At 47.4% G+C, this 105,342-nt stretch overlaps 4 protein-coding genes across 4 annotated transcripts; 1 reads left to right on the forward strand and 3 right to left on the reverse strand.

The window, feature by feature from the left end:
• The first annotated feature begins 9,655 nt into the window (after positions 1-9,655).
• On the forward strand, positions 9,656-15,103 carry IL24 (interleukin 24). The gene is made up of 6 exons (XM_064594058.1): positions 9,656-9,812; positions 11,093-11,291; positions 12,439-12,501; positions 13,389-13,547; positions 14,005-14,079; positions 14,966-15,103. The coding sequence occupies exons 2-6, from the start codon at positions 11,121-11,123 to the stop codon at positions 15,047-15,049; spliced, it is 552 nt and encodes a 183-aa protein (XP_064450128.1). The 5' UTR covers positions 9,656-9,812; positions 11,093-11,120; the 3' UTR covers positions 15,050-15,103.
• Positions 15,104-15,426: 323 nt separating this feature from the next.
• Positions 15,427-31,921, reverse strand: FCMR (Fc mu receptor). Its single transcript, XM_045877106.3, has 8 exons — positions 31,885-31,921; positions 24,390-24,725; positions 23,431-23,643; positions 22,230-22,452; positions 20,260-20,390; positions 19,756-19,911; positions 19,329-19,387; positions 15,427-17,051 (listed from the first exon to the last, which is right to left on the reverse strand). Exons 1-8 carry the CDS (start codon positions 31,919-31,921, stop codon positions 16,875-16,877), a joined length of 1,332 nt encoding a protein of 443 aa, XP_045733062.2. The 3' UTR covers positions 15,427-16,874.
• Positions 31,922-38,991: 7,070 nt separating this feature from the next.
• PIGR (polymeric immunoglobulin receptor) lies at positions 38,992-56,030 on the reverse strand. The gene is made up of 11 exons (XM_045876136.1): positions 55,913-56,030; positions 48,609-48,704; positions 47,521-47,865; positions 45,502-46,155; positions 43,890-44,222; positions 42,985-43,308; positions 41,950-42,115; positions 41,459-41,580; positions 40,417-40,548; positions 40,233-40,291; positions 38,992-39,162 (listed from the first exon to the last, which is right to left on the reverse strand). Exons 2-11 carry the CDS (start codon positions 48,649-48,651, stop codon positions 39,067-39,069), a joined length of 2,274 nt encoding a protein of 757 aa, XP_045732092.1. The 5' UTR covers positions 48,652-48,704; positions 55,913-56,030; the 3' UTR covers positions 38,992-39,066.
• Positions 56,031-66,452: 10,422 nt separating this feature from the next.
• On the reverse strand, positions 66,453-74,610 carry FCAMR (Fc alpha and mu receptor). Its single transcript, XM_045876387.2, has 6 exons — positions 74,577-74,610; positions 72,983-73,126; positions 69,709-70,047; positions 68,033-68,789; positions 67,266-67,384; positions 66,453-66,634 (listed from the first exon to the last, which is right to left on the reverse strand). Exons 1-6 carry the CDS (start codon positions 74,608-74,610, stop codon positions 66,453-66,455), a joined length of 1,575 nt encoding a protein of 524 aa, XP_045732343.1.
• Between the last annotated feature and the right edge of the window lie 30,732 nt (positions 74,611-105,342).

Here is a 105,342-nt window from a genome sequence, read left to right on the forward strand (position 1 = left end):
AGTGCTGGGCTCGGCACCGGGGATGGCTTTTCCCTCAGGGAAGTCATCTAAATTGAGAAAAGTTAAGGAAAGGTTGGGAGACTGAGAAGATGTGTAGAATTTAACACAAATTTACAGGATTGGGGCAACAACAATAGGCGCTCAGAGCCTGCTGAAGAGGGGCCCTATTAATTCCCTGCCAAGCTTGGGGTTGAGACCCCAAAGAGCTGCCCCTAGGAGTCATCGTATTCCATAGACTGGCCCTAACAGGGACAGAAAGATCAGTTTTGAATCATCTCAATCTATTAAAGTCATCTGAGTAATTAAAATAATTAAAGTAATCTGAGATAACTAACTAATCCCCTACTCTCAGAAGCAAATATAAATCCACCTCAGAGAAAAATTATATTCTAAGCTTGAAATCATCTTTATAATTTTTCAAATACAATGTCTGGAAATGTTCAGAATAGGCGAACGCATAGAGACAGAAAATAAACCAGTGGTTTCCAGGGACTAAAGACAAGGGGAATGAGGAGTGACTGAGAATGGGTAGGAGGTTGCTTTTGGGGGCGATGAAAATGTTCTGGAATTAGATAACAGTGCTGGTTGCACAACTCTGGGAATATACCCAAAACCACTTTTAAAGGGTGAACTTTATGGTATATGAATTATATATCAATAAAGCTATTGTTTTAAAAATAAACATGAAATAAAAACATTTTCAGATCAACAAACCTTAGCAGAAAGTACAAATAGTTATTTAAGGCGTAATGATTCCAGGACAAGATGATCTGGCTTATTAGGAAATGACTTAGTTCTCATTTGCTTTCATTATAAATGTTAATCAAAAAAGAGCTCACTCCACAAATTCTGGTCTTGAGGTTTTCATATAATATTCTCATATGACTTTTCTTGGGGCTGAACTATTATCATTTTTTAAAAAGATTTTATTTATGTATTTATTTGACAGAGAGAGACACAGCGAGAGAGGGAACACAAGCAGGGGGAGTGGGAGAGGGAGAAGCAGGCCTCCTGCGGAGCAGGGAGCCCGATGCGGGGCTCCATCCGAGGACCCCAGGAACATGACCTGAGCTGAAGGCAGCCACCCAACGACTGAACCACCCAGGCGCCCCTGAGCTATTATCATTTTAAAGCAATTTTGCAGACATCCTAAGAAACTGGGATTAGCCACAGTCTATTCTGCTGTTTTTCTATGGGGTACTATTAGAAGTGCTGTTTTTATTCTTCCTAAATGGAAGAGCATATAGATAAAGGGTAAGAAGTTATTTATAGCCATCTCAAACTCTTTTTATTAATAAAAAGCACTAGGTGTGTCATGGTAATATATAAAAATAATATTAGTAATATTGTAGTAGCAGCTGACTCTTTCCTGTGCTTACTAACGTGTCAGGCTCTCTTTTCTAAAGTGTTTTGCATGTACTTTCTTGTTTAATCTTCACAAATACCTATGAGGTGCATTGTTACTCTCACTCATAGAGGGGGGAAACTGAGGAACAGAGGAATTAAGAGACTTATCCAAGGTCACCCAGCTAGTAAATTGCAGAGCCAGGAACCCAAACACCAAGTGTGACTCCATGGCTGCATGTTTTCCAGTGTACTTTGCTTACTGCCCTTTGTGCACTCAGGCTTGGAGTCAGAATCCCAGGGTCAAGTCTAGTAGCTCCATTTGCTGGCCCTATAAGCTTGGGCAAATCACGAAACTTCTCTTTGCCTTGGCTTTCTATTCCATGAAATGGAGATGGTATTTGCTCTGTCCCACATGGTTTTCCGAGAATATCAAATTGCAGAAGTACTTTGTAAGGTATAACACGACAGCCTGGTTTATTGGATTAGGGCTGAGACCTCTCTCCAACCCCCACCTCGCCAAAGAAATGACTAATTCCAGTCCCATGCTACCAGAAGTTGTCCCCAAACCAATCATCCTGGTAGGTGTCCCAGTATGTGGCCGAGAAGGGCTTGCAATATAAACTGGGAAAGCTGTTTCTCTGAACTCTGTAACACTTTGGGCCAACATCCTATTGGGGTGAATGAGACCTTGCAACATTTTTTTGGCTGGAGCAAATTGGTGCTGAGAACCTGGTGAGGAGAATCCCAGTCTCACCATCCCTGGGGCAGCAGCTGGAGCTTACAGTAGCTGGCTCGGCCAGCCCTGATGGTACAGGCTGGTTCATGGACGTGTCTATGAAAGACACGCCTTTGAGAATTCTCAAAACACTCTGGAGGGCGCCTGGGTGGCTCAGTTGGTTGGGCAACTGCCTTCGGCTCAGGTCATGGTCCTGGAGTCCCTGGATCGGGTCCCGCATCGGGCTCCCTGCTCGGCGGGGAGCCTGCTTCTCCCTCTGGCCCTCCCCCCTCTCAGGTGCTCTCTGTCTCTCTCATTCTCTCTGTCTCAGATAAATAAGTGAAATCTTTAAAAAAAAAAAAAAAACCCACTCTGGAGAGTGGGACTCTGTAAGAATCTGTTATGTTTGCATGAGTCTTTGGGACCACAGCACTTTGAGATATTTAATTTCTCATTTTTAATCACAGGTTAATGAAACAGGAACATCCAGGTTATGCTTTTCCAGGTTATTTTTATTATTATTTTATTGTGGGAAAGAGGAATTCACTCAATCAGGATTAAGCAATTAGATCCATTACATCTCCATTCTTGGAGGGCTCTCTTTTTGACCTGGGAAAAGGCATGGTGACTTTTCAAGGCAGGAAATACTCCACAGAGGGAAATACCCTTTCTTCATTTCCATGAGTAATACATTTTCTAAGAAGATATTTTTTGGAAGTTGAAGGCAGAATGGACAATGAGACCCACCCACTGTTGCTGGAAGCAGCGACTCCTCTTCATCAGTCCTTTGACTTTTGATGACTCCCTGGATTTGATCATGTATCTGTGGGTAAAATCTGGAGATAAGGAACCACACACACAAAAATTCGGGTTTAAGAACCCAAGTCATTTTGCATTTCAAGCATCATATGCAAGGCTTTTCAGGGACACAATCTCTAGTTTCTCATATTCTGGGGCAAGCTCAGACCTGCCTTTCTTTGCCTGTTTTAAAATCCATGTAGTAAGTAAGTAAGTATGTGGGAGAAGAGTGTGTGTGTGTGTGTGTGTGTGTGCGTTGTTGGCTTGCCCAAAGCTTTTTACTGGCGCCTACCAGTAGAAGGGTCTTCTCCATCACTCCTGCCAGGAGCACAAGTCTCTCTCTTGCAGGCAGGCTTTCGGACTCCATCCATCTTGCATTCTGGAGCTGTTGTCCCGTTGTGTGACTCCTAAATGACTGAGCAGCCAGTTGCTGGATCCCAAAGTGGTGAGCACCAGAACCTGCTGAGTGCATTGCTCGCATTGTACTTCAGGAGAAAGCAGTGCTTTCCATCAAAGAAGGATTTTTGGGAATCTCTGACTTATAATGAGTTGTCTAAATAGCATCTAGACTAACAGTTCTTCCTAAATCAGGGTCTAAATTCATTTCCTGAGGGTTGAAAGGATCTTTAAAGACATTTAAATTCTTCTCCCCTCTAACATTAACCAGGTTAGGCTAAGTTATGCTGCAGTAGTAAACAAGACCTTCATCTCCCTCAGTGGTTTAATACAACGGAAGTGATTTCTCACTTATTTCACATATCCAAGACATGTTAACAAGAGGCTCTGCCTGTCATGGATACTCAGGGGCCCAGGCTGAAGGAACTACTTCTCTCCTGTAATGCTGCCATCTCAACACGAGTGGGACATGGGAGAGCATGGAGAAGTATGCACGGCTTCTAATTCTTCCCCCCAAAATGACATGTTTCTTCCACTTCAAAATAGTCACATGGCCCATTTAACTTCAATGGGACAGGGGAGTGTGATTTTTCCCATGTCGTGGGAAGAGGGAAACTGCAAATGTGAGGAGCAACTGCAATGTCTGCCATACATTAAAGTGGGTATCCAACCTAGAGTACATTCAGAGATTTAAAATCTTAACTCACGTGCTAAGATTAACCCAACAAAATGCAGATTTCAAATCACTCTGAATACTTTCATATTGAGTATCTTACTCACTATTTATTCAATAACATATTCTTCTATGATGAACAGTGTAAGGAAAAGAGAAGGATACAATATCTATCCCTTTGCCCTCCCAAGATCTTAGTCCAGGAGAGGGAGGGAGAGGGACGGAAGGGGGAGGGAAGGGAAGGGAAGGGAAGGGAAGAGGAGGGGATTCAGTACTGCAAAAAAAGGTTCAAATTGGGGCACCTGGGTGGCTCAGTCGTTAAGCGTCTGCCTTCGGCTCAGGTCATGATCCCAGGGTCCTGGGATCGAGTCCCACATTGGGCTCCGCAGGAGGCCTGCTTCTCCCTCTCCCACTCCCCCTGCTTGTGTTCCCTCTCTCTCTATCTCTCTCTCTGTCAAATAAATAAATAAAATCTTTTTAAAACAGAAAAAAGGTTCAAATTGCTACAGTGCTCCAGGGGGATAGAAATTCTTTGCAGCTTTTGGAAATGGTTTCAAGGAAGAGAACTTGAAGAGCAGGTAAAATTTTTAATGAAAAGGTAGTAGGTGTTTGTTGGTTATGCCAATTATACCAAATAGTTTAAAGATAAAAATAAAATTCTACTCAGGCTGTGCTCTTACTCCTTCAAAATAAGTATCCTTAACAGGGTGTGTGTGTGTGTGTGTGTGTGTGCACATGTATATGCATATATATGCAATCTGCTTTTGACAGTCAACAATATATCATGACCATCTTTCTATGTCAAGACAACAGGTGGTGGTTAGTGTTTGGCAGGTGGTAAGGACATCCCAGATTGTGAACAGAGGGGCAGAGGCAGGAGGTGGAGATGAGCAGCTCAGCTGGGCTGGGAGCACAATGTGCAGAGGTGTGGGGAAGAGATAAAGCTGGGAAAATGAATGGACCTAGTCTCAGAGATGGTGCATTTATTTCTAGGTCAGGGAATTTCAACAATTTTCAGTAAGCAATGGTGAAACTAATGATTTACTTAAATTAAGAATAACTTTAAAAGAGATTCTATTTATTTATTTGAGCATGATTGGGAGAGAGCGAGAATCCAAAGTAGACTCCACGCTAAGCGCAGAGCCTGACACAGGGCTTGCTCCCACGACCATGAGATCTCCACCTGAGCCAAAACCAAGAATCAGATGCTTACCAGACTGAGCCACCCAGATGCCCCAAATTAAAAATAGCTTTTAAAGAAACTTGCATTTATATCCAACTTGTATAAATTTGGAAATGACGAAAAACTATAGAGGAGGAAAACATCCAATTATCTTACCGCTCAAAGATAATTCTGTTAACATCTTGGTATTTATAGTTCTTGATCATTTTCAGCATATATGCCCACTCTTTTTGGTATAAAAATTGGATCATACTGCATATATCATTCTGTAACTGTTTTTTATGCCTAAAATGTTATAATTTTTTAAGAATTTAAATATAAATTATTAGTGGCTGGACAGCATTCAATTATGTAGCTTTTGCCCATAAATAATCAATTAAGAATCACACAAAAGTAAAACTCAGGTTAATTTACTTTATCTCCCCTTTAAGTGCATTCCATTTACTCAATTTTGAAATTAACAATTGATTAGAGAACAACCACGTTTACTGAACACCTGATAAGTAGAAGGCTCTGTGCTAGGCACTGCTGGGATACAGAAACGGAAAAGAAGAGTGATGGGTGGGAATGGGGAAGGGAGAGGGTTCTCACCAGAAACCAAAGATGATTTGGTGGGTGAGGAGCAGTATAATCGAGTTGTGCATTTAGAAGTTTCTTCTAGAGTAGTGTGCATTCTGTTTTAAAAAGGGATGAGGCAAGAATCTGTAAGACTCCTTCCTTTTTCCTCCATTTCTTTCCCCCCTTCTTTTCATCTCTCCATTCTTCCTCCCTCCTTTCCTTCCTTCCGTTAAAAAAAGGAAAATCTCCATTAGGAAAAGCAATCTGGGATTTGTGAGAGACAGAGCGACACAGGAAAAAGGACCACAATCCTAGACCTGGATCTACTCAGGAGACTATAACTATCATTTTCCCCAACCTGTATACTGTCAGGTATTTAAAATATTCATGTCTTTGGGTCTCAAAGCTGGTGTCTTGCAGGTTGTGGGAGGGTACAGGAGCCTGATTCTGGGGAGCAGGGGCAGTTCTCAGACCTGGATGTCTTGTGTGGTTCTGTTTCCTGTGACTGGCCAAGAGCCTTTGCTTAGAAAGTGAGGACCATGGCTCTTCCCCTCACTTCTCCATTCCTGCCTGCAGCTCTGAGGGATCAGCAGCACCCTAGGTCCCTTGACATGCTCTTAAGTTGTATTTGAACTGCTGTTCCCCATTGGTTTCCATGAACCATTAAGCAAAAGAACAATCAGTGGTGGTCCCTCTTCTAGCACCATCCAGATCCTTCTTTTCCTTAGTCCCCTACAGTAGTTGTATGGCCATGGAATTTGTGAGGGTCACAGCAGTCTCAGGCAGGTGCCCTCCCTTTGTTTTTGCTGATAAACTCCTGCTCAGGCTTCAAGCCTCAGATCAAACATCATCTCTACTGCAAAGCCTCTTTACCCCTTCCAGCACTGTCCCAAGATGGGGGTAGATTCTGTCTTACCTCCATGTTCCCATGAACTCTATCTTCTGTTAAAGGCACCCAAGACACAGTGTGACAATTTATCTATTTGCAAGTATATCTCCACTTTACTGATGCATTAGAGCCCAGAAGACTGCATGTCAATTTATTTTTTGACAGCTTTATTGAGACAATAATTTACACACCATAGAGTTCACCTGTTTAAGGTATACAATTTAATGGCTTTTAGAATATTCACAGAGTGCATCACCGTAATCTAATTTTAGAACATTTTCTTAACGCCCCAAAAGAAACCTTTAACTCATTAGCAGTCACTGTGCACTGTCCTGTGCACTGTGGGATGTTCAGCAACAGCCCTGGCCCATTCCACTCCATGTCTGTAGCACCTCCCACACTCCCCAGTTAGGATGCCCAAAAATGTCTCCAGACATTGTCAAATGTCCCCTGGGGACAAAATTGCCCCATTGAGAATCACTGCTCTAGTCCATCCACTTTGACTTGAAGCGCTTATTTGTTATGCATTCACCACATGGAAGACACTGGGTTGTCCTTCATGTGTTTTATGTAGAACTCAAATTTTAATATACTTAAGAATCACCTTGGAGTTTCTTCAAATGCACATTCTGGTTCAGTAGTTTTGTGAGAAAGGTTTGAGATTCTGCATTTCTAACGAGCTCCCAGATATTGTTGTTGCTGCTGGTCCACAGACCACACTTTGAGTAACAGGCTCTACGTCATTGTGTCCTTGTGAGCCTTTGGGACTTGACTTTATAGATAAGAAAACTGAGATGCAGACAGCTCATAGGCGACTCAATCATGTTTTGAACCCAAGTCTGCCTGGGCGCAAAGCTTGTGCTTATAACCGGCAACCTCAGTTGACGTTGGGCCAAGGTCCTTGAGTTCTCTCCTTGCCCTCTCTTCCCAGGTAATCGTGCTGTGTTAAGCTCAGGCACATGTTTGCCTGGAATATCCATATTATATTATGCCTTCCTTAGACAGAATGAGCTGCTCGTGACCCCAGGTGGGTATCCTGGAACCTATCGAGCTCTATCCATGACCTCATGCCTCTGTTCTAGCCTGCCCTGCTAACAGCTCATCCCTCCTGCCCCCTTGCCTGTCAGTAGACAGTTGTCTAGCACTGCAGCTGCCCTGGGGCTCACTTTCTCTCTCTCAGCTTCCTGCCTCAGCTGTCTTGTTTCTCCAGTCCTCTCCTGCCTCCTCCTTGTCTACCACTGCTACATTCTTACTTTGTGTTCTTTTTATCTCATGAATGCCTCTGGGCACCTTCTTCCCGTAGTAGTTAGGGATTTTTAGTAATGCCCTGGATCCTGAAGGGGGAGGAAAGGGTGTGGTGTGGGCTCCTGCCGAGGACTGGAGGGCAAGATGTAGGTCCTCCAGGAGCGAAGGGCTCAAGCTTGGCCCTCATACAGGCGGCGGCAGCAGACCAGGCTGCTGGCCCGGGACTGCAGCAAGTATTTTGTCTGTTTAAGGAAATAAAGGCCATTGAATGTGTGATGAGGGGAAGGGGTGCTGGTGCCAGAGAGACTGGGAAGGGTCTGCCAGCCGGAGAGATTGGGAAGGGCCAATTCTTTCCAGGGTCCCCTGTTCTTCCTTCTCTGCTGAGCTGGGGAAAATGATCCCACCCCTCACATCACATTCTACTCGCATGTCTCTTGCCTGAACCCAGATGTTTGTGCAGGAAGGTAATTCAGAGCAGGGCTCAGCAGCCTCTCTCTGCAAAGGGCAGAGAGTAAATATTTTGGCTTTGTGGGCCATACGGTCTCAGCCATAACTACTGGTCTCCATCATTGTAGCACAAAAGCAGCCATAGACAATATGTAAACAAACTGGGTGTGGCTGTGTCCCAATAAAACTTTATTCACAGACACTGAAATTTGAATTTCATGTACTTCTCATTTTTTGATTTTTGTTTTGTTTTGTTTTCATTTTTTGTGGGTTTTTTTAGTCATTAACAAATGTAAAAACCATTCTTAGGTCACAGGGTTAACCATTCTTAGCTTATTCTTGGCCCGTAGTTTGTCAATCCCTGATTCAGGATCCGGCGTTTCCCACAATGTGTCCCAAGGACATGATCAAATACTCATGGGAAATGCTGCATTAAACAGAGTCAAACACATGTCCCCGCCCCCGGCCCTCATGGGACTTCTCAGTCTTCATTATTCTCGGGAACATTACATGTTCCCAAGAGGAGCTGGCACAAGCCAGCCTTCTGGAATCTACTGACTAGGAAGTCTCTTGTCCCTCAGGATCGGGTTCTGTGCAACGTGCTTTGGGAGCAAGGTTAAGGTCCACCCTTCATTTTATACACGGGGCAACCCAAGCCTGAGCGCCTTGCTAGCTGGACATATGGGTGTGTGTCTTCACCTTGGCTCATGACATACTGCTTCCCCTGGGTGATCCCGGGCCAAGCAGCACAGGCTGAGGCTAGCCTGCCTGCCAGGACACCAGGGCCCCTTAGCTTTCCAGGCCTGGTCATGCACACACTGCCTTATTCTTCCTGAACCTGAGATGGGGCCTTTGGTGGCTGCATGTGAGGAAATACTCTAAAATCCTGGGCCCTGAGCTATCACAGAAGTACAGGTGAGCTATCCTGAGTCTCCAGGTCACTGTCCCCTCATTAATAGGGCATAATTATTGAATGATTTTGGAGTAAGGAGACTGGGGTACTCTGTACAGCAATAATGTATTCACATGTGTATAGAGTTTACAAAGCACTGTGTCATTTTCCCATTTGCTCCTTGCACCTGCCTTTTGGGGGAGGTGGGGCGGTTTTCTGTTTGTTTTCATTTTATAGATGCAGAAACTGAGCCTCAGGGTAGCTGGGAGACTTGCCTCTGTTCACAGAGCTGGTGGCATAACCAGAACTCAGCTCAAGGCCTCAGCTCACCTCAGCTCACCAATGCCCCATTGTCTTCAAGTGAAGGGTGAGTAGGCAGTGAAGTAATTCTCTAGGAAAGCATGACCAATTTCCCTTTCTCCACCTCCCCCCTTCCTTGCCCCTCCCCCCAGCCCCCTATATATATATATATATGATCTCCACAAAGCCTTGCTAGCCTGTACATCTTTACTTTTGAAACAGCTTTCATTGCTGGGAGAAGAACCTTGCACCCACGGTTACACCCCTGATCAGTGAATGGTGAAGGTGCCTGTCCAACTTGCCCCTCCATAAACAGGAGCCAGCCACCCCTGAACACCAAGCCCTCAAGCATCCCTTGCAGGACCTGAGGTGAGTGATGGGAGATGCAGGAGTACTTTGCTTCGAAGCACTGGCCCGCTTCCTCATCGGGAACTGGAGCCAGAGGGCTCCAGATGGATGAGGAGCTGCGTTCCCCACTTTAACACCAAGAAGGATCTGGGCTGGACAGAAGGAAGGCTGGAAGGATTATGAGGCCCAGAGATGCATTTTCAAGAGAGGCTGTAAAGGCTGTGGCATTTGAAGGAACAGAATGAAAAGGCTCTGAGGGAGACAGTGAGGCACCGAGCTACGTGACAGAGGCTATTGGGCACTTATCCTGCCCCCTCTGGCCCGTGTGTTGGCAGTCATTCCAGGGACAGGTCTTCTCCCACCTTCCTGCACAGGCTAGGGCTGGAACTGAGTGGCTTCGGGTGTGAGACCAGTGCCCAGAGTGAGACAGGTTCTTAAATGTTTGTGGAAGGGAGGGAGGGAGGGAGGGAGGGAGGAAGGAAGGAAGGAAGGAAGGAAGGAAAGCAAAGGGCAAAGAAAGCAGGGAGAAGGAACTCTCTGCACATGGGTGTGACAAACAGATAATGGGTTACCATCCTCTAGCTTGGGGCCCCTTCAGACAGTCATCCACTGGTGCTTTAGTGGGAGGTTTTAAAGGTGATTCACCTGGAAATCTGATTCCTCCCTCTTGTTCAGTTACCTGAAAAGTTAATTCTTCGAGTCAGGGTGAGTTGGTCAGTTGAGGTGGCAGAGTACTGTCTGGGCCCCTCCCAATGGGTCAGGACTAATCCCTGGGCTCCCTTGTGATAAGGAGTCAGGATGGTCTTCTCCCGGGGGAGGAGAAAAGACCTGCCCAAGGGTGGAGCTCAGACAAGCAAATGCCTAGTTAAGGTCCCTATACTCCCAAGTTTGGAGGATGTTCTACACATGTTCTTTGGCACTTTAACCGCCCCCCCCCCCATTTCTTCACCCTTCTTGGTTAAATTCTGACTGGCCAGTTGTTGGCTGGAGAGAATTGTCATGGAGCAAGTATGGAGGTTTTGGGTGTGGGGGACGTGGGTAGGCAAGGTGGGGAAGCTCAGAGAGACACGAGACCAGCGGGTATGAGATGGAGGGGCAGAAAGACCTGAGCCCCACCCCAGCACACCCCAGCAAGGCCACATGTTTGCAATATTCTAAACTGAGAACTTACCCTGGTCTCTGACTTCACATCTGTGTGTCCCTGAAGGTGGCTGAGGGAGAGTCAAGGAGCATTATTCTGGGTATGCTACTGGCGGGGCAGAAGACCTACCTCAGTGGGATGCCTCCCTTTCTTCCAGCAGGATCCTCTTGGTCTTTCCTTTGCTGCAGATGGGCTTTCCAGGGCAGACAACTACCCTCCTCTGCCTGAGTCTGGTGCTGCTTCTCTGGAGCCAGGTGCCAGGGGTCCAGGGCCAAGAGTTCCAGTTCGGACCCTGCCGAGTGGAGGGAGTAGTTCTCCAGGAACTGTGGGAGGCCTTCCGGGCCATGAAGGACATTGTGGTGAGTGAAGTGGTGTTCTGGACCCAGCTGCAGGGCTTCCTGTGAGTGCAGGAGACTATTTTATGATTATGAAGCCCTTTGCAACTCGCTAATTATTTTCCTATATGATAACTTTATGAAATCAGAGGCATCACAAGTGCACATTCCCTCTTGCACATGAGGAAACAGAAGCTCAGAAAGATGTGGTCAATCTCTAGGAAAATAAATTAGCCTAACGGGAATAAAGAAGGGGGCCTGATTCATCTGGGTTTCAACTACGTGCAAAGGGTGGGGACATGGGACTCCACCAAGAAGTCATGGGAACTGCTTTGAGACCCACTGGAGTTTTCACCAACTGCTTTGCCAGGCTCCTGCTAGTCTGTTCCCACTTGCCAAGGCTTTAGCTAAGGGTAAACAGAATGCTAATGCCAAGGTGGGAGGGGGCAGCTGGTGAAATGTGACCGAGGATTTCTCCGGGGTCTGAATGTACTCCAGGTCCAGTACTCACACTGGCAAATGCACTCCTTAAACAATAATTCAGATTTGGGGCAGAAAGAGGGAGCTTAGTGAGGTGGCCTGGGGGAGGGGAGAGTGCTGGACTGGGGACAGGACATCTAGGTGTGATCTTGACCTTGCAACCAGGCACAAAACCCCTCCCCCATCAGTTTCCTTGTTTGCACATTGAGGAGGTGGGAAAATGAGCTCTAAAGCTCTTTTCTCACAAAGATGCTTTGAATACAATCTGAGAATTGGAGGATATGGCTGGTTGCAGGGGAAGCTCCAAGGGCAAGAGGCAACTCAGAGGTGCAACCCCCACCCCACACCAACCCCCACAGAATATGGAGGCAAAAGCCTGCCCCTAGTCGTTCTTAAACCAAATAGGCTTATTTCCTCCTGACCAAAGGAATCAAACGGGTCCCCCATCAAGGCTTGGAGAGCTCCTGGAATTCCATCTGCCCCTGGGGGTTAAGCTGAGTGATTTCTGTGGCTGGAAACTTGTACCCTCACTCGAGGGGCCACCTCAGCTCAGACCTTTCTGGGTCCTCCCTTGGTTCCTTTGGCCTCTGAGATCTCAGACTGGATAGATTTGGGGGCCAGCATGTATTTGTAAGGTTGACTTCTGTGCTGCCCATCAAGCTGGACACATCTTTTCTTTCTATTCCCAAAGCAAGCTAAGGATAACATCACCAGTGTCCGGCTGCTAAGGAAGGAGGTTCTGCAGAACGTCTCGGTAATCAGACATTGGGAAGGACTATGCCTCTCTGGTGGCTTGCCTTCTATGGGTGGTCTAGGGGAGGCTGATAGAGACCACTTCTGCACAGACTGAGCCTACGCAGGACAGGGCTGGGCAGTGAGCCAGAGAAGTCAACGTCTGGGTCCTCACCCTTGTGTCCAGGTTACGTGGGTATGTGTGTGTGGTGGCATGGAGGGTGGTGCGGATTGAGGCTCACAAGCATCTTTCTCCATTTAGCCAGAGTTGCCAGGATTCCACATCTGCTTAGGTCTCATTGGTTCGCATCCCTCTTTCTCACCCATTACTGTCGTCCCCTCACCCAGCTAGGCAGTCAGACAGCACATGTACTGAGCCCTGATCCCTGCAAGGCACTGAACTTCACTCTGGTGCTCAAGGGAGCTCGAGTGCAATCCCTGTGTTCCAGAGTGTAGTTTCCTTTTCTCATTTCTCTTTCCAGTTCTTTCCCTGGACTCTCAACTCTGGACCACCAAGTGTCGGGTGCTTTCCAGGGTCCATCACCTACCCCCGCCACACACACACACACACACACACACACACACACACACACACACACAGCTATTAGAGAGGCCATGTGGTGTAGAGGAAAGAACATTAAACAGATGGGGAACCAGGACTCCTGGGACCTAAGTCTGTGTCTGCCACTGACTGGCTCTGTGTCTATCCTCTCTGGGTCTGCGGTTCCTCCAGTCAACCAAAGGTGCCGCTCTGCGTGCCCCTGAAGCTCCTTCAGATCTAATGTTTATCAGCATCTCCTAGATCTCTTTCTCTATGTGCTTATCTTGCCTCGTGTGGCATGTGGGTTGTTCATGCCAGGTCAAGGTGGGCAGAGGGCTCAGCTCTGCGGTAACCCAGATCCTCCCCAGGACACCGAGAGCTGTTACCTCATCCGTGCCCTGCTGAAGTTCTACCTGAATACTGTTTTCAAAAACTCTCTGGATAAGGCAGCTGACTCCAGGATCCGGAAGTCATTCTCTACTCTGGCCAACAACTTTTTTGTCATCGCGTCAAAACTACAACCCAGTGTGAGTCGAACAACGCTGTGACCGGGGCCCACGGGAAATGATATGTTTTGAGAAGACATCTTCCCTCTCCTTCTCCAGTCCTGGCTTTTATTCATGACAGGGATTCGATGCTGTCATGGGAAAGAGCACAGGCTCTGGAATCTGGACCTTGTAGTTCTGGATTCAAGTTCAGGTCTGCTTCTAACCAGCTGGATAACCCTCTGCAAAGCAGTCAACCTCTCTGAGCTTCATTTTTCTTACCTATAAAATGTAGATAATCACCCCTACGTGGCCAGATTGCTGTGAACATGAAAGGAGTCAGCCCCCACAGCCAGTGGGAGTTCAGCAGTGGCTACCTTGAGAATGTGGGATTCAGAGCTGGCCTGGGGGAACCCCTCTGGCATCACTAGGAGGGAGTGGAGGGGGCTTGCCTCTGCTGCTACACAACACTTGGCACATTTTTTTTTCTATTATCCAGCAGGAAAAGGAGATGTTTTCCATCAGTGAGAGTGCGCGCCGGCGGTTTCTGCTGTTCCAGAGAGCATTTCAGCAGGTAATCAAGGCCAGGATTCGAGAGCTCGCCTACCCACCATTAGACTAGCCTGAACCATCACACGAGGGTGCCTCGGAGACCTCATGCAGAACGCACTGCAGGTGACCCCACCAGGCGTGCCCCAAAGCCACCTAACTTTGCACAAGCACAGGGATATTTGCATCAATTATCATCCACTTTGCACGAGCTCCACAAACTACGTGGTCCATCCTTGTGCCAATTTTCATATTAAAATGCTTTTCTATTTCCCTACAAGATGATTTCATTATTAAGGACTTACCCTGTGAAAGTTTTATGAATATTTGAGCTGAGCAATTGGAGTCTGAGGTACGTCCCCTACCCCAAACACAAGCTACCTATCCGCAGTATTTTCCATAATGCTCAAATGGTCTAGTTTGTGAGGAAAAAAGTATGGGAAAATATATTACCGTCCCCCAAATAAAGACAGCAAAGAAAATCCAAATTTAATCCGCAGACCCCCTACAAAAAATATATGATTTTGATCATTTTTTTGAGGAACAGATATATCATCCTAAAAATAAATGGTGAAGAGTAATCATATACAGAGGAAGGGGGCCAACTGGATCTCGGATTCTTCATCTGCATAGTAGACTCAGGAGGTGGCAAAATCCACCCTGCACTGGGGCTCTATAGTTCTTGTTATCAGGAACTCCAGATGCTTTTCCCTTCCTCCTTACCCACTGCTACTCACTGGTCCATCGGTCCTCACTGCCTCCCCCAACCCTGCGAAGGAACAAGTGATGGGTGGGTGCGCTCATCAAAGGCCATCCCAGAGCAGGGACAGCCAGCTCCAGGAGCCATGGGTGGGAAGGAAACCTATTTTTGTGGCTAATATGGTAGATCTTCAACTCTACTCTCTCTTTAGTTGGACATACAAGCAGCCCAAACCAAAGCCTTTGGAGAAGTGGACATTCTCTTGACCTGGATGGAGAAATTCTACCAGTTCTGAATGCAGAGACCAGGATACACTTCTTGTTCTCCATGTCATTTCAAATGTGCCGTATCCCTTCCTGTGATGTTCTCTGGGCACTTCACACCCTTGACGATGGATTTCATTCTTGGCCAGGCTTATCCTCAAAGACTTCATTCTTTAAGTGGCCCCAAAGACAGTCATGGAATGTTCTCTTGGATGCTGTGAATAATCTACAAAGTAGATTTCTGTATTTATTACAACTCTATTTAATTCCTGTCAGTGTTTTAACTGATGCCATACTTATTTGTCAGACTGTAAGTTCTGTGTAGGCAGCAGGGACAGTGCCCCATGCTTCTTTTTTATCCTCCACAATGCTTGACATCTGGTGTGGGGCAGTGGATGAGTGCTCAGTAAATGCTTAATAAACTGGATTTTTTGTCTGTCTTTGAATGACTGAGGAACAATGAAGGGTGTTGGGATATGAAGTTGCACTTCAGGGCATAGAAACCATATTGCCACGAGATCTGCAGGAGCACAGCATTGGGGTGGAGGCGACGGCATCAGTTTGGAATGTAAATGATAGAAGATACGATGAAGGTTAAGTGCCCAGCACAAAGCAGGCTCACTACACATTTCATTTCTCCCCATCCTATTCTTACCATCCCTTCTCCTTGGGGGCCCTCCTTTCTTATACTACTCATTCTTATCTGCCGCTGGAGAGGGTGCCATTGTCAAGCTGACACTGCTAACGGTGTCATCATACTACTGTCCAATCTTCAAAGACACTCCCTGCTAATAAGAAGCAGGGAAATCAATTCTGGCAGCCTCTTCTTCCTAAGTGTGGGAAAGTGCCCAGTAAGGCTGAGTTATGCATCCAGGAAAGGTCTTCTTCTGAATAGCAAGATTGGGTGTTCTTTAGTCTCAAGCTACGGCTGAACTTTGTAGTTGACTTCAGTCCCAAGATGTAACATCTGCCTATGCCCTTGCCCAGAAAATTTAAGAGAAGGTGTATGTAGGAGGGGGGATATCTCTCCTTTCATGACATAAGTGCTATTGCAGAACACCTGGCCCTCCAAGAAGCCACTTTCCTCCCCTACATTGCCAGAAGTTACCTGGCAGAGATGAGGGGGCATTTCTGAACGCAGACAGATGTAACGGTTTGGGATGGTCAAAACAGACCAACATTAAGTGCACAAATATCAGTGCTAAGCCATGGAAGGAAGATAAGGAGATGATACAAGCTATCCTATTTTTAAAAGAGGGGAGACACTGGGGTCAATGTACTTATGCACATCAAGCGAGGGAGACTGTATAGAGGATTTAGGAATATATACATATAATCACTAACACTAACAAGCATGGGTCTGAAAATTTACAACATTTCATCATATAAAAAAAATGTCCTTACCATAGGACTCAAGATGAATAGAAGCGCACTAGTGAGAGCCAGCCTCAAGATCAGGGCAAAGATGTTGCCAGGGGCATTTCATATCTTCGTTAGAAGGTCCAGGGGCCTTCTATTGGTGTGACGCCCATGCCTGAGAAAGTCTCCTGAAGCAACACCTATGTCTATGCTCCAGCCTGATGTCATGAGTCTAGAGCCAGGGCAGCGAGGACCCTGTAATCAGACACTCTGCAAATCCCATGGCTTGGAGAAGAAGCAGGTGGCGCTGGGACAAATGCTCTGTATGCCCAGAGCCCACTTGAAAACCACAGGGGGCTGTAGAGGTGTGCAAGAAGAGCTGCAAGGGGTTACTGAGCTATTCTCAGGAGAGACAGGAATGAGACTTGAGGTTGGTGTGAGAGGTAATGAGGACTCTAAAAACAGAGCAAGTATCGGAAACCAGCAGCTAGACAGGACTCATTGGCACCAAGGTCTGGGTCCCGGGGGACAGCTGGATAGGTGAGTCAGGCAGGGAATATTGACATAGTCATCTGAATCAGTGTCCTCCACTTTGGCAGCAGGCTTGTGGTAGAGACTCACATATTCACAGCTGGTCTTCAGAGATGGGGCATGGAGCCAGAGAGCTTCAGACACCTGGGAACAACCAAAGAAGCATCACTGGATCTGGGGAGGGTGATTTTAGTATCTCTCCAAATAGATTTTCACAGTGGGCAATAGGGGGTATGTGCAAGGTTGCCAATTTCTAGAAGGCAAAGACACATAAGTGGCTCAGCCTTGGGCAGTTTCAGGGTGGCGTCTCACCGCAGATAACTGGAAACCACTTCGATCTAACGTGGGCAGGAAATGCCTTAAATGGGGCTCAGGCTAAAGTTACGTGGCTAAGCATGGGTCTGAAGGGGACTCAGCTGCCAGAGGAGTTTCCCCTCTGGGATTAGATGGTATGACTTGTGGAATAAATATGCATCTTTTTAGGGAGTTATTCAGAAGCAGGGTGAGTCATCCCCTGCACCTCTGTAAGGACTCAGAGAGGCTATGATGTGGCATAACAGTACATTCCAGGAAGGGGTAGGGAAGAGGAGGAAGGCAGGAGGCCACTTGGGCACAGTGGTGCTCCTCTTCCCCGGAAAGAAACTTCAGGATCAAGTGCCTTCAGGATGGGTCAGTTCTTGGGAAGACAGGCCTATGCCATGATTCCAACACTGCACAATTAGTATAACATCCACCCAAGAAGGCTTCAGTAGGGAGAGTCACCTATTGAAATACAAGTGCCAAGAACTACAAGTCCAACCCCATGAACATAGTAGGCACTCAGGAAGGCTCACTCATGGAAAGGAACTATTACTTCGTGAACTTTACCAGAGAGGGAATGAGCTGCAATTTGTTTCAAAAATATGTCTCCTACTGCTTGTTACAGTTCATCAGCTAAGAGTAATTTATTCTGCTTGAAAAATCAAGATGCTCCCTATGAAAGCCAAAATATTGAGCTATTAACCATACACACCTTGTGGTGGACTGGTTCAGTCAAGATTTTTGTCCCTAAGAGTGCGAACGAGAGTTTCAAGCAGGGAGGAAGAGTAAGATTTGAGCAAGGTACAGGCTCAGGTGTGTGTGGTAGCAGGGAAGTTCAAGAGGAAAGGACTGGTGGAAAGGTAGATGGTGCTGCCGGACCATACCTAAGCCACTGTGAACCTTCTCTAGCAGGGGTGTGTGAGGGCAAGGTCAGGAAGCTGGAGGCGACCGTGGCAGAGCTGTTACTTGTTACTGGGTATCACTGTCCCTTTTTAGCAAGGCACACAATTGCCCAGTTAGGAACTCCATTTCTCAGTCTCCCTTGAAGATAGGTGTGGTTACACGACTAAGTTATGGCCAGTGGGATGTGACTGGAAGGGATGTGTGAAACCTCAGGGTCATGGTCTTAAAGAAGCACCTTTCACTTTCTCTCAGGGGCTGGAATGGAGACCTAGTGCTGGTGACTGAGCATTGACGGTGGACCAGGCGAGACTCCAGAGGATAGTGGAGCAACAAGACAGAAGGTGTTTGAGCCCCTGGATGACCTGGTGGCTTTGGCCACCTCTTCCTGGCCCCCTGCTTTAACTTGGGAGGAAAACAGGCTTCCACCTTGTGAGCCCTGTGGTTTAGGGTCTGTTGCATTAGCTTCATCTACACCCTAATTAAAACAAGAACATTCACCAACCTTAGTTTTTTCCTGGTTTCTGAGGCAATAGTAGTAGTAGTTTTTAACTACTGTGAGCTACTTTAGAGAATAAAATAGTTTCTCTTCTTAATGTGGATAAACAAAAATGAATGGACAGTTTAAATACTTTTTACCCATCTGCCAATGGCCATCCATAGACACAGGAGCTCCCTATGTCCATTCACAGATTTCCAGAGGAATCCTCCTCACCCAAGGGTTGAACCCTATCTATATCTTCACATCTGTCTGCCAAGTCATCCTCTAGGCCAGGCTTACTACCTCCAGCGTTGGGCAAAGTACCTCCTCTCATCCTACAGAGTTTACTAGAAAGTTCTCCCTCATATTACGGTAAAACTGGGTAGATTCCAATCCCTTAAGACCTCCTGGAAATCGCAGCTCTTTCACATGAAAGTCCTTCCGTGCGGTAGAGTTGCCGTCCATCGCCCCTACTGAGTGCGCATTTATCCCACGGTAATGCTTGGCTGGAAGCCAGGTAACGAGGTCTACCGCAACTGTTGGGCAACTCAGTCCACCGACACCCTCAGAGGAGGAAACTGACACAACGTCTTCCCAGACTCGGGGCCCAGGAGCTGCTGGGAAAGCCGTGCCCTCCGGCTAACGGGCAGCTCCAGGAACTGCCCCACCCCCCGGCCAAGCCCAGGTGTAGGGCCGCCCTTCCGGCCGCGGCTGCCAATAAGGGGCGGGGCGGAGCCTACCTGCGGAGCGACAGGGGGCGCCGACGCTCGCGGGCCTGGGAGAGGGACCTCCCCGTCACCTAAGGAGACGTGGAGAGGAGGTGAGGGCGTGGCCGCGGTCCGGTCCGCCCCCGACCCGCCCCCGGCCCACCCCGACACGCCGGAAGCCCTAAGGAGGCGGAGCGGGCGCCGAGGCGCGGGGCATTCCCGGAGGCGCCGGGCTCGGGCGCTGCCTCGGCGTCCGCGCAGTTTCTGCGGCTGCAGCGCGCCCACAGTCCCTCTCGGCCCTGCCCCCGCCCCGCCCCTCCCCTCCGGCTGTCCCCGCCCCGCCCCGCCCCTCCGGCTGTCCCCGCCCAGCCCCGCCCCTCCGGCTGTCCCCGCCCCGCCCCGCCCCTCCGGCTGTCCCCGCCCAGCCCGCCGTCCCTGGCGTGCCCCGCCCCCGGCTCACCCTCCGCGTCCGCCGCCGGATCGCGCCGCGGGCAGGCGCTGTAGATGTTCTGGGAGCGCGGCGGCTGGGACGCGCGGGGCCGATGCAGCGGCGGGCGCTGGGACGCCTCCAGGGCGCGCATCCTCACGGCCGCTCGGAGGATCCGCCTCTCGAGGGCTGCCCAGCAAAGCCGCGGGGAAAGAGGAGAAAGGCGTCAGGGGCCTGTGGCCACTGACCCCGCCCTCGGGTCCCTGTAGGGAAACTACAGGCTGTCTCCTCCTCGGGGGCTTGGCCAGGGCTGCAGTGGAGGTGCTCCGAATGTATGAGGCACAGCCTTGCCTAACAATGAAGACCGAAGGGCCGCCCTCCTCGTCCCCATTTCCAGACCGTTGATCCCCTCCCACGGTTCTCATGCCCCAGGCTGCTTATCTGAAGCTCCAGAGTTTCCCTTGGGGGGTGGGAGGAGGGAGGTTCCAGCGGAGTCTGAATGCTCACCTCGCCCTAACTGAGCCCCCAGCCGCTCACCTTTCCTCCTTTGAATGACCCTTTTCATCAACAGTCCCAGCAGGGCCAGCAGGATGAGGGCCAGGGTGGTGGGCACCAGGATGTGAAATCCTTGGTCTTCCAACCCAGGCACGGGGTCCTGGTGAAAGGCTCTGAGGAAGGAAGGAGAGGGAGAGGGAAGGAAGAGGTCTGTGAGGGAGGGAGGTTTAAGGCAGCACTCCCCGAGTAGCCAACTTTTTTGGAGATGGCAGAGGTTTGTCCCTTTGTTAACAAAATCCCCCGCCCCCAAAGAGCCTTGGTCTATGGAATAACGAAATCTGGATTCAAATTCAGATTCAGCTTTCTACTGGCTGTGTGATCTTGAATCAGTCTCTGAACCTCGCTGAGCCTCATTTCTAAGGAAATGAGTATAGTAAAGCCTATTTCACAGAACTGTTCAAGGATGAAATAAAATTGTAGGTATAAAGAAGTGAAAGCACCTGGTCCAAGAAGCAATCAGTAAATGTCAGTTCCCCTTCTGACTGCATCTCAGCTTCTCTACAAGATGAGTGCAAATATAAACCAAGTTCAGTTTCTTGTAACTATGGAAAAGATGTTTCTCTCATGAGGTGCCTTCTGCTTAGAAGGTCTTCCCTCCATTTTCTCTAGAGATTAAAATTTTACTTTCCTTAAAGGGTCAGTACATCAGTTCTCTTTTCTTCTGCAAGCATGGCAAACTAGAATCAATTTTTTCTCACTGTCCTCAGTTCTTGTGTTTATACAGTTTACAACCCTTATCACAGTCAGACTTGCATTAGTAAGAGAAAACTTGGATATTGCATGTTTTCATCTTTCTTAATTTTTCAGGACAGAGCACAATGCCTGGCAGATAATGGAAACTGAGAAAATGTTGGTTGAGGGACACCTGGGTGGCCCAGTCAGTTAAACTTCTGACTCTTGGTTTCAGCTTGGGTCATGATCTCAGGGTTGTGAGAGTGAGCCCCCAGAAGGCTCAGTGCTCAGCATGGAGTCTGCTTGAGATTATTTCTCCCTCTCTCTGCCCCTCCTGTTTGAGCTCTCTCTCAAATAAAGAAATCTTTTAAAAGAAAAAGAGGGGCGCCTGGGTGGCTCAGTCCTTAAGCATCTGCCTTCAGCTCAGGTCATGATCCCAGGGTCCTGGGATCAAGCCCCGCATCAGGCTCCCTGCTCTGTGGGAAGCCTGCTTCTCCCTCTCCCACTCCCCCTGCTTGTGTTCCTGCTCTCGCTCTCTCTCTGTCAAATAAATAAATAAAATCTTAAAAAAAAAGAAAAAGAAAAAGAAAATGTTGGTTGAATTGACTTGAATTCTTCTCCACTGGAAGACTGGTGTAGTCTACTGAACTAGGAATCAGGAGTCCTGGTTCTATTTGAAAACACATAGTTCTCATAACCTCAGTTCCTCATCTATAAAACCCAAATGATGTTGGAGGTCCCTTTCTTCATCAACATGCTTGTCTTTGCTTAGGCAAAATTAATTCCAATTCTTATAGATTTTCTTTGGAAGTCTGCTCTAATGCCCTAGTGGTCCACTGCAGCACTTTTCTGGGTGTCCCCCACCCTTTAGAGCAGTGCTGTCCAGTAGAAATACAATGTTACACATGTAATTTTAAATTTCCTAGTAGCCACACTGAAAAAGCAAAAGAAAACAGGTGAAACTAATTTGAATAGTTAAGTGTTTCATCGTTAGTTTTATTCTTATTTAGTTCCCCATCAAAGCAGATCTGAGTGAATGCTGAGTGACTTAAAGATTTGGGTCTCATTTCTACAGGATCTCCTGCTGGGACATTGCCAAGTGTATTCTTGTCATTGGACTAATGAGCTAATGTGCTACGCTTAGGTAGTATAGTACACAGTGGCCTAGAGACAAGAAGGGTCTCTGTTGGCAAATGTTGCGGGAAGACTTCAGTGGATCTCCTAACTTTAGGCTACTTTGCCTGACCTCTAGCCCATCCTGGATGGTGGAGACCCCTTACCTCTGCCTATGAAGCCTGGTGTGGTAGTTGTAGCTGGCTGTCTGGGGTCTAAGCAGCCTCTCCGGAGCTGAGGTCTTTGAGGCTGTGGTGGATGGCAGGAAGGTTGGGGGCTTGGCAGCTGCTACTGAAGATGCCCTGGAAACTCGAAGGTGGTGAGAGATGGGGGTGGTGGAGGAGGAGTGGATTTCTGGAGGGGCCTCCGTCCTTTCAGCTGGTGTGGTAACTGCAGGAGATAGCAGAAAAAAGTGACTTTTTCTATACACTCTAGTCTCTAGCAGGATTGGGTCACCCTCTCTTTCCTGAACACACTCTTTCCCTTTACCTAGACTCTGTGCTTGCAGTCCTCATGGCCTGAAATGCTTTCTTAGCATGTCCTCTACACCTAGTGAATTCTATATATATTTGCTTCAAAATGCCATTTCCTCCAGGAAGCCTTCTCTGATTTCCCGGGCAGAAGAGCTTGCCCTCCTCTGAGCATGGAGAAAACCCTGTTTGTAATTCCATCCCCACGCTGCTTTATGCTGTATTTCTGTGCTTGTCTATTCTCCTCCAGCCCACACCCATCAGTCACAACCTTGGGTATACGGTACACTCAGTTACACTATCCCTCTTGGAACCCAGCAAAGTCCTCTAGTGTGACAATTGTTCGATTAATGTATCTACCTCACAAGATAGATGTGAGGATGTGATGGAAATATTGCATGTCAAAATGCATTTAAAACAGGAAAAGGATATAGGAAAGTAAAGGTACCATAAGTATAATCATCAGTCTTTTTATTGCAAAATAGAATTGTTAAAATCACAGTATTCCAGCAAATGTAGACAGCCCTACGGGGAACAGGAGGCATAAGGACCTCTGGCTGGAAAAGGTCTGCCCAGTCTTGCTTTCCACAAGTCATTCATAAAAAAGCTAAGTTTTTTTGTGAATGGAGCACAAACCTCATTACTTGTGGTGCCACCTGGTGGTGATGTGTAAGTCCTGCAATTAGTGCCAAGTCGGCAAGGCTTTAGGAGGGGCTTGAAGGACATAGGATGCTAATCTCAGGGAGGTACCCTCTCCCAAGACAGGGAAATACACATCTGAGACTCAGCTGTGCTCTGTCAACCATTCGATGAACTGAACACATCCCCCCTCCTCCACTGTCACAATGCTAAATCATCTCTCCCACCCCCTGCCCTGCCCTAGCTTTGGTGAACTGACCTTTATGTATGAATTCAAAAGAACTGTCATGCGCAGGCATCTGGAGCATGGAGAAAACCCTGTTTGTAATTCCATCCCCACGCTGCTTTATGCTGTATTTCTGTGCTTGTCTATTCTCCTCCAGCCCACCAGGGGGCACCGGCATGCGTAGAAATCGATGAAACCAAGGTGGAGGCTCGGGCATCGGCTCCTCTTCCCAGAATAGCTCATACTCTATGGAGGCAAGGGGAATACACCGGTGGGCTCTAAGAGCAGACTGAGACCTGGGGAAGGGATGTTAGTAGGAGTGGAAGACGACCCAGCCAGGGTGGATGGCAGCCAGGGGATGAGGGCAGGGTCCACCAGGAAGAGCAGAAAAAAAAATGGGCTGGAGACTTCCCCGAAATAAACATTCTTTCACCTTCACTCAGCCAACCTTCGCACTAGCCACCACTGGGATTCTAGGCTGTGGCATTAGTGCTGCATTTGAGTTAGGAATGTCAGTGGAGGAATGGAGAAAGGTGGGATTTCGGAGAAGACATACGGAAAGGATCCGACTATAAAGTACCAAGTTTGGCCTACAGATGTGGCTTGAAAAATGACTGTCTTTCCTTTAGAGTTATCCCTGATATTTCTCATGGGACAACTATGTGGGACAATTATGGGAAATTATTCTAATTTCCGCCTGTCTCAGAGCCTCTCCTCAATCTTAAACCCCCACTCCCCTCAGGCCTTGGGTAGGATGGAATCAGTACAACACAAGAAGAGTGCTTATCTTGTTTCAGAATCTTGTTCCTTTCAAATGGTTTGGACAGGAAATTTGGGGGACTGTGAGGTTTCAACTATGTAAATCCCAATGCTCTTTGGACTGGCTAACATGGCAATAGCATGAGAGTCTGGAGGACTGCTATAGTTCAGTGGTTGTCCCAGCCTTCCCGGGTGGAGACATTTGCTGGGTGCACTGAGCCTGGGGCACCTACCACTGTAGACAGTCAGTGTGACTAGTTGGATCTTGCCTCGGTCTGTGTTCATGCCTGTCCCACAGGCATAGACTCCACTGTCACTCTTGGCCAGCTCTGTCACCTCTACTAGGAACACATTCTTATCTGGACAAGGCTTCAGGGTGACGCGGTGCTTGTATTCTTCCTTGACAAAGTTCTTGTTGGACACCACGGTGGCACATCCTCCAGATTCGGCCATTTCCCGGCACAGATAGAGCCTCATATGCATTTGAGGAAGCGGGCACTCAATGGTAACGGATCCACCCAGCATTCCCCCCATCTTTACTTCGGGGAGGGTCCTCACAGCCCCAGCCACTGTAGGGAGAGGGAGTTAATATAGAGGAAGCCCCATTCCCAACCACATCCCCCACTCCAGCCCTCTTTCCAGCCCAGCCTCACACTCATCCCTAGCTCCAACCCCATCTCCATCATCAGACCAAGCCTCAGCTGGCCCTCAGCCTCGGCCCTCTCCTGCTCTCTAGCGCTGGCCTCATCCTCCGCCTGCTCTCATCCCTAACCCTATGTATGTCCTCAGCCCACTCTATGCCCTGGTCCCTTTGGCCGGAGGCTGGCTCCCAGCCAGACCTCTCCCAGCCTAAGCCTTAACATAACCTCCAACCTCATTCAAACCCAACCCATAAGATCCCAGACACCAACCCCCTAAGACAACCCCCTATAGCCAAACTACTGCCCCACGCCAAGGAGAGATGCTATGCCGTAGTGACCCCAAATAGCACATGGTGCCCAAGTGACTTCAGTGTGGTGTTGGGAGGCACAGTGCGATTTTGCTGCAAGAGGTTTTCTGTCTAGTTTTGTTTTGCTCAGATCCACTCAGCCAAATAGACTGTTCACCCTCGGTTTCATTTGTTAAATCGTTAAAAAACAACAACAACAAAAAACCCCAAGCCCTTATTGAATGCCTTTCATGTGGCAGGAAGGTAGCTGGCATCCCTCCATGCACAGAATGAATCATTTAGTGGGCAGCACAAATGACCAGTCACTATAGCCCCAGCACAGTGTAATAAACCCCACCATGGAGATACACAGCATTCCTTGGAAGCAGTGAGCAGAGACACCAGATCCGCGTTGTTACAGAGGGATGGTGTAGTTTGAGGAAGGGTTTCTGGGAGAAAGGATGTCTCAGTTGTGACCTGAAAGACTGGGCGTGGAAGGCAGCTGAAAGAATGATGATCATCTTCATTCAAGGGTGTGTGTGAGTGTGCGTGCATGTTTGCACGGGTGTGTGCACATTGTATGTGTGTGGGAGAGGGTGTGAAGCATGGAGGAATACATGGTTCATGAGTCCCTGAAATCAAAAAGCTTGTGCTTTGGCTGAGAGAAGACAGGTCTAATGCAGTTGAATCAGCTGGAAGAGAGGGTAAGTCCAAGTAAGATTAAATATCAACTAAGTGGGTCTCAATAAGAGTCCACATATTTCTGGGAAGAGGGGCATAGGGTGAAATGTGTGTGTTGGATTGGGGCCAGGGGACTTGGGTGCCAGAGGAAAGACTCTTCCAGGCAGTGAGTACAGCCCCCAAAGAGGCCAGGATAGGAGAGAGAACATGGAATGTTCGTGGGGCAGAAAGGAGTTGACAAATTTCTTGAAATTCATTCACTGACCACACGTTAAGAATAGCTCCAAAGAGTTTAGTAAAATGAGGAGAGTCAAGGAAAGAAGCAGGGCTTGAGGTTTCTGGATGAGCAGAGAGAGCTGGGGAGGACATTCCAGAGAGAGGGGAGAACGTGGATAACAGTGAAGAGGTTGAAGCAACCCTGGGATGTGAGGTGGGGAAGAGTGGCAGGAAGGGAAGCAGTTATAGGAGCATGTTCAAATCTAAGAGTGCAGTTGGTGTTAAATGGTAAGGAGAAGCAGGGGGGCCAGCCAGACCCGTAATATCTGCCATGGGGACCCTCACACAAGTAATCCAATGCTGCTTCCAAGCTGCTGGAAATTGAGGTGTGTGAGGCAGCCTCATGACTAGAACATGGCAATGGAAGGGTGACCCATTCAAAAGAGAAAAACCTGATCAAGGGGGTGGGGGAATTACCCTGTGTGACCAGACATCCCGCACCTGTGTGTGAGGCCCAGCACCTGCCAGTGAACTTGTATTTTTGGACCAACCCAGCCAGAAAGGAGAGTGAATGCTGCTTTCCCAAGAGCAAGATGCTACAATGTGGGCGGGGGCAAGATAGAGCAGAGGGGGGCCACCACCTATTCAGACACCTCCAGTGACCTCACTCTGCTCAGGGATGAGCTTCTGGAAAAGCCGTGGTTTACCCAGATCCTCTGTTACGGGCTGCATGTTTGTGTCCCACTAGAATTCATGGTTTGAAGCCCTAACCTTCAATGTGATGGGAGTAGGAGGTGGGGCCTTTGGGAAGTAATCAGAGTTAGATGAGGTTAGATGAGGTTAGATGAGATCCCTCATAATGGGATCAGTGTCCTCATTCCCTCCATGGACACAAGAAGAGGCCGTATGAGCACCCAAGGAGATGGCGGCTGTCTGTCAGCCAGGAAGAGGACCCTGACCAAGGGCAATGTTTGCCGGCACCTTGATCTTGGGCTTCTAGTTTCCAGGACTGTGAGAAATGAATGTCTATTGTTTAAGTCACACTGTCTATGGTATTTTATTGAAGCAGCTGGAACAGACTAAGGCATCCTTACTGTGCAAACTCTGAATGGATGAAACACAAGAAAAGCTGCTGGATACACTGAGCTCTGGTCCCAGGGAAGCACGAGTTGGTGAGATGTGAAATGACCAGACCCCAGCTCTCCTTGGAGTTCATAGTAGCTTCTAACCCACACCCAAAGCTTAGAAAAGCAGATTTCTCAAAGAGAGAAAAGACAGACATAATCTCCTGGTTTCAAACTTATGCACAGGGGTGCCTGGGTGGCTCAGTCGGTTAAGCATCTGCCTTTGGCTTGGGTCATCATCTCAGGGTCCTGGGATTGAGCCCTGCATCGGGCTCCCTGCTCAGCCGGGAGTCTGCTTCTCCCTCTGCACCTACCCACCCCCTGCTCGTTCTCTCTCTTTCTCTCATAAATGAATGAATGAATGAATCAATCAATCAATCAGTCAATAAAATCTTTTAAAAAAATAGAACTTATGCACAGTGTGCATAAGATTCATTTTGGAGGAACTAACTCAGCTGCAGATGACCTGATCTTCCCTTTTGTCATGGTGGTTACATCTATCTAGGGTGGGGCCTGTGGACCTGCATTTTAAAATAAACATCCTAGGTGTCCTTGAATTTTTGCAATTCTGAACTATATAGCTATATTTCCAAATGATTCTGGGAACTAATGGGAGGGGTGGAAGAGGTGACTAAAGGACCCACCCTGCTTAATATTGGTATTTTAGAGAGGCTACTCAGTAAGCGACATTGATCTCTAAGTTGGTGACTTGCTTTTCAGTGGTGATGGTAGGGGACAGGGATATATGTGCTTTAAAAAGTCACTCTCAACATATAATTGGATATAAATATATATTATAAATAGATATAAATTATATATATAAATTATAAATAAATATACATATATATATTTGGAGCATGGGGAAAAAACACATAATTTCCATGATGAAAAACATGGTAAATGCCCACAAGGCCTTAGCTGGGGCTGTGCTCTGGAGACAGACTTTGGATTTTGTGTAGCCATGGTTTGCCAGGTGATGAGCGCCCTGTCAACTCAAGTTGCAGCAGAATTATGTCTGGAAGAGGAAGTTGGCCTGAGATTTTTATGTTTGTCAGATGGAGTGTGAATTTTTAAAAAAGGATGAGAAACGTCCAACTCAACTTCCCACCCCCACATATGCCAACATGTGTGTCCGGGCTGGCCATCTGCTCTTTGTCCTGTCACAAGGAATGGAGTGTGCCCATATGTGGAACATAAGGAGGAGCACGGAGGACATTAGGGGAAGGAAGGGAAAACTGAAGGGGGGGAATCGGAGAGGGGCATGAACCATGAGAGACTATGGACTCTGGGAAACAAACTGAGGGTTTTGGAGAGGAGAGGGGTGGGGGATGGGTTAGCCTGGTGATGGGTATTAAGGAGGGCACGTGTTGTAATGAGCACTGGGTGTTATACACAAATAATGAATCATGGAACACTACACCAAAAACTAATGATGTACTCTATGGTGACTAACATAACATAATTAAAAAAAAAAAAAGGAATGGAGAGTCCCTTCTCCTCCCAAAAGCCAGTCCCTCCTCCTGTGTCCTGAGTCCGTCCTGCTCACCTTCTTTAGAACTTCTCCGGTACAGCTGTCCCTTTCTGCTCCCTGTGCAATTGGTCTCTTCTTTGCTGGCATTGCCGTGGTTTACACACCTGCTCTGATATTGCCCGTGTTGAAAAAGCCCTCTGTTTACTTTTTGCCTCCCCTTCCTCTGCCACCCCTCTTCCATTCTCTTTCTCAAACAAGTCATCATGATCATGGAATCCACTTCCACACCTCCCACTTCCTCTTCCACCTACACCTGTCAGAATTTTGTTTCCAACATTCAACTAGAACTGTTGGTCCAGGTCAGCAAAAATTTCCTTTTTTCCCCAAATTTCCTTTTTTACCCCAAATCTTCCTTACATTTGGTGTCTTTGTCTTCATTTACTTGCCTCTTGGCAGCATTTGAGGGAACTGAGCCCTCCCACCTTGAAACGCTAACGTCCTGTGGCTTTCCCTGACACCACACTCTCAATGACTGCTCCTTTTCAATTTCCTTACTTTCTTCTCCTTCTCTATCCAACTCGCAATGTTGGGCTGCCCCAGGGCTTGGGGCTTGGAACTTGGACCGGTTCTCTTGGTCTTCCCTCACTCTCCCCACACTAGCTCATTTACGCCCATCGCTTGTAATGCTAACTCTATGTAGATTTCACTAGAACATTTATCTACAGTCTTGTCTGTACCTCTGAGCTCTAGAATCGCCTTTCTGATATCTCCACTTGGACTCTACTTGAATGTCTAAGATGTATTTCAAACTTACAATAACAAAACAAATAGACAAACAACAACAACAAAAGAATTCTTGATTTCTCTTCCAAAACCTATTCCTTCTAAGCTTTTCCTGTTTCAGAAGATTACATCAGCATCTATCCAACTGCTGAAGTCCAAAACTCATTCCCATATTATATTAAAAAATCAAGAATAAATTTTAAGAGTGTGTGTGTGTGTGTGTGTGTGCACGCACGCACGTGCATGCATGGACTGGGTCACAACATCAAGTGTATGTATTATTATTTTGGGGGTCAAGGTAAAAAAAAGATTTGAAAGCCTATATCATGTAATTCTGCCTTGCTTTATTATGGAACCTCATCTAGGGCTCCAGGCAATGTGGTCTATGGCTGGGGCCCCATGCACTGGTTCCTGGGAACCAGGACCACCCCAACATTTGTACAACCCGAAGCAGAAATACAAATAAAGGCCCAAATATCATATGTCTAGGTATTTTAAAGTTATAAATCAAACTAATGAACTGTCTTGGCAAATTCACATACTCCTTAGATGTCCACTCTAAATCATTTCTATGTGGAAAGAATGTTCCCCACATCCCTAGCCTCTGTCCCATCTCCCTTCTTTTCTCATCCCTGTCTCCTGCCCATACCACAAGGGTCCTGGTATGTCCATGACAGATAACCCAGCTTCTACATATTAGCTCCACTCATATCATTCCGAACAGTCACCTGTGGCCACTCTTTTATAGAATTAGAATACTAGGATAAAAGACCCAGGATAGAGGTTCACACAGTCATTAAGAGTGGGCCCAGAGTCATTTGGACAGGGAACTTGAGGTCTAGAAGAGGGGACTTGTGTGGGGGCTTGAGGTGGACAATCTCCTTGGGTCTATGAACTCCTCACCCTGTGGGGAAGGTCACAAATGGAGAAGGATGGGACCCAGAGCAGGGATTCCTCTGGCCCAGCTAGAATGGTGGTATTGCTCAGGTCAGACTTTAGCGGTACAATTTAAGTACCCTTCACTCCTAGAGATCTTCTACCACCATCCAACCCCTCTCTCCTCTCAGGCCTAAGTTTAGTTACCCATCCACTGTGTTCACATACGTCCTACTACCTCTCACAGAGTCTGACATTTCATTTACCTCTTACAGAGTCTGACATTTCATTAAAGCTGCATTTCCTTGGACTTTTACGACTTTTTAATCATCAACTCAAAAAATATTTGACTTTCTTCCATATTCAGGCTATCAGGAGGAAAGCAAATATGAATAAAAAAATAATTTTGACCCTCAAGGAGCTTATCATTTAATCAACAAAATGAAGGGAATATATGCCAAGTCACAATATAAAGCAGAATAAGGTCAGCTATGGGGATGCAGAAGACGGGCTCTGGAAAGTGTTATAAGAAGGAGGTGGAGGCCGAGGTGGACTTTGAAGGATAAAAGGTGGAGGTAAGAGGAAGGATGATCGTAGCAGAAGGAATGGCATGAGGAAGAACATGGTGGCAAAAAGGTGTAGCACATGTTCAAGGAGGAATCCTCTTTGGCTGGAGGTTAGGGAAGTTCAGGGGAGTGTGGTAAGCTCAGAGAATAAAAGGGGAGCACAAGGGACGAGTTTGTAGGCAGTGGGAGCCTTTGAAGTTTGCTGGGAAGGGCGATCCTGTGGTTAGAGTCAAGCATTAGAAAGAGTAATCTGGAGCTGCAGGTGGGTCAGGTTGGAGGAAGTGGGAAAGATAGTTATGGGATGACTGTGTGTTCTTTTCCTTTCCATTCCCTCTGTTAACCTCTCTAGTAGAGACTGCCACTGTTGTTCATTCTGGTAATACTAATCCTACAAGAAACTATAAGAATTGGCCATTGATTGGGTCAAAGCCTGGATGGGGATAAATGGGAAGGGGTGCTAAAAAAAATTAAAAAAAAAAAAACAACCATTCTGCATTCTGCAGCTGATATCAGAGATAGTTAAGATGGATGGAGTACCTGATTTGATGGGGACCAATGAGGAAATTGAAGTAAGGTATTAGGCATGTTGCATTTCAGATCTTGGTGGGATATTGAAGTGGGGGTTCCCAGAAGAAAGCTGTAAATTGAGATATGGAACTTGGGAAATGGATTAGGGTTACTGAATGGATGAGGGACTCTTCATTTAAAATTGAAGTTGAAAATCAGCAGTGAAAGAGACCCAAAGAAAGAGAATGTAGAGGTAGGAAGAAAGGAATATGGAGGCACTTGCTTTAAGATCCCCCATTATCAGGCTAATATGTCTAGGAGAGGTGACACCTTCAGCCCTCATGAGTCAACATCTGAGCCCCCCACAGATATGTCTGGAGTGGGGAGGGGGGCACTAGCAGAGAGTGGGGAGGACATCCCAAACTTCACATGGTCTCCATCCTTATCCTGCCCTAGGTACTGGTCTGCAACTAAATCCGTCCAGGAACAGCAGAGCTAGAGATGGTCCGCAACTCCCCTACCTGTGGCCAATCCAAACCCCATAAGATGTGTGGGGTGTTTTCCTATGGCACTTACCTGGCAGGAAGCAAAGTGACCAAAGCCAGAGGTCCATGGTTCCTTTCAGAGCAAGGTCCCATCCACGAGCCCCTGGAGACGGGAGCAGAGAGACCCACTGCTCACCCAGGAAACCTTTACAATCTGGAGCTTGAAAGAGATTTCTGGCCCCACGAGAAGCAAGGCTTGAAAATGAGGAAATGACATCTTGTCTTGTTTGCTAACTAGTCTTAGACTAAAAAAGAAAATACCAGCAAACCACAGCGGAAGTTAGGAATTAAGAAAACATGTTATGTTGAGTACGAATGGGTCACCAGGGTTCACAGGGCTTCTAGGCAGCTCCTAAAAACTATTAGAAACTCTCAGGCATGATATTTCTTTGCCTTGAGCACTTTTTCTTGGAGGGTCCTCCATGCTTTATGTATGTTCATTAACTTCCGAGCCAGAGTCACTTGCTTTATCCCTGCCTTCAGGACAAAAGAGACTTATCACCAATTTTCTCCATCTGGGGAAAACCGTATGGATAGAAGCTTAGGCCTGAAGTCAGAAGATGCTGGTTGTAGCCCTTGAATTTATTTGACAAATAATTTTGAGCACCTACTATGTGGGACTACTAACCATAGGTTTTGAGAAATTCACTCCCTTTCTCTAAGCCTAGATCTCTTTATCTACAAAATGAAGGTGGGACTAGATGAGCCTGGCATTCCCTCCTGCAGGTCATTGTTCCTGGAATCTTAATTAACCCCAGTTTACCCAGAACCTTATATCCACCACCCCTCATATCCCCCAGCTATGCTCCTAAAGGTGTTGCCTTCTGGCGGGGGCCCAGGCCACCACCCAGTGACCACAGGTGCATGCCAGAAGATGATGTGACAGTGCCTAAGTCACACATCCTGGCAGAGCTAGCCTTCAAGCCCCCAAGGGACCATGAGGGGAGGTCCAGTACCTGATGGAGGAGAGAGAAATGCTGAGGCCCTCAGACACGAGGTATCACAGAAAGAGCTTTGGGATCCAGTCAAAAGATGTGGGTTCTGGTCCTGGCTTGGTGCTTGCCTAGGGCCTCTGTTTTCTCATTGATAAATAGGAATGGTTCCTGCCCTGCCTATGTCACAGGGCTTTCATGAGGCCTGGCAGAAGCCATGGTCATAGAGGTGGTTGAAGGGCATTTTGTTGTGGAGATGCCTGGGGCTGTTCCTTAGGAGGGGATCCTCAGGGCTTCATTCCTGATGGTTACATTTTAGGTGGCTTCTCAGCATCCCCACCTCCAGGCGCTGCAGCCTCTTGAGCCCACGGAGGCCTGAGGCTATTTCCACCCCCTTTCTGGGAAGGCTTGTCAGTGATCCTACGCCCACTGCTCCCCACTGGCCCCTACACACCAGGTTTGTCACATGCTCTCCAAAACACAAAAAGACAACATCCGCAGTGGAAGTCGCATGTGAGGCCCAGAGCAGGTGCAGAGGAAACGTGTGTGGGCAGGCAGCCTGCCCTGCCCACCCCTGCCTGGGTTTCCACCAGCACCGAACTGCTGTGGTTCTGATTTCCTCCAACCGCGAACTGGGCCAAGGTGGCAGAGGACAGGCCTGAGGCCTGTGGTTAGAGTGAGTGACCACCAGAGGTCTTGGTTCTGGTCTGCCTCCACCCTTCCCTACTTGGAGGGCTCTTCCCAATTCTCCGCAGCTCTCCCACTCTGGGGCTCTGCCATTTGCTGGGCTCAAGGCCTGGGACTGGCTTGGAGAGAGAGAGAGAATAAATGAGTGAATGTGACACGTGTGGGTGACAGTGGGCATGAGAGTGTGTGTTTGTGAATGTGTAGTGTGTGAGTGATTGTGAGTGTGTAAATGTGGGTGTGCAGCGTGTGAGTGATGAGTGATAGATGACTGTGATGTGTGACTGTGTGTGAAGTACGTGCCATGTGGGACATGTTAGTGTGTGAGTGTATGATGTGTGGTGTAACGAGGTGTGTGTGAGTGTGCAAATGAGTGCGGGGCGTGTGGTGGGTGGGTGTGAACATGCCACCTGTGTGAACGTGTGTGTCTAGGAAGATGCAGGTTGGATGCACTGTGCCGGGGCCCCGTGCCTGGGCATGTGTGGGGATGAGAGATTTTCACATCATGTGTGGCCCAGATAAAACCCTTAGAGACCTCACGCTGGGGTTGTTCAGAGCAAGAAGTAGGTGTCTCATGACTGCCAGGCAGGAAGGGAATGTTTGGAGCCTGAGAAATCAAAACTCCCAGACCTGGGCCATCAGGTCTCTACTTCCAGATGTTGCCCCAGGGTCTCGGGGGGAAGGCCGAACCCTGGCTAAACTCAAAGTGGGAGAAGTTTACTGTCTCCATGCTCTCTCCCTCTCTTATTTTCTCCATCTCCACTTCCTCTCTCCTTTCTGCCTCTAAGGGCAGCTGCAGTGTCCTGGAGCACCCAGTCCCGGGAGCAGGGGTGAGAAGCTGAAGCCCACTGACACGCAGGGGACTCCATGGCCTAACATCCTCTGGCGCCAGTGCTTGACCAGAGGGATGAACCCCAGGGAAAAAGTTCTGAGTCTCATGACAGGCAGGTGGACAGAATAAATAATACCAAGTACACCGGTAACTGTTCTAAGTCTTCGGGAAAATTCACTTAGTCCCCATAATAACTTAGGTTTATATTATCCTCCCTAAGTTACAGATGGGATAAGAGAGATATTTCTCATAAGGTGGCTGTGAGGATTGCCTGAGGTAAGCATTACAAAGGATTTAGCACGATGCCTGGAATAGAGTATAAGTGCAGTGGAGATTAGCCCTTGCCATTAAGGTGGAAGTCCTTATGGGTTGTGCTTGGTTATAGCATCCATCACCCTACTTTGACCTCCCATGTCACCCGTCTCCAAACAGCCATTTCCTGGGCCTTTCCAGAACAAAAGATGAGATCCTGGGTGGCCCTCCCCATGACCCAGCACTGCTCTTCCCAAAGACAGACCATGAGAATCCCCCCGCTTGCTGGACTCACCGGGGAGCCCATTTCAGGTAGAGATACCTGGCTCAGGTATCCTGTGGTTCCCACTTTCTAAGAACTTGGACCACAGGCTTGCCTGTCCTGGAGTGAGCCATTCCACAGGAATGGGGCTTTGGGAAGGTTAACCTTTACTATAAGCCTACTCGTGGCTTTCTGCTACAAGAAATGGTAAGACTTCTTACCTGAATAGGGCTTATACTTCTGTTGGTATTCTAAGATTAGAACCTGAACATGTAGAGTTTTTCATGAATTTTAATATAACTTATGAGCAAAAATCTGGAATTTAGAGTATTCACCTCCACATACTTTGACTCTAGAGAGGGTGGATTGGCTGCCCATTTCTTTATCAGACTTACCAAGCCCGTGAAACTCCTGGAGTCTTACAGGACCATCTTCCTTCCCCTCCTGTTTCAGCTCCTTGGCCAGCTGGGGGCCATCAGTCTCAGTTTTACATCTCCTCTCATGGTGTACCCCCTGTCTACTTAGATATATGGTCTTTCTGAGGTGATCTCTTATTATTTTTATTGTATAGACTCCCTGGTAGAGTTCATCATTTCAGAGAAGCTTGTGGGGTCAGGGGGACAGTCCTTGTTTCTCTGCCTTGGGGACCAGCTTCAAGACCTTACCACAGTCAGCTCCTCTCTACTGTCTACTGTTCTTAGGAGACATGTTCTGTCCTGACTCTTGGGAAAGTCTTGGACAAACTGTATATCTATAGATAGATAGATAGATAGATAGATAGATAGATAGATAGATAGATGATAGATAGATAGATAGATAGATATAGATATAGATATAGATATTTATCTTTACACACCAAAATCAACTGCTATAAGCAGATTCTCAGCTACTATTAGGCCTTAGTAATATGTAATCATTATTACATAATAGATTGTTTAAAAGAAAAAAAATCAAGATAATGCAAGGACTTGACAAGATTCTTTTGTCATCAGAAATATTTAAGTAGTTCTCTGAGTGATTGCTGGACTGATCATTGCTATTTGGTTTATCATTAACCCCACAGTTGATTGTTACTCCCCAGTACTGGGCTGGCTAGTGTCCCTCCAAAATTTATGTCCACCTGAAACCTCAGAATATGACCTTATTTAGAAATGGGCACTTTGCTGTATGTAATTCATTAAGATGAGGCCACACTGGATCTGGGTGGACCCTAAATCCAATGGCAAGTGTCCTTGTAGGAAGGCCATGTGAAGACACAGAGAGACACAGTGGGAGAATGTCAAGGGAGGATAGGGCAGAGGTTGGAGGGGTGCAGCTATGAGCCAAGGATCGCCAAGGATTACTGGCGGCCCCTGGCAGCGAGGAGAGAGGCACAACACCCTCACAGCTTCCCCCTCAAAGCCTCCTGAAGGAACCAACCCTGTGGACATCTTGATTTCAGACTTCAAACCTCCAGAATGGTGAGAGACTAAATTACGGTTATTTTTTTTTTTAAGATTTTATTTATTTATTTGAGAGAGAGAATGAGAGAGAGAGCACAAGAGTGGAGAGCGGGAGAGGGAGAAGCAGACTCCCTGCTGAGCAGGGAGCCTGATGCGGGACTCGATCCCGGGACTCCAGTATCATGACCTGAGCCTAAGGCAGTTGCTTAACCAACCAAGCCACCCAGGCGCCCAACTACGGTTATTTTAAGCCACCCAGTTTATGGTACTTTGTTACAGCAACCCTAGGAAATTAATATACTCCCCCACACTGGTGAGTTTTTAACTTATTAGATATTCCATTTCAGCTACAGCCCAGCTTCCTTACTCATAGAAAGATTTAAGGTGGACTTTGGGTAGTACATTATTATACCTGGTATCACTTATTTATAATATCAATTAAGAATAATGTAAGATTGTCTATGGCAATTGTTTAGTGGCATTTCTTGGCCTCTGATTCTAGGGACCAAGACAGGCTGTCTGAGGTCAGGATTGGCTTGTGGGTTATTGGCATTAATTATAGAAGCTGCATCTTAATCCTTCTGACCTACAAATAATGGTTTGGAGGTCAGGGATCAGCTTCCAGGGGGAAAACAGTGATAGGTTCTGATGGACCTTGTAGATATGCATCCTCATTACAGAGAACAGGGAAATAAACATTCCTGATGACCACCTCTCTGGACCAGGGTGAAGCCCAAGGTTCTGACCTAGTTCATGGTCTGGGAATCAAGCCTGGACACTGCAGGTGGTAGAGCAGGAGGGGAGATCAAGGAGGACTGAAATCTAAGTCTTGTCAGGGGCAGACTTAGAAGCACAAAGTATCAGAAGCTGTATGTTCAAGGTCCATATGGAAGCAAAGGTTCTGCCCCATATCAGGCAGGATAGAAACCTGGGAAGAACTTTCTCCCAGAGAGAACTCTCATAGACAGAGGCCGTGAGGATGAGTCTGGCGTGGGCTGGGGGCTTATAGACCATGACAAGGTTTAGTGCCAGAACCTAGGAATGGCCTTGGCAGACAGGGAGGTCCTTTATCTAATTGCTGTCCCCCAGGACACTTTGGGTCAACTATTCTAAAAGCTAAGTTATCATTTAACTAGCTTCTGGTTGATATTTCTATGGAGGGAGTTTACTCATTTGGTTACTTGATTTTTGATTAATAGCCTCTCCATCTGGGAGGATACCCCAGGAAGGTATGAGATTCAAGGTCAAGTATTCCAAGGATGCTTAACCAAGATTTTTTTTTAATGCCAAAGAGGATTGCAGTTATACTTGCTTTCAGTTTATTCCATTATAAATAGTCCTAATTATGTTCTATAACACAGAGCTTTGGGATCTTGACCATCGGTGTAGACCCCTAACTATTCTTTTACTGAAGATCATCTTGGTCTCACTTGTAGGCAGTCTGCTAGCCCCCTCTCAGCCCAGCATTGGAGGTGGGGGGGAACTTTGGCTTGGGCCCACAGCCTGGAGTACCCGAGAGTGGGACCAAAGCAAAACACTCTGAAAGCGCTGTCTGGGAAATAAAAGGTATGGGGACAAATGCAGTCTGAGCCTCGCTGGTGGCAATCACGGTCTTTAATTATTAACGGAGTCACATTTTTGATTTGTAAGCGAGTGTCAGCTGGTAGGTGCTGGTTGAAGTACAGAGCTCAGAGGGAAAAAGACCTTAAACTTTAGCTCTTTGGAAATCAGCCCCTCCCTGGCATCATCAAACACCGTCTTTACTTCCCTTTGGTTGGGAACTCTTCAAGTAAGTGGCTTCCCAGTGTTTGACCACTCTTTTATCCCCTTGTGTCCCTCTGAGTGACAGAAAGGGAAAGAGTCCTCTTCCCTGAGGAGGGGCTTGTGAAAGACTAGTCCCCATTATGTTTTTCTCTTCCTCCTCCTCCTTATTCTAGAACTCTGCCTCCATCAGGAGTGCAGGGGCTTTTATAGAGAGATTCCTGGCCAAGAAGACACAAGACGCCACCCCTGGTCTTGACACTAGTTTATGCTACCTGGTACCCTTGAGCAAACCTCTTCACCTCTCAGGACCTCAATTTTCTCTCCTGTGAAATGGTTAGCATGTGTGTTTATGATTCCTTGTATATATGCCCATGTTACATGATCCCTCAGGCCCTAGGACTCCAGATAGTTTATGATTTCTCCCACTATGGGTGGAGGTAAGTGTCCCTGATGAGGATTTCAGGTCTTGGTGAGCATAACTATACTGAGAGGAGCTGCAGCTTCCAAGGATTGAGGGATGTTTACAAAAAGGCTGCTGACTGGGTCTGCAGCCTCTCTGTCCGTGTCTAGAAGAGTGCCTTGAGGCTAGTGAGTATGCAAATATGTATTTGCAATGAAGGAAAGAAGAGGAGATGTAAGGGGGGGGATGCAGAGAAGGAAGGGTGGCGTGGAGAGGGGAACCCCATTGAGGATCCCATTAGAAGGGTGTGGGAAAGCCTTCTTTCTGAAATTATCTTCCCACCCACGTGATCTCTCTTCTTTCTGAGAGGTGCCTCTAAGATCTTAATTCTCCTTCTACATGTTGGGCTGTCTCATTAAAATAAGCTGCAGATGGAACCCCTCTTGACCCCTCAACCCCATCAGGAACAGTTAGGCCGGGCTTGGATACCACTGAGGAGGGACAAGCAAACCCTCTGAGCACAGGTAGGAAAAGTGGGGTGTGAGTGCACGCAGTGAAGCCCCCTGGAGTTGAGGTCCCCTGAGGATCAATATGATTCTGAAGGCGATTGTCATGAGTGGTGGGAAAGGACAGAGCGCCTGGCGCCTAGGCTTCCCCAGGGCCCTCCTGGACTTCGGCAGCCATGTTGTTGGTCTGGAGCAAGAAGGCGGTGTAGGCCATGTCGGCTTCCTCCTTGGAGGACTAAGGGAGCAATAGGACAGGAGTCAGTGTTTGGGGCACTGGCTCAGCGGGTGGGGGGTGCAAGGAGGGTAGGCACTAATATCATGAATTCATAATCTTGGCCTAAGCAACCCAAGCCTGTGTTGACCTGCTGCTCTTATTCTAGCTCCCCATGCTCACCAAGGACTAATTTTGAGAAGCGGAAAGTTGCAGTTTCTAAAAATATCTCCCTCTGTCTCACTACCGCCTTCTGACAGGTGGAGTGGAACCACCTCTGTTGCTTGGGCCTGTCCCCGGAAGAGCTGCCCACACAGTCCAAGGGCAAGGTGGTCTAGACTGGTGTCAGCCACCGTGGTTCACGTTTTTCTTTCACTACCTGCTCAGAGATGGAGCTCGGCCACGACACAGAGCTAGAAGGGAAGGCTGTCTCCAGAACAAGCTTCCTCCCCTACTTGTTCCAGATTCGGGGTCTCTGCTGCTTCCAGGGAGAGTAGATAGGATAACAAGCATTAAAACCCTGGCCTAAGGAGGCACAGGGCATGGGAGGAGGTTAATATGTGACCCAGAGTCAGGAGTCACCTCTGGTAGGATTGTAAGCAATGTGGCACTTGGTTGGGGTGGGGATGGGCTTCTGGTGACTACCAAAGTGCCCACTGTCAGCAAATGTCTTTCAGACCCAAGCAGAAGGCTGGTCCTGAGCAAACTCTCAAGGGAGGCTGGGTGGCCTGATGTCCACAGGTTCCACAGCCCAGGAAAAGGATCCACCTAATCACTGGCATTTGACATTTGACCTTTCCCACTCTGTGTCTGCAGCTTCTATGCACTTCCTTCTTATCCCTCAGTCTCCCTCCTTCTGGCATGTTCACAGCCGATCAGCTTTCCTCCTGCCTCTGCCTCAGCCACATCAACACCACAACCAGTAAAACACGTCTTGCCCTCAAAAAGTTCTCCTGAATACTATTTTCATTACCTTCCCTATTCTGACATCAGCTCCCACACTGAGGTGGTTTCTCTTGAGGTTTAACTGCAGTCCTTAGTGCTACACTTCCTTGTCACACAAGTGAGGCCTCCCTCTCCCTCCTCACTCTTACCCGTTTTGCCTTCTTGGGTTCCTCAGTCTCCACGGTGTTCTCGGTGGTGGTGTTGCACTCTGTGGGAGGAGCAAGGTGGGGGGATTAGCCTTCACTGCCCTTATATTCCCACCCCAGAGGCAGAGTCAGGTCTAATTCTTGCTCTCCCAGGGGGGTTGGGCATTCCCTTGAGTGAGGGACATACCATCTTTTCCTCCAAGAGTTGTCTCCTGAGTGACTGGCGAGACTCCCATGTTGTCATTGGCACCAAAATCTCTGGAGTTCTCAAAGTCTGACATGCTAATGTCTGTCCTGTAGCTTCTAATAGAAATCCGGTCTGTCCAGGAGAAAGAGGAGTTGGTGTAGGGACAGAGGACATATGCGAGCAGGACACGCTGCCTCTGAGGGAACCCCACAGGATAGCTGGAGGGGGCAGCGTGGCATGTCGCTCATCTCTGACTCTGACCCAGAGCAGAATGGAAATGATCAGAGTCTCCTTTCCCGTCCCTTCTTACGGGGAATCAAGACTCAACAACCCCTGCCTCTTTTCTTTCTTCCTTCCTTCCTTTCTTCCTTTCTTTCTTTCTTTCTTTCTTTCTTTCTTTCTTTCTTTCTTTCTTTCTTTCTTTCTTTCTTTCTTTCTTTCTTTTTCTTTTAGATTTATTTATTTATTTGAGAGAGAGAGAGAGAGCAGGGGAAGGGACACAGGGAGAGGGAGAGAGAGGGAGAGAAGCCGATTCCCCACTGAGAGCAGAGCCCGATATGGGGCTTGATCTCACGACCCTGAGATCATGACCTGAGCCAAAACCAAGAGTCAGATGCTCAACCGACTGCGCCACCCAGGTGCCCCCAACAACCTCTGACCTTTCAAGGCACAGTGCCTCGTTCTCTTCTCACATCAGCCCTGTGAGGCGTTTACTATTATCCCAGCCTTGAGCCCTGAGGAAATTGAGGCATGAAATGGGGACACCCAAAGTCACACAGCCAGCCAGTTCTCAAAGTAGGCCTGCATCCTGAGCTCCTCATCCTGGCAGTCCTGCCTCTGAACTTGGACCCTGAGCCATCACAGGTGGCCTTCCAGAGACAGGAGCACTTAATGTGAGTTTTGGGTTTCCCAGAACCCTTTCTCAAAGAACCTATGAAAGAGAAGGGACCACGGCAACCCCACACTAAGGGCAGCTAAGCCCCCCACTGAGGTCCAAGGGTTCAGGGTTGGGGGGGCGGGTAGGGGCATCCCAGGCACTCACCAACATTCTTCCTGTGCCGTGCTCTGAGCACCGCCACGACTACGGCCCCCACTGCCAGCACCAGGCCCAGGGGCACCAGGGTGGAGACAAGCACTTTGGAGGTCCCACTTTGTCCCTCAGAGCTGGAAGAAGGACTGAGTTAGTCACTGGAAGGGAAGCCTGGGGTCCCAGGATGTGCCAGCAGGTTGGGTCCTGTTAGCTCTTTCTTTCCCTCTTCTTGATACAGCCCCCTAACTCTACTCTTCTAAGGAGCCTTCCCAGACATGGCAAAGGCAAGGACTGGGCCTTTTCTGCATCCCAGGCCTGGGAAATTGAACTGAATGGTGGACACCACCCCAGCCGCAGGAGAAGGGCCGAGAGCAGCACTGGCCCCTCCTGAGCACAAGCCAAGGCAGTGAGGCCTGCCCCCCTAGTGAGAGGAGGACAGGCTCTCCTCTGGGCTCCCCACGGCCCAAGCTCAGATCCTTGTCCTCTGGGATATTCTCCCTCACCTGCTGGTGTCTGCGGATGCTCTGCCCCCATCTGCAGGGTCTCCGGTATCCTTGACTGTGTTGTCATCCACAAAAAGCCTGGGATTCTGAATGACTTTGCTCTCAACCTCCCTGACGCTTGACTCTTCGCCAGGAGCAGCATCCACTTGGCTGACATCTTGGGACCCTGGAGAAAGACAAGCGGGGCTGGATTATTGTTCTTTCTATGTTTTCACTCCTTGAGATTAGGCGATCAGAAGGGTGGGACTTCATTAGCAATCACAGGGTCAGGGTGAGATCTCAAGGCTGTAGGAGGCGAGTCCACGATAACACTAGAAATAGATGATCTCTGTCCCGTTCATACCAAATTCATTTCCACCTACAAGGCTCCATGGCATAGATCTAGCTCTGCATAGGGGCTGACCCATCATTTGGAGATAGGGAGATTTTTCTCAGCTTTCGAAACCCTGCCCCAGGTCTCCTGACGGAAGGGCTGGGTGCAATCGTGCTGCCCCCTGGTGGTAGCTTGGCAATGGGTCCTTCAGTGAACCAGACGGGTGGGACCACTGCACAGTAGGATTTCTAAAGGGACTATAATACCCTCACTAGGGATAAAACACTCCATGTGACATTTTAAAAAGAGACTTAAAATGCAAGCAGGCTAGAAGAATTTGCCTTAATTTTCTTTATCAGATCTTATACATGAAGATATCTGGCCCTCCTTTGAGAGCAGGCTTTAGTAGAGTATATTGCATGTGATAGTGACTTCGAAATTTCACCAGGTAGAAGATCTCACTTATAGAAAGGGCTTCAAAATAGCCTGAAGGGGCAACTATAGGACTTGTCTTGAAGCTGCGGTTATATGACAAACCCACTTTTTTTTTTTTTTCCCGGTTTGCATGTTCCTTGTAGAAGGCTCAATGAGACTAGATAGAGGCTAAATCTCGCCTGCCTCCAGTCTCTTAGAGCCAAACCTGGGGGCCACCTCTGATGGAGGAGCTGGTAGGCAGGAACCTTCTCTGGTGTCCCCAGGGGACATAGACCTCAGAGACTTACCCTTTACCCTCTCCTCGACTGCCACATAGACAGCCATGGTCTCTCCGTATCGGAGGCCATCCTTCACCCCGCACCAGTACCAGCCTTCATCCGCCTTGGAGACTTGGTTCAGGGTCATGGAAATGATCTGGCTCTTCTGGTCGCAGTTCACGAAGGCCTGGCTGGGCCCTTCAGCTTGGCTGGGCAGAGTTTTGCAAACTTTGTTACTCCACTTGCACCAGTATTTCTCATAGGAGTAGTATTTGCATGGGAATTGGCAGGAGAGCTTGAAGGTCTCTCCCACCCAAGCAGTGGCATTCTTGGGTGCCTTGAGGCCTGGTTCTCCTGGAGCAGGGAGGGAGGGAGAGATGGGCACACAAGTTGGCATTGGTGATACTGCAGGGAAGTGACTGTGGTGGGGATCTTTATCCATGGCCCATTTCCTCTCTGGATAGCATTATAAGTAAATACATTATACTGAATACATAAAGTATGTAATTACGTGCCTGTGTAATAATTATTATTGGTGATCCTCCTGCATTAATCTAGTCTATCATAAAACATAGACTCTTACACATTGACCTCAGTTTGCTTTCCTTGATCTTCTCTTCTCTTCTCTTCTAGACGCAATACAAAGAGCTGCACTCTACTTCAGCTGATGGCATATATACTGTCAAAGAGGCCAATATTCTTTATCAAGAATAAGAGGTGCTACATGTGGTAGTTTGGAGAGTGTGGGGTATGCACAGGAAAGGGTGCTTGTTATAGTTATGAAGACATGATGTCTCGGTAGGTGGGCTCTCTCCTGAGGTCTGTTCCATCAGCATGGGATGAGACAAGAGGAAGAGTGGCTGAGGGGGATGTCGCTGCTGACTGATGGCTCCTGGGGCTGCCTCCCCTCCCTCTTGTCCCAGTTCAGCTCTTACCTTCGACAATCTTGAGCTCCACCGTGGACCTCCAGCGATGATCGCCATTAGTCAGACACCAGTAGAAGCCAGCATCCTCAGTGGTGAGCTGGTTGAGTATGACCGTGTAGGTGCCATTGCCTGGCTCTTCATGCAGCGTGAGCCTCCCCTCGTACTGCTCCTGAACCAGCCCGTCACTCTCCACCAGGGGTTGGCAGCGGCCATTTTGAGTGTCTTCCCAGCGACACCAGTACTTCAGGCTGTTTGCTTCCTTAGGGTTGTAGGGGCAGAACACTGCCACAGAGCCTCCAACCACACCTTTCACCACAGAGGGACTCTTGGGAATTATGGTCTCTAGAAGTACAGAGAGGGAATGGAACATCAGCAACATGGTCTGGGCAACCTCTTGCCCATGGTCTCAGCGAGGGCAGAGAGTGAGGTTTAGACTATTTACCTCACTCTCCTTAGAGAATGAGAAAGACCTTTCTAATGTCACAGAGCCTGTAGCTGGAGACATCCAACCAGACTCCAGGGACCTTCACCACTAGTGTGGGCATCTTGTTTCCTTTCCACACCTTATTCTGGGCAGAGAATGGAAGGAGTTTAAGGAGACACTATCAGTTCTTCTCCTTGGGCTTCTTATGAAATCTCTCTATAAAAAGTTTTTGTCTGTTTATTAGCTCATCCCATAAAAATGGCCAGATGGTTTTTCTCCAAATTAAGAAAATATATTTAAGATGGTATGATTTAAAATATGAACTATGTAGCACAGAAGGTTTACTTGTTGACAACTCTGAGGGCCATCTCAGGGAAAAAAAAAAAAGAAAAAAAAGATGGCCATTCTCCAAAAAACTAAAGCTGACGTCCAGTGGGAGCACTGGACAACTGAAGATGCTGAGGAATGTGGTGAGGTCTGAGCTGGATATAAAAGTGACACGTAGGGAATGTGAGCCCCTTAAGGAAATGTCACAGGTGACATTGAACTGCAAGTACTGGTTTGCTGTTTCTCATGAGGGTAACTCTCTGCAGGGTGCTCCCAGGTGAGGGGGGGAGCGGGGATTTAATGATTTCACCACCTTGCTGACTTGCCAAACCAGAGCTGAGTAGGCCAGATGGCAGAATAACAAATAACCCTATGAGATGTTGAGGGGGAAAGTTAGAGGCTGGGGCATTGTTTTCCTGGGAGAGAGCTGACATGAAGATAAGCCAACATTTCTCCCATTTCAGTATGAGGGATGAAGTGCCATCCTGCTCGAAAGATAGGGAGAAGGGACAGGTGGCCCTTGCAAGCCCTGCCATGGCACTGGGATTCCAGGCTAAGTCTTCACCATGGCTCTCTGAGACCCAAACAATCTGCGGGCCTTGCCTCAATGAGGAGCTTCGCTCTCCTTCTTGTTAATCAGGGACAGCCATCAAAAGGCCTTTGACAGAGAAGAATTAGTAGATAACACAAGGCTGAAGCTGTGTTTTCTAACTCTCCTGTCCAGCTGTCCACATAGCAGGCAGCTCAGGGCTCAATGGAGAGCAGATGACGCTGACTGACTGATGGATATTGGATAGACTCATAGGGTATGAGCCAGGCGCCCACCTGCTGGGCTGACACACCTCTTCCCCTCCCCATCTCAGGTCTCACCTTCATTGACAAAGAGTTGCCAGGCCTGGATGGGCCAGCCTTTGTGAAGCTGGCCATCAGAGTCGGCTCCACAGAGGTAGTACCCTGAATCCTCTTTCCTCAGGTTGGTGATATGCACACTGAAGAAGCCATTATCCTTGAGAGTGAGCAGGATTCTGCCCTCAAAAACCTGAGCCTTCTTCCCCAGGGTGTTGATGACCACATCACAGTCTTCCCCATTGCTTATCCGGCACAGAAATTTGGCCGTATCTTTCACCTCGGAGCCCAGGGCACAATCAAAGGTCACGGAGCCCCTCAGATCTCCATAAAGCAGTTCAGGCTCAGGCTTCAGCACTTGGAGGTCCACGTTGCTCTTATCACCATTGGAATCATCCCCGGTCTGGCAGACGTACATCCCAGCATCGCTGAGCTGGAGTCGCTTGATAATGAAACTGAACACTAATTGGTTGGTACCCAGAATAAAGATCTCTGCTCTGCCCTCATAGTCGGGGTGCACCTGCTCTTTGGAGTCAACGACTAGAACACAGACCTGGCCTGTCTTCTTGCAAACAGACTTCCTCTTCTCAGAATTCTCCAACTTGAAGGGGCAATTGATGGTCACTATTCCGCCCAAGTCAGCAACGTAGACTTCAGTGTCATTTTGGAGCCCAGGACCTGCAGGATAAGGGGCGGGTGATTTCACTTTCTTGCAACAGAGGGCTATTCAGTATTACCAGTGAGGGTCTGGCTGTGCCTATCCCCTTCATTGCCCTCCTTCCAAGAAGGACACTGTCAGAATATCTCTTCCAAGGACCAGCCTTACTGCTGTCTCCTCCGTGAAGCTCTCCCCCAGGTGGCACTAATCTCTTCTGCCTCTGTGCTCTCTTGACACTTACATCTGTATCTCTTATTACATCTGATCTTGCCTAGAGTTAATTATGTTCCCCACAGCCTGGAAGTCCCTTGAGAGCAAAGACATGCTTTACACATGTATGGTTCCCCATGTTGTGCCTAGCACAAGGCCTATACATAGTAGGCGCCCAAATTAATGTGTGTCGAAATAAGCAGAATGAATGTAAGTATAGGGTGATGGATTTCAGTGCATTGTGATAGAAGTTTCTAAAATTTGCAACAGTCCAAATATGGAAAGAACTGCTTTGTAAAGTAATGAATTTCTGCCATTTCAAGTGTTTAATCAGAGGCTGTATACCCAATGTCTCCAGTGTTCTTTCAGACATCCTGTATAGGATCAACTCCAAGTTCTCCTCGGCTCTTAAAGTTCTTCCCTTTTCTGACTCTCCATGACCACCTGAATGAACTCTATTCAGTCCACAGATAGCACCCAGGCATATCCCAGGGGAATGTTTTTGAGACATATCTTTGAGAACCCCTCCAGTTTTCCTCCCTTAAGACCTCTTTCTCTCTTAATTTCCCTTAATTATCTGAAATGCCCTTTGTTATTGAACCCTTGTCAGAAAGATCTTTCCTATTTTTCTCTTCTCTTAACTAGAACAGGCTTATTCAGTGGCCCACTCCTCCAGGGCCCTGGTCTTGGGGCAAGAACTGATCATTTCATCTATGATGAGGACTAATGGATCCCAGGCCAAAAATGCATTTTGAAAGAAGCCCTCTGGTGACCTTAAGGTCTTGATCTGAAGTGATTTAAGGGTCCCTATAAATCTTTCCCTGCCTTTTCTGTCTCCCTCAGCTCAAAGACTTCTCGCCCCACATGCAACACACACACAGTGAGAGAACTCGTTCTCCTGACGCTCTTCTAAGCAACTGCCCTAGTAAAACCCTCAAATGTCATAGGCCCTGAAGACCTAGAAAGAGTGCCCACCACCCCCAAGGGTCCCATCTGTCTCACTTCCACGTTCTATTATGAAAAGTCCTTGCCTCTGGAAAGAGAACTCACAGCCTTCCCTACCCCATGCCCAAACACTCTTCCCTCTCAGGAAATTCTTCCTCAAGCCCTCCCATGACAGCTGTGATGAGTCCCTCTCACTTTCCCAAAGGAGCCCAGGGAGCCTGGATTCTTACCACGGCTGACCTCCAGGCTCACATCAAAGGACAGGCCTCGGCTACTAATGCCCAGACCACACTTGTAGCGCCCAGAGTCATCCCGGGTGAGATGGCCAATGTTCACCACAAATGTGTTGTTCTCTGGGAAGTTGGTGAGGTTGGCTCTGCCCTCATAATCCTTGGACACGTAGCCCTCCGAAGAGATGAGTGTCGTGCAGCGGCCCTTGGCTCCCTGCCGGCACCAGTACTTCCGGGTATGCCGGTTGACGGAGGAGTCTGGGTAGTAGCATGTGATGGATGTTGAGCCACCTTCCACACTGCTCACTTCCTGAGGACCGAATATGGGACTCTTCATGGAGACCACTGTGGGGACAAAAGACAGAGGTTTTCGGAGGCCCTGGCAGGTAAAGCCTGCTGAAAGGATCCCGAGGGCCTCCCCCGAGGAGATGAAATCTTGCGCCTGACACATGTGCCTTCTGTGGATTAGTTGTTATGTACTCTAGCGGGACAATTGCTGCTGGACAATGCTGCATGATTTGCTGCGATTGGGTAAAATGATTGATTAATCATTATTACATCTAACTGTCACTCATTAAAGATCACCACTTTAAGGACAATGGAACGTCAAACTTATTTCATGATATCCTTGTCCATTAAAAAAAAGTCACTTTGTGGGGTGCTACACCATTGCATTTGTTATCTAGCATTTTCTTATATTTCTAAAAACACTTTGTAGATTCTTTTTTTTTTTTTTCCAGATAAAAATATTGAGAGCCAAGAAGGATAAGCCATTTCTTCAAAACCCCATAGCCACTCATAGGGATGTCTGGTTTGAGGTCAAGGTCTTTTTTTTTTTTTTTCCTCCTGGTGAAGACCTTTAGCCAGACTCCTGGCCTTGAAAAGAGGGATTGCCATTCCTGTTCCCGACCCCCAACACTTGGTCACCATGGTTTTTTTTTTTCAGATGTGACCTTTCAGCATCATCTTTGTGACTCCTCCTTGAGGCAGTGCAAGTTTTGAGAGTGGCATCCCTGGGGATAGGCCTGATTTCAGTGTTCCCAGGGAACTGGGTCCTGGAGGGGTGGGCTGGGTCCTGACAGACGCACCTGGAAAGACAGCCAGCAGGCAGGTGAGGAAGAGGAGTCCCATCGCTAGTGGCTCTCGAGGGGCTGTTCCACCCAGGCCAACTTCTTTACAGGAGGCTGAAAGACAATAGAAAGGATAAAGCTTGGTGTTTTCCAAGGCTAGCTGGCCTTAGAGTTCCTGTACCACCTGTTTGGTTTTGTACTTCTAGTAACTAACAAAAAGCCTGTTGAAAGAATGAATGGCTCCACCTTTCCCATTATAGTTCAAATTCCCACTATTCCACAGTGCTTTTTATTCCTTAATAGTTGTAAGTAGATATTTGTCTTCTCAACTAAGCTGCACGTTCCTTGAGGTAAGGACGCAGGTGCCCTTTTTCCTGTGTCCCCATCTGGGCGGCATGGTCTGTAAGATCTCAGGAACAGCTCGCTGGATGATGGGTTATACCAACAAGTGGCCCCATCTCTGTTTCAGCTGCCCTCCCTATATCCCTGGCATACTTTATGGTGTGTTCATATGAACAAACTGAGACCCACAGAGAAGGCCTGATAAGGATTAAAGTTGTAAATGTCACAATGATGGTCTCTTACCATGATCTCCTTCCAGGCACTGTGTTAAATAATGTACATGTATTATTTAAACTTAATATCCCACTCTGAAGTGGTTGTTCTTCCCCACATTTTACATAGGAAGAAACAAAAGCTTAAAGCTAAGTGCTTTCTTAAGGTCATATGGGAATTAAGTGTCTGGGTGGGCAGGGTGAGGTGGGGGAGATGGGCAAGATTGGAACCCAAACTTGGCTGACTCCACAATCCAAGCTCTTTGCCTTCTCCCAGTGCACTGGGTCGCACCTCAAACCCAGCAGCAGGCTTAGCCCTGTGCTCATTCTTGTCACTTATAGAGCCCCCACTGCTTAGCATTGTCATTTATGCTTTACTGGAGCTTTATAACTTCCCTTTAACTAAGACAGAATGGATATAATTACAACCATCTTATGGTTAAGAAAATCAAGATCTTGAGATGCTGCTGAGTGATAGGCCCAAGATTTCCCAGAGACTTGGTTATAGGGTCAGGGTTTAAAATGTAGATATTGTGATGGGGCGCCTGGGTGGCTCAGTCATTAAGCAGCTGCCTTTGGCTCAGGTCATGATCCCAGGGTCCTGGGATTGAGCCCCGCATCAGGCTCCTTGCTCCGTGGGGAGCCTGCTTCTCCCTCTCCCACTCCCCCTGCTTGTGTTCCCTCTCTCACTGTGTCTCTCTCTGTCAAATAAATCAAATCTTTAAAAAATAAAATAAAATAAAATGTAGGTATTGTGACTTATTATCCTGCCTTATGATTCAGGGCAGAGGAAGCTGGAGAATCCAAAATAAGGTCCCTTGGAGGGTCTGCTGCTGGTAAACCTCGTCATGTCTGTGGATGTAGCCTTGGGCTGGAGTGGGGTGGGGGGGTTGAAGTTTGAGGGTCCCAGGGCTCAGCCTTACCACCGCTGTCCTTAGGATCCAAACTGCAGCCCAGAGGATGAAAGAAGTAGACAGAGGAGCCCCACTTTCCCACGAACTTCTGTAGGCTTTAACCTCTGGAGTGGATTTGACAATGAGAGCGTTAAGGGAGAAAACCATGTCAATAAGCACAGGGCAGTAACGAGCACCTATAAAGATAAGGAAGCTCTAAGCACTAGGGAGACCAGAGAAGGATCTCCCAGGCTCCCCTTACCACCTTGGCCCCTGACCCCACTCCCAGAGACTCCCTTCATTAGCTTGAGCCAAAGGCAATAGAGCTGTTTATCTTGGTTATTTCTTTTCCGGGGGGGAATTCCCCAGCAAGGAACCTTTTCATTTCCTTGTGCAGATAAAGGTATTCTGTTTCTCCAGTTCTTTGGAAGAGTAAGGGAAGTGGGTTTGGAAAGGGGAGGACAGGTATGGGTGTCAGGTGGCAGCTTGAGGTTCTCTTGATTCCAGTTAATTGCCCCAGACCTTTCAAACCAGCCCAATGGTTAACTTCTGGGGTAGGTTCTTAGCCAAATGCCAACGTCAGCCCCAAACTGGATGCAGTCAGGAGATGCTGGCTAGAGGAACCACCTGAGTGGTTGCTATGGGTCACCATGAGAGAGACTTCCAGGTGGGACTAGGTGTCAGAAGGCTGGGAAGTCTGTCTCCTCTGGAAGACTTGGGATGGGCTGGCTGCAGAGTCCCAAGGAAATTATCCTGGGCAAATTGGGCCTTGGGGGCAGGGACAAAATGCCACATGCTTTTAAGAGCCAAGCCAGCAGTTCTGGTTCCTATTCTCACCTTTAGATAAGCAAGTTCCCTAATATTTCTGTGAGACAGGAATGGGTACCTCCTCGGGACTGATAAAAGTGATTTGCTCTGGGTTACAGAGAGGCAGATGCCTGCTTTTCCCAAGTGGGGGTCCCAACTTCTGGCTCAGGCTTCCTCTCATTTGTGACATGCTTACATGGCTGTGAGTGCTTACCTGGGGAGAGGACACGCACATGGACCTGTTAGCCTTGGCACAGCCAGGGGCCAGGGATGAGAGCATCAGGTGTGCACAGCTGGAAGGGCAAACCTGGCAGGGCGTGACCTTGGTGAGGAGCACAGAGTCTAATCACAAGGGAGATGGTGGGAGGGCAAGAGCACCCCCACTCTCAGAAGCAGGAAATCTTCTTTGTCCAAAGCTAAACTTGAAGCACAATTTCTCTGCTAGCAGCTGAAAGGACCCCGGGCTTTGAAAATCAATAGAGATCTTTCCTCTCAAAACCAGACTTTTCTCCCAAACTTGGGAAATTCAGGTCTCAGGGAGGCCCCAGTCCATGGTGGTTGGAGCTGGTTTAAACAATTTGCTTAAGGAAAGAGCATAATATTTATTGGGCACCTACTAGGGCACCAGATGCTTTGCTAAATGCTTTTCTTACATGACTTCATCCATCATCACAGCAACCCGGAGAGGTAGATATAATTACCTTCATGTTGTAGATGAGAGAGCTAAAGGTTAGAGAAATTCTTGGCCCCAAGAATCCACAGCAGAATCAGACCACTGCCTTATTATCACTCCTTAGTTGAGCAGAGGGACCTGTTTTTTTGGAATCTACATAGGCTAAGATGACATGCATGAAGTCACTTTTTCTTGTCCTTAAAACAGGACTTGTTCTTCTTCCCAGCTAGGCTGGGATATTTTAAATCACTCTCATGTTACCAAGTTACTATCTCTGACACATTTATAACATGTCCACACAATTGTGGGTTGGGGCAGGTTTAGGTTGTGCTGGAGAATAGAGTTTATCACCTTATAAAGTTAACCTACCTATCTCTCCTTCGGTTAGAGTGACTGAACTTCAGCTCTACTAGGTTGGAATCCAAACCTTTGTCCATCGAATCTATAGTTTCCTTTTTTATTCAGAGGGAGAGGGATCTCCTGGACCAAGTCCTAGCATGGCTGCTGGTGAACCATGGCCTTTAGCCACTCTGAGCTCGTCATCTGTTTGGTACCCAGCAGAGGGTCGGTCAGGGCCTCACAGCCCCAGGGGCTTCAGAGAGGACAGAGAGCACGCACTACAGGGACTTGAAGCCAAGTTGGCAGTTTCTGACATCTTCCTGTGAGTGTGAACTTGGAGGAGAAAGAAATTTGGAGCTCAGAAGAGTAGGGAGCAGCTCGCCTGGCTGGGGTCGGGGCTATCTCCTGAGAGAAAGAGACACTGCCTGAGTCCATCTGGGACTATCCCTTCTATCTCCCTTGGGTGCAGGAGCAGAGCACATACCAGAGTGATCCCGGAAATTGCATTATCACTAAGGGAGGGAGAGCAGTCTGGGTGGTTTGGAAGGACCTCAGACTTGAAATGACAAGTGGGAGCTTAGGAGAGTTTATGTAGTTTATGTAAGTCCTGGAGTGTGGGAGAGTCTCCAAGTAAAGGCAATGTTGGGGGAAGGGAATAAGAATTCTAGAGGGCAAGAAGATGGAGAAAGAACAGTCAAGGGGTCTGAAGAATGTATGACCTAAAAAGATCCAAGACTTTCTAATCCTATCCCTGTCAAAAATGGTCTGCATTAATGCAAAATTTAAGCAGAAACTACGCATTTGAAAAACCAGCTCCATGAAACTCTGGGAATAAGCTTCGTGGATTTCCAGATGACCTTTCTGCAAAAACTTAGAACCTTGTTATTGATTCCATCACATTCTACCTTGATATGTAGATACTTATTTCATCCACTTAGCCAAATGGCTCGCTCCTGGAAGGCAGAGGCCAACGGAGATCGGTCTCTACAACCCAGAGGGGCTTGCATGAGAGCATCTGGCAAGGACCAGATGCTCAGCAAAGTCAAGTGGGATTGGAAATGGTTCCATCTCTATCCCCTCTCTGGGAAGGGCAAAGTCAGGGCTGATTCCTTTCACTTTGCCAAATGCCTTCTCGGTTTTGGGCATGCCAGGGGGCAGTTGCATGAAGAGGAACCCAGAGGATGGAAGAGAAGCCAGAGGTCCTGAGTCCTTCTCTGTTACAGGCTAGCGGAAGAGCTGTATCACTTGGGCAAAATACATTGGCTCAACAACTTCATCTGTAAAATGAGCATCATAGTCCCTGAGTCTTCTAGAGAGAAGGGCTTCTGTGGGATGGGGAATATGGAGGGGATACTGGGATATGCGCATGGAAGTACTTAAATAGTATAAAGAGCCCTTCCCAATGTAGAAGGTTACAATCATTAAGCACAAGGGAGTGGGGGTTTGTGCACTTGACTTTCATGGTTGCTGTGCACTTGGAGAGTGGCACAGAGTATGGGCTCCACCGCTTGGTTATCAGGTCTCTCACTTGGGGGCTGTGTGATTTGGGAGCAGGATATTTAAACTCTTCGAGCCTCAAGTCGTCATTTGTAAACTAGAGACAATTATACCTAGTATAGAAAATCGCTATAAAGGATTAAATGAAACAACATATGTAAAGTCCTTTGGATGTTGTCAGCTTAAAAAATGTTAGTTCCTTTCCCATCTCCTCTCTAAAATGAGCACAGTCTTCTCTTTTTTCCTGTCCTATAGTGAGAGGAGAATAGAAGTCTGTTCACTGGGCATCCTTTGAGGACTGGGAGTGAGCTACTCAGATTAGACCAGCATGGTCTGGAAGAGGAGAGTAGGTTGGAAGTGGGAGATATAATTATAGCTAGCACATATGGAGTTATTTTCAAGTGCTTTGCATGTGTTTACCTCACTTAATCTTTGCAGCCACCCTAGGAGAGAATAAAATGGGCAAACTCATTTCACCGATGAGACAATTGAGGCACAGAGGAGTAAGAAATCTGCCCAGGGTTACAAAGCTGGTAAGTGACTGCCATGGGATTCAAATTCAGGTACTCTGGACCAAGAGCAGAGGCTATGCTGTACTAGGTGGGTCTTGAAATTGAGAGGAAGAAGTCAGTAGAGGAGGGAGCAGGAAAGCCACTCTTAGAGAAGTTACTCCAATTTCCTCCTCTTCACTTTTCACAGGAAAGATAGTTCCTGTAAAGAGACACCTGAACCCAGAGGTAGGCGCCAACAGAGAAATTTCTTCCTGAAAAAAAAAAATAATAGCTGCTATTTATGTAGCCCATACCATGTGTAAGGGATGTTATGTTTGATTCCTGTAACTGGACACATTGCCTCCAAAGCTTCTTTCTACATGGTCAATGCCAGGGACTTTGGGATCCCCGCCGCAGTCCACCCAGAGAGAGGGCAAGACACAGTTGAGGAGGGCCCCTGCTGAGCACATGCGTGGATAACATTACTTTTTTTTAAGTTGGGTAGTTTGTTTTTTTAGGCGATGTCAAAAGGTCCCCCATGACCCTGTCAAAATGGATGTACCAAAATGTCATTGTTCACACTTGCTGGGTGACTTTATACCACTCACAGGAACTCATGGAGGATTCGTTTCCTCACCTATAGATGGGATTATGATACCCTCCTTGCCTACTTCCTAGATTTAGTTCAGGCAGGAATGAGATGATGCTGTGAAAGCCCGGGGGAAGTGAATTCACGACACGGAATTTGCTGTCTTCACACTATTGATAAAATAAAGCCACAGAGGTTCTAGAGGCGCTAAGAGACAGCTAATGAGTAGAGAGCTAGTGGCTCTCCTGACTTCTGCTTCCCTGTTCTTTCTGCTACATCACCACATCCAGGGCCAAGGAAAAGTACGGATGGATGAAGACTTCCAGAGCTGGCTCTGGGTGGGCAGATAACTGCCTTCTACCCTAACCCATGAACGGGCGCATCCCCGCCCCAGATGTTCAGGAACCTGTAATCCCCCTAGTGAAGGGGGAGAGCAGCGGTGGAGGCTTTGGTGCGAAGCCACCAGCAGGTTGGCTGGCCCCAGGCCTGGGACAGTTGGCGCAAGCGGAGCTGGGGGCCCGGGAATGGAGCTTGTGCAGCCGCTGCGCTTATGGACGAGGGTCTTGTGGCTGGCTAGCGATGCTGTCAGGATGGGCAAGGGGAGAGCGTGGAGGGAAGGGGGCCTCCTGGCTGCAGAGCTGGGGGGAGCATCAGGACTCGGAATGCTGTCTGAGCCTGGGAGGGGGCTCTGCCCACCTTACTCACCCCAGGAGGACCTCGTTTTCCCCACCTTAGTGAGGGCAGGGTGTTAAGATGATACATATTATGCCTCCGCATGGCAGGAATCAACTGGATCAAAACTAAGTTCAAACAGGAAAGGATCCCAGAGCCTCTCTGAAGCCTTGTAAAGGGGCTGTAGGTGCCCTCACCAGAAGGCCGGAGGTGGAAAGCTTCCAAGACTAGAGGACTTGCTGTGCATTATCTTACCCAGGTCTGTCTGGTATTCAGTTAAGTCCTTGAGTAACTGAACGAAATGGAGAAACACCACACAATCTTTATGTTGCTCTGGAGGTTACAAAGCAACTTCACACATATTTTCTCATTTGAACCCCACATACCTGAGTGATAGGTATTATTGGGATCCCCATTATACAGATTAAGAAACGGAGGCTCAGAGAGCCATGAGGTGACTTGCCTAAGGTCACACAGTTAAACTATGGAGGAGTCAGTCGGGAATTCAGGGGACGAACTTAGAGAAAAAGTACATATGCTGACCAGAGACGTTCCTTCTTCCCACCGGCTGATATTTCACAGAAAAGGGGTGGGGGTTTCCACACACACGTGCGCCCTTGCTCATCTCTCTGGGCCATGGACCTCTGCTCCCCGACCACATGCTCAGCCACTCAGGCTGTGGCCCTTGTCCTCCTCACCCCACCGTCTGCAGGCTGGAAGCTGTGAATGTAGAAGTTTGCCTGAGCCACCATCCCAGGCCCTTCCCAGACGGCATCCCGTTGTAGATCCCAGAGCAGTCGCACTTACTTTAAGCCACTTTCTTCTGTCCCGGCAACTCAGATTCGGGGCCACAGCCTGCTGGCCGGTCCACAGCCTGGGGCTCTCCAAAAGTTGTCAGCAGGACACTGGATGGTGCTGCCCAAACTGAAACTGTGTGCAGTGCTTGACCCACACCTGGGCTCTTAAAGGGACACTGTCCCGTAGGCCTGGCGGCCAGCCAGGGGCACGTGACTCTCACAGATCCCCTGCCTTCCTTTCCTTCCAGCTTTTCTGACTGGTTCCATTTGCTCCCCTTGACCTTGGGGAGACTGTTACCAGGGAACCCTCCATCATTACAGCAGCAGGATGAGACACAGAGTACAAGCAGGAAGAGCCAACTCTGCCTTTTTCTAGCTGCAAGATCCTAGGCAAGTCATCTTTATATTTCTTTTCATCTGACAAATAGGGCTAGTAATCCCAAACCTGCGGGTTGAGGGTATAGCAGATATTAGACGTAAAACCCTGGTCCAGGTATGGTATGAGGTTCATACGCATTTGATGGAGCACAGGTGGCAGGAGCGGCTCAGTCCTTGGCCTCATCTCCCCACTCTCTCAGGAACCCCCCACTTTCTAGGATACTTAGCCTGGATGAAGTCCGCTCTTCACACATCTTCTGAAGAGTCCCCTTATACCAGCCCCAGTGCTTCCAGGAACTTGGGGGACCGTGGCTCATCCAAGTTTACTCTCTACAGGGATTAAAGACGGGCTGCTTCTGGGCTCCCCAGAAAATGGCGGACCTCAGAGCCACGTTGGGACCCAGGCTCTGCGCCATAGCAAAGTCGGTGCTTATCTGCCGAGCTGGGTGGGGAACCTCCTTCCCTACCTCAGTTCATCCTTGGTGGTCTCCCGGAGATGATCCGGTTAAGACTCCCAAAGGTGCCCCAAATGATCTTAGTAGTCCCGTGTCACACAAGTGAAGCCCACTCCCCAACACACACTCATATGTCCCCCTACCCCTCAACACACACCCCTCCCACAGAATCCTGCCCCATCCTACCTGTGCAGGACTGACCCAGGCTCTCCCTACAGCATCCTGCCGGCCAAGTCCAGAAGGGGAAGGAGGAAAGGAGAAATGGAATCCCAGAAAACGCAAGGCAGTCAAAGCCCCGAGTCTTATTTTAGCTCACCACTCACTCAGGAGTGGATATCAGCCTGCAACTATTGGTTTGGATGGCAAGAAAAGAAATTGTATTTTCTAGCACGGAACTTAATTTCAGACCCTAAATGCACAATCTGACTAATACTAGAAAATAAAATTACCTAATCTCTTCCGGGCAAGCTCGGTACAATTCAACGAGCTCTCCGTCACTTCACTCCTGATTTAAAACTCAGTCTCATTTGGGACTTACCTTCCTTTTTGTCTCCCTTCTCTCCTCTGGGTTTAGTTAAGTCTGGGGGAAGTGGGGCATGGACAAGGGGGTGGCTTATGTCAACGTTACTGTCGAGGCAGTAAGAAGGAATGCCCTATTTTTTTGACCTTGCTTTGTCGTGGTTCTATGTTGGCTTCATCCTGGGGCAAGAAATAGCCTTGTCTTCGGAGATGTGACTTGTCCTGCTGGTCAGTGGCCCTTGTCTCTGCTCATCTGGAGACTATCTATGGTCCACTCTATGTTCTCCTTGTCCCTACTTCTGGGCTCCTTCAGGTAGGACTTTTGCAATCTATTAGCCCTTCATTGCCTTTCTTATGGAGGCAGGGTAAGTCGGGCTCGTCGGCATCCTCCCGATGTCTTTGGGAAGCCTGTGCAGCAGACCCTCATTCTTTCCTAACGCCCCTTGTAGCCTTCTGGGGGCCCCATCATTCCTGTGTTACTGGAGTTGCAGTGAATGTCAACAAGACTGTGAACCACCGAAGGGCTGTACAGGACAAGCAAAGTGCAGTCGCCCCTGGCTCTGGCACCCCCAAACCGCTCTGGACAGCTCCATCATTGTCCACCTCCTCTCCCCACCTCTAACCCTAGAATAAGCCCCACTGTGGTGAGTGGGAGGGCACACAGGTGCATCAATAGCTAAGCAGTCTTTCTCCTGCCCGGGTTCAGGGTGGCTATCCGTGGGAGGTGGAGATGGTGTGGGGACAGGGATAGGACAAGCCTGGTTCTGCCAGGTTACAGCTCCTTTCAAAGGTTTTCCTTCTTATGTTTCTCTCCTTTCAAACACAATCGTCAGATATCTGTAGGTTTTGTTCTCTTGTTTCGCGTTAACTTGTTTTCCCCATGGCAGGGGATAACTTGGATCCAGTTGTCTGGGCTGGAGTAGGGGTTAAGGGAGGCCGACTGAATACTAGGACAGAAACTTGATAAATGTTTGCAGGGAGGGAGGGAAGCACATCCATGAAATGGTTGCTTCTCAGGCTGCCTCAGGGGCCCGAGATCTCCCACTCCATTTCCTTATTCTGCACTGGGGAGAATTTCCTAGATTCCGTCCTGGTGTGTGCTCCCAGGAGTCCCCAAAACTATCTTAGCAGACACGCACATATGCACAGCCCACCGGGCCTACTGATCCAGCTTAGGGGAAAGGGAAAACAAGAAGTAGAATGTAGGGAAGAGTCGGGAAGTCAAAACCCTGCATCTTATTTTGGGCTCAGCCACATGTTAGTGGTGAGATTAGAGCCACCCAACTTCCCCTCTCTCACTGTGGCTTCCCCATCAGGAGCTCAGTGGCCCTAAGGCATAGCTCCTGCCTCCCTGTCCTGAGTGGGGAGGGACTGGCCAAGAGGGTCCAACTGCCCAACTCAGCAATAATCATACCTTCTGAAACTTACGTCCCATCCTGTGCTTCCAAGTTCCCCCCTCCCTCTTGAAATAATAACATGAGAAGAATATACTAATAATAAGAACTAGGGCTTCTCATTTGACTTTCATGACCCTGGGACTCAACATGAGCACCAGTCTGGGCTCGGGACACGTGCCCTGGTCCTGGCTCTGTCTCAAACTTGCTGAGTGACCTTTGCCAAATCGATTCCTCCTTTAGGGCTGCGATTGTTTCTTCTGTTAAATGAGAGGCCTGGGCCACGCGGTCTCCAAGGCTTTTCCAGTCCTAGGATTCTGTGTTTTGAGCGAGTGCTGCGTTTGATTCCTATGGCTGATGTAACACATTGCTGTAATTTTGCTGGCTTGGAACAACAGAAATGTGTTCTCAGTTCTGGAGGCCAAGAAGTGGGCAGAGCCGTGCTCCCGCTGGAGGCTCTAGGGGGGAATCTGTTCGTCACCTCTCCTGGCTTCCAGCCGCCGCTGGATCCCTGGGCCTTCTTCGGCTTGTGGCTGTATCATGCCTGTCTTGTCCCTGTGCTCATAGTGCCTTCTGTGTGTGCCTCACATGTTTCTCTGCTCTCTCTTACAAAGACATTTGTGATGGCATTTAGGGTCCATTCGAGTAATCCAGGATGATGTCTTCATCTCAAGCGCCTGGACGGAGTCACATCTGCAAAGACCCTTCTCCCAAATAAGGCAACATTTGCAGATTCCAGGGATCAGGAGGTGAACGTGTCTTTGGGGCGGGGACGCCACTTTGTAGCCTATTGCAAGCATCTACTATGCCCATGATCAGTTTGAATGAGGTCCAGGGAGATTCCACATATCAGCAGTGTGCCTCCATGTTCCCCAAGGGCATCTGGTCTAACTGAGGAGCCATCACCCCACACTCCACTGCCAAGGAGCAACCCCAGCTGGGTGGTGGCCAGTGTGGTGAGGCAGCGCAGTCTTGGCGAAGGCTCACAGGCTCCAGACCGAGAATGCCCGGGTTCACCTGCTGGCCCAGGGGACCCTTGACAAGTTTCTTAGGGTCTCTGAACCTCAGTGTTCTCATTTATAAAATGGGGCTGATTATACTTACCCTGTGTGTTTGTTACAAATATTAAGTATAATATGTGCAGTGGCTGGTATCTTACAGGTGCTTATGATTCAGCTTCAAATGAATGGGACAGCACAGGCTTTCAGAACAAAGAGTGATTCCCACTGATCGATGAGGAACCAAAGGCAGAGAAGTGGAATAACTTGCCCAAGTTCACACAATGAGGTTGATGGCAGAGGTGGGTCGAGAACCAAGGTCTCCCAGCATTAGGAAGTTTCTTCCACTTCCCAAAGCCCTCACCCTTCAGATGAATCTTTTGAATGGTGTTTCCATGGGCAGCAACAGACTTCAATTTGCACCTTCAACTGATTCAGGGAAGACGGGAGAGGACCAAACATACAGGCCTATGCAGGTCCGACCCTACAGGCTGGCATTGTCAGGTGGATGCTCGAAGACCGTGGGTTGACCCAGCCACCCATAGAGAAGGGGAGGCCTGAGCTGGAGGGCCCTTCCCCAGACCGCCCCTGCCCTTCTGACATTCTGGCATCCCTCCCTGCAGATGGTGCTTATAAGTGCGGCCTTTGCCAGCCGAGGGAAATAAGAGCGGACAGATGAAACAGCTTATTGCTGCTGTTTACTGCCAGTTCTCGGCTCCCATGTGCAGATCTTTGGCTGAGTCAATGTTTAACCCCATGTAGAGTCAATGTTTAATCCAAGGCCAGCCAGCCCCAAAATCCAGCATTCCTCAGCAAACCAATCATACGGTCATGTCAGTGTCAATCACTGGAAAATAGAATTGTGACTGTGAATCTACCGAAGCTAAATATCAAGCCCCCTCCCCACCCCCTTTTAAGGATATTGATTATGTGGGATTATCACGTCCAAGCAGCCCTACCCTCGTCATCAGTAGGTAATATTCTAGTAATTCCTGCCCCTAGCTGTCTTCCACTGGAAGGAACACAGCATGTGCTCTCTCCATCCTGGGCTGGAGAGAAGCCATGGGATGGGGACTACTGCCGTTGGTGCCCAGCTGAGTGCTGCGGGCTGGAAGGCAGTCCCTCGTGGGGCCGCTGCCTGGAATCCCCCCATGAAAGTGGGCCCTGCAATAGTCTAGTTGGCTGAGCTCAGGGAGGCTTTTGGGGAGCTGCTGAGCCCAGAGATATGTTTGGAGGCCTGAGCCTTTTCCCAGGTGAGCCTCCCTGTTAGGGAGTAGGTGGGGCGGGGGGGAATTAGTTATAAATACTCTGCATTTGCCTGCCTCCCAGGCCCTTCTTAAGGAGCTCGGAGCCTGACATCTGGGACTGGGACTGGCATCACATCAATGTCAAGAACAACCTGAATGAAGGAGAAGTCCGAGGCTGGCCAGCTGGGTGGTGGATGCGTGGAGGGTGGGAAAGAAGTTGGTTCTGGTCATCAGAGAGTGTTGGGGAGGGCAACTTACCCCACCAAGTACACATGAGAGCCTGAGAGCTCTCCTTTTTCCACATGAACTCACTGAGCCCCCTCCTTCTCCCTGATTACCTGCCTCCCTGTGTCACTGCCCACATGGCCCACCCTTCACCTGTTTTCCTAGTTCTGTTCACTCCCAATCAGGGAGTGAAAACAACATTTCCTCGGGGGCTCCTGGGGTAAGGGGGTTTGTCTTCGTCATTTGGGTGGTGGAACGGTGAAGGCAGAGACTGTGGTGGGAGCCCCGAGGAGCCTGTTGTGAAGAACAAGGAGTAGTGAAGCTGGACTGGAAAGTTGGCCTTGATCCAAAGGTTCTCTCAATTTCGGGGGGCCAATCAAGGAGCCCCAGAGACTTTTATTCTCTCATTCTGAGAGGCAAGAACAAATGAACCAGGCTTTTCTGAGGTTACCAAACTACTCTCTTGCCGTCTCCTACCTCCATACTCTGGCCAGGGAGGGGCGGAAGAAGGAAGATTTTTAGAGCACACATCCAAAGTCAATAGGCAGAGTGTCAGGTAACAGGGCCCAGCCCCTTCGCATAAGCCACTGGGGTCCATCTGTAGACATGCCGTTTCCTTGTTCCTGGTCTGAGCCTGGCCTTCAGCCCACGGTTTGCCTGTCAGACGGCCACTGGAAAAATATTCTCTGTGATCCCCTGCAACCCATGCCCCTCTGAGCCTCAACATACCCATCAGGGCAATGGTGTACAATCCACTTTTTTTTCTGGTGACATATACCGTAATTAATTTTTAGTTGTCTGCGTGACACGGGTGGAGTCGTGTGTTGGCAAAATGAAGAGTTTAGGCCAGTTGCATTCACTAACCCGTCTGCCCTTTACCATGCCAGGCTCTACAGAAGTAAAACTCGCCGATGCCCTTTTCCTGAACTCTTGTCTCAAGCGCAACATCTGCACTTGCGGGGCAATGTGGAAAGCGTCTTTGGTCATGGTAGTCCTGGCTCTCCCCCCTCTTAGCTAAGATACTCGGGGGAGTCAGGAATTTGTAACGTTAGGGAAAGAAGTGGCCCTTCTTTGACCTTCTACTCTCAGAGCAGAACTGGTAGATCTAGACCAAGTCGGCAAATAAGCAAAGGTTGGGAACTCAGCCAGAGGTTGGAAAAGGCGGAACAGAGAAGACTCTGGATGCTAATGAGGGAATGTGTGTCTTCAACAAAATGGGACCAGGGGACAAATAGTGGTTTACTGGCCTAGTGCCCCATTGTTCATGAATAAGCCTGTTCTAGTTAAGAGAAGAGAAAAATAGGAAAGATCTTTCTGACAAGGGTTCAATAACATAGCGTCCTCCCCTGCCTCTCTGCTGCCCTTCTGGTTTCTGCTGACCCTTTGGGGAGCAGGTGGGGGGTGGTGACAATTTGTCCCCCTGCTGACAGTGAAGGGAGCAGGCTGGCCCGGGGAGGTCAGAGCCCACGAGCCAAGTGGCATCCCTTAATGGGAAGTGGAGAGCTTGGTGGTGCTGGACCCTGCCAAAGGGTCTGTTGTCTTTTGTGTAGAATCTCCATTTCCATTCAACATTTGTCAAGCTCTTATAGAGTATCTGTACCCATGGAAAATAGTCACACAATTCATGTCTACCTGCCTTAAGTGCATTATAGATTGTTCCGTGGAAATAACTTCATTTTTGTGTCTGACTGAAGCTGTGTTTAAGCTGATTCTATATTTCCCAGACCACACCTGCTGCTGGAGGAGAGGAAGAAACCCCCAAAATCTTAGTGGAGAACAATGACAAGTTGCTGGGGGTGGGGGTCAAGCCTTTGCCCTGGGTTACCTGAGATGGACGGACATCCCCGCAGGGAATGAAAGATCTGAGCTCTATGATGCCAGTAAGGACCTCGACGGAGTGACTGTTTTTTTAGCTCTCCGTTCCAGCTCCGTGAACTTGTATACTTTGCTTAGCCAAGATAGGAATCAGCTCGCTAGGTGACCAAAGAAAACAAATTACTGGAAATGATTATAAAACCTCCTATGCATGGGCCCAAAGAGGAAAACAAAGAAGGCTCTCAAAGGTTAAATAAGAAAGGACCTGATCAAATGCTGGGGCATAAACCCAAGTGTGGAGGAAGGCAGCGCCGGGTACTGATCAAGGATTTAATGTTGGAGGTAGACTGCTTGTGTTCAATTCTCCGCTTGCCCTTTCCCTAGGAGTCTAACTACTTCATTTCTCTGACCTCTGCTTTTGCGTCTGGAAAGCGAGAATTCTCACGTCTGCCTTATAGGAGCGTTGCATCAAATGCAATGTATTGCCTGCTACATAGAGATACTAAAGCAAGGAGCAGCTGCATTAAGAGCTGTGCCCTCTTGGGGAGGACCTGCTCCATCATGGGAAAGTCTGGGCTCCCTGCATCTTGCATTCGAAATCTCCAGGGAGACTTCCCTGATTCCAGCCTGGTGATGGATCTTTCCCTGCCCCTTGTCCCAGTGCTGTGACTACCATGGTAGCTGGGGATAGAAGACGAAAAACAAATCATCCCAAGTGGTGGAGTTGGCTTGCAGTGTCTGTTTGACTTCTGCCCCACTCCAGGCATCGGTTAGCCCATAAAGGAGAGCTGTAAAGATTTGGGGCCGTCCCATTTCCTTCCAGGTGAGAATTTCCCTCAGGTATTATCTCTGCCCAGCTCCAAACTGTAGGCCCCGAGACTCTAATCTTGACTCTGCTCTGACCCTTTGAACTTGTACTGGCCCCTCCCCCTGGCAGACCTCAGCTTCCCCTCATGCACCCTGACGTGGCAGCCGGTTCTACTTCCGGAAGTCACCCTACCTCCAGCCACTTGGCCAACACCCTTACCAGGCTGGCCGCCTCTTTCCCCAAGATGGGGTCGTCAGGCTGGGCATCCTCCTTGCTGAACCCCAAGCAGAAATTGTTATAGGAGTTTGGAGGAAGGAGAGGTCCCTGAGAGGGGTAGTCGGGGGAGGCAGGGGAAGGCAGGGAAACTCATGAGGAAGAGCGGGATCTGATCCTTGACATCAGAGTCTTGTGTGCTTTTATGGCTCAGCTCAGGGATTGGCAAATCATGGCTCTAGAGCCAGATCCAGCCTGACACCTGTTTCTGTAAAATAAAATTGTGTTGGCTCACAGCCAGCATCATTCGTTTACATATTGTCTTGGTCACTTTGGTGCTACAATGGCAGAGCTGTGTAGTTGTGACAGAGGCTATGTGTCCTACAAAGTCAAGTATTTACTAGCAGGCCCTTGCCAGAAAAGGTTCGCAGGCCCCTGCTTTCGTGCCTCCAGCTTTCCCCAACAAAGAGCGATCTGAGGAACCCAGGCCAGTGAGATTGCTTCACCAAGACACCAGAGTCCAAAACGCTAGGGAAACGCTCATATCCCCACACCCCAGGGTTATTCACAATGCCCTTTAGTGTATCAAAGGCTCCAAAAAATTGTATGCATAAGAACCCGTTTACTGTTTAACTGGCATTTCCCAAACTTGTTTGATCTACTGCAACTTTTTTTCCCCCCCTCAGAACACCTCGTAACAATCTTGAGAAGCTCACGTTCTGTGAATGCTCCCATAAACACTAGTCAGGTGGAATTCTCCTCTACTGCCTGAGCTGTCAGCCCGACCCTGCATCTAATGGGCCAAGTGACCTTGGCTGTATTACACCCGGGCCGCCCCCCACCCCCACCCCCGGGTCTGCTTCCTCATTGGTTGAATGGGGAAATGTGGCTGTCCTACCTCCTCCAGCACTCTTACAGGCTTTTCAGGCTGGTCACTGAGAGAGTGTTCACAAAAATGGTCTGGAGCAAGATGACCGCAGTGTCATTGATTTTTTTATTAGTTTTGCCTTGATACATTGATTATTTAGCAATGGCAAAGTGGAGAAACACTAGATCAAGGTTAGGAGTTCCCTTTTCCGATCCTTACTCTACTACTAACTGGGTTTAACCAAATTACTTCTCCCCACAGGGCCTCAGTTACTTCACCCTAGACTCTAAAGATCTATTAGCTCTGAAAGTCTATGATTCCATTTGGCTAGATCCATTCAACTTCCCTACTTATCCAAAACAATGGGGTCTCTCTCACCAACTTGACCACTAACTCTCCATGATTTTCTGGGGACAGTGTCTGTGCTCAGCACCAGCTGTGAGGAGGTATTAATGGAGGGGTTCTAGTGTTGCTGACTACATAGGAGGCAGGGCTGACCCTTCTGGAAATGTCAACCCGACAATTCTCAACTTGATATCGGAGTCTTTCCTTTCTTTCTCTCCCATTGCTCAAAGGCTGCTTTGCCCAAACATGAAGTTCAGACAGCTCGTTAACAGATTTGGCAAAATAAAAGAGCAGATGTGACCCCTGAAAAGACAGTGGGACCAAGGGTGGAGTGAAAGTTCCCCAATAGGCATGGAATGAAGTGTTTATAAAGCAGAATCCACATAAAATTCCTTCTGGCCACCTTGTCTGTTAACACCACCCTCCCCTTAAAATGACCATTTCCCAGCTTCATCAACAGTCCTTGATATCAAGGATTTATAAGCAGTTGAACAAGAGGAGCTTTATGAAGAAGGTGAGAATCTACTGAAAAATACCCTCCTCATCCATGAGTTTAGGAAAATCCCAGAAAATCTTGCCTGGGTCAAAAGGTCTATGGCATGATGCGTGTGGACTCAAATGGGGAGAGATGATTTGAGGGATGGGGGTTGTTCTTTTTGGTTTCTATGGAGAAAGCACCTGCCGGCGGAGTCAACCAGGGGAACTCCCAAGTGAAGGGGACTCAGAGCATCTCAGAGGCCACTGAACCCATGCCCTCCAGTCAGCCTTTTGGTCACAAATATTTACTGGGGGCCCCACTGAGTTGGACATTCTCTGGGGACTTAGTGAGGTGGATCCAACGTGATAACTGCCCTAAAGGAGCTTAGAATGTTCTTGAGAAGGCAAGCCTCGCATACGTGAATATGATGAAATGTGTGCAGCAGGCTGAGTGCTAACAGACTTCAGAAAAGGGAGCAGCTAGCAAGGGCTAGGAATGATGGCTAAGAAGTTATAGTAATCGGAAGCCTCTTATCTTTTCAAACCCCCAGGAAGGGAAATTCCACACTTTCCTAGGTGACCTCCACCAGGGTTCAATCAATCCTTTCTTGAAGCTTTCTTTGAGTCATGCATCACCTTTGGCTGTGCGAAATGCTTGACCTTCCTGGGCCCAAGGATGGCCAACCTCTGCTTTCCCAGATGGAGTCCCAGCTCCATTAGCTCCCCTTCGTACAGGTGGAGGAAGGATGAGAAAAGGTTGAAGTTGTGGTGTTTGGTCCTGGTTCTCTTTCCATGGTGACTGAGCAGCTTATGCTTCCATTTCTCGGGGTCCAGGGTGTGTCTCTGGGACAGTCAGACTGGCCTGGGGAGGACAGTCATCCCGGAGCATATTCCTTTCCATGTGGGGCAGCTGGTCTGGCTGGAGACTCAGTTCCAGGAAATATGTCATCTGAATCAAGGTGACCGCTGCTGTTCTTTTTGCCTCCTGAGCTGCACAGACACAGAGCATGCTGTGAAGGGACTGGGAACTGAATTTGATTCCCTGAGGACCCCAACCCCCAACCCCCACAAGACATTGGGAACTTCCTGACACAGAAGAATTGCAATTGAGCCCTTCGATTGAAAAGGATTGGGCCAGGCCTTGGGGGTGATCATCTTAGCCTCTTCCACTTGCTCCCACAAATCTCACCCTCTCTTCATCAGAGCTAACCACCATGGAGCACTCATTTTACGAGTATTTAAACCTGGGCTGGAAGACACTTTCAGCCAGGCCATGCAGAGGGCGCAAGTGTAGTTTGCCCCCACATCTGGTCCCAGCACTCCTGCCATCCATGTCTGGGATTGCTCCTGTGGTTCGCATGCCTACAGTTAGCATCTGTCTTGCCATCCTCTGAAGAGCTTCTCCTTCAGCTCTGGGATGTCACCGAGGCATAAGAATAGAGATGATTCTCCCATTTCATTGATAAACCAAGGCCAGGAGTGGTTAAATGGCTCCAACTAGAACTTAGCATTTCTATATCCAGAGGTCCTGGCACCAACTCTGACCCCACCCAGTCCTGAGGGTGTCCGATTGGAATGAAAACTCCCTCCCCAGCCTTGGGGCTACTTCAACTCAACTCACTCATCTTGTTTCTCGGGAGCTTCTTTTGCAACAGGCCAAGAACCACAAGTGTAAGGGGGCACAGCACCGTGGAGGCGAGAATCAGGATCCGAGAGATGTTTTTCTCTCCTGGAGAAACGCTGGAGAGGAAGGAGTCGGGGGGTGGGGGAGAGGGGGAAGAGCACAGAGGAGGGAAGGTTGGAGCCAGACAGGAGACTGAAGGGCATTTGGCCCTCACCCCTCACTTTACAGGTGAGAAACTGAGGTGAGGGAAGTCGGCTGCCTTCATTCCCCCAGCAGGTGAGTAGCAGAGCTGGGACCAGAACCCTGTCTTCAGGTTCCCATGCCCTGAATCCCAGTCCCTCCTGCGTGTGGGCCCCACTGCATGGCACAGTGGGAAATAGGACGGAGCGAGTCAAGGAATCTACCCTGGCCATTTGGCTCAGCCACAATCTTCCCCTGTGTCTTCAGCAAGTACCTCTCCCTCTCTAGAGCTTTTGTTCCTCATCTTTTAAAAAAAAAGTCCCAAAGGTTCCACCTAAATATTCTCTTTTCCTAATGTTTAGATTTTTACTTGAAAACCACATGAAAATACTCAGGGTTTCTTAGCAAAGACTCTGGAACAAGGGAGGGTCTGCGATTTTTATGGTCCTTGCCCTTCGCTGTCGTGGGGTTATAAAGAGAGAAGTGAGCAGATGGAGTGGGGTACAGTGGTCAGCCCACGGAGGAGCATGCCGGGAATGGGGCAGATATGGAGCCCCAGCCAAGACGAAGGTCTGGGAGTTTACCTCATCATGGAGGACCCCTTGCCCAAGAGCCTCACGGACCCAGCAGCTGGGGCCTGGCTCTGTGTGGCTTGGGGATCGCTGTCGCCAGCAGGCATGTCTAGGTCCCCTTCGGTGGCTCCCTCCTCAGACGCCATCTCTATGCTGGTGGGCCCCAGGGTCCACACACCTGCAGCTGTGGTAGTTCCTTCAGCGGAGCCCAGGTCTTGTGGCTTAGAAACAGTTGTCGCTTCTTGCAGGATTTTCTGCACCCATTTTTCTGAGACCAGAGTTGATGGCCCACTGGTCCCTATGACCTTCCCAGTGACATCCAGAGCTGTTCTGACCCCCTCTGTTTCTTCAGGTGGCCCATCGGCCTCCGTAGTTGTCTCCCTCCCTTCCTCGCGGGGCCTCGCCCTATTCGCTACTGAGCCTCTGGTGTCCCACACCCAGACACCTTCTGTTGTACTGGACACGCCTCCAGTTGTTGAAGCCGGACTCTCTGGAGTGGGGACTGTTGCCCAGACAGAACCCTCTACCTGGCTGGCCGTCCCTAGAGCTACTGCCTCGGTTGTTCCTGGAGTCTGCCTTCCCTCAGCTGACGCTGTTGTTTTGTTGGTCCCTGGAGTCAGAGCAACTCTGTCCCATCCTGTCCCCTGGCTTTCTATAGTCTGAGCTGTTCCTGAGGTCCGTCTGTTGGCCGCTGGTGATAATGCTCCAAAGGATCCCATGACGAGCTCACCGGTAGCCGGAGTGGCCGTGGGGATGGTGCTGGAAGGATCTGTGAACGGCAGAGGGAGACCATGTGGAAAGGCTACCCCAGCTGCCTGCAGGATTTAGCAAAGGATGCCAGGCTTAAGGTGCTTGCTCCAAGGAATGCGACCTCACTAAGCAACAGTCTTTGGTCAATATGATGGATAAAATAAAAATGAGGGAAAACCAGGTGTATTCTCTAGCCTGTTGCAAATATTGACATTCTATGGTCCTTGTTTTATGCCCACATACACTCTGCGAGCCTTCCTGCACTCCCATGCTGGCCCCTTTCCCACAGCCCACCACATACTGCTCCTCAGACAGAGCAGGCAGATGAGCAGGCAGAGCTCCGCAGATGGTCAGGGCAACATCTAACCAGACAAGTGCAACGCCAGGCTCTGCCTGCCGCCTGACACGCCACCTCTCCTGGCTGGCCACTGCCTGGGCCCCCTTCCATGGACTCTGGGCGCCCAACTCCAGGTCATGTCTCTGGAACCTACCACACAGAGCATGGACCTGGCAGCTTCTCAGATGTCTGCTGAGGGGCTCGGTCTCAGGAAGAACCTCTCCTGTCCTGAGTATCTTACCTGCTCTGCTTGCCTGAACAAAGAGACATCGTGAGCCAAAGAAGCCACATTTTTCAATTCACTCCCTTCTTGGAGTCCTCTCCAAATATTCAGGCCACAAAATTTGGGGGACTGTGGGTGGGACAGCTTGCATGCATTCATTTAGGCAGTTTTTCTGAATATCTACCTTCTTTCCGAAGGTAATTTCTTTCTGAAATGAAAGGCTACTTCCTAGAGTCCTTGCTTTACCCCCAGGTTTCCCTCATCGCCCCCCACCCCCTCAGGCTTAAAGCCCTCCTGGACCTGTCGGTTCGGCTCCTGCACCTTCTCCTTCCCAGCATTCTCGTCACCAGACTTGACCCAGCAGCCAGCAGCCCGTACCTGCAGAGACGGTCAGCTTCATGCTGAAGAAGAACATGCTGTTTCTGTTTCCAATGCCGCAGCGATAGCGCCCCATGTCATCCGGGGACAGCTGGGACAGCCTCACCACAAACAAGCCTCTCTGTGGGAAGTCTGCTAGGGCCACGCGGCCACGGTAGCCGAGGTGAGTGTAGTTGGTGGTGGACACGATGGTGTGGCAGATCCACGTCACGGGGCTTAGGCGGCACCAATACTTCCTCACGTGCTTGTTGATGGACAAGGGGGTGTAATGGCACCGGATGGTGACAGCTCCCCCAGGTTCCCCAGACACCAGTCTCGGGCCCTTCAGTGCATTTGCATCTGTAGGTGGAGGTGGGGGGGAATGCTGAGTCAAAGGAAAGGGAGTGTTGGGTATGGTCACTGTGTGGGGAGTTACAAGCTCCAAACTCTGCCAGATTTAGGGAACAGGTCAGAAAATGCCTTCATGAAAGTGAAACGAAGAAGAATCAATATGGATGCATCAGAGCTTAGCCCACTGGATCAGGAGTACCCCCAACTGTGGAATGGAGCTGTATCTAAGGCCCCATCTGAGAGACAGAAATGCAAGAGTACTCTTACCAGCTATTTAGCTAGCGCCTGTCATGTGCCGGACGTTCTCATACAAGTCCGTCCAGAGCCTGGGTCAACATCTGATGGGAGGACTATGGTTTGTCTGATGGAAAACCCAAGAGAGATGGTAAGGAGGTGAGGACAGATTAGTGTGCTTTCCCTTGAGAGGGAAGGGTGCCCTAAACACAAGAATCCTGGACCACTCAGCGGGTCCATCCCCAGACCAGTGGCTGAAAAATGTTCACACCAGTTCACACCACACTTTTCTGTAGAAATAGAAATACGTACCACCATCCAAGCACAGATGAACAATACCGTAAATATGTCTGCTTTGGCCGTAGGCATAAATCATGCTTGAATGCATCTACGGCCTGTTTACTGAGTGACATGAACTTGACCTGGTGTGAACAGAAACAAAGCTTGTTCTTGCACTATCTCCTCATAGTGGCTCTGCTCCTTGATAAATCTCAGGCATAACTTCAGGTACAGTAACTTTCATAGTCTTACATGGGGAGGAAAAAGTCTAGTCTGGTCAAGAGTGATATATCCAGTCCAGTCCAGTGACTGGTTGCAACTCTTGTCTCTTTGTTCTACTCTTCCCTCTATTCAAAACTGCTGTTTAGGCCCCTCGGGGATTGCATCTGGCGGGACAGAGGGGAAGGTGAGGGGGAGAGCTACGGTCTGGTCGCCATGTTCTCCGGGCACAAGGGATGGCCAGAGATCTTCCTAGAACTTTTGCCTCCCAGACCGGCCCTTGGGCTGCAGTTTCTTCCTTGTAAGAACTGCCTCTCCTGCTGGCCTCTTGCCCCTCCTCCAACACCACCACACCTATGACTTCGGGCCACCTGCCCTTCTTTGGGTGGTCCCGTCCTTTCTGGGTGGCCTTTGTGGTGGAGCCCCCAGGCCAGCTCCTTTCTGTAGGTCCCACATTTGGTCACGGGAAGGACACTTTGGCCCTGCCATCAGGAGAAGCTGGGACATGGGACAGCTTGGTGAGTGGCTTTCTACAAATTCCTTCTCTTACTTGACTGAACGTGAGGGCGCAGGTGGAGGCGAGCCCAACACCCCGGCATCTCTCTCCAAAACAGCTCTTCCGGTGAGCTCGGCTACCCTCTGCTGATTCTTCAGATGGCTACATGGGGGGCTGTGGCTGGCACAATCCGCTCTGTGGTCCTCGCCACAGTCCCGCACAGGAGCTTCAACATCCTGCTTTAGGATGTGGGTGCCTGGCATCTATCAATTTGTTCTATGTCTTTAGGGACCTCTGAAGCCAAGAAGGCGCAGGTTTTTTCTGCTTGTTTTTAAAGATTTTATTTATTTATTTGAGAAAGAGAGAGAGAGAGAGCACAAGCAGGGGGAGCTGCAGAGGGAGAGGGAGAAACAGGCTCTCGCTGAGCAGGGAGCCTGATGCAGGACTCGATCCCAGGACCCCAAGATCACGACCTGAGCCGAAGGCAGACACTCAACAGACTGAGTCACCCAGGTGCCCCAAGAAGGTTCAGTTTAAATATCCTGTTGCCAGAACTGGCTCCAGAATCGCAAAGCCCAGTGCCAAATGAAAATGCAGAACCCCTTGTTCGGAGGTCATTAACCCCTGTTCACTACGGTGATAGCGGAGCATTAAACCAAGCACCTTCTGAGTATGGGGCCCTATGACGGCCCAAGGCCCATGCTCATGAAGCCGGCCTGCCTGCTACATATGTCTTGAGGTCTAATCATAGGAAGCCTCGAGGCCACAGTGCTATATGACTGTAGCAGTACTCACCGTAGGTTTGATTAAGTGACATGCCACCGACTGTGCCATTGTTAGTAAAGCTAAATGGCAACTTACCTTTAACAGTCAAGAATATTCACAATTACAAGCAAGGACCATCCCGGGACAACAATGATGGTGCCCTGATAAAGTGTTCATACCCTAGTTCTCATGAATCCTTGCAATCTACACATGGCACATACGAGAGGCGCTCTGCCCCGTGCATCAGCAGGATGGGGCAGTCTGACCTCGCAGGAGAAGGCTGATTAAGAATCCTTAATGGGGGCGCCTGGGTGGCTCAGTTGGTTAAGTGACTGCCTTCGGCTCAGGTCATGATCCTGGAGTCCCGGGATCGAGTCCCGCATCGGGCTCCCTGCTCGGCAGGGAGTCTGCTTCTCCCTCTGACCCTCCTCCCTCTCATGCTCTCTGTCTCTCATTCTCTCTGTCTCAAATAAATAAATAAAATCTTTAAAAAAAAAAAGAATCCTTAATGAGCTCTTGCAATGAACATTTTTTCTTTTCTTAATACCAAGTTTTACTTGCCCTTGAGAACTCATTTGGTGAATTACTGATCAGTAGCTCTTAGTTATATATAATTAAGGTGTATATATATTATATTATATATAATTGGGAATATATTTGGTATGTATTATAAATACTTTAGAATGTTTTCTTAGTCATCTGTGGGCTAGCATTTTAGGATCCACGTGGTGCCCACCTGGGCTCCCTGATGCAGATTCTCAGCCCTTCAGTGGAGGCAGGGGCCCTGCACTCATTCCGCCATCACTTCCCTACAGTTGTCTGTGGCTCTGGCTTCCCCCGGGGAGGAGCGAGAGGGGGCTCTGTGGATGGAGGGAGCCCAGGGACTAGAGACCGACTTGGTCTGAGAGAGCACAAGAGGTCTGAGGCAGGACAGAGGGAGAATGGTTGCACCTGCTGTGGCTGTCTCCTCCATGCGGCATGGGGGTGGGAAAGGAGTGAGTGTTTCCTTGGCCCAGAGGTGGGGCCCAGAGGGCAGAGGGCCCTTCCACCGGCATCTGAGATGGGGTCTTCTGTGTGGAGGGGTCAAAGCAGAACCTGGGGGAAAGGGAGGAGATGAACCATCAGGGGACCCTCTAAGCTCACAAATGTAGCCATAAGAGGAAGAGCCGGCTCTAAACTCCTTTCCACCGCCATCGAGTAAGACTTCCCTGCCTTCTGCCTCGCCTCCCTTTGGCTCCTGTGACCCTGCTGGAGTCCCACGTGTCAGCTGCCAACATGGGGAGGAGAAGGAGGAGAGGGACAGTGGAGAGGGGGCCACCCCATCCCCTGTGCTGCTTTCCTGACCGCAGGCCTTGGGGGGCTGAGGGGGTATATCTTTGAAGGAAGACTGAAATGCTGTCCAAAATATTTAACTGCACCCTTAGAAGTATCAAATTCAGCATTTGAGACTTAAGGGAATTGAGTCAGGACTCTTACCTACATTAATATGTTAGCAGAAAAATCATGGGCCTGCCTGAGTTTTCATCTGGGGGCAGGGGACATCTGCTTCTACTGAAAAATTTTCAAAGGCGGCTAGTGGGAGATTCAAATCAAGAGATGGTGTGATTATATGACAGAGAGTTCTTGCTCAGAATGAACGTTTGGTTCATTAAAATTCTGATTTGTTTATAAGCCAAACACAATTATTCATCCTTTTTTTTTTTTTTTTTTGGTATTACCAGAGCATTTTCATTCATTCATTCATTCAATGATTATTTGTTCAGTATTTACTCAGGACTAAGTTCTAGGTACCAGACACTCTGGGCACATATTCACCACATTTCTCAATGGTTCCCCATTTCCATCAAAATAAAATCTAGACACCACAGCACGGAGACAGGGTCATGCGTCATTTGAGCCTGATCTATACCTGGCCAGCCTCATCATACCAGCCTGCCAGAACCTATGGGGCAAGGACTCTGTCCTCCATCCAGCTGTCCCTTGTGACTGGCACATGGTCGGCCCTCCATAAATATGTGCTGACTAGATCAGTAGATGCAGAGATGCAAATTTTATTTACCCACCAGTTTCTCATAGACTCTGAACACTTTTGAGCAGGGCAGGTCTGCATCTTTAAGTCCCTAGTCCTGGGCCTGGCACTGAGTGTTTTTGGAATGAGTGGGAATGAGCAGTGCCCCTTCTGTCTCTTGTGTGTATGCTCTGGAACCCTCATCTTGCAAATGCAGCTGACTTTCAGTCATCAACTTGAAGGGAAGAGAGCAGAAACATTGGGAATATCCTAACAGTGAATATTCTAGAAATGAGCAAAGCAGGCATCGGCCCTCTCTTGTGAGCTCTTGCGTCTCACTCCCCCCCGGACCCAGACCTGACCCCTCCCTGGATGCACTGCATGGTCTGGGACCCGGGAGAGAGAGCCAGGGGTTTGCCCAAAGTGCTGAGGCAGCCCTCAACGCCGCCGCCGAGCCACCCGCCAGGAATCTCCGCAGCCTGGAAGGCACAGGGCTGGTTTTGCAAGCTCCGAATCTGGGCCGTGTTTGGGACTCACCTTGCAAGAGGCACAACGTGAGGAGGATGGGCATTTTCCAACCTGCCCTCTGGTTGGCGACCTGCAAAAAACACTGTAGTTGAAGAAGCCTGAGGGGGGCAGGTGAGAAGCTGGGGTGAGCAGCAGGGAGACCTGGGCGAGCCCTTTCTCACTGGAGGACCTCAGTGTGCTCAGTGTTGTGGCTGGATGCACTATATGTCACCAACAGTAGGACAGGAACTGCCCTCCCTGAGAGAAGTGTGACTCCATCTCCCACTCCTAAGCATGCGTGTTTGGCCCGGGTCACCACCACCAAGGCTAAAAGGTCCCTACCCTTGGGGTTTCTGTGTTCAGAAGAGTTGGAACTCCCCCTGTAGGATCCCAGCCCCCGCACCCACTTGCCAGCGCGGAGCTCTGAACGTGGGGGAGCCTTGCATCGTGGAAAGATGACACCCTTGAAGTTTAAACGTAGGCGGGAGTTGTGGGGCCTTGGGGGGTCAGCTTCCTCCCCTGGGGGAATGAGCACATGCGTCAGGGAGTTGTTGCACAACTGAAATTAGATTGTGTTAGAAGTGCTGGCAGTGTGCTGGGTACAGAGTAGCTCCCTCTCCCTTGCCTTCTCACCCCTTCTTTTTTGCAGAAAGAGAACTGGTTGCTTCAAGAGAAGCTTTCTGTTCTGCTGGTGGGGTGCCTCCGGGTGGTAACAAGGACTTAGAAATTAGCTCTCAGGACGTGCCATTGTCGGCACAAGGGCCCTGTTCTCTTTCTTCTCCACAACTTCTAGAAAGCCCTCCCTGTCCTCCAGTCCACACTGCTCTCCCCTTACTCTGGTCTCTCCTGCTGGCCTGGTGGGACTCTGTGTGTCATCACTCTACCCCCAGGCTCTGGGGCCGGATGTAGCATGGGGCAGGAGCAAGAATGGACCACTCTCGGAAGAGACACCATACTGATCCCCACTCCGTAGCCTTTTACTGCTTGCTAATTATAAAGAGAGATTGTACATTATACTTCATTTGTATTCCCCCTAGGGTTTTCATGGATGCTTTTGGGTTGATTCAAAATCTGTGCTTTAAATCTATCTACTGCCTGCAGTTCTTAGGACCTATACATTTAAAAAGAAAGAAAGAAAGAAGAAAGAAAGAAAGAAAGAAAGAAAGAAAGAAAGAAAGAAAGAAAGAAAGAAAGAAAGAAAGAAAGGAGAAAGAGCAAATTAAGTTAGCGATCATAGTCTCCTTCCCCCTCTAATCCCTACCTCACTAATGTTGAGAACAGGTGCAGACCATCAATGGTCTGGCCCAAGCGCAGGAGACCCTTACCACCCACCCTTGCCCAACGAGACTAAGTCACACAAGGCCAGTGGCCAGGCTGGGACATAGGCTAAAGGAGGAAAGGGAGTGGGGGAGGCAAGGAGAAGCTGGAGAGGAAAGAAGGGCAAAGCAAGAGAACAGAGGACGGGAGAATGGTGGAACCCATGGGTTGGCGCCGCAGCTGCAAACTGTCACCTCAGCTTGGCTCCGCCCAGCCGTCTCCCCTAAAGCCTTGGCCTGCTCTATCCAGGTAGAGCCCCGAGAGCGGAGGAAGTTGGAAGGGTCCTCGGGCTCCTCGCGCCTCCTTCGTGCCCTCTTAGCGATGCCCCTGCCTTGGGCACCACCATGGCAGCCTAGGCCCTCCCCACCGTCCAGAGCTTCTGGCTGCCTGCCTTCACCTGGAGGCTCTCCCAGGTGTGCCTGCACCTAATCTGTTGTTTGATTAATGTCCACCAAGCCAGGTTCCTCGAGGCTTGTTTTTCTAACACACTAGGTACTGACACAGCACATGTTGAGGTCAAAGTCTCCGCACCACACCACCCAGTTCCTCTGAAGTCCACCTGCGCAGCAATCTCTAGGCTTGGGAGCAAAAGCCACCTCGCCCCTGAGGGGCAATGAGGAAACTCAGAGTGTGAGATAAAAGGTCTCCGGGGAGTTATCAGCCTTGACTGGAGGCTGAAAGGACAATATTCGAGGAAATGTCTCCAAGCCATCCACCCTGCCAGTGACCTTCAGAAAACCTTTCTCCAGGATACAGAGAGCCCCAACTCAGCAGCCTGGGGCTACAGGCCTCTGTAATAATGCACAGCACTTTAGGGTATGAGGGCCACGTGGGGGGGCGGCTCTCATCCCTCTGTCCTGCTGGGAAGGGCATCTACCTCATCTCCAGCACAGGCGGGAGTATGACTCCCCAAATCCCTACTGCCCCCCCCCCACTTCCCTCCTATTCCCTACCCCTGGGGCAGCAGACAAGAAAGCAAAAGAGCCCATGTGATATAGAGGGAAGTGCATGGAACCAGGACTCTGGAGCCTTCGCTTTGCCCATGGCTGATAGAACGACCTAGAGCAAATGCATCCTTGTCTCCACTACAGCAGAAGAACTTTGTGTGATCTCCATGTCTCCTTCTCTTTCTGACATTTGTTGGTTCCACATGACTCAGGGCCTCAAAGGAATCATGCACTCTGGTGGGAGGGAGAGTCAGGGTGAGCAGGAGAGTGGGGAGGCAGGAGGGAGATGCTGTGGGCTGAAGCCCATGGTCTTTCCCTGGCCTCCTGGGCATGAGCCCAGCCTGCTCCAGGAAAGGCCCCTGAATGCACACTTGAGAGTTGCTGCTGCAAGTCACCACCACCCCCCCTCCCCCCGAGGGAGAGACAAGACCCCAGCCTCTGGGGAGAAAGCCGAGTCTCACCTGTCCTCCTGGCTTAGCTGAGGCTTCTCCAGCCATCTCAGTCCAGAGAGAAAATCCACCCGGACTTTTCTTTTTACTCTCTCTCTTTTTGAGATGCTGGTGTTTGAACACCTTCTAGCTTCTCTTCTTTAACCTTGAGTCTGAGAAGCAGCCCTGGAGTGCTGGAAACAGTTGGAGCTCTAAGAAGCTCCAAGTGCAAGATGGAGCTCTGCACCTCAGCTCTCCGCACCTGCAGCAGGTCACTGCGCCCTGCCTGCTAGTTCTAGGAAGGAGCCGGTCCTGGTTCCTTGTGGTCCTCACTGTCACTTACTCTTGCAGAACTTTTCTAGGGGTGGTGACAGTGACGTCAAGGATCCACATCCTTCCATCTCTCATTTCCCCTCCAGTCCAGGGCCCCAGATTTTTCAGGATGCCCCAGTTTAGCTGGCCCCTTCAGGATAAGTGATGCAGCAATCTGGGGAGGGGAGAAAATTCAGGAGAGGAATTCCCCAGTAGTCTGGCTGGGCAGCTGGTGCCTTCTGCTGGCCTGGCCCCATCGGCTCCCAGGAGAGCCAGCTTGGGTCATGGACTCCAGGTCAACTGCACGTCTGGTAGTCCCCAATTCATGCTCCAGACGAAGCACAATACAGGAAATGAGATGATTTCCATGGAAAGAGAGCATTGACCAGCATGGCTCATCCCGAAGGACAACAACATGCTTAAAAATACCCCAACATTTTGCTTTGGAAAAAATGTCATGAGTGGGTTCTTTTCCTTGTAAAAGATGTAATGCCTACCTCTGTTGGTTTTAAACTGACATCAGAATGACAACTAAGGAGCTCCAAGGGGTGGAGGTACTTTGGACTCTAGTGAAGGATGCTCACCAGGCCCCTGATGGACACTGTAGCATCCTTGGGCCAATTAGAAAGGGCACTTCTTCTTTAGAAAAATCAAGGCAGTTGATATATTGTTGCACAATAACCATAGATAGCAACACGTATTGTCTATGCATTCTCCCTTCCAGGTCTGAAGACAGATTGTGGGTAGGAACTGTGTCACTGAAAGCAATAAGAGAGGAAAAGAAACAATACCGTGGGCTGCCAGGAGTGTGGCTGGGACAAGGTGGTCTCGTGTGTGTGCCAGTTTCTGAGTGCACAGTGGTGTGTGTCACTATACCAGGACTTGGTTAAAAGGTCCAGATCTTCACAAACACCTGAAACCTCTCATATGAGTTCGAAGACATCTACAATGGAAATGCATCCCCTTAGCTGTGGCATGCTTTAACAGTGCACAACCTGAAGAGCTGTACATGGTGGCCCTGCTTATCCCCAGAATTGAATGGTGGTAGAGAGGGTTAATGCCTGGCTACATTCTCCATTCCCAGCTCCTCCGGGAGCAGTACAGCATTGTGGTTTGATCACATAGACTTTGGAGTTAAGACTCCTTCCAAGTTAATATCCCAGCCCTACTTTTTACTGGAAAAGTGATATGGGTCAGATTACTTAACTGCTTTACTCCTTGTTCTCCTCATCTGAAAACGGGAGATAATCGCACCTATCTCATAAAGTTATTTTGTGGATTAAGTGTGACAATCCATGTAACTTAAGTTCCCTGCATGTTGCAAATTCTCAGTAAACGTCAGCCAATAATATTAATAGTTTAGCTTACAGCAACAGAGAGCAGGTGTCTTTTAATGATCAAAGCCTCAAAAAGGGTCCTTTTTGAAGGTTTTCATCTATTCAGTGGTCTACTGCTTTCTTCTTTCTTTCTTTCTTTCTTTCTTTCTTTCTTTCTTTCTTTCTTTCTTTCTTTCTTTCTTCCTTCTTTCTTTCCTTCTTTCTTTTCTTTTGCCACTTGATCATTTTGGCATTTGAAAGATTAAAAATAAATCAATTTGTCTAAGGACATGTCTGGATTGATTTTGTATTTTAAAATAAATATTTGTCAAATTGTATTGTTTTATAAACCACGCAGTCATTTTACATCCTTAAGGATATTTTTTCTAGTTTATCACCTTTTGAACATTTTGGAGACTTCTTGATTACTAAAGACATAGCCATAGTAAAGTCCAATTAGTTGTAAAGCCCTGGGCCAGTTTTCAGAGCACTGACCTGGAGCCACAGTGGCTCCCTCTCTAAAATTTTATGGGGGAGAAAACTCTGTCCTGGCTACTCCTCTTGAGAGTGTAACTGAATTGCTTTGCTTAGTGCAAAGCCATGGGAAGCATCTTTACATAGGTTTATGACACTGACCTTCTGATTCCAGGTCCCAGACTCCAGGAAAAACTAAATAATACTGAGACCAAATGTCAGATCTGGGAAGAGTTTTGCCCACTCCCTGCCCCCCACCTCCAATCCTCCAATCCCAACTTTAGCAAAGGACTTTATTTGCTAAACAGACACAACAAAGTAAAAATCAGAAACCAGTTAACCAAGGCAAGGCAAGTCTTTTGTGTTACAACACAATCTGTTTTGATCTCTTCCTTCTCCAAAACATGTTTTCTAATGAATAAATTAAGAGCAATATATAGAGATGTTTTATGCACCCACATGGCCATAGTCAAAGCCTACATTCCTCCTTATACATCACTGCAAAGTTTTCTGCTGCTCTACCTACGTATGCAAGCTTTTTTCTTTTTTCTTCTTTTTAAAGATTTTATTTATTTATTTGAGAGAGAGAGAGAGAAAGAGAAAGAGAGTGGGAGGAGGGGCAGAGGGAGAGGGAGAATCTCAAGCAGACTCCATGCTGTTGGGGCTGGATCTCACAACCCTGAGATCACAACCTGAGCCGAAACCAAGAGTTGGAGGCTTAACTGACTGAACCACCCAGGCGCCCCTGCAAGCTTTATTCTATCCTAGTTATTAGCAAGAGAGACACAGCCCTTCTCCCCCTCCCTAACTCAAGTTCTGGTGAGAATACTGGATGCTGAAGAAAGCATTGTTTAAAAACACCTTGATTACCACTACAAAGCCTTGATCACTTAGAAATTCATAGAGGAAGGTGAACTATGAGACTTGTCACTCCTCCAAAGGATAAGAGAGAAGAAAGTATTTGTATAGCACAAGTAATCATTCTATAATGACATTTAGCAGGCTTTTACAACCTCCACATCATTTAGCTGATAGCAAAGATTGGAATCCAGCCACATTCACAGCCCTCCAAATACAGAAGACATCCCAAAGGCAGTTGGGCAAGTGCTGAGATGGTTTAAGTTCATCGACAGACCAATGGTAAAAGCACAGAGGAAAGAACCCCGGGAGATCATTTCATAGTTCATAGGAGTATCGCCTAAGACCTTGGCATAGATGGCTGCAGGAAATCAGGATCAACAGTTTTCAGCACAATCTTTCTGGAGTGACGAGTTTGGGGACTGAAACAAATATATTTCTTACTGGTTGGAATCATTTCATGATGATGCTATTTGGAATAGACATTGTCCTGTGATAATGAATCCTGAGTCCTTGCAGGATGGAAGGGGCCCCCAGTAATTAACTTGCCACCAAGGAATGTGTTAGATGGGGGGCTAGGTGCTCTGCCTTATTGCTGGCAGGTTGGACGGTCATGAGCAACAAGGCTGAACTCAGCCTGGGTTCGTCAGAGGCTACGCCGCCTGTGGGAGCCCGTGCACAGCCCCGTCCCTCTGATGGGGGCTGCATCCCTCACATGTCCCTTGTGCCAGCACCTCGGTGGCCAGCGCCTGCAGTTGGCTGATGTGTCAGGTGGCCAAGTCATTCCGTCTGCTCGGTAATCTATGACTTCTTCCAAGGTGGGTGCTCTCTGCTGGGCATTAGCATGTGATGCAAAGAGTTTCACACTTCACGCCACTCCCATGTCCACCCATGTGTCTCCAACTGTTCTTTCAATCTCTCTCCATCCAGGCCTCTGTATCTGTTCTAACATCCATTTTTCCTTCCACACAAAGTAGAACATCAACCCAAACTTCAGCCTATTGGAAGGACTTTCTCTTGCCACTGTTTTTCAAGGCCACTCCTTGTAACACACTTACTGTTCACTTCACCTTGAACCCACATACCGAACAAACTCATCCATAAGTGAAGCCTAGGTTGTGTCTTCTGCTGCCATGTGGTTTATCAGGGATGCGCCTATGTGGCCCTTCCTTCGGAGGGAGGGGGGACACTCGTGCAACGGTGTAGCCGAAGTGAGGGGCCGGGCTACTTGCTCATGCAGCTTGCTCATGCCTTCCACTGCTCAGACCCAGCTGTACCACTTCCAATTTACGATGAACTGCTGCCGGGCTGCCTCACCTTAAGACTTCATGCGGGTAATAGCTCTCAGCTCATGATGGACAGTTGCAGATGCACACTCATCCGGGGTCCTGTGTTCAGGGATTACATCTCTGCCGGGACCCAGTATCACACCAGGAGTCGTTTTTCAAAAGACACATTAATCTCCCTTGCACACAGCATGGCTTTGCCAAAGGACCCCCGGGGACTATGTGACTACGTTGTGATTCTCCCACCCCCTGGGACTTGCTGTAAGTTCCATACAGCATTTTTCCCCAACACCTATACCTCTGATATGAAAAGGCAGGGCTGCTGACACGTCAGCCTGGACCTGCGGCAGAGGCCTTCCCTGCTCTGGGCCCCACTCAAAGGCAGAAGCTGTGAAATACTCATTTGAAATGGAGCCAGGAAGCCCTGAAGGGGGCGCTGTCATGCACGAACTACATTGCAGCCTGCTTGGGGGGGTGGGGGGTGGTTGAATTATATGTACAAGGGAGGGCATGTTTCACATAGGAATTTCTCTCCTACCTTTAAGAAAAAGAAGGAAGATCTCTTCCCGCCCCAGCAACAATGCACCAACCACCCCGTATGGCAATGAGAACCTGCCACAACCCTCAACACTTCTTCTCCAGTGAACTTTGATTTAAAACAACCTCCCCAGTTTCCTCCTAAAACCTAATAAAAGCTGACCTTCCCTTTGTCTCTCTGAACTTGCCTATGGTTCACCAGAGTTTGCTTGTCCTGAATTGCAATTTCTCTCCTATTTCCAAATACACTTATTTTGCTGGTAAAATAACCTGCCATTTTCTTTTTAAGGTTGAGCAAGCATTTCCTGCCACTTAGTGTATGGGCTAGAGCCGTATTTGTGGGTGTGGTATACACTGCCTCCAGAACCAAAGATGCCCACCAAGTATGGGCTTCCTTCCTTGTGGTGGGAGGTGCAAGATGGAATCTTGTCTTTTACTGGGAGGAGGTTTCCTGGCAGGACCCTGATCATTAGACCCCTAAAAATATTACCAATGTGACAGTCCCCTGATCTTCATAAGTTTTACCTCCCATCCCCTGAGGCATGTGCGCCTTACTAAGGCCTCCAACATGCTAGCCACTTCTTGCTCACACGGCCTAATTAGCGTAATATCATCAATAAATAATGGATCGAGCTGACATCTTTCAGGTTGCCCAGATGGTCCAGATCCCTTTGGACTATATTATGACAGAGGGCAAGGGACTTAACATAGCCTTGGGAAATTGTCAATATATGGGTTATTTACCCATATAGATGCAAATGGTCTTTCATCCTCTTCTCTGAAGGGAATAGCAAAGGATGCATTCACCAAATCAAGGCTACATACTATGGGCCCAAGGCCATGTCAGTTCTGCTGTAATAGATAAATGGACACAGTGGCTGGAATTGGGGCCAATATTTGATTGGGTTTGCAGTAATTTATAGTCATCCTCCAGGGTCTGCTAGGTTTCTGCAGAGGTCAACTATTGAATTGAAAGAGACATCATGGGAACTACTATTCTGCATCCTTTAGGTCCTTAAGTGTGACGCTAATATCAACAATCCCCCCATCATGTGATATTGTTTCGTATTTGTTATCTTGGATGGTGGGTGGGGCCATTTCAGAGGCTTCCACTTGACCTTCCTCACTACAACAGTTCTTACTGCACAAGCCTAAGACCCAATGATCCAACTAACAAGCATGTCAACTCCAATTATTCATTCAGGGACTGGAGAGATTACCATTAGACCATTAGATGTATCTGCAGACCCAGTGGGCACACTGTAAGCCAGACCTTGGCCAGGATTTTATTTATTACGTGGCCCCCATATGCCCCACTAGTTAGAATAGGGGGCCATGATGATGCTTTGGTTCTCTGGGTATCACATCAGCTTGGACTCTATGTTCTAACATCAAACATTTGGGAATCCCTCTTCCCCAGTATACATTTCCCCAAATAAATGACTGTGGGTTCCTTTGGAAAGGACTTATGGAATCATTACTGTGTACGTTTGCTGTGGTGTTGCAGGGTTTTGTCTCCTGAGAATCTAGTTGAATCTGAGTCTGAAAATTAGCTCAGGTCCAGAAAATGGGAAAGAGATCATGACATGTTATTGGGGCCACTGCCTTTAGACTCCTTGTCATCCATCCTTAACTTCTTCTAATGGTACAAGCTAAGAAATAGCTTTGTTAGCTGAGTGTCTATTTTGCCTCTAGGAATATCATGTTCTTTTAATCATCCCCATTACTGTCTGTGAGTCAGACCCCTTTGGCCACCACACTGACCCTATTGCTCATCATAATAACTGCATCCATCTGGCCTTTTTGGTTCTGGACCTATCATCACAATTAGTATCACTAAGCCGAATTCTCTACCTCCTTCTCCTACCTTTAGCCCTGGCTTACAGAAGAGAGTCTTGACTGAGTTTTTGATAATGCTGGTATCTTTCTCACTAGCTTATTTCTTTTAGCTTTGTGAATGATGTATTGCCTAGGCCTTCCCATAGAACAGAATCATCTGGTAGGTCTTCCAGTCTTCCAGTATATCCACTCTAGCATGCTCACTTCCTGAGTCCCCTCATTTCTTCCTCCACTGCTTCCTGGGGCAGTCCTGGTATTTCAAGTTCATACAGCTTGGGTCATCACTTTTTCCATACTCTAGGAGCCATTTGAACAGCATGGTCATATACCTCCTGAAATCCCTGCCAGGCATTAAAACTTGTATCCCTGGATTTCCCTCCAAATCAATATACTCTTCCCTATCTTATCTTGTGCTTCAGCCTCCCTTGATCTAGCATTTTCGGAATCCAATACCATATGAACTCCTCTGACTCTTGCTTGTACCTGCTGAGTAGGACTTACAGCTCATTTGAGGTCTAGTCCTTTTATTTAAAAAAAAAAGAAAGACCTAACATGGAGTCACTTGTGCTAAGCCCCACATCAACAAACCAAGACTTAATATCTAACAATTGTAGTTTCAGTCTCTCCCAGGAATGCAACCTTTAATCAGTTAATCTAGAATTACCTGGTTAGCACTAGTGAGGTAACTTGCCGGATAGACCCCTGCCTTCCCCCAAAGGAAGGTGACCTTGCCTGAAACAATTCACTCTTTGCTAGAATAACTTCATTGCCCTGCCTCCTGCCTATAAAGTCTTCCATTTTGTACAACTCTTCAGAGCTCCTTTCTGTCTGCTAGGATAGTATGCTGCCTGCTTCATGGATCATTAAATAAAGCCAATTTTATCTTTCAATTTACTCAGTTGACTTTTGCTTTTTAACACCCTTCTTCCAATATCAGGACCAAAACATCCCAGCTGGGTTATGCTGTGACTTAACCCTAGTTTAAGCCTATTTACTAGGAGGGGAGATGGAGGGGAGAGGTCTTTGAAGTATCTTCAAGCAAGGTGGGAGTAGGAATAGAAACAGTAGTGTTAGCTCTTAATAGGGAGAAGCAGGCTAATTCTGTAGGCTCAGAGAGTTTAGAAGAATCTGGGAGTTAAACATTTGGGGGGGATCATCCACCTAGATGTCCCATCCCAGGTTCTAGGGCTCCATCTCCTCTACAAATGTCTCCATTCCCCTTGGACTCAAGCCTGTTCATGTGTATGAAATAGAAAGGACAGGTTCAGCTTTCCTTTACAGAGAGATTATGGGACTAGCCCAACCTGCCTGAAATCCCACAGGAATTGATAACAAGGGGGTTCTCAAGGGTGATTTATATCGAAACAAATGGATGTATTTAGCCTCCAGATTTATGACAGCGGGACAAGCTCCATAATGATGGGGGATTTCATTCCTATTTAAATTCTAAATAAAGCTTGTTTGTTCACACTATCACCTTTCAAGCTCTACAGTGAAAAAATTACTTAATTTGAGAAGGTAAATTTTCTTCAGAGATCATTAACCTTAATCTTTTATTCACGTGAGGTTTTTTTTTAATAACTTCTACATGAAAGATACCTAAAGAAATGATGAAGCCTCACTTTGCATTTCAAAAAGTGATGTATAGGATCCCCAATATTCCTGTGGTTATCTCCTTCCTAAATGTTCAATTTATGCAGCAGAGGTTTATCTTGAAAGAGAGAAGGGGATTGAATCCTGTAGCCCCACCTACTTCAGCATGGGAGCTTTTCTGTCTAAAAGCAAGACCTGTCTGGATCCCCCATTCCCCTCTGACTACTCTTTATTGAGCATTCAGCGACTATCCAGCATAATTCTGTGTGCATTAGGGAGAGGGCAGTAAGGCACAAATATAAGTTACATCCTCCAGAAACTTACTACCTCATTGTGGAAGGAACTTGAAAACTCAAGTATCAATATAAACATATATTCCAAAAAATGAAACCTCAAAAAAGTGAGAGAATTCAATGGACCAGAAAAGTTAGGAATGGATTCTCATAGAATCATAAATCATCATAGGATTATAAAGTGTAAGGGAAACTTAGAAATGACCTAACTCAAGTCTCTACTTGATGTGCAAAATCTTCAAAGACATCTTTAAAAGAGAGGCATACCATCTTAGTTTGATTACCTCCAGTGCCTGGGAGCTCACACAAAGCCAATTCCATTTTCAAATATTTCCAATTTTTAGGAAATCCTAGCTGAGAAAAATCTAACTACGTTTAATACCTACCTATTAGTAATAGTTAAACCTTCTAGAAAGAAAAATATAAAATTAAATCTACTCCTTCTTTCATTAGCCTTTGAACTAGTCCACTGAAGTCTTCTGTTTGCTTATCTAAATAGTCCCCATTTCTTTGGGTTAAAATCATAGAATATTACTGACACAAATATTTATCCTTTATTGAATGTTTATCTCTCACAGTCTCCATGCCTGCCATGATCTCATTTAAGTATTGCAATGACCCCTCAAGTCAGTATTACTATCCTCACTGCATAAATAAGAATCTTGGGGCCTCAAGAAAGTTCACCCTCTCCTCCTAAGTTTCTCCCTTCTAGATAAATTTGTGTGTCAGAATGTCTTGAAAACAGTTTTTTTAGCAGGGCAGTAGAGTGGACAAAATGTATTGGAGCGTACACATTTGGAAAAAAATGAAAACCTGTTAGGAAAATGTGACTATTACCCAAGGTGATGAGGTTGGGATGGTAGTGATGAGTAGTCTGGGGGTATGGGGGTTGATGGGTGGAGGGGGGCATGAGAAGAGATAGAGGGATGACTGTAATGAGTCCTCAAGTATTTATCAAGAATAAATACACCAGCGGTGCCTGGGTGGCTCAGTTGGTTGAATGGCCGACTCTTGATTTCGATTCAGGTCATGATCTTGGGGGCCTGGGATCAAGCCCCATTGGGCTCCTTGCTCAGCAGGGAGTCTGCTCAAGGATTCTCTCTCCCTCTCCCTCTCCCTCTGCCCCTCTCCTTGCTCACGTACTCTCTCTCTCAAATAAATGAATAAATCAGAAGAAGAAGGAGGAGGAGGAGGAGGAGGAGGAGGAGGAGGAGAAATATACCAGACACAATGCTAGGTGTCGGAAATGGATAGTGAACAAAACAGATATGTGCCTCCCTTCATGGAGCTTCCAGTGTGGTGGGGGAGAAGGACATTAACCTGATCAGCATAGAAACAAGTACATAACTACAAATGTTGGTAACTATACAGAAGGAAAAGAATAGGGCTGTATGAAAGTGGTCCAGGCCAGGTCTGGAGAGTGTGTGAGCTGGTTGGTTGGCTGTTGTGATGGGTGAAAAGCCCATCTCCTTCAGATATGTTCCAGGTTCAAGTTCAGCCACCTGCTGGGCCCCTGTGGCTGCCAAGTGGAGGGAGTGAGAACCCCAGCTGGAGTGCTGGATGGTGCCAGGCATGAGGTGCCCTCTAGCGTTAAGCAAAGGAAGGGAATGCCTGCTAGGAGGGGAATTGGGCAACAAGGAAGAATGTTAAGTGTGGACTTGTTTTGGAGGTGGGTGGCCAAGTCCTTTACCTGGGTCAAGGAGAAGCTCCCAGGGACCTGTGCTGACAGGTTGGGGAAAGGTTAAAGGGAACACCCCCTTGGTGTCCAGAGTATATGCCTGCATGCCAGCCAATAACACAGATAGTGAGCCAGGAACTGTTCCTCTGCTCTGTATGTTTTACTCATTTATGCTTCACAAAAGCCGTATGAGAAGGTCCTGGGAGGACCCTATTTTATAGGTATGGCAACTGAGGCACAGAGGTGAAATAACTTGCCCAAGGTCACATGGCTTATAAATCGCATAGAGCAGGATCAATGGTCCATATCATTATCTGAGGGGCCCCAGTAGGTCTCTTGATCCCAAGGCAGGTCCTGGATGTTTCAAATGTGCTTGGCTGAGCTGCTCTTTGCAATGTTTTGCCTGAGGGCTGTTAAGCAACCCAAACTTTATTTGTCATGCACGTGACATCCCATGTGGGTTGGCAGAGGGCTCTCTCTCCAGGACAGCCCCCTCTCAGGAACCAAGCTCCCTCCATCTGGTGGCATTGCCCTCTCAGCACCTGGCCTCCATGCCTGCTGACTCAGGGGAAAAAGGGATGGACAAGACACACTGGCTTTTCGTTTCGTCATCCCAGGAACACCACACCAAACGTACTTAGCCTAAACTGCTCTGTTTAGGCTAAGTTAGGCTCCAGCCTAACTGCAAAGGAGGATGGGGAAAATGTAAAGATATGGACAATCAGGACAACACTGTCCCTTGTCCCTGCCATAAGGTGGAATGACACTGAGCCCAGAAGCAGAGTCAAGGGAAAAGGTGATGAGCATGAGCAGTGGCTCATTTCATCCCCAAAGGAAGATAATACCCATCAAATTCTGGACAAACACGGCCTGTCCTTGCCTTGGACCAGCCTGTTTTCAGCTTTCATGCTCTGCTCCTGCCCCAGGTGTTAGGGTCTTCCTTCTACGTCATGGTCCAACTGGCTGCAGAGAGAAATGGGGAAAATTGGGAAGGGGGTCACCCCACAGCCCAGTGGGAAATTGCTCCCCATTTGGGAATGGGGAGGAAAAAATGTTTATTTTTTGGGTGTATGGGGAGACAGTGACCAGGGAGAACCACAGAAACTTGAGCCCCTGGAAGTTCAGTCTGGAAACCCAACCTAGGAATGTGTTGTCCACCCTTTTATAGAACATGACCCCCCAGACCCCTACCTCAGGATGTTCATGCCTTTCCCTCAAGTGTGAGGTGAGCTGTGACTTACTTTTTTTTTTTTTTTTAAGATTTTTATTTTTATTTTTATTTATTTGCGAGAGAGAGAATGAGAGACAGAGAGCATGAGAGGGAGGAGGGCCAGAGGGAGAAGCAGACTCCGAGCTGAGCAGGGAGCCTGATGCGGGACTCGATCCCGGGACTCCAGGATCGTGACCTGAGCCGAAGGCAGTCGCTTAACCAACTGAGCCACCCAGGCGCCCGAGCTGTGACTTACTTTTAACCCACAGAACACAGCAAAGGTGATGGGTCACTTCCACGATGAAGATGCATAAGATCATAACACCATCTTGCAAGGAGACTCTTTTCCTTGCTGGCTCTGCTGAGGCCGGATGCCATGTTGTGAGCTGCTCTGTGGAGAGAGACATGTGGCAAGCCTCTGACCTACGGCCAGCAAGAAACTGAGGTTCTAGGGGCGCCTGGGTGGCTCAGTCGTTAAGCGTCTGCCTTCGGCTCAGGTCATGATCCCAGGGTCCTGGGATCGAGCCCCGCATCGGGCTCCCTGCTCTGCGGGAAGCCTGGTTCTCCCTCTTCCACTCCCCCTGCTTGTGTTCCCTCTCTCGCTGTGTCTCTCTCTGTCAAATAAATAAATAAATAAAATCTTAAAAAAAAAAAAAAAGAAACTGAGGTTCTCAATCCAGCAACCCACAAGGACCTGAATCCTACCAATTATCGTATGAACTTGAAAGTGGATGCTTCCCCAGTCGAGCTCTCAGTGAGAACCCAGCCATGGCCAACACCTCGATTGCAGCCTTGCAGAGAACTCAGCTAAGTCCTGCTGGGACGCCTGACCCAAGGAAACCATGAGATAAAAAATACGTGTTGCTTTAGGCTGCTAAGTGCATGACAAGATTGCTAGGCAGCAGTAGATACTAATACTACTTTGAGATCAGCGGAAGTGTGAGAGGGAGAGCATCAGTTTCCTAGGGCAGCTGTTACAAAGCACCACAGACTGTGTGGCTGAAGATAGCCGAAATACACTGTCTCACAGTTCTGGAGGCTGGAAGTCCAAGATCCAGGTGTGGGCTGGGCCACGATGCCTCCGAAGCCTTTAAGCGAGAATTCAGCCTTGCCTTTCTCAAGTTTCTGGTATCCCCAGGCGACCCTCGACCTGTGGCAGCGTGCCTCCAATCTATACCTCTTCTCTTCTCCGCCGGCCCTATTGGACCGAGGGCTCACTCTACTCGTCTGGCTTCGTCTCAACTAATTGCATCTTTAATGACCCTATGATCAAATAAGGCCATTCTGAGGTATTGGGAGTTAGGGCTTCAACCTCTCTCTCTCTTTTTTTTTTTTTTGCAGACAAAATTCAACCCATTCACAGGAAGAAAAAAAGAAAAGGGTTGACAACTAATGGATGTATCATCTGGAAAGCCAACATCTTCTTCATGAGCCTGTTGGACCTATCAAAGCATCTGCACCTTCCACGCAAGGACTAGTGTCTCTGTAGGTGAGGATCTCAGAAAGTGCTGGTGGAGAGGATCCTCCCCGGAACTTCTCACTGGAAATGCTTGGCGCAAGGTCAATCCCACATGCTCAGAGCGCCCCAGCCCCAGGACCGCTTCTCTCCCAGCTCCCAGCTATGGCTGTGCCGTCTGCCCCGTGCCCGGGGATGGACAAGGACTTACATGTCCTTCTACGGTGCCCTCATTTCAGGGTCTGGTGCTGTAGCTCCAGCCCTGTGCTGAGTGAAGGAAGGGGCCGCTTTCTTTGCCTCAGCCCCTGAACTGCCCACAAGCCGCAGTACTTTGCCAAGTCTGGGCAGATGCTGCCCCCTTGTGGCAAGAAGGCTCCACGGCCGGGATGGACATGTGATTTACTACTCCGACGGGGACACTTTGGAAAGTGAAAGGGGGCATTTTTAGTTATTGCGTTGGGACAGCAGTGTAACTGGGGGCTGTCCCAGGCAACCCGGGACATATGGAATGAGAGGGAACGAGAGGCCGTGCGGGGTTCTCTGGTTTCCCGAATGTCCCGCATTCCGGCAGGGACTCCCCACAAGAATCTTCCTCTACTACCCACGCTGGCTACCGCACACAAGGCTGACGATACACGAAAGAGTTTTGAGTTCCTCTGACACCAAGTATAAAAAATTCCCAACTGTACCTATTAAAAGGAAAAAAAAAAAAAAAAGAAGAGAAATCTCCTTCTCCATTGCCTATGGACACAACATGCCCCAAACACACTTAAAGTTCTGTTCTGACTTTAACGATACATTTTAGGGGCGCCTGGGTGGTTCAGTCATTAAGTGTCTGCCTTCGGCTCAGGTCATGATCCCAACGTCCTGGGACCGAGCCCCTGTGTGTATGTGTGGGTGGTGGTAATTTCAAAATATATATATTATTCAGAAATATAAAAGTAAAATTTTTGTCTTACAATTACATTCTATTCTGGATGCTAACTTCTTTTTTAAAAATGTTTTATTTAAATTCAATTTAGTTAACACATAGTGTATTATTAGTTTCAGGGGTAGAATTTAGTGATTCATCAGTTGCATATAACACCCGGTGCTCATTACAACAAGTGCCCTCCTTAATGCCCATCCCCCAGTTACTCCATCCCCCCACCCACTCCTCTCCAGCAGCCCCCAGTTTATTTCCTATAGTTAAAAGTCTCTTGTGGTTTGTCTCCTTCTCTGTTTTCATCTTATTTTATTTTTCCTTTCCTTCCCCTGTGTTCATCTGTTTTGTTTCTTAAATTCCACATATAAGTGAAATCATACAGTATTTGTCTTTCTCTGACCGACTTATTTTGCTTCGCATAACACACTCTTGTTCCATCATTGCAAATGGCAAGATTTCATTCTTTTTGATGCCTGAGTAATACAATTCCATTGTATATATACACCACATCTTCTTTATCCTTTCATCTGTTGATGAACATCTGTGCTTTTTCCATAGTTTGGCTATTGTGGACATTGCTGCTATAAACATTGGGGTGCATGTGCTCCTTCGAATCACTATGTTTGTATCCTTTGGATAAATACCTAGTAGTGCAATTGCTGGGTCAGAGGGTAGCTCTATTTATAACGTTTTGAGGAACCTCCACACTGTTTTCCAGAGTGGCTGCACCAGCTTGCATTCCCACCTACAGTGTAAGATGGGTCCCCTTTCTCCATACTGGGTGCTATCTTCTGTTGATAGCAGGGACCAGGTGACCCTGGCAAGATACTTCAACCAATGACTAATGGTAACTCAACCTCTCTCATCTTCAGACCTTCTGTGGGTAAAATAATCAAGTCCTAACAGCTTAGAAGGGTCACCCCTTCCCAGGCTGCTGGGAAGTGATATTGGGTGCAGTGATATTGCTCAGCTATCCCCTGCTCCCCAACAGCTTCCACTGAGAGCCGCATCCTGCTTGATGTGAAAGGTGCAGCTGGCCTGATCTGATCCATGGGCCACATGGTGGCATTTGCCACTCACACCCTGGCCCTTGCTATTGCCTCTGGTGACTAGGTCTCTTCTGGTCTGTCAGCTATCCCACTCTTCATGAGTGCCAGAAACCTGTAGATTGTGTTCTCTCCAACAAGCTGGGGGGGCGGGGAGCGGGGAGGGAGCTTGGCTCAGTCACTACTATGTCCCCCATCTTGGATCACGTCCGTGTGGCATCCCACCAGTGAAGCCTTTCTCTGCGCGACCTATAGTTTCCCCAAGCTCCACCCAGCTTGTACAGAACACCAGTCTCCTGAAATTCTCAGATTCTCCAAATCTATCTTGTTGTCATTTTATCTCCCCACCTCCTGCCAACCCCACCTTTTGTCACTGCTCCAACCTGGGGTGAGGAAAGGAATCAACAAGCATTTCAGGCAACCCTTCACCCTCTCTCTTCCCTCTCACATCCCGCTCGGGCTTTCAGCACCAGGGAGACCTTTGCCCTCCCTCTGGGGTGGGAACTTCACTACCATCTTATTCCGTGTTCCTCTCTGATCAGTGCTCTGTCCTGGGATCAGCTCGCTAAGCTAGGGCTCTCTGAAACTCCTCCAGCTTTTCTTTTTTTTTTTTTAAACTTTCTCAACATAGCCTGGAACACCAAACAGTAGCTCCCCCATTCTTGATGGTTCTTCCCTCCCCATGAAGCTGTGGATGCCATTAATTCAACATATGGGAGCCACAGGCTAATCAGACTCTAGGCAGTACCAGGCATAATATCTCAAAAAATATTATCCTAGAACAGTGAGAATTTTGCATTTGATAAGCGTCTTCAAATAATAAGTACAGGAAGAATAGTCTTAGCTAGCAATTTAGAGAGATTGTTCCAATTAATTGTTGAAATAAATTCTAGATGGATTAATTAATTGAACAACTGAAGAAAAATCAAATCATGTTTTAAAACTCACAGAAAATAGAAATGAGTATCCTATCTCTTAAGGAGTAATTTCCTAAGCTTTAAAGTCATGGAAGAAATAAAATAGGAAAAGAGAAATTAAAATACTTTTAAAAATCTGCCCTGCCCCCCAACAGCAATTTAAATAAATCAAAAAGGTAAACAAAATTTGGAAAACATTTCTAGAACACATAAGAATCAAGGGAATGGGGAGTATAATAGGAACAATCATTGTTTCATTGTAGTGTAAATTGATGCCTTTTAGAAAGCAACTTGTCAATACTGTATAATCCAGGAATCTCACTATTTGGAATCTACCTTAAGGAAAAGAAGACTCAAGTTACACACGCTTTTTATAATCCTATTTATGTTGTACCGATGATCATTTTACACATTGGACTCTCCCACCAGACACTAAGGAGATTGTGTTCCTCTCCCCTCCGGACACCAGGGTCTAGCACATTGTAGGTGGCACATAAATGGTGCAGAATAACTATTTTATTGTATTTTTATCATATTAGAAATGGAGACAATCTTAATTTTCAATAATAGGGAAATGATTAAATAAAATACAGTATACTTGATGAGGATATAGTCAATTTCATAACTATTGTTACATGAAAAAAAATCTTACATCATCACAGTGAGTACAAATCTTAGACTACATGCTCAATTGTGCCAAAAATGTAACTTTGTTTAATCTTCTATAGGAAAACTTACTTTCTCCTTCAAGCCCCCATTGTGCGAAGGGTTATGTTTCTGGTTGGCTCCATTCTGGGGACTCTTGGGCAATTCTGTCCTGTTACCACCTCTCCTCCCAACTGTTTGTTTCCCCTGGAGTTGTACCTGGTACTTTGTCATTACCTGCCCTTGCTGGTACCCACCAGGATGTTCACCGACTTCTGTCTTCTCTGGTCATGGATCCATGCCGGACTTGGATTGTTCTGTGTTCCTAATGCGGAGGTTCCTCAGGGCAGCCTCCGTTTAAGCCACATTCGGTCTGTTTAATGACTCTGGGTCTGTGAGTCCTGAGAGGTTGTGTTGGGTCCTCACGTCTTCTCTGGGTCATAGAGCCATCGCCGCTCTCACGGGGCGCTAAGTGGAAGGAGTTCTGTCACACTTAGCATTTCTCCAGGCTCTTTTCAGGAAGGTGTTTCAGGTCTCATTCACGAGGTCCTGCGTGAGCGGATAGTGTGGGGAACGGGCCCAAGACACACATGTTCCTCCGGATTCTCCGCAGTCCTGCCCGAGCCCAGTGGACTTCATCAGGTCTCTGACGCGAGAAAAACTGATTTGGGCTGTTTATGTAGTTCCAAATGCTTTTGTCTTTGGCCTAGAACTCAGCTTTTGAAATTTTAAACCCAATAATTGGTTATTTTATTCTTTGTTCCTGTCCTAACAACCCTCCAGAGATGGCCTGGGAAGAGCAAAGATATAAAATATAATAGCATAAACCAGAGTAAAGTTTAAACTTATTGATTAATGTATCAAAACGCTGGTCCTCTACAAAATACTAAAACAAGCAAACACATCCCCAAAATTGCCTGTAGGACTTCATTATATTGTGTAAATATTATCTACACATATGTACAAACACTATAAAGGAACAGGGAAAATATTAAGCTAATTGATATGCTGGCGAGGAGAGAGTAGGGGTGATTATTTTTCTTTAACACATTTCCTTCATATTAGTTGGATATAAATATCAGCCATGTTGTTTGTGAAAAAAATCAATTCACTTTACCTCCAATAATACAGAGTTCCTGTATATTTCCCAGCTGGGCTCCCATCAACCCCTGATATGACTTCTTTGCTCTGGCAAAGCGAATCTCCTTATCTGCCATGGGCTCCCACCAGCTTCAACGATTTTGCTTAGCCCAGTGGTTCTCAAACTTTAGCTACATCAGAAATCACCTGGAAGACTTGTTAAAACACACATTGCCATGCCCCACCCTAGGGTTTCTGATTTAGTACCACAGGGCTAGGGGCTGGAGCCTGAGAATTTGCATTTTTAACAAGTTCCCAGTAGGTGTTGATGGTGGTGGTCTAGGGACCACACTTTTTATTCATTTATTTATCTATTTATTTTAGAGAGAGGGCATGCAAGTGGGGGAGGGCGAGGGAGAGAGAGAATCTTAAGCAGGCTCCACGCTCAGCATGGAGCCCAATGCAGGGCTCAATCTCACGACCCTGAGATCATCACCTGAGCTGAAACAAAGAGTCAGATACTTGACCGGCTGAGCCACCCAGGTGCCCCAAGACCACACTTTGAGAAACACTGCCTTAGCCACACCTTCCTCCTGAAAAGTCTCTTCTTTTTTCATCCCTCCCTCCTTCCCTTCCCTTCCATTTCTTCCTCCCTTTCTACCTTCTTTCCTTCCACAAACACTTAATGAGAAACTAACATGCATAGTAGGCATGACGCACTCTTTGAAAGATTTTTTTGGCTAGAACCAGTCTATGTTCCATGCATTTCACCTACCTTTCCTTCACAAATTCTCAGAACTCTGATTATTTACTCTGTACCACTATCTCTTACGTGATTCAGCCAGTATATCAAAATAATACTAGGTTATTTTGAATTTTCTACTGCATACCTCTGTAGTTGTTTCACTCCCCCCGCCCTTTAACCAGCCCTTTGAGGCTCAAAGAGACTATGCTCTCTCTCCTCCTTCATGGCACAGAACCAGTATCCGCTGACTGGGCCCCCCGAGGGGCCCATGTACCATAGATTAATAGAGCACAGGCTAGAGACACTTGTCTGGTCCAGCTGCTCTCCCCGCCCTTACGAGTCCTGATGTGCAAAGTCTCTCTCACCCTGTCCTTGCTGGTCCATTTTCCATGTTCCCGCTTCCCTTTTACAGCAAGAGAGCCCCCCAGGACCACTCCCAACAGGCTCAACTTACATCAAAACCAATTCCCAAAGACAGTGTGCTAAGGAGACAGAACAAACTATTTACTATTTTAAAAATGGATTTTATGGGTGCCTGGGTGGCTCAGTCGGTTGAGTGTCTGCCTTCGGCCAGGAGTCTGCTTCTCCTTCTCCCTCTGCCTGCCGCCTCCCCTGCTTGTGCTCTCCCTCTCTGTCAAATGAATAAATAAAATTTTTTAAAAATGGATTTTATTATAATAGTTATAATACAGTTTCATAGTTTTATATTAAAAAATACAGGAAGCTAAAGAAGAAAATTAAAATTTACCCGTAACTCCACCATATAAAGATACCCAATTTTAACATCCGAGTGCTTATCTCTCATGTGTATTTTCCCACAAAATTAAACTATTCTGTAAACACTTTTTTTACGAGTCATGTTTTTTCATTTGCCAGTATACCCAGACTTATTTACTGATGTCATTTCATCTTCTATAACATCATTTCAGATGGTTACAGAGCATTACATCATATACAGAGACTATAAGTTCATCAACCAATCCTTTATTGGTTAATTATCACTTTTTTAACATAAATAATGATTCAGTGAATATCCTTATTCATTCATCTTTGTACACCTTCCAGGGATTTTATCAAATGAAACTTTTAAAGATTTTGATAGCATATTGAAAAATTGCCATCCAAAATATTTACAATCTCTCAATTCTTTGCTTGGAATGGGGGAGGGGGATACAAGCCTCTGTTTGCAGAGCACCTTCCTCCTAGAGCTTGGAGACTTGCTGCGTAGTTGGCATTCTGGGGTGTCACTGCATTCCTGAGAGCCACTGTTTCTTGGGTCCCTTGTTTTCCTCGGTCTTAGCAGACTCCTTTATTTGCTGAAGCATGTTGCTAATCATTTATTAACAAAGGAAGTTCAACAGGTAAATTTCTCCAGTCTTTGCATTTCTAAAAATATCATTATGAATAAGACCACGAGGTGGATCTAATGGACACATATTAAATGTACTAATTAAAGAAAACATACTCTTTTAAAATATAGACTTTAAAAAAATTTTCAAAAATTGACCACCATGGTAAATCGTAAATCAGTTTTCAACAAACTTCAAAGAGTTACTATCAAACAGATCTTATCATCTGATGACAAAAGAATTATGTTAAAATTCAGTAACAAAAACACCATATTTTAGAGCCATGTATTTGGAAATTTTAAACAGATCTCTAAATATTGGAAGTATTAAAATAGAAATAATATGAATTAGAAAAATATTTCAATATAAATGATAAAAAACACGAAATTTCAAAACTAAAATAACCATTTGAGGGAAATTTATAAACATCTATTGTGTTAGAAGAATGGCTGAACACTAAATAATTAAACTGGATCAAAAATCCAACTAGAGATGTCAGAAAAAGACCCACAGAAGAAAACCAAGTAAAGGTGAAGAGGGAAAATGTAAGACAACAGCAACACTTGAAATAGAAATATAAAATACAGAGAGACAACAAGATCAAAGGGATTAACAAAGCTCTGGAAAGATGATTCAAGTAAGGAAAGTAAAGACACTCACAAACAACACCAGGAATGAAAAGAGTAACTAACAAGATTCAAGATAATAAAGGAATGTTATACATAACTTTAAGCCAATAAACTTGTATTCTTAGGTGAAATGGGCAAACTCCTAGAAAAACATAACTGGTAACAATCACCTCTGCATGAAAAATGTAACTAGTAGCAACTGCCTCTAACAGATTTATAACTCTTAAAGAAATTGAATCTCAAGGAAAACGCCAGGCCCAAACAATTATAAAGGTGAGTTCTGTCATATATTCAAGAGATAGAGGTAGATAATCCAAATTTACTAAACTCTTAAAGAAGGTAATGGGAGAGGCAATCATTCCAAATTTATTTTATGAGATTATTGGAAGCTGGATCCCCAAGCTGTACAGAGAAAGTATGAAAAAGAAAAAAAAGATCAGTCATATTTATGAACACAGATTTTTTAAAAACCTAAGTTAAATGTTCCAAACATGATCCAACTATGTTTTTTTCCCAAATAATATAAGTATATTCCAAGAAGTTATATTGGAAAATATCTTAATATAATTCATCCCATTAGAGATTTAAAGAGATATTCATCCCAATAGGTGTAGAAAAAATATGAGATGACATTCAACATTTATCCACTAAAAAAAAATTAAAACCAACCTCTTAGTAAACTAGAAACAGTAATTTTCTTTACCTGATCAAAGAAATCTATTAAAAAAAAAAACAAACAACTACAGGATTAACATGGTGAATCATTAGTGAAACATTAAAAGTAGTGCTTTTAAATTCAGGGACAAAATTAAGATGGCAGTAAAGATTTTAGTCAGCTGGAAAAGGCAAGGAAAAAAAGAGAAAATATATAAGAATGAACAAAGGATAAAATAAGATTCTCATTATTTGCCAATGATATGAATACTCACATGGGAAACTCCAAATAATCTACAAATTTATTATTAGAATTACTGGCAGGGTTAGCAAAATTTCCAAATTTAAAATCAATATACAAAAATTAATTAATTTGGGGGCACCTGGGTGGCTCAGTCAGTTGAGGGTCTGCTTTCGGCTCAGGTCATGATTTCGGAGTCTGGGAAAAGCAAATCAAGTCGCTCGTTATACTATATACAAAACTAAATTCCAGATGGATTAAAAATTTAAATGTAAAAGACAAATTAATGAAAGGTTTAGAAGAATATAGCAGAAGAATATGACTTCAAGGAAAAGAAGGGTTTTATTTTGTAACAAGATATAAATCACAAACCAAAGGAAAAGTGGATATGCTTGAATACATTAATATACTGTATATAGTTGACTTTGATACTGTTTATGGTGCTAAAGAGAAAGAAGAAAAGCCACAAGGTCCGAGAATATAATTGCAACACACACCTAAGTGACAAAGGAATTTGTATCCAGAATACAGGAAAAACAGCCACAAATCACAGAGAAAAATAAAAATAAATCAGGAGGAGGGTTCACAAAAGACATCTCACTTTTCACTGGAGCAGAGACCTAAAAGGGCCCCAAAACATACAAAAAGATGTTCGGCACTAATGAAGTTTAAGCTTGAAAGTTTTCATTTGCATGAGCTCCTTCCAAGGGTCTGGAGATAGGGGGAACCCTACAGTGTGTTCATATGGCTATATATTTTTGTAAAGTTTGCAAATGTAAGATATTTTCATTGCAGTCAGTTAAGACCATTATCTCTCTACTCTGGTCTCATGTTGTATTTCCCCTTATGTTGTGTGGAGTTGGAGGACCATGAGCATTGGGGTATCTAGTTAGGGGAAAATTGAGTTGGAAGTATGCTTCATTTGGGTTTGGTGGACATATTACAAAGTATAATTAAGTTACTGCTAGTGTCCCAATGTAGGAAAGGTTTCCAAGAACACTCCTCCCAACCTTTTTACCAGCTCATACAGCAGAATGACACAGGGTACATGCCTAGAAGGTGTCCCCTGATATGACTGTGTTCTCCATTGCCCAGGACCAGAAGTAGACAGGTAGTGGGGGAGAACCTAGATCTGAAATGCAGGGATGAAAATAGAGCTTTTGCTCTGTGTGAAAATAATGCTACTAAACATTTGCATAGCAGCACTAATAAAAAAGTTGTGAAGCTGAAAAAAAAAAAAAAGATGTTCAGTAAGATGAGCAATCAGGAAAATGCCAATTAAAAAAACCACAATGAAACAACATTGCATACTCAACAGGTTAGCTAAGATTTTAAATATGTGATGTCAAGAGTTGGAGATGATTGGGGCACCTGGGTGGCTCAGTCGTTAAGCATCTGCCTTCGGCTCAGGTCATGATCCCGGGGTCCTGGGATCAAGCCCTGCATCAGGCTCCCTGCTCAGCGGGAAGCCTGCTTCTCCCGCTCCCTCTCCCCCTGCTTGTGTTCCCTCTCTCGCTGTCTCTCTCTCTCTCTCTGTCAAATAAATAAATAAAATCTTAAAAAAAAAAAGAGTTGGAGATGATGTAGAGAAACAGAAGCTCTTAAACACTGTGGATGAAGTGCTTATTAGAATGAGACTGGAAAACAATTCAGAATTATCTAAGAAGGTTGAAAATGTGCATACCGTATGATCCAGCAATTCCACTGCTGGGCATAGACTCTGAAGAAGCTCTTGCACATGTCCGCCAGGTGGCCTGTAGGAAAGCGTTCATCCAAGTGTTGCGTGTAACAGCAAGAAACTGGAAATAACCCAAATGACCTCAACAATAGAATGCATAAAGGTGGTAAGGACATAAAGTGGATGAACTATAGTCGCAGGCATCATGAATGCATCTCAAAACATCATCTTAACCATCATACATTGCTGGTAGGAATGTAAAATGGTGTAGCCACTTTGGAAAACAGTGTGTCCATTCCTCAAAAAGTTAAGCAGAGCCTTAGCCATATGACCAGCAATTCCACTCTTAGTGTTCTCAAAGAAAATCGAAACATAGATCCATGCAAAAACAAAAGCAAAAAACAAAACAAAACCCCAAATGCAGACAAAACAAACAACCCCCCCCCAAAAAAACTGCACAAATACTCACAGCAGCATTATCCATAATAGTTCAAAAGTGGAAACAACCCAAATTGCCCATCAGCAATGGATGGATAAACAAAAATGTAGCATATCCACACCATGGAGCATTACTCAGTCTTAGAAGGAAGGAAGTACTGATACATGCTACCATATGGTTGGAGGAACCTTGGAAACATTATGCTAAGTGGAAGAAGCCAGTTGCAAAAGATTACATATTATATGATTCCATTTACACGAAATGTACAGAATTGGCAAGTCCATAGATACAGAAAGTAGATCAGTGGTTGCCAGGGATGGGGGGAAGGCAGGATGGAGAGTGACTTCTAAGGAGTATAGGGTTTCTTTTTGGGGCAATGAAAATGTTCTGGAGTTAAATAGGGGAGGTGGTTGCACAGCTTTGTGAATATAATACTAAACATACTAGATACCATTGAGTTGTACACTTTAAAAGGGTAAATTCTGCATTATGTCAATTATATCTTAATAAAACTGTTATTTAAAAGTAAATATAAGGTTGAGTGAAAAAAAACCAGAAGAACACAGAAAGTGTGTTTCATTTATATAAAGATTAAAAATAAGGAAAACTAAGCAATGCACTGCTTAGGAATAGATACTGATGTGAATAACTATAAAGAAAAGCAAGGGAATGATCACCATAAAATTTGGGCAGAGGGAGGGAAAGATCTGATCAGGGAGGGAGGGCCACAAAGATGTCAAAGGAACCAGTAATATTCTCTTTCTGAAGCGAGGTGGTAGGTATATCTGAGGTGGTGGGTGGTATTATCTGAATAGTATAGATTATCCTTTAAAGTGAGGTTCAACTATCTCTATGTATGTATCTGTTCATTAAGTTTACATCTATTTATCTATCTAGATATATGCATACTCATGTGTCTATTTCCTGACTTCTAAAAATTAAATCCTTATTTTCTATCCTTACCCTACATGTTAAGTTTGTGGTCTGCCCTTTTTTATGATGTCATAAGTATCTCTGAGGATATTAACTTGAATATTTTAAAAATTCCCTTCTTTAAATTGTCCACTTGTTTATGATTGTTTCTCCCTCTTTCTCAGTAAAGGCTCTCCTAAGATATCTGGTTAACCTTGGTTGTCTATTCATATTTTAAAACATCAGATTGGGAGTTCCGTGTCCATGTAGGTGCATTGCTTCACACAGGTGGGGTGCAAGCCAGCAGTTACCCCGACATCTAATTGCCATTTGGGGAGTATTTTTTCTCTGGAACCATTCAGTGCCTCAAGAGAAAAAGCTCTCCGTTGGTTTTTGTTTGGGAGTTTTGTTTGTGTGTGGTTGTTGGTTGTTGTATGGCAGTCTTTTATTGAGAACCGACTGGAAAACTTGTGGCCTTGAAATTCTCGTGCTGTCCTGGCTTGAGCAAGGACCATTGATACCATCCTTAATGGCTTACCTCTTTGAGGTCTGGTCATTTTCTGTGATATAATGTAGCCACCAAAACAAAATACTCCCTAACCAGGACTCCTGGGTGGCTCAGTCGGTTAAGCGTCTGCTTTAGGCTCAGGTCTGAGTCCCACGTCTGTCATCTGTCAGGCTCCCTGCTCAGTGGGGATCCTGCTTCTCCCTCTGCCTGCCACTCCCCCTGCTTGTGCTCTCTCTCTGACAAATAAATAAAATCTTAAAAAAGAAAAAAATACTCCCTAACTTTCAGGGCCAGGTGGTCTGGTTTGTTCCCTTATCTCTGGTTTTGGGGGCCTCAGGATTTCTCCACATTTGGGGTTTCTGTGAGCCTGGTCATGTAGCCCCCTGTGGGAACCTAGTCAGGGGAGTCAGGGGCCTCCTATCCCTCCCTGCCTAGACCTTAACCCTTTCCTTACTCATCTTCACTGCTCAGAGTCTACACATTTTCATTCCTTCAGATTATTTAGAGGGATCTGTGAGGGGAGAGGAGAAAACATGTATGGTAATCTGTCACTTTTAACCAGAAATTAGGTAACTTTTAAAATAAAAATAATAAGGGGCGCTTATTATTATAAGGTTAAGCGTCTGCCTTCAGCTCAGGTCATGGTCCCAGGGTCCTGGGATCAAGCCCCGCATCGGGCTCCCTGCTCGGCGGGAAGCCTGCTTCTCCCTCTCCCACTCTCCCTGCTTGTGTTCCCTCTCCCGCTGTGTCTCTCTCTGTCAAATAAATAAATAAATAAATAAATAAATAAATAAATAAAATCTTTTAAAAAATAAATAAAATAAAAATAATAATAAAAAGAGCACTAAATGTTTATTGAGCCCTAACTAAGGGCCAGGCACTGGTCTAAGAACTTCACATGTACTATTTTGCTAATCTTCACAACAACTCTATGAGGTAAGTGCTCTTATTTTTTTCTTACTTTACAGATGAGAAGACTGAGAGATGGAGACAATAAATCACTGTCAAAGATCTTGGGGATAAGCCAGTAGTGGAACCAGGATATAAACAGAGACAGTCTGACTCCCAGAACACTGTCCCAAATTGTCATGACATTAGATAGATGATGATAGATGATAGATAGGTAGATAGATAGGTCGATACATAGATAGTCATCCAACCTGAAGGTCCTGTACTCAGGGGTGGTAGGTGAAAGGGTAAAATCCGTGTCCTAAACTGAAAGACTGAATGAAAAATAAAAAGCAACCCTCCCTTAATCACATTTGCAGGACAGACACAGATAAAAAACTAGCTGCAAAGTTAACAAGAAACATTGTTTCTCCCAAAGTCATGCAGCAGATATGAAATGGCCTAAAGAATAGAGTCCCCCACTCCCCATCTGAATGACCACTATTCCCTTACCCCAGAGATGCTCACAGACTCGCTTTGCTGGGGGACCAGTTGCTAAATGGCCCTCAACTCATGACAGTATCCAATCCCTAAGTCATTTCCTCATATCCTAATCCTGCGTTGGAAACAGCAATCGGTTCAGAACTGAACCTCACTTCCTTGAAACTCTCCTCAAAATTCTTCAGCAGGAATCCAAATCTTACCAAAGATGCTTCCCCTCTTCCCTCTTATTGAGCTTCATTCTACAGTTCCTCTGAAATACCCTCCCTCACGGCATTGAGTCAATAAATGTGATTTTGTGAGATGACAGATTTGTGCCTGGTGGTCTTGGCTGATTAGGTTTCAATACAGGTATGTGTGTTCTTTTTTTTTTAAGATTTTATTTATTTATTTGAGACAGAGAGAATGAGAGACAGAGAGCATGAGAAGGAGGAGGGTCAGAGGGAGAAGCAGACTCCCTGCTGAGCAGGGAGCCCAATGTGGGACTCGATCCCGGGACTCCAGGATCATGACCTGAGCCGAAGGCAGTCGCTCAACCAACTGAGCCACCCAGGCGCCCCAGGTATGTGTGTTCTTAAGAGATTCATTCTTTTGGCTTAAATGCACCAGCTTTCTACAGTGTCAGAGTCCCAGGAGGGGTCAGACATGGAAAACCTCATGAAATCCTGGGGAAAGAGGGGCGCCCTGGGGAGAAGAGAGGTTGGGACTTGGAAGGCACATTAGCTACTTTGTGTTTTGCCCTCTGGTTGGCTTAGTATTCCTGTCTTGCCTGGCCTCTGGCACTGACTCCTTGCAGGAATCATGTTTTCCACGTCAGTTTCAATCCTGCCTGGGGCACCTTGCAACTGCCCCTTCAGAGCTGATAACAATCTCCACCCCTTCCCTAGGAAGTACCTACTTTAGTCAGATGGAGCTTCACGGTAAGAGTCTTAGCTGAGAGATGGCATGTCTAGCGCTCAAGCCCAGTGCCCTGATGAAACTTCCCTAATCCGGGGCAGAGTGACTTTTGAGAAGGGCAGAGTGTCCGTCGCAGCCTTGACCATGATAGGGTGAGGGCCAGGAGGGAAATGGGGGTGGGAAACATCACTACTTTTGGAGATCCAGTTAAAGGGTCCTCAGGGCTTTGACGGCCATGGATGAGTGCCCGTGGACATAAGGTTATCATTATTGTTGTTATTATTGATACTTTTTACACCGGTATTGGATTTTTATTTTTTATTATTTATTTATTTATTTAAAGATTTTATTTATTTATTTGAGAGAGAGAATGAGAGAGAGAGCAGGAGAGGGAGGAGGGTCAGAGGGAGAAGCAGACTCCCTGCCGAACAGGGAGCCTGATGTGGGACTCGATCCCGGGACTCCAGGATCATGACCTGAGCCGAAGGCAGTCGCTTAACCAACTGAGCCACCCAGGCGCCCCGGTATTGGATTTTTAATTGGGACTGCATTGCACTGTATTGCTCTGAGTACCTTCACGTTGGTCTTCTTTCTCCCAGTCAAGCATACACCACACAAGTGATCAGTCCTGCATTTTATGGTTGAAGAAACTAAAGCCCAGGGAAGTCAAGGCTCTTTGACTGAGTTGTTGACAGAGCAGAGGTCGAAGACCACCTTCCCCTGACCCCAGTCGAAGGTCACTCCGATTTCTCCCAACAGAACAGAAGAACACTGAACAGTGGGGGTTGGGAGAGCACCCGAGCCTGGGGTGTGGGAGCTGTGGCTATGCCCAAAGCCTAGACTGTCATTTCTTAGTGGGCAGAACTACAGAGACCAGAAATTCGTTCCTATTTCCCCATCTCCAACCCAGAACCTACCTATTAACCCCACCTTCAGAAGCCACCCAGCCCAGATGAGAGAGTGGAGCCATGCCCTGGGCCCAGATTATGTAAGCGGAGGCTGGGCTACTGCCAGCTGCCAGGCTGGGGAGGGCTGGAGGAGGGCCCTGCCTCTGCCCTGGCCTCCCAAGGGCGAGTGTGGGCACAGGAATGCAGACAGGCAGCCCAGAGCCAGGCCAGCTAGGTCTTTGCCTTGCAGCCAGCCCTGAACTGACAGGTTCAAACCAGTTTGTGGCTTAGCCCACACTTCAGAATGGGGT

This window comes from Mirounga angustirostris, unplaced genomic scaffold, assembly GCF_029215605.1.
Source record: "Mirounga angustirostris isolate CCGP_5_RB_7025 unplaced genomic scaffold, mMirAng1.0.hap1 SCAF_6, whole genome shotgun sequence".
NCBI classification, from domain to species: domain Eukaryota; kingdom Metazoa; phylum Chordata; class Mammalia; order Carnivora; family Phocidae; genus Mirounga; species Mirounga angustirostris.

What these genes read in the sequence shown, in the direction of transcription:
- PIGR (XM_045876136.1), bottom strand. Translation starts at nt 48,651, where the DNA reads ATGGGACTCCTCTTCCTCACCTGCCTGCTGGCTGTCTTTCCAG. An exon ending in GGAGCTCAAGATTGTCGAAG is followed by an intron (nt 43,309 to 43,889) that starts GTAAGAGCTGAA and finishes TCCCTGCTCCAG; the next exon opens with GAGAACCAGGCCTCAAGGCA. An exon ending in AACTCTTGGAGGAAAAGATG is followed by an intron (nt 40,292 to 40,416) that starts GTATGTCCCTCA and finishes CTCCTCCCACAG; the next exon opens with AGTGCAACACCACCACCGAG.
- FCAMR (XM_045876387.2), bottom strand. Translation starts at nt 74,610, where the DNA reads ATGCCCATCCTCCTCACGTTGTGCCTCTTGCAAG. An exon ending in GGAGGAGACAGCCACAGCAG is followed by an intron (nt 70,048 to 72,982) that starts GTGCAACCATTC and finishes CTCCACCTACAG; the next exon opens with ATGCAAATGCACTGAAGGGC. An exon ending in GAAGCTGACCGTCTCTGCAG is followed by an intron (nt 68,790 to 69,708) that starts GTACGGGCTGCT and finishes TGCCGTTCACAG; the next exon opens with ATCCTTCCAGCACCATCCCC.
- FCMR (XM_045877106.3), bottom strand. Translation starts at nt 31,921, where the DNA reads ATGGACCTCTGGCTTTGGTCACTTTGCTTCCTGCCAG. An exon ending in TTTTGAATTCATACATAAAG is followed by an intron (nt 22,453 to 23,430) that starts GTCAGTTCACCA and finishes TATCTCCTGCAG; the next exon opens with TTACCACACCAGCTGAAAGG. An exon ending in GGTCATTCAAAGGAGGAAAG is followed by an intron (nt 19,912 to 20,259) that starts GTGAGCGGCTGG and finishes TTTGCTGGGCAG; the next exon opens with CCCTCGAGAGGCGGATCCTC.
- IL24 (XM_064594058.1), top strand. Translation starts at nt 11,121, where the DNA reads ATGGGCTTTCCAGGGCAGACAACTACCCTCCTCTGCCTGAGTCTGGTG. An exon ending in AGGTTCTGCAGAACGTCTCG is followed by an intron (nt 12,502 to 13,388) that starts GTAATCAGACAT and finishes GATCCTCCCCAG; the next exon opens with GACACCGAGAGCTGTTACCT. An exon ending in CGTCAAAACTACAACCCAGT is followed by an intron (nt 13,548 to 14,004) that starts GTGAGTCGAACA and finishes TCTATTATCCAG; the next exon opens with CAGGAAAAGGAGATGTTTTC.